The 144,179-nt window shown below is 44.5% G+C and overlaps 5 protein-coding genes across 5 annotated transcripts; 1 reads left to right on the top strand and 4 right to left on the bottom strand.

Moving 5' to 3' along the window:
* Positions 1-44,543: 44,543 nt before the first annotated feature.
* Positions 44,544-59,748, top strand: SLC7A14 (solute carrier family 7 member 14; the record flags this gene model as incomplete). The annotated part of the gene is made up of 7 exons (XM_082487054.1): positions 44,544-44,847; positions 51,106-51,342; positions 52,098-52,315; positions 54,268-54,414; positions 55,388-55,596; positions 56,150-57,027; positions 59,426-59,748. The coding sequence occupies 7 exons, from the start codon at positions 44,544-44,546 to the stop codon at positions 59,746-59,748; spliced, it is 2,316 nt and encodes a 771-aa protein (XP_082343180.1).
* A 7,872-nt stretch (positions 59,749-67,620) lies between these two features.
* Positions 67,621-77,879, bottom strand: CLDN11 (claudin 11; the record flags this gene model as incomplete). The annotated part of the gene is made up of 3 exons (XM_082486917.1): positions 77,466-77,879; positions 74,048-74,212; positions 67,621-67,853 (listed from the first exon to the last, which is right to left on the bottom strand). Exons 1-3 carry the CDS (start codon positions 77,689-77,691, stop codon positions 67,621-67,623), a joined length of 624 nt encoding a protein of 207 aa, XP_082343043.1. The 5' UTR covers positions 77,692-77,879.
* A 9,001-nt stretch (positions 77,880-86,880) lies between these two features.
* Positions 86,881-99,512, bottom strand: SKIL (SKI like proto-oncogene; the record flags this gene model as incomplete). The annotated part of the gene is made up of 6 exons (XM_082487169.1): positions 86,881-87,131; positions 90,085-90,309; positions 91,414-91,655; positions 91,860-92,098; positions 93,521-93,618; positions 98,406-99,512. 6 exons carry the CDS (start codon positions 99,510-99,512, stop codon positions 86,970-86,972), a joined length of 2,073 nt encoding a protein of 690 aa, XP_082343295.1. The 3' UTR covers positions 86,881-86,969.
* An 8,357-nt stretch (positions 99,513-107,869) lies between these two features.
* On the bottom strand, positions 107,870-121,063 carry LOC309674702 (protein kinase C iota type). Its single transcript, XM_082486810.1, has 13 exons — positions 120,966-121,063; positions 120,122-120,176; positions 119,312-119,370; positions 118,683-118,859; positions 117,613-117,710; positions 116,479-116,565; positions 115,734-115,869; positions 114,617-114,704; positions 113,306-113,431; positions 113,124-113,203; positions 112,014-112,103; positions 111,610-111,725; positions 107,870-110,477 (listed from the first exon to the last, which is right to left on the bottom strand). The coding sequence occupies exons 2-13, from the start codon at positions 120,165-120,167 to the stop codon at positions 110,390-110,392; spliced, it is 1,191 nt and encodes a 396-aa protein (XP_082342936.1). The 5' UTR covers positions 120,168-120,176; positions 120,966-121,063; the 3' UTR covers positions 107,870-110,389.
* A 17-nt stretch (positions 121,064-121,080) lies between these two features.
* On the bottom strand, positions 121,081-138,121 carry PRKCI (protein kinase C iota; the record flags this gene model as incomplete). The annotated part of the gene is made up of 5 exons (XM_082487209.1): positions 121,081-121,106; positions 123,715-123,765; positions 125,066-125,155; positions 130,466-130,587; positions 138,006-138,121. The coding sequence occupies 5 exons, from the start codon at positions 138,119-138,121 to the stop codon at positions 121,081-121,083; spliced, it is 405 nt and encodes a 134-aa protein (XP_082343335.1).
* Positions 138,122-144,179: the final 6,058 nt, after the last annotated feature.

Here is a 144,179-nt window from a genome sequence, read left to right as displayed (position 1 = left end):
GCCAACACATTTGTTCTCCTCCCTGGATGGAGTGGCAGGGTCATCTGCTGGAAACGTGGCTGCAGCTCACACAGACCCACGCTGGCCCACGGCTCACCCACGGGCAGGCAAGGGCGATGGTACGTCACTTGCTTTCCATCACGTAAGTTTGCGGTTTTCCCCCTTTTTCTATAGGGAGGCCGTGTTTTGAACCCAACCAATGCAGCCCTGTGCAAGTGAGCATGTGAACATCCACGCTTTCGGGGGGTGAGGAGTGCCGGAGGTTCCTGCTTCAACACTTTCCTGCTTCAGCTTCTTTCACAAATTCCGTTAATTAACCTTCCCAATATCTACAGGTACTGAAATAAATGTCTATTAACACAGAAACTTTTCAGGAACCTCCTCATAACTTGGTCCTCTGTCGTGCTTTTTTAAAATCTGTTTTATATAAACCACCTAAAAACACCTACAGCATGATATGCCAGGTCAGCTACAAACGTATTCTTACTATCTGCCATGTAGATCAATTCAACCGTTAAAGCAGACTGTTTGCTTCGCTAGAGACCATCCAACACCTGTACAAGTTTATATATTCCCAGTGAGACTTCCCCGGGAATTTGGGAAAGCAGCTGATGATGAATTCATCCACACACCACCACCTTTCCTGCTGCCAAAGATCACGTCAGAAATAACCTCAGAGGAGAACAGAGCGTGTCTCTAGAGAAAATAGAGGACATGGAAATAAACCAGGATAAAATTACAGCTTTACAAAATTCATTGCATTACCTTGCAATGGAAAGATAATTAGGAAATTGTTTTTGTGCTAATGATTCATATCTAGCTGAGCAGGAGTTATGTCAGGAACACGACTCTAATTTAACCTAATACTGCAGTACTGAAACGTGGTTTGCAATATTTTTATGCCCAGGAATCAGATATTCCCAGTGCGCTGCCTCTTCCCTCCCTGCCCCTTCTCCCCAAATCACCGCCTCAGACAAGGGCATTTGGACATTACCTGCACAACGTGAACGGCAGTTCATTGTCCTTAATGTTGTCCACAACGATGCAGGTTCAAACCGAAATCGTTGGACTAGTGGGATTGTTTTCCATGAGCCTGATTATGATTTTTGAGACTCAATTTATTACAGTATGATCTTCTAATTGGTGAGGCTGGATAAAATCCATCAGATCACTGAAACCTTATACTGAGACTGGTCCACGTGGTGCTCCTAACTGGAGCAGTCTCTGAAAAAAATCTCTCATGTTACTTCAGATGTTGGATTTTCCTCCTGAATGTCCCCGTCCTGGCAGTCACGCTTGTAGGAAAAGTTCAAGACTTTCTATTCGGTTATACCAAACCTTGCCCTATATTAAAGAATTAATGGCATTCAAATTATGTCAACACATTCTCAGTGTTTGCCGAAATAATAATTTGTAAAGCAAGTGTATTTATGCAGCATATATACCTTATGGTTGCCTCTACAAGGGTTTTCTTTGCAGATAAAATATTCGGTAGACAAAAATTTACAATTCCTCATGGAAACGTTGTCCATGGAAACCATACTATTGATATGCAAGGAGACAGAAACAGGTTACCCATCACAGCATAATAACCTGTGGATGAACAGTATATAGAGTAGATTGATGTGTAGTTCTTCAGTTTATGCAACAAGGTCTACTTGTTTTTCAGTGTTCACCATGCAGTTACATGGCAAACAATGAGCTCTCTTTCAATTTAATGAATTTTGAAGTATTTAATGAAGAGTAGATTTCATCTTTTCCCCTTTCTTTGCATCCCAGACTCGAGAGTGACTCTCTTTCAAACTCATAAGGCAGCATCCTTTTCAGTAATGGTCTGGATCAGCACACAGGCCATAAGGATTGCCTTGGAGGAAGGCAAGTTCCTCCTAAACCAGGTCTATCGTAAAATGCAATAGACATATACTGAATATTATGTGCTTAAGTAAACTAAAATGAGATATACCCTCGTAGTCAGTTCCTTTTAATCTAAGAAAAGGGGAAAAGATTTCATAGCATGGAAAATTTGCTAATATATTGAAACATATTATCATTATTGCTTTATTGCCAGTTATCTCAGGGCTCTTATCAGCACATCCACTTGGTAAATGAATAAACCCTTTCATGACGCAGCTCTGGCCCAAATGCTAACTGCAGGCTGGGATGATTGACCAGAGCTCCAGGCAAGGCAGAGGATGCCGGTCCTGCCCGTTGGGGACACACCAGCAGGCACGTGTCCCTCTGGGCAGCGCTGCCATCCTTGGAAGCTTTACACAAAGCAAAGAGATTTAGTGATTTAAAGACAAACAGGACCATGTCCAACTACTAAACCCTTGACCTGGCCGTTCCAGCCAAAACCATGGCAGGAGCTGATGTCACACCAGCCACTGCTGGTGGGGACCAAGAGGGGACCCGCACTGCTGGCTCTGCTCTCAGGGCACTGATGTGGCTCTTTACCTGCATCAGAGATGCACAAGTATGTTACTGGGTATGATTTGCCTTAAAGGGCTTAATTCAGGGAGTGTCTCAATCCCAGGTAGACTTTACACGTTACTGAGATAAAGGACTTCATAAATACTGATGAGAGAGTCACAGTATATGAATGCACTGCAGGTGGTGGTGGGCTGTATTTTGGTGACTATATGGGAGAAACTCTCCAAGATGCCCAAAGGGGATCCTCCCAGTTAAATCTGTGCCTCTTTCACTCGTACGCACACAAATAAAACCATAACACCAGTCTAAACTTTTGATGTGAAATCAGTTCTGTGCCAAGTGACTCAAAAATCCCTTCACTGCACCAATTTCCTAATTGTTTACATGCAGACTGGTACTACCTTTCCTGTTAGATAGGGTTCCCATAGCAACATTACTTTTATCACATAAGAGGATTCACCAGATTAAAACAGACGCCTTCAGGTAATTAAAATACATGAAATTTCTTTGTTATTTACATTTCTGCTAGCGAGGAACCACAATACTCAATTCAAACCAGGATGCTGAGGATCTTTGCGACCGAACAAACAAGAAATAAAGCTGTCAGTGTTTGTCTAGTACAAAATGAGGACTTGCCAGCTGCAGGAGGCATTGCACACAAAAAGCCTCCCAGTTCGGAGCATGCGATGCAGAGAAGGGCAGGCTGTGCAACCTGGTATTTGCATTCGGAGCTGGTGCCAGAGGGTTGGGATGAATGGCCTGGTTTATTTTCTAGAGAGGCAGTTTTCAAGAGAAGACATAATGCGCTGGAGGCGTAAGAGCTTCAACCCTGGCACCCTGGTCCGAATGATGGCGAGGGGTGGATATGAACGTGGTCACCCGGTTCCCGGGGGATTTCAAACCTCCAGTTTACGAGAGGCTGTGCAAAACTCATTCTTCCTGAAATTGCACAATTTGAGTTCTCATTAGAAGAGCTCAAAGATCCAAACCAGTGCGTCTATTCCTTTCCATCCTTGTCCAAAGGGTTTGCATTTTGGATTTTGCTCTGCCCCCTTAACACTTCCAGAGGGAGGGTGCAGGGCTCAGTCCCAGCTTTGCCCTTGCGACGCCCGGGGCTGCCCCAGCCTGTTGCAGGCGAAGGCAAACACAGGATTCAGTCTCTCCTGTAAGGCGACAGGGATCGGAGTAGCTCTGGGAGTGCTACCGCTGGAGCAAAAAAAAAAGGAAACTTAGCAGGGAAAGTAGGATCCTGAAAAGCAGCCTTCCTCCGGGCACTGAAGGGCATTTTGCACAGAGCGGGTTTCCTTCTGCTGGTTGATGTGGCCGTCAAGGTAAGAGCTAGGAGGCTGGAAGGAGATGTTTGTCCTTGTCCTGAGCGAACAGAGAACCCAGCCAGTAAAGGGACTTTGGCTAGAGGGATGAATTAGACTGCTCGCCCCCCTCCATGGTGGTAACAGGGAGGAGGGGGTCATTCAGAAACCTGGATTTCAAGCTGCTTCACTGTGAAGCGAGATTCAACACCACAGCATTTTTGCGTGGCTTCCAGCAAACTGAAATGCAGAAAGCCCTTCTTGAATTAAATCTGTCCTCAGTGTATTTTAAGATCTTTGTTTCTAATTAACATTCGATTTGAGTGGCTGCTATGGAAAGACTTCTTGTTTGGAAGAAATGGGAATATTAAATCCAGTCTTGTTCTTAACTGTGTGCCTAACTACACCACTTCTTATTTACTCCACAGCTAGAGACAGCAGGAGTGAGGACTTCGGTCACACTGTATAAGAGGCAACTTGGACTTTAACAGCAGAGACAGTTTGGGCTTCCACCCTTCTTCATCCCTACTTTGAGATGGAGTGTTTCAGCAGAGGTTTAGCATTTGTTTAACCCTTGGCAAGCCTCAACCCCTCCCAGCAGCTACCACTACACAGACCAGTAGTGGATGAAAGCAAAAAGACATTTAAATGCAGATAGGGGTGTCCTCATCCTCTTCTCTGAGCTTTGTAACAGTTCCTCATGGAAACTAAAAGAGCGGCTCACCCTCTCAGAAGTGAGATTCTGAGTCCCCGCGATCCATGAAGACCCACCATAGAGAGACACGTTTCAAGCTTCTGTGCCAGATGTTATAACTAGGAACTTTTTTCTAAAGTCACAAAAGAAGAGCTAACTTCCGTTGTTTGGTATTTAACACCGCGTCCGACTTCGCATGACATGGAATCGCAATTAAAACCTGACTACTCTGGTGACAGACAGGAGAGGGTGACATGCAGCTGAAAGTACACCAGCCCCTAGAAGTCCAGTTTAGCCCCTGGAAGGCTAATCTAGTGCTGTCACAGATATTTCTATTGTAAATGGCCCATGAAGTCCATATGTGACATCGCTGTGGCCTTGCGGTGTTCTTTTTATTGTCCTGGCATATCTTCAAAAAGATACGTTTGTTTTGGGGAAGATGAAATGGAAATAACCTTTAATGAAAAATGAGTACAGAAGTGATTACACAGAAGGAAATTAAACCAACAGTGTTATATCTGGCAAGAATCCTCCACCCTAAGAATAAGCTGGTTATCTCTTGATTAAAAAAAAGCCCACAAAGAACTGGAAGATAGGACAGCATCCACAAAACAAAGCTACAACCCCAGCCAACGTCCTTCTCTCATCCGGAAAAAATGTTGATTTTGGGTTATTTGGAGCATGTTTAGATGCTACCATGTAGCTTTAGTGATGCTGACACTGCAGACTAGCCCAGTGGGCTACTCAGCAGCTGCTTGCAAGGTTTGCCTTGGGTTTGCACTGACTGGTGATCTCTTTATGGTGGATCTAGATAGAACCTTATTGCAGCTTGGGCTGCCGACTAAATCTAACACCAAAGCAAATGACTCACATGAAAAGATGGCAGCCTACAGGCTCAGATGACCACCTGAATACGGTTTTCACAGAATCACAGAATTTTCAGAGTTGGAAGGGACCTCTAGAGATCATCTAGTCCCACTCCCCTGCCAAAGCAGGACTGCCCAGAGCACATTACTCAGGACTGCATCCAGGCGGGTCTTGAAAATCTCCAGAGGAGGGGACTCCACAACCTCCCTGGGCAGCCTGTTCCAGTGCTCTGTCACCCTCACCGTAAAGAAGTTTTTCCGTATATTTGAACGGAACTTCCTGTGTTCCAACTTGTGCCCATTGCCCCTCGTCCTGTCACTGGGAACCATTGAAAAGAGCCTGGCTCCATCCTCCTTCAACCCACCCTTTAGATACTTGTATGCATTAATAAGGTCTCCCCTCAGCCTTCTCTTCTCCAGGCTAAAGAGTCCCAGCTCTCTCAGCCTTTCCTCATAAGGCAGATGCTCTAAGCCCTTAATCATCTTAGTTCATAAAAAATTTCTAAATTAACAGGAAGGAGCATGATACTCTGGTTTGGAAGACGATGAGGATGCCAGGAACTGCATGTTCAGTTCTTCACGGCACTAAGACCTTCGGCTCCTCCGTAAATCCTCTGAGCAGGATCTGATGACTTTTCACCCTGTTACAGCAGCATTACACAAGCCTAATGCCCTGTAGCTCCAACCTGCAGTTATCACAAAAATAAGATGACACCTTCCTCCAGACTTTGAGTGCAGGATGCTCACAGACCCACAAGAAGTGTTTGATCTCTGCTCTGGAGGGTAAATTAACCAACTGACTTTGCACAGAAGCGGCCACATGCACCCACACAGCAGTGATGGCCTGACCACGGAGGCAGTAACCCCACCAAGGGGCATAAATCAGCCTCTGAGCTGTAACCTGTGAACCTCTTTCCAGTTGTTCTTAAAATGTCAATCTACCTAAGGACTCAAATTTACCAATCTTTACAAGCAAACCTTACCTGCTTGGAGATACTTGGATTAAAACCGCAAACCACTTATTTTCTAGACATTAAATTTCAGTATAAAATTGCAAACCCCATTGTGAAAACTACCCATTCCCTACAATAGCCGAGCAGCGCGCACTAATGCCGCTGGCACATGTTCCTGCCAGGCTACACCTAATCATTCCACACTGAGCTGCGGCACAACTACAAAAGCAGGAATTAACAGAGCTGTTGTAGATCATAAGTATCCTCAGCTGGGAATTTACTGAGAACAGCAGCCATAAACTGTACCATTGGAAGAGGAGGGGCCTATACTCTGGTGGTCCTCCAGCAGCACATTACTGCTGCCTAGGTGGTCTTTGGACTTCAGTACACTTTGCCCCAAGCATCGCTCCCAGCCCTGTCACTGCCTTCATCTCTCCTTGGGCAAAGGGCAGATGTAGAACTGCAGAGTCATTTAGGTTGGGCCTTTAAGACTTCAACCATAAACCTAACACTGCCAAGTCCACCAACTTCAGGGCGGCTTCACGTCATAACACAACAAGACATGGCTGTCTGAAAGGTTCCCCTCTAGTCTAAGACCTCAACCAGGTTCTCCACAGCCAACGAAGGATGGTAGCACTTCCTGAGGACAATGCGTCTCACCTGTCCCAGCCATCTGCCTTACGCTGGCATGAACTCCAGGGATTCCCACAGAAATATCTTGGATTAGACATGACTCATGGAGTGATTCAGACACCAAAACACAAGTGTCTAGTGACTGAGCTCTTAATTGATTATACCGGTCATAGCCTATCTGGTAAAAGCTAATGTGAAGGTCATTTTGAATTAAATGAAACAGGCGTCTTTCTAAGGATGGTTACTAGCTTTGACACTTCCCTATAGATTTTCTTGTTTCGGAAAATGCAGTGACAGCATACAGTGTCTTTGAAACAAAGCCTGACTCACTTATCCATACAAACATGACAATCAGAGGCAGGGGGTTAAAACAGAGTGGTTTCTTACTCTGCCTTAGCATTTCCATTGAGCTTAAGCATGGGCACTTTACTCCCGTTATCCTGCTTCTCATGCCCACGGTTTGTGTGCCTTCGTGCTCCCCTCTTGACTGCTTGCACAACAGCTGCCTTGCTTCAATCCATTTCCAAATCGTACCGTTTCTCATCTTCCCTAACAAGGGAGACTGTTCCCTACTTGGAAAGAGATGTCCGTTATAAGGCAAGTAACAGTGGAGAGGACACCCGGGTTAACTTGGTGTTATCTTGCAGCAAGCGACATCAGTGTCAGCAAGTGAAACATCACACAGTGGCCCTGAACATATTTTAATTTTTTTTTTTAAATTATGAAATCTGGACTCAAACCATCAATGCCTCAATTCTGAAAGAAGCCCGTATAAACAACTGTTCAACTGGGTCTTTGCTGAGAGACAACTAATTTCATGCTTCATCAGAAAGAACACATTTCACTCCCAAGAATAATTTTAATCTTGTTCCTAATTCACATACATTAACACTCAGAAGTGATTAGAGTGGCACAACATGAAGTAATCAAGTTTAAGCACTGTACATAACGCTCAGCAGTTTTTGCCCAAAGCAGAACATACCATCAACAAATTTGTTAGCAGGGTTGCCCTTTCAAGACTATCTGTGGATTTTCTGTTGACAAAAAAGTTTCCTTTATTCCAATGGTATTTGCCCAGTGTGTTCCCCGGAACACCAAAAGAAAGAGGAAAGTAAAGAGGCTGCCTTCGTAATCCTTCATACACAACTTATGGTTTGTATGAGGCCCTCTGAGCCTTTTTTGCTTGGCTTTTGGACTCATCTGAACTAATTTATTTTGGGTCAAATCCAGAAGTCTTTATTGAGGCAAAGATTCATTACCTCCAAATGACCAAATCTTGAAAGAATCTTCAGTCCCCAGTAAGCAAACCATCAATTCAATGAGGCTACCTCTCTGCTAATAGATTAATTATGCTTGGGACTGTTCTCTCAGATATTGGCCAGCTGGCAAAGAGTGACCCATGTGCATAATGCTTAACTCTCTGAACTGGCAAAACAAAAAGGTTGTGTGCAAATTGCCTGTGGGAAGGGTCTCTGACCCATACTGACTTCTGCCCCCTGCCCAGGGAGCACTGCCTGGCACGACCAAAAGAGTGACATGGACGGCTCTGACATCTGAATGGTATCAAGGACTGACCAGGGAAGGTGACTCCAAACTCCTTGAACACGAGCACAAATACAGCCGCAAAGTCCAACTTGGGTCAACACTTGTTGCTAAATTTTCATGGTCCTTAATTAGGGAGATTATCATTTAATCCAAATGCAAAAACTGAGCAAAAGCTTCCAAGTTTCGCAAAATATTACACTTTTTGGGCTAATCTTGGAAGCTTGAACTTGCTAAGTTTTCTTAGTTATAATACCTTCTTGATGCGGTTGATACAAAAATTAATCAGGTTTTCCTATGATCCACCATGTTATTCTATTTCTTCCCTTAATCCCTCACGGGTAAGAGTGAGAGAAAGCATGAGCAGAGTAGAATAAATTGACACTGCTGACTGTTCACAAAACAATGTTGTGAAATAATCCATCTGATTCAATATGTTCGGTATTGAACATATTGCTGCCCCTGAGACGCAGCAGCGAGGGAGAACTGGGTTTTGGCTGCCTTGGCGCAGCGCAGAAACTGTGGCGTGGTGCCTTGTTCCGCGTGCCTCCCCGTCCTTGGGCACGACTCTTGTGTAAGGAATGACTAATGCCACATTCAATTTTTTTAATGTGGCTTTGCATTCTTTATACTGTGCTTTTATATTTGAGTCTGAACAGGGAGAACCTGTACTGAAGAGGGGAGAAGGACAGCCAAAGCTAGAGTGACTCTTGGGCTTGCCACCAGCCATCAGCTTCTTGCTGGTGGCTCACAAGTCATCCTCCCTGAAGGGCACCACAATCCTGTTCAGGAAAGCACCTTTAATTTAAGTCATTTATTTTAAAGTATTCATCGCTTGCTCCAGCATCTGCTCCCTTCAGAGATCTCACAACAATGCCAAGGGGAGTGTTAAACACAGACCCAGACCTGCGCTTTAAAACATAACCTCTATTTAGCACCATTCCTCTCGTGCTTTTCTTACCCATCTACTCCATCACTTCTTCAGGCCAAGCACTACATTAAAGCATGTCCCAAAACCTCTGCAGATGGCTTTTCTGCTCTATTGCTTGAAGTACTTCAAAAAACATTAAATAACTTCTGTCGTCAGTGTGATACAGACAGTATTGTATCATCTGCATTTCACGTTCAGGGAAAGAGAGGCAGAGAGCACTGACATACCCGAAGAAAGGAGATCAAATTAAATGGAGCAATGGAAAAAACCCATCCTGTAACCCACAGTTTGGATTTTTACAGAGTTTAGGGAGATATGAAAGTGAAAACACTTGATCAAAGAAAAATTCCAGGCTATTGTACAGCCAATTGTGTTTCTCTTGCCTGCTGAGCTGTTTCCCAGTTCCTGAGGACACTTAACCTGCAAGCGGTGCTGCAGCAGGCTCAGAGGAGCTGGAAGCTGTGTGCAGGTGCATTAAGTGCCCAACTGAGGCTTCATGCGTGTTCGCTGCCCTCCCACGCAGCCTGTGGGCATGTGCCCTGTACACAGAATCATCGAGGTTGGAAGGGACCTTTAAGATCATTGAGTCCAACCATTAACCTAACACTGCCAAAACCACCACTAAACCATGTCCCTCAGCACCACATCTGCCCGTCTTTTAAATACCTCCAGGGATGGCAATTCCACCACTTCCCCGGGCAGCCTGTGCCAGTGCTTGACAACCCTTTCAGTGAAGAATTTTTTCCTAATATCCAACCTAAACCTCCCCGGCACAACTTGAGGCCATTTCCTCTTGTCCTATCACTTGGTACTTGGGAGAAGAGACTGACCCCCACCTCTCTACCCTCTCCTTTCAGGTAGTTGTAGAGAGCGATAAGGTCTCCCCTCAGCCTCCTTTTCTCCAGGCTCAACAACCCCAGTTCCCTCAGCCGCTCTTCATCAGAGGTGTGCTCCAGACCCCTCACCAGCTTCGTTGCCCTTCTCTGGACCTGCTCCAACACCTCAATGTCTTTCTTGTAGTGAGAGGCCCAAAGCTGAACGCAGTATTCAAAGTGCAGCCTCACCAGTGCCGAGTACTGGGGGACAATCACTGCTCCAGTCCTGCTCACCACACTATTCCCGATGCAGGCCAGGGTGCCATTGGCCTTCTTGCCCACCTGGACACCCTGCTGGTTCATGTTCAGCCAGCTGTTGACCAACACCCCCCGGTCCTTTTCCACCAGGCAGCTTTCCAGCCACTCCGCCCCAATCCTGTAGCGCTGCATGGAGTTGTTGTGACCCAAGTGCAGGACCCAGCACTTGGCCTTGTTGAACCTCATACCATTGGCCTCGGCCCATCGATCCAGCCTGTCCAGATGCCTCTGTAGGTCCTTCCTACCCTCAAGCAGATCAACACTCCCGCGTGGCACAGCTCTGCACATCCCAAGGGGAAGACCAACTGCACAGATCTCTTTTGGACAGAGATTAATTTTCCCCATGTCTGCTGCACACGATGTACATTCTGAAATGCAGCACAAGCAAAATGGGAAAACACAGGGAACACACACCCCTTCACCAGGCAGAGGTGTCCATTGGCACGAGCTTGCTGCAGGGATGAGACTGCAGCTCCACTATGATTTGGTCAAAATACAGAAAATAGAGGCAGGGAAATGGCCGTGGTAGTTTGGGATAACAAGGGTCACAACATCCCAGTTTACCACAGCTGATGTGATGTTTCACTCATGCTCTCAGCTCTGCAATAGAAGGCTGCTCGGTGGCTGGGGCGTGAAGAGCAGCAGTTCAGTCCCTCACCCACAGACACCATTATCACCACGGGATTACACAGTGTGTGCTGCAACTTCAGCATTAAAATGAGAAACTCATCTACACCCAGCTCTTTTCAAAATTAAGAGGGAAAAAAAAAAAAAAGGTCATTATGGAGCAGCAGGCTGTGCTGGGAGACCCACGAGTAATAATTTCTGACCCCATGCTGATCCTGTTAGTTACGAGAAAATGGTTTATTCTCTCCTCCTTTACCTATTTTAAGTTCTTTAGAGTTCTTCACTATCATAGAAACTCAGACTTACATTACCAAGCTCCAGAACAGCCTTCTGGCAGCACGGCATGGTGTTGCAAGCACTGTACAATACTTCTGTGTGTGTACAAAGCAAGCAAGAGGCTGGTGGAGGCTGGTCCTCCCAGGTAATGAGCAGAGCTTTGGCCAGGGCTGACCTTGTTTGCAAAGTCTGAGATGTTCTGCATTGACATCAATCAGATCTTTACAATGTAAAATTGAAAAATTAAAATAGAGAAAATAAATAATTGCACCAGCAGTCAGGAAATACACACCTACTGTAACTCCATGGGGAAAGAGTGAGACAGTGAAATATTCCATCCTGGCAGCTCAAAAGGAAAGTATTAACTACTTCTGAAAAGAAAACTACTATTATCACTAAATTTTGTATTATTATTTCAGGATGTTAACTCCATGCCCCAAAAGTGTCTCTGACAAGAGTCCAATGGACTGCAAAGGGAGCGATTAGGGCAGCAAAGTGTTTTGGACAACACCTTCTACCATCCTTCAGTCCCGCATAGCTTTCTTCTACTTAGATGTCACTAATATTTGTCCATCTGCAAGCACACTACCTTGCCTCCAACTGCTCCATAAACATTGTTTGGTTTCTACTGCCTTACAGTCCTTCTGCATTTATAGCTACTCCTCCTGATTCAGGTATGTGCAATTATCTCCAACAGATCACCAAGCTGTAGGGTGGCATCAACACTCCCCCAGCCACCCCCAAACAATTACCTAAATAACCTCTGGCCAACAAACCCACCCTGTTGCTCTCTTCTGATCACTTTACATTGGTTGTCCCCATAGCCCCGTGCCATAGCCTGCCCAACGCAGCCTTTGCCGAAGCCCACAGACTGGTCACAGCGATCAACTGAGAGGTGCAGCAGACAAACCCTGCTACCATCAGCAGGAATTGCAGTGCTTTATTTGTCAGGGGTTTTGTTCTTCTGCAGAGCTGACAGACACTGGTACCCACTCACAGGAAAGCCTTAGAAGACAGTCACCCACCAGGTGACAGTCTTTTCACTCAATGTCATCCTTGACAAACACCACTCAGCCCTCCTGTCCCAAACCTGTGGTTACGCACTAGACTTCAGCTCCAGTGCTACCCAGCAAGGTCCCTTTCCCCACACGAAGTGACTCAGCACAGCCCTGCCAGGCTGAGGGATTCATGGAGCACAGGACTGAACAGGGATGGGAAGTAAAGCAATCGTATTAGACAAGAAAGACAAAGATTTTTCTTATATTTTTTAGTACACTCAATAAAAAAAGGTAACTGCAAGGAGATGCTGTGGATGAGCGATGGGTTAGCAGCTTAGCAATATCTCCACAAGAAATTCTGTATCATTTTCTTTTGCACTCGAGAGAGCTGTGATAGACGAGCTCGCTGTTCACATCTTCCCTCGGTTAAACAGAGCAAGCTGGATTCAGCTTGCTCCTCATTTGCCTTGAGATGTCAGGAAAGAACAGGGTAAATCCCCACAAGGTTTCACAGCAGAGTGTGCAATCAGACTCAGAGTTGCCAGTCTCCCCCAAACGCCCCACGGCCAGGTCAGCACAACCCAAGGGAACGGTCCTCACTGCATGTTCACCTGAAGTCACTGTCTTCAGTGGTGGAGTCCCACCAGAAGCAAGCTCCAGGGCCACAGTCGGGGACTGCCGTTCTGCCCATGAGACAGGAGGCCAGTGGTCGCTTTCTAATACAGAAATGTTCCGCGGAAAAACACAGTGGGCAAAAATCACAGAGGAAGGTGAACATTAAAGATCCAGGCAAGAAAAAGCAACATGATGTGGGACAAAGCCCATCCCAATGCTCTGCTATCACACAGTGCAAATAGATTGTTTCTGCAGGAGGAACAGGGGTTTCTTTTCAGCCAAAAGAAAAGCAGAGCAGGGACTAACCAAATTCAGTGTTCTTCAGCAATATAAGGCTAATATCTCCCACTCCAATGTCATTTCAACCATTGGAAAACAAAAGTGAAACCTGGAACATGTAACTTGCTTTTCTTGTAAATGTTTTAAAGACCAGAGGGCCTTAGTACATCGGTATCACCCCACAAGCATGACTGAGTTCATCACCAAAAGCTTCTTGGATGTAATGAAGTAAAAGGTAAATCATGAAGGTGGGTAATTATAAAGGTGGTGGAACAGACCTACAGGTCAGGATGTGGTCTGGTCTGGACCTCAGAAGCATTGTGTGTCCCCAAAGCAAAGTGTTGGCCTATCACCGGTTTCTTGCTGGGACTGATGCAAGGATCATGTTGGTTGCTTTTGCTGCTGGAGAAAGCATGGGACCCACGGCCAGCCACCGGCTGCGGGCAGGGAACGGCCTACAGGAGAGCTGGGGAAGGACTTTTTACATGGGCATGTAGTGATGGGACGAGGGGGAATGGCTTCAAGCTGGAAGAATGGAGATTTAGATTAGATATCAGGAAGAAATTCTTGACTGTGAGGGCGGTGAGCCCCCGGCGCAGGTTGCCCCGAGAAGCTGTGGCTGCCCCATCCCTGGAGGTGTTCAAGGCCAGGTTGGACGGGGCTTGGAGCAACCTGGGCTGGGGGGAGGTGTCCCGGCCCAGGGCAGGGGGGTGGAATGAGATGATCTTCAAGGTCCCTTCCAACCTAAACCATTCTATGATTCTATGTTCCACTTAGGGAAAAGCAAGCAGAGATTTTAAAATGCTACTTAATCAAATTCCCTAAGCAATGTGGTGATTTAACTCTGCATTTGGGTTTATTTGTTTATCACTTCCAATATGGACTTATTGTTTCTCTTTCCTTAATTTCTGCCCACTCTTTGGCTGAAGTTTACTCTCTCTGGACCACGGATCGGCCTCCCAGGGATATGTGAGGCAGTGGAAAACATGCATCCAGATCTGGGTCAAGATTTTGCATACTCAAAAGCTTTGGGAGGTTTCATGCAGGCATAGCATTTTTAGGGTATACCTCGAGTGTACCCTCCCCTTAGCTCGTCCACCAGTGAGTGCTCAGGTGAGAGTTCAGGGACAGCACTCATTAAACATTAAAAAAAGAAAAGAAACTGTGCAAGATGCTGGAAATGGTGCACCTGGGAGGGGAGGAAAAAACTGAACCAACGCTTTTCTGCCCAGAAGTAATTTATCACTGACTAACACTTGTTTGTTTGTCTGTTTTAATTTTATAAATTTGCTCCTTGCCATTAGGTTTTACTTGCACTGCCTAAAATTGACATTTTTTGCCAGCTCCTTCTGTAATTTGTGACCTCCTTCCTCCCAGAGAAACAAAGCCATGATGGATAAAAGCACTGCAGATCTAGTAGATAATTGAAATCATCACAGAAAATAGCGTTATACATTCTAGACTTTGCCTTGAAAGCAAAGACATGCATATTCACAGCACTAAAAAAAAAAAAAAAAAAAGTGAGCCTTTAAAAAAATAAATTTACATCTTGGACTAGATATGGGTTTTAATTTTAAAACACGAGTCAACCCTTGCTCATGATGGTGCTGGGCTGGCATAATGACACAGTTTTTCTCCTATGGTTACAAATAGACAGCAGCTCCCTTCTGGGAAGATTCCCTCTTAAAAAAAAGAAATAAATAAAAAGGATAAGAAAAGTTGCTGAACCTCTGTCAGGTTACTGAGAGCCAACGAAAGTGCAAACTTGAGCCGTTTCTTCAGGCGGATTTGATGATGGCAATATCTACCCCCTCAGAAAGTAGCTGAGCTATATCCCTTCCCGTAGCACATTTCCCGCAGACCACAAAAGGGAACATTTGCTTACAAAGCAATTGTTTTAAAGCCAACTCCTGACTTTTTAATTTATGGAATATTTGTTCCCCTTGACTGAAACTTCAGCAGTCTTCCTCTGCCAGAGCTAATATTTTAAATCGTGTATTTTAACATCATTTGCATAACTTTTTCAAAACATGTTATCACTATCCACGGCCTCCTGTTTTACATCCTGCCTAATCCCAAGGTCAAGGAACTCAATAGGAGCCCCTTGATTTTCCTGGGCTTTGGACAAGAATTTACAGACCCAACAAGAGATTCCGCCAGCGATGTGCTGCATTGCCTCTCTCCTGCGTACACTGGACACTTGACAGCAGGGCTGCTCTTGGTTTGTTTTTATTCTCTCTGTGCCATGTATTGTAGACTTTCATCCTTGCTCAAAAAGCCAACAATTACGCTTGCAACATTCTTTTGTAAGATCGTCCACAGCTACAACAAAGTCTTCAGTCAAAACCTGAGTAAGAGCTAAAATTAGTCTTTTCTGAAACATTCTTTTCCACAGGAATAAAGATGTTATGGAGAAGATGTCTACAAGCACAACAGCCTTTCTGCTCAAAAAGCTGCAGGAAATTAAGCCTATGCAAGCAGGGGTAACTCACCTGTGAGCCACGCAAGGAGAGACACACCAAGAGGGATCCTGACCTGAAGCTTGGGAGAGTTAATGGAAACGCTCTGCCTGGCTCCTCTGAGCCAAAGAAGCCCATCCTGGCTCCGAGCAAGAGGGTCTCATCCTGATCCTGCTCTGTCAAAACTCAACGGGGTCTTCTGCAACCATCAACACACCCTGGGCTTCCTCGCCCTGCTTATCCCAGGACTTTTGGACAAGAGCACGTTTTGTCTTTGCTAAGGTAGGCCAAGGTGAAAGAGCAAGAACATGACCATTTTGCTCCAAAGCAACATCACTTCCATGTAGGCACTTATATTTCAGTATTGTCATTATGAAAAAGGTTGGCTTCGTTGCATGTCGGCTGTCCACACAGCCCAATAGCAATGTTTATCAAGATGCCAGATTGATTTATCTTAGTTTTATGAGGCGCCCTGTTGCAATCTGTTTTATAAATAACCCAGTTTTTAAAGATCTATAAGCAGATGGTTTACAAGAGTCGTTACCACTAGCGGTGGGTATATATGAAGCTATTTTGTATACCATGTTATACAATGACAATTGACCCGTTGGATGTATTATCAGTGGTTCTACTCTGTCCTTGTGCTCCCTCCACATAAGATTCTCTCAGTGTTCAGTTCAGGATGGGAACAAGGCTGAGACCCACCAGCAGCCAAACAGTCCCTGTTAGGCAACCAACCTGATACAAAGCTGATGGCAATTCTGCTTCTATATTAGTGTTACAAAAATTCTTTTTCATCAGTGTCAGTTTTTGGACAGCTCATCCAGGAGTTGCCTTCTGAGTCACATCCCACCTCCCGTACAGGAAGGTGCTGTGAGCCCAGCCCAAAGGAGAGCACACCACTCCCTAGGTACCTTTTGTTCAGTAGGGTCTCCAGACTGCTAGAAGCAATTTCTCCAAGATACGATTATTGACTCTGAGTTGCATCATCCACGGGATGCAGTAATCTGACATGATTTAGAGGATGTGAAGGGGAAAACAGCACCCAGCTGAAAGAGCAAGGAAAATTAGGGTGTGAGTGGATGAAATATGTTGAACAAACTGGAAAGCAACAGCAGCAGCAGGGACAAAAAGAAATAAAAAAATAAGAATCCTCTTTATGATCTCAATAAAACAGCTTCACGAAGCTTTGTTTTTTACTCGTATTTCCCTACATTTCTGACTGCCATCCTCATCTTTAACATTTATAAAGAAAATGAGTTTTACAGGTAGCACTTTTGTACCTCTAAAGCAAGACATTTAGAATTAAAAAACAGAAGAGACTTGCTGCAAGCCCTCACAGGCCCATACTAACCGTGCTGCTGGACAAGGGGCACTCTCCATATCCTGCTGGGACCGCACCAGTCCACAGTTGTGTACAGGGAGGTCTCGTCTGCTGCTTCCTCAGGACTGGTTGTCCCCTGCACGCCGCTCTTGAGGTGGCACCTACAGCTGAGTGAGGCTTTGCCTGATGACGGGGTAAGGTGCAACCAGGGCAGCCAGCCACAAAGGATAATCAGGCCATTGCTTTCATGTGTGTCTCCTATTTAAGTGCTGCTCAGGCCAAATCCTGTTTCACTGGCCTGATTCAGAAAATTGCAGGCCAGAGCTATTGGGCTGCAGGCTGCGTGCTTGCTTTATCCTGATGCTGCCTGGAAATATCCCCCCACCCTTGGTGCAGAAAGCTGATGAGGGTTTTTGTTAAGAGAGAACTGTTTTGCCCAGTCCTTTAAGCTGAGCAGGAAGACTTTTTAAATTTCTCTCCATCGCAACCAACCTGATGACGATTCGCACCTCTCAGATCAGCTGCCCCACGCTGACGGTGTTTACCCAGCACAAGCCGTGGGCTGGGTGGGATTGCTGTAGGAAGCAGTGGACCCTCCACCGGCGTGAATCAGCCCAGCTGAGCTGACTTGCGAGGCCCTCGGCTGATTCCTGCCAGCTGAGCCTCTGCCTTCGCCTCCTGTGACTCATCCTTCTCCGAATTAAACAAAGAGCCCCCAAAGTGCAGGCTGAGTCACATGGGCTTTGAAGGTGGGAGTGGGGTGGCTTTTGGCTTGGGAGGGAGTGCCGGGGAGGAGATTGCCTCTGCAGCAGTGAACCTCGAGTCAGAGCTCTAAAAATAATAGCAGGAGGAACAAGAAAGGTCTCTGAGAACAAGACCCCCCTTTCAGCCGCCTCCCGTAATAGCACTTCAATCCGCTTCTGCAGGGGCAAGGGGGGACGGTGGATGTGTGATGCAGGGGATGACCGAGTTCCCGAGGACTGTAATTACACAGGATTAAAATGCACAGCGCTGCAGTTACAATTTGACAGAAAATTACAACCTCAACATGGGGAAATGTCGGGAAACGGCACCAATCCAGCAGAACAAGCAGGGCAAACTCAGCTCTGATTCAAGCACATAGGGCTCTGCTGCTGGGTTCGGGCACGTGGCACCCTCCGGCAGCTGCGTATTACCCAGCGGTCCTTCCCACCAGAGACAAAATCACAAAATTTCCTTGGAGATGGCATGGCTCTGGTTCTAGATTTCTGCTTCGGTGTTGGGTATGAATTTCTTCCCTCCCCACAAATGTCCACTGCTTCTCCTGCGGAGAGGAGCCGGCGATGGGTTCCCCGGCCGGGCACAGCCTGCCAAGGGCCATCGCTCGCCGCCGGCTCTCCCCTGGCCAACAGCAGCCTGGGCTGCCCGTCCCCTGCTGCCTGCCTTCAAAATCATTAATTGTCATAAGGAAGAACATCTCCTTTAACTGCACAATGTCAAATGACTCTTCAATTTAAACGCTCGTTTATTTTCATCAGTCCAGAGCTGAACTGCTGCGCTGCTGTGCGCTGAGACCGACCGGTAGTATTCCACTTGTGAATATGCTCAGGCTTGGAAATACTCAGCCAATCCACTGCCAGCAGGAAACAATATCTTATAAGTCATGGAAAACCCAGAAAAAATGGAGGATAGACTTGGATAAGCACTACGAATAGGGACCGGGGAGGGTGGGTAGGGACTGTCGCTGGTTATCTTTGAGGAACCCATTAGGCTGAACCTGCCTAAATTTCCTAGTGCCTAATTTCCATTAGGCATTTCCAAGTAGGACTAAACCATCCATCAGGAGATTGGGTTTGCTCAGATGCTGCTTTAATGTTCGATTTATTCAGAGTAATTTAGCTTCATTTGGGGAGCTGCAAATGAACTGTTACTTGCTCTGTGTCAACAAAACACTGGGGTTTCTTGCTTTAAAAAAAAAAAAAAAAAAAAAAAAAAAGAGAAAGGAAAACACACATCTTGTCAAGCCAGTGTTCCTTGTTCACCATCCCCCTTCGCTGGTGCAGAGCGACCTGGGACAAGTCACCCAGCAGTGGCTGGCGATGCTCTGCAGCAACTGTGTCGAAGCATAACACACCTCCAGACTAGTGCCCAGCAGGAAAAGGGAAATTACTCCACTAAACAGCTATTTCCAGAGTAGAAAGTGGGAAGAGTGAAACGCCCAGTAAACTGCATCGTCCCGCATCCCCTCCTGTATGCTTCAACACCAGGAACTTCACAGAAACCCCCGGACCAACCGGCTTTGTGGTCTGGTGTGGACACAAGAGGATAGGGATTGCCTGCAGGCGTGTCCCTCTATAACGCGTTTAAGGAACCGGTGTTGTCGGGCATCGCATGCCCCGTGTGCAGCGCGGAGCATCGGGCAGCTCACACTCCCCGGTGAACGGGAAAGGAAAGTGGGAATTCAAGCTGGGTGAAGCCAGTTTATACTTACGTTAGTCAGCAGGGTGGAGGGGGGGGGGGGGGGTAAGTAACTGTTACACACTATAATATGTGCTATCCTACAGCAAAATTTCATTGTATGTGACTCTTCTTTACTCCTGTCTGTGCAATAAAAACACCCCAGGAAATTCTGTAATGGTAAGATTAGCAGCCAAGCCTCCATTCAGATCTCGAACTAGAAATAATCCCGTATCAGCACAACAAAGTTATCAATAGAAGACCAATTTTCATTTCTCCTGAAAGCATAGATCTGCTATGAAAAGCAGGTTGGTTTTAATCCCTTCGGCTGCCACCGGTACTGCTGCTCCTCCTGCCCGAGCTCAGCCCCGCTGTGGGGCTGCGCCTGTGCAGGCAGCGGGTGGCAGCGAGAGCCGGGCAGGTCCCTGCTGTCCCCTTGGGTGACCGGTGCCACCACCCAGGAGCAGCTTCTGGGTCAGCAGCAACTGGTTTCCATTTCCACAAAGCGCAGAGCAGCTTTGTCCCCGGCCCGTCAGCTTGGCGCTTCCCAGTGGGAAGCTCATCAGCTAGCTGTCCACCGGTGCAAAGGGAACGGCGGTAAGAAACTGGGATTACAACCATTTTTATTAGGCCAGTGGGAAAACACCGAAGCATTAACATATTTTTATCGCCTGTGATACTGCGCATGTAAAAGGTGATGATGAACGCTAAGAAAAAAGGCTTTTTCCTCCTTCCCTTTGTAGCGCTACGTGGTTCCTCTGCTGCTGAGGTTTGTTTGCTTGCTTTCTCATGCTCCTGTATGGTTAAAAACTACCTGCCGTTAGCTTTGCCCACCCTGCCAAGCCCCCAGCACGTGCCGTGTGTCCTGAGCCTGGCTGAGGCACCTGGGGTACCTGTTGTCCCCAGGAGAGGCCGTTGAGCTGCGCCGTATCCCCTTCCCCTGCAGCAAGGCAGCGAGCCCGCAGCCCTGGCTCATGGTTCCATGCAGGTCACCAAAACGCAGTCCAAATACTGTATTTTTCACAGGCCGAGTCAAATGCAATACCCAAACAAGAAGAGTGTGGATGAGGGTGACCACACTCGGTGGATCCAGGACATAAATGCCATCTCCGGCGCTGGGTGGTGAGGACCGCTGAAGTCTTACATTCCCCTCAAGGAGCTGGAGAGGGGATGGGAGAGGGGGATTTCCCTTGCCTACAGGGATAATTTCGTAACCAGCAGTTGTATAAGCCATGAGAAACGTGATTGAATCATATGCTTCAGAGTCCTTGCTAATCTCTGTTCTCATAAATCAAGAAGGTAAATAAAGATGTTATTGCCCGGGTTTATCAGGGTATATTTGAGCAGAAGCCGGGCTGTCGATGCCTTACGTGGACAGCAAGGATGCACCCCTAGCATTAATCTGGTTTGTCAAATTGATGTGTTGGTTTCTCTTTTGCTGACTGGATACATTAAGAAATTACTCATCCACTCCTCCTGGGTTTTAATTGAAATCTATTCTACTGTACCCAAAAGCAGGAAACAAAGCATTTTCCCATGTGCTCTGCACAGAGGAAATGGCACCAACTCCTTCCTCAGCGCTCGTTCCCAGCTCCGCTCAGCACTGGTTTCATGAGACTGAAAACATCATCTCAGATTAGGTAAACCTTTTCATAAAAGCCATTAACTCCTCTGTGGAAAAGCCCAGTGGATTTTTCCATGAGACGTAATTTCTAAAAGCCTGTCTTTATAAATGCGCGAAGTTAAGGGCCAGGAAAATAACAATTAAAAAAAAAAAAAACACAACAGAAAAATGGGCCACTGTAAACAGCATTTCATTTATGTACAATCCACCTGATTTCAAGAGCTACATCACGTTTATATCTGTCCCACTCCAAACCCCATTCCTCAAAAGGTGTATTTTTTAGCATTAGATCTAACTGAATTCGAAGCAATACTACTATTTGTTTTACATTCTGGATCAACCTTTTTTTCTGTCTACATACTCCTGGAAGAACTTATTTTTTTCCTCAACTTTCCAATCCTTTCCCCACGCTGTAAGAGGGGAATCTTTCTGCGTACTAGCTGGCACATCAGCGATGAAAAACACGCCGTCCTAATATCCTCCCCCAGCACTGCAGAAGCTTGCTTGAAACCTATTTACTGCTAGGATGTGCATATTAATGTCTTGTCTTATTTGCCTCAACAAACAGAAAGGAGGCTATTTTCAGTTACTAGAAGACTCACAAACTAACCAAAAATCCAATCTTCATTTTCTAGAGAAGCCATCTGGTTGACGTTCCTTCTTTTACTTTATTTTTAAAGCATCTTTGGGGTGCTCTTATGGACAGTGCACCCCCCCATGTATCAAAGGAGGGTCACTGAAGGACGGTTGCTCCATGCTGTGGGTACCTGCGCCAGGGACCCCGCATGCGACAGGCCACCGCGCCAAAGCCAGCAGAGCCGGCAGCCAGGCGGCTCGAGATCCCGTTAGCAGCTCATAAGCGAGCCTGGACCCTGACCACTGATAATGATATAATGAATACCAAATTAAAACCTAAAACTATGCTACCACCGGCTACGATCTTATCAACCTCCCCCGAAAGCTGAGCTGCATCAGGCCCCGCGGTTCTTGCATAGGAGATTTCAACTAATATGCTGCCGGTAATTCAATCCGAGTCACTCTGCTCTTTTAAGCAGCACTCAGCCAAGGCTGCATTACGATATTAAATCCATGGTGACTTCAGAGGTGTAGGCTTTGGCTCATTGTCCTTCAGCTGAGACACAAAATCAGGTTGAACAGACCTGGAATGACCTACCCGAAATATCTTGGCTGAGCTTCAACTGAGAAATCGCGTTTACTCCAAGGAAAACTGCACTGTGGTTTCATCTGGGTAACGTTTTCGCCTTCAGTGCTGACCCTTCCCAACACTGCCCTTTGGCTTTAGCAGTAAGAAATCATCGGGGAAGAGTAGATCAATAGAAACGTCAATGACAACAAACTATTAGATCGATATAGTCCTCGTTTTTTCTGCAGTGCCGCCGGTTTCAGGGCAGACGTGCAGTGCTCTCCGGCTGAATAGCTGATGCTACTCAGCTGCAGTCTGTGGGATGTTCACAAACCTTTTCTTTCCTGCAAGGCCTGCTCCTGGGATGACAGCGGTTATTCTGGACACGCAAAAAGCTACACTTTTGTGAAAAACAAAACAACAGACAATAAACCCTCTTATTTGCATGCAAAGCAAATGCACTCACACAAGCAGCAGCCTCTCTTCAAACCCCGTCCATTATTAGCAGAAAGATGGATAAATCAAGCAGCCCGTTAAAATGCCAAGGAAGCAGTCACATCGTTATTTCCCACCAGAAAAAAATGTTGTGGGGTTTTTTTTTAATTATTTTTATTTTTATTCAAGCAGAAATAGTTCAGTCTCTGGGTAAAATTTGGCAAGTAAATGCTAAAATACTCCGAAGACCACTAATTTTAACCTGGCGCTCTCAGCAGTGGCGTGTAAGCTATTTGTGTGCAAACCCAAAACAAATACTGTGGTTTAATGCTGTTTGTACTGAGGACAACAGAATCAGCTTCTCCTGTGCGTGGGCAGCCCAGCAGAGAGTAAGCTGGACCTGTGGCCATAGTGTGTCGTAGTGGGGACTGACGGCTCGTGGATGCTCCGCAGCCCTGTCTGCAACACGGGTGGTACCCCTGCCCACCCCGAGCCCGGCTCTGCCAGCCAGATACAACAAGATGCAGGTGATGGGGAGCTGAAATGAGCCCAGGATGGGGGCCATGAGAGGCAACAGAGGAAAGCCATGGAGGTGAGACACATCCTGGCGTGTGCATCTTCACAGCAGAGCAAGTCACCCCCCCGACAGCCTCCCAGAACAAGAAGTCCTTGCAGCAACCCATCTTTCCTGCCCCCTGCTCGTTGCAGGTGAACCGGGCTGTGAGATGTGTCCCCTTGCCAAAGTCTTGCCCCCAAAGCACTAACACACTTTTAACAAAACCATTTACAGCACCTGCTCCTATACCAAAGAAAAAAAATGTTCTCTCTGATCTCTTTACTGATACAGTGAGTTTCTGCCTAAAACTAGCCTAGTGTGGCTCCTGTGAGAACCACAGATTTACTGAGATGAGTAGATGGCTATGGCAAGCAATCCTCTTCAGCTTGAGAGGCATCTCTTTACAGGGCACATGAGGGGTGACAAACACTGGGACACACTGCTCCAGGGTAAGCACTGAACCGCCAGAACGGGGCAGTGCCGACAGATATAGACTACACGTTGCACATCGCATCAAACCCAAGGGGTCTGGCAGCTTTTGGAGGGCTTAAAGACATCAAGTAGGTGCGGCTCTTCTCTTGTTGAGAGCACCCTGACAGGAGTCAAACTCATTCCTAGCACAGTCAGAGATGTTACCCAGTGGTGGCTCTACATCCAGAATCACGTTCTGTGTGTGATAGGTCAACAAATCCATCCGACGTCCCCGTGCTTGTATCATTTTTGTGCTGTGGTACTTTATCTGTCACTCTTGGAACAGATAACTGGGACAAAATCCTGCCACCATCTGCACCCCTGTTACTTTAACTGAAACCCAGAAGAGCTAAACCCACCTGCAGGACAGCGGGAACTGATACTCAGCAATGTATCAAGCTTCACTTGATTAAGACATAATCATCACGGCCTACGTGGTGTGGCCTGGATGGACAGGTCGCACTTATCAGCTACACAGTGGCCCAAAGCATTAATGTTAAACCATGGGATGAAGAAAACGAGAAGGCAACAAACACGCTTCTGCCTGGTTTTGTTGTTAAAAGCAGTCTTCTCTGCATGAGAAAAAAATAGTGTGTGGTCCTTTAAATAACACAGCAGCCTCCAAACACTGAATCATTTAATCCCCTCTCGCTGCCGGCTGCTTTATCCCAGCCTCCCCCAAAGGCACGTCTGCAGCCCCGCTGCAGCCCCCGTCCCAAGCAGGAGAAGGGGACCCCCACCGGGGACTGCAGCTCCCTGTCCCCGAGGTGGGGTGTCCCCGCATGTACCCCCACCCCATGCAGCCCCTGACCCCATCACACAGGTCTTGATCTGCCCGCGGCTGAGGTTAACGCAGCCGTTTTGGTGCCTGTGGGAGCTCCCCGTTGGGGACAGTGACAGCACAACCAAAGGGCATCACTCCTTTTGCGGGCACCATCGACAGCCTCCAGCCGGGGGAGAGGCCACAGCTTGTGGTGGAACTAGACTTGGGCTGTACGTTCGCATATGGCTCTGAAAGGGATTTCTTTAATGCTCCATCACCCCATCTCTATCTAAACGGGGAACGTGTCTGATAGATGCATTACCCGTCTTCTCCGCTCAACCTGGCATAGAGGATGCTGAGAAAGACAGAGCGAGCCTGGGAGAAATCTTAGCTGGATAAAATCAAACAGCAAAGCACGCCCAGGCTTTGCTGTACTGGGTTTTTACCCTATTTCTGTTTATACCCCCACACCACTGAAGTTCCCCTGCCACACAGCGGGGAAGCGCCCTGATATGGGTTTATGAGAAACACCTACACCACTGTTTTCTTTTAACCTGTCTATGATGCAGCTTACCAGGGCAGATTAACCCTTTCCCGTCCCCTAAGCAGAAATTAAGCCCATGGCCAGTTCCGCTACGGACAATTGATTTAAATAATGAAGAGGGTACCCCGGGAGCGCTGGGCTCATTCCCTGCTGTGTCAGGGTTGCGGTCCCTGTGCATCAGGATAAGACTTCATGGGGTCAGGGAGGAGGGAGGTGCAGCTCACCGCTCAAGGGGCTTGCTTTCATCTGCCCAGCTCATTGCACCCACCCAGCCAAATTGCCCCAGTGAGGTCAGGGTCCCATGAAGCACGTAGAGACAGTTCCTCACCCAAAGAAACTACAGCCTGTGCAGTCAACACACCCACTGAGACCGGGCAATATTTTCACTATCATTAGGACGGAAAGAACAGTAAGTTCACCCAGGAAACCTCTCACGGAGCCAATAACTTGTGTGAGATTTTCTAAGTCTTGAATTGGGGCTTTATTTACAGGACTATCCTTCCTCACACTGGTATTCATCGTACCACCCATCATCAACAGGAGATGAGACAGAGAGATTAATCCCTCTTTTTATCCTCCTACATTAATGCCTCCATCACTTTGAACCCTATAGGGTACTCACTGAAGTTCCAGATAATGGAAAAGTAAGAAAAAAAAGGGGCCAAGCATTCTGGCCACATTTCTAAAAATACCAGCACTTCTGCAGGGCTCCATCTGCCCTCTGCTCAGAGACACTCAACTGAATTTTGTAGTGGATGTTCAGGAGCTACTGGTGTTCAGCAAGTTATCTTGTGATGCCCCGGACCAAATCAGAGCAAGATCGCTTGCCAAAGCCATGGACATAAGTTATGGGATGTGCAGAGCGAGCGGGTAGAGGTCTAACCAGTTCCCATCACGGTATCCCAGCAGCTGCTTAATAGGATGTCCCTGGAAGCAGCCTGGTGCCTGCAGACAAAAGTTGAGCTTTTCTATGAAATATCATCTTTCCTAAGAGCCAGCTGACGCTTTCCAACCACCTTCGCTAAATGACAAGCGTGTGTTGGAGACTGTGCTTTCAGCCCCGCTCACCTCACAGGAGCTGGTAGAGGGACCGCAGTCAGCACACACGGACACAGAAGTGGCGAGAGAAAGATGCCATGGCTTCTCCCTGTTAGTGCCCAGTGGAGTTCGAGAGTAAAGATTTGAAAATACATAATTTTCAATTTTCATGCCAATTTCAAATGCACTTTCTGATTGGAATTTGATTTGATTCCAAAATAGTTTTTCTTCTCCAACTTCATTTCTTTCAAATAGCTTTTTCTTTGGCAATATGACCCGAATCAGTGCACCTTTGCAAAACCAACAGAAATGCGATGGGATGACCAAGCACGCAGGTTGGGAGCCCAACATAAATCCCAGGGGAACCCAAGCGAGCTCTCCTCAGTGGCCCATTAGTCAATTTTGGTGATGGCAAAACGTTTTGAGAAACAACACCAAGGAAGACTCAGCAAAATGAAGGAATTAGAGAAGAGCCTCTCATTTTTGAGGAGGTTTCATGAAGGGAAAGAAGGCCCACGGCATGAGGATGCTGTAAGTCCTAGAGGGACTTGGAGGCCAGCAGATCAAGAGTATGTTGACTGTCCTGTAATAAAATGATCTGTAGACAAAGAAATAGCCCAGAAAACTGCAGGAATCATGGTATTTAAATGGCACAGTTAATTAGCCATGGATGAGACAAGTATGAGGGGTTTATAAGAGAGGTAAACAAACATTTTAATAAAAAGAAGAAAGAAAATCAATCAGGCGGCTTCTGTGCATGTGCATTCAGAGTCACAAAAAAGAAAGTTATGTCCCATGAAATTGGAAAAGCCATATTTGACGCTGATAAGCAGAATAGCCGAGATAATGAGATAGCAGCTGGTGGCGATCCCTGCTATAAGGTGTTACTGAGGCCAAAGCCTTGGTCAAATTCAAAATAGGATTAAGTATTTAAATGACTAGTCTGACGGCCACTTGCTGTTACAGAGAAATGGGCAGAAATTATTTTGATCTAGAAACTAGGTAGTGCCTGGGGACAGAGGAAATTCTGCCACAAAAGTATCATTGCGTGCTTGGTTGCTATGGGGAATTTCACCCTAATCTCAGGGTGATCTCACTGATAGGACTCGTCTAGAGGTACCTTGGCCTCACCCAGTTCTTTATCCAGATGACAGATTCACATTTAATCGAATTGAAGCGCTCTATTAGAAGGGCAGCTGTAGAAATTCATCTTCCTGCAAGACTGGAAGTTACAAAACTCATGAGAACAGGGTAAGGATTAATGAGAAAGAGCTTAAGTGAGCCTCTGACAAAACATTTCATAGATTCATAGAATTGCTGAGGTTGGAAGGGACCTTTAAGATCATCAAGTCCAACCATTAACCTACCTTGACAAAACCACTTCTAAATCATGTCCCCAAGTACCACATCTACCCTTTTTTTAAACACCTCCAGGGATGGTGAATCCACCCCCTCCCTGGGCAGCCTATTCCAATGTATAATAACCTTTTCAGTGAAAAAGTGTTTCCTAATATTCAGTCTAAACTTCCCCTGACATAACTTAAACCCATTTCCTCTCGTCCTATCACTTGTCACGAGAGGGAAGAGGTCAGCCCCCACCTCTCTACAACCTCCTTTCAGGTAGTTGTAGAGAGCGATAAGGTCTCCCCTCAGCCTCCTCTCCTCCAGGCTAAACAACCCCAGATCCTTCAATGAGCCTTCAAACTCATTACCCTAATCAGTGGTGGCCAGCTTCCTGCAGCAGCATCTTTTTGCATCTTCTATGACTCAAGGAGGCGGCAGGGTGTTTCAGGTGGCTAACTGTAGGTACCACTGGGTAAAACAGAGACAAACATATAAAAAGCAGGTCCAGGTTGGACTGCAACAGGGTCTGGAAAACTATTATACTGCAAAGTTTGACAGAGCAAGAGGTCTGAGCAGTAGAGGGAGGGTGGAAGGCAGGGGCGGTGTCGTGGTACCACACAATGGTTTGTACAAACTCGGGTGCTACAAGTATTTGCTAAGAGGACACAAAAGCTCCTCTCTGCTGATACCAACCAAACTGAAATGGGCCAGGTGTGCCCACAGCACCAGCCCACGAGTCAGCAGTCCCACGCTCTGGTACGCCAGCCCCAAGGAGTAAATATCACTCAAATGATTCTGGATACACACACAGATAAGTCCAATTAAAACTTGGCCACACTGACAATCATTTCAGAAACACACACACCCCCCCCGTGTCCTTTACTCACACGCTCCTTTCACTCGCTGCGAAACACGATGCAATAGCAAATGGAGAAGCTTTTCTCTTTTGCTCAGATTTAGTCAAAGGGAAGCTCCCGAAATCAGCCATCCACAGCTGCGTCTTGCATCCACGGACTGAGCAAAAGCAGCTGGGGGAAGCCAGTGAATGAGAAGGGAAACAACAACCAAATGGGAAGCACGGGGACTACAGACAGACAGGAGAGCAGCTGCAGCTCTGAGTGTCGCTTTCAGGCAATCAAAGAATAAGGGAAAGAATAAAAACAGAGGTTTTGGAACTGCTGGTTGTGAGGAGGGTAATCAGCTGGCCGCACTTTGGCTCCGGCGAGGCTTTTTCTGCTGTGTGCTGTATGGTGGGATGTGTGCTGACCAGAGTGGCAGGAAGGGAACGGAGCATCCTGTCATCCTGTGGTGACACGTTCTGCTGACCAGCAGTGACCTGGGAGAGGTCTTTTCTGTTCTTGTTTGGGAAGAGAGGGGTTGCAAAGAGACTACTGTGAGGGAGGGAAGAGAGGGAGGTAACGCTAAGCTGGAGGGCAGAAGGAGCAGGGTAAGAAACTGGGAAAATGATGGCACTTGTCTGGAAAGCCACAAAAAACACCCCAGAAATCAGGGCTGGAAAGCAAATCACAGATGACATGTGGTCCTCTATCCCACCCAAAGACAGGATCGAGGACATCCTGGCTAGGTTTATCTGCACAGTGTTGCTGGCTGCAGGTCCCCAGAAGGTCACTGCCAGTGATGCAGTTCCTGTCAGGGTCACTCACATTAGGCAAACATTGGCTTCCCAAACTGACCCCAGGCTGAAGGATTACACCTTTCATTTTCACCAGCAGACATTTATTTCAGTGTTTAGAGAACAAATAGCTTCTCTCCATTTGAGGCACACCCCGCATCTGGGAATGGGTCCTGTCGGAAGTTATAGCACACAGCTGTAACAGAGACTGAAATCTGACCCTCACCAGACAACCCTGGAGATGAAACCATTTTGGATTTGATGTCAAAATGGTACAAACACAGATAACAGAGAGGGAGCGCTTCCCGAGGGAACCAAATAGCAAGAATCAAGAAATAAAAATGCAAATATCTTGAGCATGAATTCCAGCTATCCCCAAAGGCAGCTATGGATATAAAATATAAAATATATCCTGCACCTGATATCTAACTCCTCCCGGCCAGGCCATGCAGAGTGCTGGACACCACGGCACGCTGCAATACATGAAGCATTATTTTACTACTAATTCTGCCTGTTCTGGGATTACAGTTTTAGCACCCAAATCTTACAGCGTGGCTCAAGGGGAAAACATAGGGGGAGTTCCCCACCCTCTGTCCCTGGGGTGAGGAAAACCCTGCTCTGGAGGAGACAGCCAGGAGAGTTATTTTTCAGCAATTTGGGGGAAGCCGCCCGCAGCCTTCAGGACACCTGGGCGGGCAGAGAGGACTCGATGGGTGGGGACGTGGCCGTGGGGGTGGCAGCCCCGTGTAGGGAGGTCCCCGGGGCCCGGCCCGCCTCGGCTCTGCTCGTCCCGTGGGTATTGCCGGGCGGTCACATGCGGCGGGCGGGGAGAGCGCAGAGAGGGGGAAGCGCTGAATAATTGAGGAGCTGCAGCGCCCTCCTCTCTCCCTCCATCCCTCCTCCCTCCCTCCTTCCCTCCCTCATCCCTCCATCCCTCCTCCCTCCGCCCTGCGTGTGCGGCCGGGAGCCGGGGCCGACGGTGCCCAGCGCAGCCCCCCCTCTGTCGTCCCCATCCCCGTCCCCCCCCCGCCGGCTGCAGCAGCGCAGCCGCCCCCGCCGGGGTGCGCGCCCGCGGCGGCTCCGCAGCATCGCCCGCCCGCTGCCCTCCGCGCCCGGCGGTGAGTGCCCCGCACCCCCGCGGAGGGGAAGGGAAAGGGGGATGGAGGGAAAATGGGGGGGGGGGGTAAGGGGGTAAGGCGCTTCCCCGCACTGCCACCCTCCTGCTCGGAGCCTCCCGGGATGCGGGGGGCCAGGGAGAGGTCTGGACGAAGGCGGCCGCGGCCCCCCCCTACCTCTTCCCACGCACACGGGGACGGTTTCTGCCCTGCTCGGAGCCGGCGCGGCAAGGGGAGCGCCCCGGGTCCTCCGGGCCACGGGGGAACCGGCCACGGGGAGAACCGCAGCCCGCTCGGGCATCCCTTGCCCCGGCCAGACTGCGGCCCCGTGTTTACAAAGTGTGGGGGCAGTCGGCGGAGGGGGGGAGGTGGGGGCCTCAGGGCTGACGGCACGGGTTTCATCGGAAACGGGGGGAGGGGGGAACAACACACAAAAACAGAGTGAGGAGAAATACCGGGTGGCCTGAGCGAGGCGACAGCTCTCGCTACAGGTTACCGCGCCAAACACGTGAGGGGAAGGTCGGGACGCGGCGGGCGGGGGGGGGGAGGAATGGACAGAAGAGAAATCCGAGCAGAAGAGAAACCGAGAGGAGGGGAAGGAGGCGAGGGCAGGTTAGAGCGGGGGGCGGCGGGGGCGGCGGGGGCGGCGGGCCGGAGCCGGGGCACGCGTGGGGCCGGGCGGGCGGGCGCTGTCCGCGGTGCTGAAGCCCCGACGGGGCGGGCCCGGGCGCAGGCGGCCCCCCGGCGTGGCCTCCCCCCACGGCAGGCGGCTGGCCCACGCACACGGACCCCATTAAGGGCTCCGTCCTCCCGCCGGCGCCGGCAAAACTCCCTCTGACTTCGAGGCTGGTAATGGAGTTGGCTTCCTCTTTACGTCACCCCCGACTCGGTGCTGTTTATTGATTCCACACGGGTATTTTCGAACTGCCTAATACCAACCGTCTGCCCGCCTCAGCCCCGGTTAGGTGTGCTTCAGTATCACTGTATTGAAAAGCCTAATCTCTTTTCTCAGAATCGCCTTCCAGCTCAGGTTTTGCGGCCTATTAAATGCTAGTTTATACAGATCGACTTAGTGCCTTCCTCTCAGAGTCTGTACTGAGAGAGCTCTCATATAGGGCTTCCTAAATCAACACAGACTCTGGGGGGGAGTAGGAAGCATAATCAAGCTGGTCAGCCCCAGAGAAGACTTTGGGCTCAAAAGGGCCATGTTTGATTTAATCTACCAATTAACTAATTAATTTTCCCAGTGTCCCTAAGTAGTAGGCAAGTACATTTTAGCATGCCAAGGCATTTGTTTAATTGCCCAAAAACTGTCATGAGACTGAAAGTCTGATTGCTAAAGATATTTACATGTGTTCGTTTTATTGGTACACATTGCTAAGGCATATGACTTACTGTAGTGGAACAACATATTGTAAACAAACAAAAAACCTTGAACAAGCCAAAACCAATACTAGAGTGAAAAGTTACCTAGATTAAACTCACTAATTATCTGTTCTTAAAACATACTGCTCCGTGGGGAATCCTTGTTGCATGAGAACAGAGAAGTAGGGATTCTCGCAGGCATCCAAGGCCCAAGTGCTATTTCCCATTTTCATCTGTTAATGGTGCTGAACTTTGCCAACAAAACAGAGACTGATGAGTAATACATGATGTCAACAAAGAATCCTCTCAAAGTAAAGTCAAACATACCATACATAACTGAGAAGACAGGATGGAGGCAGTATCTGCAATGGGAAAAGCTGTTGAACAAGACCAAGGGAAAGAAGCCTTCGGTCAATTGCTGCTCAGTAAGGGCAGATGTAGGAAAGAAATTTTACCTCAGCCCTTGGAAAATGAGACTGCTAGAATACAGTAGACATCTCAAAAATGACAATAAAATTGGAAGTAAAAAAAAAAACAAAACACCCAAACCAAAAACAAAAAACAAAAGCCAAAGCCTGTCAAGGAGTGGAGGTCCTTACAATGGAGGAGCTACAGCACCTGAGCAATGCATTTCATTAAAAAAAGGGTGGGAGGTGACTTTTTCTTGAATCTAAGAGCTTCTACAGAAAAAAATTACTAGGCACTGAGTTGTTCCTCCTTCTGCCAAAGAAAGGCACAACATGAACTAAGTGCCAAGATGCTAAAGCCAAAACATTCTGATTTAAGTGAGGGATCGCATTTTTGAACAGTGGAGGGCTGATGACCTGATGAAGGAGCTATTAGGAAATCTACTGGCTTCTCCATATGTTTATGTCAAGATTTGATGTTCTCCCAAAAGATGCAACTTAGCCAAAGCAAGTCATTGGGTTCCCTGCAGGAGTAATTGCCCAGAAACTAATGGCCTGCGATTCAGACAAAATGAACTTGGTGGGATTAATGGTACCTTTGATCCTTAATTCCCCAAGTTAGGCACAGAGATGTACAACTTTTCTCCCAGGAGCCCCAGGCTTCCCTCTAAACAATTACAACATTCCCAGCGGGTGGGATGTTTGACTGCATACCAAAAGCAGAACAAATGACTGTGCAACTTATATTTTGAATCCCCTGATTTTCCAACTTGTTTCATTAATTAACTCTCCCTAAGAAAAAATCTCTTTCTATGTGCATATTGCAGTAAAGTGAAGCAATTTAATACATAAATCATTCTCCTTAGGGAGTCAGTCATGACTCCCAAGTCAAGACATATCTTACAGTTCTCTAATTTTTTAGGCTCATGTGAAAATGGTGAAAATTCGTTCTTTATGGAACTTCAGAGTCTCAGATGGGATCATATCAGAAAGGATTCCAGTCCAAAATATTGTAAAGGATATATTTATAGGCTGACTTGACACTACTTCCTTCCTGAACACAAGACAGTCTGTTTTCTCAATTCTGAAATCACACACATATAATAAGATTTCATTCATATTCCCTTGAAGGCAACAGGAGTTTTTCTAGAAAATTCAGTGAGAACGGGAGAACCTCTCTTAATGGTTTTCCTGTGAAGCCCTGCAACATTCAAGCAAATAGGATGGCAAGAACTTACACAAACATAAATACAATCCTAGGCTCTTCATGAAAAAAAAAAAAAAGAGGATAACAGAGTAGTCTGTAACAGAATATATTTAAACCCTCGGTCTTCTTAGCCCCCAAATAATCAAAACTTTGCTTTCAGAGCACCTGAGCTATTAAGATCACGATAATGTATATGTTTAAGTAACATGTTGTTGTTTGGATTATTAAGACATTTTAAAAATAAGAACGTAAGAATGTAAAAAGGAATCAAATACTTCACCTGTGTCTGGTAGTGGGATCCCTAAGTCACACACAAAAAAAACCCCCAAACATTAAGAGGTGGGTTGCATTTGTGTCTTTCACATTGATTTAAAAAAAAAATTAAAAAAGAAAAATCACTCCCAGATAGGTGCTGTCTATAAAATATAAAGCTGTGGTTGGGCCTGAACTTGTTATTCTTGTGAGAAACAGCAGACCTAGGGATGCAAAGGGATCCAGAGTCACAAAACACAGTAGGCATTTTTAAGCTGCTTTCTATGGATATGAAAATCTGGCCAGAGTCTCACCTCGATCCAGGGTGAGTCTGCTGAACTCATTAAGCCACCCACAGTGTAAATGGCAGCAGATTCTAACATAGATCCACGAGCCATAGAGATTCCTAAAACATTTTTCATTTACGAGCAACGAGATGTAGCTAAGCTGCAGTTGTCAACTGGAAACCGCCTTCCAGTACCGAGCAATTTTTCTCTTGTGTATGTTTCCTTGGCTCATGGAATAGCAGCCCCCTCTAGACTATGCGGTCATCGGCACGGGTCTGGGTGCTCCAGCCAGCGTTGATGCTGCCACCACAGCCCATCCCTTGCAGTCACCAGGCTGGAACATCCCGAGGAGAAAACTATTTTTTCCCTGCAATAAAACTGTCAGAGCGAAGCCCAGGCACTTACGAAACAAAACCAGCAAGGTGGAGCCACAGAGCACGTGACTCTATTGTTTCTGTTCCTCTGCGCGGCGACTGTATCAATAATTTACTGAAATACATGATACCATAAATTAAATCTACCTGGCAGGCGAACAGAAGAAGAGCTTTTGCGGCGCAGGTTTTTCAAGTACCATGTCCTAGTTCTGAGAGGACAGAGTTACAGGATCAAGTGGTTTGCTGCCTATAGGGAAGTGGGTTACTGCTGCCATGCTACAAGTGTTGGGGGGTGGGTCTCTGCGTCGAAACTTTAGGTAATCATATAAAACCCCAAATGTGTGGGTTTGAGGGCAGCCCCTCTCAGCAGCTGCTGACTTGTGCTTGTTGGTGACCATGACCTAAGTTGGTGGTTTGGTCCAATCCTGCAGGTTCTCAGCTCCCTGTGTGCAGGCTGGGTCTCGCTCAACAAAGTTTTTTAAACCTGAAGATGGAGACAGCCCCCTGTGTTTAGAAGCCACTTGCACGTTTGGGCACAGCCCACCTACAGCAGCATAATTAAAACTTATCCTTAAGCATGTGCTTAAGAATATTATTGAACCGGGTCTTAAGGAGGAACCCCTTAAGTTGTACTAAATGAGCAACTATTCGCTGGTGCCTAGCAATGCCAGGGTGGCCTCCAGGTAGGATCTGGACATCCTAGTCTGGTAGTGAAGGAAATGTATGCTTCTTCTGCCTGTTCTTCATCCTCAGCTGGGAACAGGCAGAAAGCGTTGGTGTCAGGTCTCACGCTACTCCAGCCCTGCAGCGAGATGCTCAGGAAGCATCTGGGTACGCCAGTGCCTGGTCTAAGGCATCTGGGCAACAGCAGGTGTATTTGACTCATTAACCGGCTGTGGAAGCAACAGGGACCAGGAGATGTGCAATTAATAACGAGGGTCACCAGCTCCGCACAAAGTAAATTAAGACAGAAAGAAGGAATACGCCAAGTTCCTTTGGCTGAGACCTCTGGCACAAACGAGAACTGCAGCAATAATATTTCAGCAATTCTACTCTCTGCTCTTAATTGCGTGCGAGCACATCAGTTGAGTTGCGCTTGCCAGGCAGGGCAGCTCACCAAGGGGAGACCCTACTTACTGTAGCTGGGAGACAAAATCTGTTGCCTCAGTGAAAGAGGTTGGGTTTTGGGGTCTCACCGGTAAGGGAGGCTAAGAGCAAGCATGCAGTTAGCTACCAGGGCTTCAACGGCAAGCAAATTTTAAGGTAATCATGCTGGCTCGTGCTGATTCCCTTGCTACACAAGGACATCTCCAGGCAGCGTGTGTGCATTACTCAGTAATATTAACACCCTGATTTTTATGCTACCGGCATTTTTAAGAACGTACAATTCTTCAATTAATTCTGCTTCACTGGTACCATCCTAGATGCTGCTTTAGTGTTAGATGTGCGTTCATAACTAACTCCCTGGGAAATGTCAAAAAGCCCTCACGCCACAACGCCAGGCATTACTCACACTACACACCGCTTCGGTGTTGCAGTGCATCTGCCCGACTGATGATGATAAATGACTAAGCACAGAAACTCTATTCTAAATCATCTTCTTTGATCAACTTGTGCTCACATTACTCATATAATCGGTTGTGTTGAAATGCGGGAGGATTACTCATGTAAGGCAAGGATTTTTTTTGTCCTAAGGAATAATAAGAATAAGTAGCCAAACATGCAATAAAAGCAGCAGGAGCTGCTATTCACTTCCTTGGAAGTGCGTTGAATCTACCTCACACTTCTGTTGAGGAATTTAGTGACACAGGCTACAACCAGCCAAATTACCCTGCAGCTCTAGGCTGCCTTTATCATATGCAAAAAAAACCCCATTGATTTGCATATACTACTACAGCTTCTTCTGGAGCCTCCAGTAGGCTCCGGGATTGAAGAATGTGTCTTTCCAGCTTGTTCTGAGGAAAGTATTTCTATGAGAACCTCTCCTGCATTAATTAGCAGACAGCCAAAATCATGGAAATGGGGCAGCGAGGCATAATCAATTACATTTGTATAACCGCTGATGGAACACGATAACTAATTAATGAGACCATGGGCACATACAAAAGGGAAATGCATTTGAAACCCAGCAAGAGCTGAACCGTGTTTGTAAGGCTGATGTGTTTACAGTGTAAAAGACCAGTTCAGACTCCTACTAAATTATTACAGAAAGCCAGAAAGACTGCTGGTAAGTGAGAGTCAGTGTTGAGAGGAAAAAAACCAACAGATTCTTAATGTGCAATAAGGGAATCTCTATAAAAATAGCAAAGTAAAAGCAGAGGCTTAAAAATACTGAGTTTTCAGATCCTGTGTTTGTTACACAGGTAATATTTATTTTTTTTTCTGGTTTGGACAACAAAGCCGAAGTGCTAAATTGGTACTTTACTAAAAGGTTTAATTTGTGTTCAAAAAATTCAAAATGCTACCCAGAAATGAAATAAGTTGTCATAATGATGCATCAGCCTGAATCTCACAAGAGTAAAAATCCATTTTGTATAGAAAGGCTCACACATTAATAAATAACCCATTCTGCCCGGAGCAAACCGTAATGACTTTCATTCTGCGGTGTAAAAGTATGGATCCACAGAGGAAAGAAAGAAAAAAAAAAAAAAAAGCTCAACCCAGTAATTACAGAGATTTCCACCTGCGTGTTGTTAAAGCAAAGACAGTCTTTTAAATGAGTGTCATTCTAGAAGAGACCGGTAACCCGGCTCTAAACATTTCAGTGATACAAAGGCAGCCCTTGTCCACTCTGACTGTGAGATTCATTACAGAAAGTGTGTCTCTCATCAAAGCAGTAATTACTGAAAGTATAATCCACTGCCCAAAAATAGGAAAGAGCCCAGAGCTGCAAACACAAGGCTTCAACCACCCCGGTCGTGCTGCTAGAACAATACATACCTAGTGTTCCAAACAGGCAACTCACTACGCTCCGGAGAAGATACCACACTATCAGGAAGATGTTTTTTTCCTCCTGTGACAGCTCAGGGTCTGGAGCTGCTACTATCAAAACCAAAGGGAAGGTTGCAGAAGTGTGTGCCGGCATATGAGACGAATCTCAGGTGCCAGGCACCCGGCTCGCGGCGTTTTAAATGCCTGAATTTCACAGGTCACCACATTAGTCCTTGAAACAGTCTGAGCACCCGGACCTGCGACCCCAAACTGCTGTTAGGAGTTTCATGTGTTCGACCCTGCCGTGGCTCGTGACTGCAGAAGGATGGGGGAGGCCACATCCGATAGCCGTAAGCATTGGTATCGGTATCTGCTCTTCAAATGCAAAATCACGCAGCCGCCACAAATGAGCGCTTGAAGGCGCACAGAGCCACAAAGGTCCTTCTGCAGATGACCACGGGCGGGTGCAAAAGCAATATTGTTTTCAACAAGATACGGCTAGGGGAGTGTTAGTAGTTTTTAACATGGTTTCCTCTTCTGCTTCATTAGAAAACCCAACTGAATTAACACTCGTGCCCTTCTGTAAGGCAGCTATCTTGTCCACTTTACTGATGGAGGAAAAAATTTACTAATTCCATGTGATTTCACCACTCTCCTAGAGGGAGCCTGTCAGGGCAGTTCCAAGAAGTTCCTCATTCCCCATCTCCCGCTCAGCTCACCCATCTATTGATTTGTCATTTCCCTGCATTAGCAGTATCATTACGTTTTTTTAAGGCTTTTACTTTGCCATCTCAAGACAACAATGACAAACTAGACCTTTTTAGAAATGTGCAAATTGATTACACCTCTTTCTCCGTAATTCTTTTTTTTTTTTTTTTTCTGCTTTGGTGATTAAATAGCTTTTTTTGCAAACACAAATGGAGCACTTCATGCATATTGCATTATTTACAGCTCAGCACTCACAGACTGTTGTATCTGTCATAAGTACCCTGCACTCAGTCTTACACCACTCTGCACCGTGAGGAATCATTGGTACCTGGACAAAAAGGGCAGAAAACAAGTGGAAAAATGAAATGCCAGGCGTAGGACTGCTTTCTACAGGCACAAGGGAGGGCAGCAGAAAACCTGATGTCTTTGGGAGGTGGATTTGCTGTCTAAGGGGAGGGGACACACCTGCAGAGATGCCCATGAGCATCCTGGAAAGGGCGAATGGTGCATTTGGGTTCCCATCCCCTGCAGGCTATAAAAGCTATAGGTGCTACCTCCAGATGCATCCAGCCCCTAGGAAGGAGGAAAACACTGATCCCTCCAGCCCCAGAGCTGTTTCTCATTAGTCTGATGCCCCAGAGGACTCCAAGGGATCCTGGCAGCCTGGACCAACTGCTTATGAGGTTGGCATGTAATTAACCCTGGCAAAGTTTAGAATAACTCAGTACCAAGGGATCTGCTGGCCTTCACCACGACCGGCTCCAATTTCACCTGTGTGTGTCACTTCAGCTCCCATTTATTCCTCAGGCAGGCAAGCGCTCGGCCACCTAAACCTCCTTATTGCTCACCCCCATGAACGTGGTACCCAAAAAGTGGTGCTCAAATACTGACTTATCTATTTAGCTTTGGAAGTGGGACCCACCGAGTGGAGGTTTAACACCTCTCCCATCCTTCTCGCCAACTCTTCCCCAGTTATTCAGGCAGTCCAGTCTCTCCCCAGAGATGACAGCTGTTAAAGCAACACACTGTACCACCCCTCTGAAGGCTGGAGAGGGGCAAGAAGAGTCATCTCTCTGTACACGCTAATTATTTTACTGGATTACATGTCTATGCTCTTTTGGCTCTTGCACTAGAGACTAGAATACAAAGTTTAAGGATTCCTGAGTGATGACTCTTGATGAGTGTCACCCTTGCCTTATGTCTTTGGTCAAATTGAATATTTCCTCTTTTATTTTACTTATTTGTCGAAAGAAGATAATGATGTTTAGGCATCCTACAGCAGTGCTAACATTGGTAAAGCACTTAAAGTAACACTGACGGAAGTAACACAGAAAAGTGCTGTTCAACCCCTCCACTTCCATTTTGCCATGAAGACACAGAAAAAACAAATATCCCTGAACCCATTTTTTGAGTTGATGCAACACAGGAAGTTGGTCTTAAACATGAAATATATCACTAGTTTAATTTAGCAAGAATTTTAGTTTAAATTAACCACAGCGCCACTTGAATTGCTCAAGCAGAGGTAAAAATGGAAAGATTAAAAATAAAAAAGAGCCCAAAATTAACAGCAAAGGCCAGACTGCTGAGGCTGGACCCACGTGAGCAGCGCTGGGACTGGCAGGGACCAGCCCTCGCTCTCGGCTCTGTGCCTGCCTTCCAAATCCCCTTCGGGAGGGCTGATGATGGAGACGGAGCCAGCTTTTACAGTGGCAGCCCAGCTGGGGACCGACGCTGTAAAAACAAGCACACGAAACGCCAAATCGAATTACGTTCGCAATGAAAACATTTCAGGTGACGAGCAGCCCCGGCAGAAGGCATCCCTCTGGTCGGCGGCCGCCAGAGCTGCTGCCTGCCTCCCGCCGCGCCGCATCGCGCCGCTGACGTCATTTCTCTGCCTGCTGTAGGAGCGTAATGAAATTCAGTATCTTGAGTCTCTTCATACAAGTCTGCCTCACTGTTACCGAGCTAGTAATTAAAAGAAAAAGGGTAGAGGGAGCAATGAAGTCAGGCTGGCATGTTCCTTTCTTTTTCTTTTGTCCTTCATCTGGGATTGCAGCGGGTTTGCTGCCAGGAGCCGCCTCTCGCATCGCTTTGAGCCGCCTCTCGCATCCCCTTCAGCCTTCGGGGCTCCCTTTCCCGGGGGGATGCTGCAGCCCAGCTCGGCAGGCAGCCCCTCCGCAGAGCGCTCCGGGGTCTGAGGGCTGTTCCTCCGGCACTGTAAACATCTGCGTTACTATTTCCGAGGTCCACAGCAGGCACCGCCTCCGGGCTTGATCAGAACCCGCTTTAACCCTGCGTGTCTGGGGCACATCTGCTCTGGACAAGGAGGAAGGGGCTTTCCCCATAAAAAGCCCTGCAGCAAACTGGGCGCTGCTGTCCCCCGTGCCAGGGCCGGGCAATCCCGACCCAGGGCATCATAGAATCGTCGAGGTTGGAAGGAACCTTTAAAATCATCAAATCCAACCATTAACCTAATGCTGCCAAAACCACCACTAAACCACGTCCCTCAGCACCCCATCTACCTGTTTTTTAAATACCTCCAGGATGGTGATTCCACCACTTCCCTGGACAGCTTGTTCCAATGTTTGATAACTTTTTGGTGAAAAAATTTTTCCTAATATCCATCAGCAAGCTTTTCTCTAGAATAATTACTTCTGTGAGCCATGAAAACCAGAGGAAACCCAACCTTTTCCTCTTAATGAGTGCCCCTGCCTGGTTTCCATCAATACACCAACAGAAGCTCTCTTTTTTCATTTACCACCATCGATAGTCTATCTCTTGTTGCATTCCCAGCATTTTTTAATAGAGGTCTTTGCTTAATGATACCCCTGAGGACTCCTGGATGGAGGGGAGTCATTAGCAGAAAAATCAAATAAGCCATCCCAAAGCACAGGTGAGGTTTTGGGAAGTTCCCGTGGCTGGAGCTGCAGGGGGTGACAAAGACGGGCGATGCTGGGGGGCATCGCACCGGCACGGGGCAGGCAGCAGAAAGCAGCTTTGATCCAGAATAATTCGGCACCGACCCAGACAGTAAGGAAGATCTATGCCTATAAATACCTAGGCTTCTCCTTCCAACTTGATTGCTGTTTTAGTTAATTTATCCTAATGAAGAAGAGTGTTTCGGTACAAACAGCGGTTGCTAACAAGCACGCGGTGGCAGCAGCAAGCGCCAGCCGGTGAGGCGGCAGCCGGGGAAAACCGACCCAGACTGCCTGATGATGGAGAGCCGCGCAGCCCCGAAACCCGGCTGCAGCTCCCCGTGTCGGGCTTGCCCTCTCTGAGCCACAGCTCCCTTGGGCTTCCCGGGTTTATAATGAGGAGAGGAGATAAAAAACACAAGTGAAAACTCTCCTTCCCTCTCACTGTGTGCTTCTAGCTAGCCAAAGTTAGTGGAGCAGAGCAGAAACAAACCGTCTCTGCCCCGTGTAAATGGTTGCCATCCATGCGATATTTTTTGTTATGGCTTTAAGTGGAGTGAAAGGATGTTTTCCAAGCTACAGAGCAGCAATATGCTGATCTCGCTTCAACATCTGGAAGAGTTTCGAATGATTGCTTTAATTGAATATAGCAGCAATTATAGAGTTATTTCGTTTCAGATGGTTTGGAGATTTCTTTTCTCCCCCTCGGTGCCTCAGGAGAGGTTGTATGAATCCCAGGGCTACGCTGGGCTGCCCCACGGCAATGTGCAGCTACGCAGGAGGACCCAGCCCCAGCCCAGCCCCAGGCAGCTGGAACAGCTCAGCAACCTAAATCTGGGCACATCACAGATCCACCAGCCAGTTCCTCCTTTAAACCATTTACAAGATTTATTTTTTATTATTTTTGCAGTTTAAAATTACTCCCGGACAAGGCTGCCGTGTCTTCCCTTAAGGCTGTTTGCAATGCTGGTGAGAAAGCCATTTCTGTACCCTGATGCACCTTGAGAGAGAACTGAGCTGTCTGAATCAATCGTGCTCAACTCTCTTTAGTTTGGGGGATGCACTAATTTTTCCAGTGGATCCCTCCAATGAGACCGGAGCACACACCACCCTTCCCAAACCCTTCATCAGCCACCCATGGACAACGCAGACAAGATGATGAAAAATTGCTGATCTCAAACCACACCAGCCCCAACCCCCTTAAAGCACAGGGCAGGTCTTCCCATGCCAAAGCACAAAGCTGGTGATGGGACCAAGGACCAGCCTGCAGGCTCGGCACCTCCATCCCACACCATCCCACCTCTTCTGGAGGCTCCTCTGTGACAGGCACAGACTTCACAAAAGCATCTTGAAATGGTATAAAGACAGCAAGAACCACAAATTTGCTCTTTCCAGCGTTCATGTCTTCCCATAGTTAATCACCCAACTTTTATTTGTCCAGCCTCAGCTTCCAGCCATTGATTCTCATTGTGCTTTTCCTTACAAGAGTTAAGAGCCGACTCTTCAGTATCTATTATTTTCACCTTGTGACGGGTTTTTGGCATAAGTAAACCAAGGACGGGTTTATTTGGGAAAGATATATTCTTACAGTACAAAGGACATGAGAAAATTGTGCAGAGATAAGAACGTCTAAGTTGTAACAGTTCAAAAACCAGACAGCTTCTTGGCTAGTTTAAGTTGATTTGGCACAAACCTAAGCATAGCAACCTGAGCCTTTCAAACTCAACTAGAAGCATCCACAAAGTCCAAGGAAAATAATTAAATAAAGGATGGGAAGCGGTTGGGTAAAGTACAGCAAGACCTCTTTGCCAGCCCATGCTTCAGAGATGCTGTGCTTTGGATAAAAGGAGGATGAATTTTGGGTGGTGATCACTTTGCTTACAGGAGTTATTTTCCCCGTGGCCAAAACACAGCCCTGGCAAAGCAGAGCCACCCTGGAGGTGCCAGCACATGGGCACGCTGCCCCGAGGGCTGCTCTGCTTCATCTCAGCTGGCCCGGACCCACTGAGCTCCGGCTCAACTGCCCCCTTCCAACACAAACCTTCATTTAAACCAGAAAGTAAAACCTAACCTGAGATCCAGCCCATGCCGCAAACAGGCTGACTCCTTGAGCAACCCAAAAGCCAAACCCAAAGACGCATATTTGCTCAAGAGCGGTAACAATTTTTCCTTATTGTTATTCTTAGCTAGAACATCCAGCCTTGTGGTTGCTCGAGGTAAAAAATTAGCACAGTTTGAACTGTGATCAACCAAAACATGAAATGAATGCTGTGTTTTATTTAATAAACTCCAGCAACACAAGGCTGCCTGGTAGACACAATGTAATTTGTTTTGGATGGAAAGATGGAAAAATAATTGTTTTGTCTTCAAAGCAATTAAAAAAAAAAAAAAAGGTTTCTGCATTAACAGGAAAGAAGCTGCCAGGCTAAAATTCATATTTAATAAAGTGTTTTTCCTGTTCCCTTATATTAGCATGCAGAGACTGTCAATTCTTGTTATTTTGCTCAAAGTCAAGAAGTCATCATGTGTCACTAGGAAGTCATTGCTGCTGGTATTAGGAGCTTGCCTGAGAACTACGCAGTTTGCTGTAAAACAAGCAGAAAGGGAGGGGAAATGGCAGTTGCTGAATAGTTCCCAAGAATATGAACTAAGATGAAAAAGCACAGAGAAAGAGCAAAACAAGATCATTTCATGATTTTTAAGACTATCTCATGATTTGGAATCATAAGACAATTTTAAGTTGGTCTTAAAGCTTCTGCCAAGCTCCTCTCTCGGCTTGCCTTAACTATGCAGAAGCCAGACCCCAAAGCTTGTTGCAGTTACTCCAGAAAAACAACATCCCTTAATTAAAAAAGAAGTATTCCTAAGAGTATTTCAATAACTACAAAAATGAAGTGCTAAACTGAACAAAGAAACCACACCAAGGACTTTTTTTTTTTTTAACTGCGTGATTCACTGGGACCTGAACAGGCAGCATCCTCTGAAACTTCCCCCTTTAGGGTTCACCAGGATAACGGTAGCATGCAAAAATTTAAAAAACAAACAAACAAACAAAAAAAAAAAACCCAACAACAACAAAACAACAACCAGAGTAGTCAGAGAGCTGCAAGAGTCAATTTCTATGACGCCAAAAAAATCACATGTCCCTGTAATGGCCAATTCACAGTGTTCAAGCCCCGTAGCCCAGCACAGGCAGACAGCAGTCTCAACGCCCTGGATAGAGGAGCAAAGCCACGGTCGCAGACTCTCTTCTTCTGCAGCAGAGGCGGAGAACAGCGATGTCCTGCAGAAGTCCCATGTGGCTGGGCATGGCGATGGTGGGCTGCCACATGGTACCAGCAGGAGCATCCCCGCTGCCGGCACACACTGCGGTGCTGCCGAGCTTGGAGCTGGGCTTGGTTCCCACCAGGACCCAAGGCGCCATGGTGGCCACCATCACCTTGCAGTCATACATAGCCATCATCGCTTTGGGCAGCAATTAAACCACACAATGGGCACTCAGAGGGTATCAGGTTCCTGCTGCTTATGGGGCTATATTAATAACTGGGACTAAAATAATGCAGACAAACATAAAGGGGGGCAGAGCATCTCTGTTGTACAAAACAATTGGGATGGAGAAAGGAGATTTTTATGGAGCAGCAGCGCTGGTAAAAGCAAAGCTCCTCTCGGCCCCGAGGGCTCTCCCAGAGCTGGACCTCAGCCAGAAACTGGCTCAGGGGCCCCTTTCAATTCCTCCATGCAGAGCACATCCCTCTTTCTTTGCTATTTCAGTTAAAAAAACATGTTGCAAGTGCTTTTCCCCTCTCTTGCAGCCAGGCTGCCAGCGCAGGAGGGAGCCGGGGTGCAGAGATGCAGCCGCAGCCTTGAGCGGGCACTGCTGAAACCGTCCGTGACCCACCTCCGTGGAGCCCAGCACCAGCCATGAGCGGCTTCTTCTCACGCTTGGACCCGCGGCGGGTACCGTGGGGGGCGGCTGGCCATGCCCTGCGCACCCGCGTCCTGCGCACCAAGCCCGTGGAGTCCATGCTGGAGGGCACGGGGACCGCTACCGCCCAGGGCGCCAGGCTGGCCAAGGTCCTCACCACCCTCGACCTCATCTCCCTCGGCGTCGGGAGCTGCGTGGGCACCGGCATGTATGTGGTGTCCGGCCTGGTGGCCAAGGAGATGGCGGGACCCGGGGTCATTGTTTCCTTCATCATCGCTGCTGTCGCCTCTATCTTGTCAGGTGAGTCATGCGGGTGTTGGGGTTTTTTTGAGGAACACACCGTCTCATCCATCCTCTGGCTTCATCTATGGGTGGACACATGGCAGGACCCACGCTCAGCAGCACAAGCTACGAGGGGCCATAACTTCCCCATATCCTAAAATACCATTTCACACTGGACTTACCCAGCTCATGGGGTGCGCTGTCTCTCATTGCCCAAATATCAGACCAAACCCTGTGCCGGGAGCCAGCAGCCCAAGCATAACTACCCCTGATGAGCTGCTGATGGCTTCCTTAAGGGGTGGACCCTGCGGTCAATACATTTTAAAACACCAGTGAGAGTTTTGCAGCGCGTGTCCCAGGCAGAGAGCGCAGCCAAATCACAACATCAGAGCAAGAGCTCAACATGGCTTGTGGGACCCCCTGTTTCAACAGGAAGGATATCAGTGGCTTGGGTAGCACCAGGGCCATCTGCTTTTGCTGTGGACATTACTAACAGTTAAACAATTCCTCAATTAGTGTTGGAGTTGATTTTATTGGCAGGATCACTCTTTGAATTTCCAAATAAAAAAACCCTACAAACAAATGTGCGGAGAGAGAGGAATTATGTATTTTAGTGAAAAGCCAGTGAATTCCGTCTCCTCCGTAGGAACCCAGCTGAGCATATGGCTCGAGCTGCAGTTTCCACATGAAGCCAGTACTGCTGGCATTTGTCCTTTCCAGATCAGTGCTAACACGATGATGTGGTGTTCCTGCTCTCCCTGCTCAGAGGACTTTGCATGCTGTGTCAGTCTGGTCTCCAGCTTTTATCCGCAGGTTGGATAAGGAAACTTGAGTAAATGGCAAAGGGCTTTGATAGAAGACAGGAACAGCAAACACAGCAAAATGACCTGGCTCAGCTTTTCAAGTCCCTGGATTTTTGTAGGGGGAGGTAGAAGCACATCGTGCTCTTTCCCTGGAGGTTGCAGTGCTGCTCCATGGAGATGCCACCAAATTCCATGTGAGTTTGAACCCCCCTACATGTCTGCAGCCCAGAGGCACAACCCTGGCACAGGACGGGACGAGTATCATGCTCTCCCCAAAGCCATGCCAGGGAAAGACCCCTGTGGTGCTGCCTGGTGACCACCACACTGACAGTCCTGCCTCCCTGCTCCCCAGTTGAACCCCAGTGACAAGGCAGCTCGGACATATTTAGCACTGGTTCAGCCCAGAACAAGAGCTGATGCTTATTTGAGATACCAACATAACAAATGAACCAAAATGCACATTTTTTAACCGAGGCAGCAGATAGCATCAGTGTCTTTATCCTTTCCCATTGCCTGCTTTCTCTCCTGTGTGAGAGTTTTGCTGGCCGTGATGCAAACCGAGAGCAAACGGAGCTTGGGTGGGTCTCATCTAACAAAAACACGCTCTCCTCCAAAAGGCGCTTTTTCACCCCAGACGCAAGCCCTGCCCCGCAGCAGGGAGCTCCTCCCGCCTTCGCCCATGGGAGCCCGCACCGCTTCCCGCTCAGCTTTCATCTCCGCTTGCTTTTGTAGCCCTGGGAAAGTGTTTTGTGAAGGACGCGGTGTTTTGATAGTTTCCTTGGCCGCTTCCTCCCTTCATCGTTGACGCTGCTGTTGTTTATAACAGCAACACGGTTTTTGGCAAGTAGAACCAAGCAAGGGTTCAGGAGCCAGACGGGATATCGGGCTCATAGGAGAAGTGATTTCAGTTCTTGCATCACGGTCACTCCCAGTCTACTGGGCATTGAGATCGGGCAAGCGTGCACAGACAGATTTTAAGGAGTTTCTCACAGTTTTAAGGCCGGATGGGACCACAGGATCACCCACTTTCCCTTGATGGGATCACTGAGTCAGATCCCACTGCCTGTAAAGTGAGCCCAGGAGAGTTTTGGTTAAAAAAAAAAACCTCCAGAAAGCCACTCAGCTCTGCTGGGTGACAGCAGCGGAGAAGCCCCTCTGGGCAGGTCCCTGGGCAGGTGGGAAACCCCTAAATCCCTCAGTGCTCTTTAGCCCAGTTTCAGACAGGCATTTTTTCCAATTTCATCTGCCTCACAAATTCCAGTTATACCTTCCTCTAGGTTTAAGCAAAATGTGCCCCATCAGGGTGCTTACAGACACAGTGTCATTGATTAAACTGATAAATTAAATCAATCTCTCATTCTCTCACTGGAAGGACTTTTGTTCAGCTCTCAAACAGAAACATTTGCCCAACTTTCCTCCACAAAGCCTCCAGTGCAGGGGACACCTCAGGCTCCCTCCATCAGCTGTGACCGCCGGGATTCCCCACTCTCACCCCCATCTCTAACCAAAACCCCTTCTTGGCAAAAATCAGCAGTTGGTGTCTTACCCAACCCCATTACCCGCTCCACAGCCTTTTCCACCAGCTGTTGCTCATCTCTTTAGTGGTCTCCTTTCCTAAAGTGATGCCACCTTGTTGATCATGTTTTGCAAACTCCTTACTGCGAGCTCAGGCAAAGTTCAGGTCCTCCCCCATGATGGTTACTGGTGTGGGAGAGTTTTCTCCGCCAGACAACCCCACAGACTTCAGTGCCAGGCTGTGCAAGAAAAGAAGAGACTCTCTCTCCCACAGGAACCACTCTGCAACCCTTGATGGGGGTTTCAAGCACCAAGCCACGCCGTTTTGGAGCACATTGCCATGCTCTTACCTGATACCAATGTGGGAGCAGGCTCAGCGACAGCCAGGGAGCAGAATGGAGCGGGGGAGAGCTGAGCATGTGTCTCAGGTGCTGCCTGGCTGCAGGACAAGGGCCGGGATGAGGGGCTCCAGCTGCAGCTGATCATGACCTGCTTGGGCAGTGCTGGAGAAATGGGAGCCCTTTTTCTAAGGAAGCTTTCTTTATGGAGCTGCCTTCTACATATCTGCATACGGTGACCATTAAACACAATGGCCAGGCTCAGGGGCTTGATGTAAATAGGATTTTGCTGTATGCCTGCCTCGATGAATTGGCTGTTCTTGCTTAACGAAGGGTGGTCCTTCTGGATTTCTCGTGTGGCAGCATGAATTAACTGGTGTTACCTCCAGTGCTGCTGAAAGGTCCCTCCCCAAAGGCTTGTTTCACCTGCAACATCACTCCTATCATGCCAGTGCCCTGTAGGATGTCTCATTGATCCCTGAGTGTCCTCATGCCAGGTGGCAGTGGGAGGGTCAGCATCTACACCGTGGCCACCACCGCCCTGGCACACCGAAAGCAAGGCAGCAGCCAAGAGGGCTGTGCCACTGAGCTGTGGCGCTTGCACCGGCCCCTTGTACCACCGGCTGTGCTGCCCAGAGCTGTTGCAGTGCTGGGGTTTGGGGTTGAAGCCAGCGGGGACTTCGTGGTCCCTCCTCCTGCCCCACCGAGTCACTGCTCACCAGCGAAAGTCCCCACCAGGCAGTGAGGATGCCCAGCGTGACCCCAAGCCACCGCTAACACAAAAACATCTAACCCGTATACATGTGCTGTATGGAAAGCTGTGACTGCCTCACCCCTACCCCCAAAAAAGATAAACCAGAGAATGGAGAGGGCAACTAAATCTGGAAAATTAGGTTTTGTAGATGGGATCTTGGAAGGGACGATGTGATGGACCAAACAACTCAGCTGTATTTATGTCCTTCTGAATAATGTCAATACCTGTATAATTACACCAGCGTAACGACTGTCACACCAATTACACAGTGTAGCTGATATTCAAGGAAAAGAAATGGTCTTCTGTAAAAAGGCTGCTCCTCCAAACCACCACTGTGTTGGCTTGTTTTCTGCAGAAACTTGCACTCACTCTTGATTGAGGGGAAAAAACAAAATCTGGCACCAAATTCAGAGTCGTGGTGGGTAAAGTGTGCCCAGCCTCCTCCTGCATTCCTGGAGCTGGGCTGGTGCGGGGGCACCGGGAGAGCTGCGTCTCTCCGGGTACCAGGGAATAGCCGGGGCTGCCAGGGGGTAACTGAGTAACACGGTTTTATTATGCAGTTGTATTGCAGTAATAATAATAACAACAACAATAATAATAATAATAATAATGATGCAGCAGAGATTAGTAAGATAAGGTCTGCACTCTAATAAATTATGATATTATCTTCCATTTCAAGCAGAGAGGGAGGTGCTGTGAACCCCATTTCTGATGGAGCACCTGCAGCACCGCAAAGCAAAGTGGTTTGATAAATGTCATCCGATATGGTGTGTGGCAATCGGGGATGGACAGCAGATCTTGCATCTCATGTCCCTTGGACTGGATACTGCACGCTATGATAAAAAAGTTTATTTTCTTAACATATGCTGATACCTAATGCAGATATCCATCGCTGTATGCAATGCATAATGAAAGATAACTTTTCTAGTTTGGGATCCTCGTAGAGTAATTGAAAACTCAAACATTTTATACATACTAATATCTTTGCTTTGCTGTTACCATTCTGTATCAATAACAATCCTCTTTAAGCCTTATCTTGTCCTTGGCTAAAAGTAGAGATGCCTCCAAGAAAGGTTATATGATTTTTAAGGCCATCAAAGAGAGAAACTAGATACTTGTCCCCATCAGAGCACCTGTTTCATAAATCATTCAGGCCTGTTGTTATCTGTGAATGCCTTACCTTTGCCGAACGCATGCATTTTCCATCAGCTTTGAATAATGACTGTCTGTAGGGCTGGATGATGGGGATGTCTTGCTGCTCCTGCGGTTGGGCCTGCTTTACGGAAATCAAGTTTTGAAGGGTCCCATTGAAAAGCACTGCCAGCATCGTGCATGCGAGTTAAACAGTGAATGGAATATGAAAATCCTCCAATACCAATAAAAGAAGCACCACCAAATTCAGGGATTCAATAACTCTGTGTTTGTACTGCGTAAAAACTGCACTTACAGTAAGAGCAGCGGCCTCATAATGTTTTTATAAATTATTCATTCCTCTCTCTGTACTGAACTGATTGCAATTTTGAAGCAATCTTCTAAATCAAGAAAAGTAGTTGATAAAGAACTTAATAATTACTGAGTAATAAGAGCCCTAACCTGTTAACCTGTATGAGCTGAACTGGGGTGTTTGGGGCAGGGGCTTAATCAGTGTAAAAGATGCAGGATGCAGTGTGGCCTTCCGGCACTTGTTCTGACTAATATTTGGGGAATTTGTGACTAAGTCCATCCATTCCTTTTAAATAAAAGCTAACGGTTGTTTTAAGACAGCAATGTGTCAGGGTCAGGTTTTTATTGAAAAGTATCCTGACACAGTAAGTACACAAGGAGTTCGGAAAGTATTGAAGTCCACTGAAATCTCCTCCCAAACAGTTCCAGCTAAATACTTCTTTTTGCTTTTCGTTTCTCCTTCTACAAAGTTAGTTTTGCAATTATTCTTCGGAATGAGACTTACATGTAACATTTTTAAGTGCTAAAATAACTTACGTTCTCTATGTAAGATGACTTCAAACTCCTCTTGCATGGGTACGAAGGGATGATCAGGACAGTGCTCATGCCTGGATTGGGACAGCGATAACCCAAGATAAGCGTTTGGAGATTACATCGAGAGGTGTAGCCTTCATTGAGCCCTCCTGTGGCACCTTGCTCTAGGATGAGGCTGGGCAACACTGGTCCAGGGTCCCATGCAACGGCTAGAACCATCCCTGACCCCCCTGTAGCCCACGGTGCTTTGGAGAAACCCAAACACTGTCCTCTGGCAGGTTTCGATGTAACCACCTTTCTCTGGCAAACCCCAGGGCTATGATGGTTTCTGCAGCCAAAAGCGCTGGGAGATTGTCAGAATATTGGTACCGCAAGTAAAACATTTGATAAAATCCCAGGAAAAATGGCAAAAAATCATATTGTGGTGTCACTGTTGGATGGGGAAGAAGAGCTATCTGTCACCATCAAAGCTACTGCAGGGAAATGGGGCACTGAGGAGCGCACCACCAGCACTGCCTAGTTCTGCTCCCTGTGCGTGAATTCCCCCCAGCTTTGGGCCATGCCAGGGGGTCCCACATCAGGGGCGCACACCTGAGAGAAGGCTCTTCTACAACGGGCTGTAAAGGTTTGGCTAGTTTGAACTGTGCATCTCAAAATTAAAAATACTCCCTCACAGCTTGATTTTAATAGGAGAATGGGCTGCTTTTTAAGACAAGCGATTGGGGAAGGAGGGTCACCGTGAGCCCCTGCGATGTCTCTGGGCTCCTCCTGATGCTGATTACAGCCCTGGGCACCTCCTGGCACCTCCAGGCGGGTGGGACCAATGCAGTTTTACTTTTTCCTTTTCCGAGCACATTTTCTTTATGTTGCTCCGTATTTTTCCAAACAGGTGTTTGCTACGCTGAGTTTGGCGTGCGGGTCCCCAAGACCACGGGCTCTGCCTACACCTACAGCTACGTGACGGTGGGGGAGTTCGTGGCGTTCTTCATCGGCTGGAACCTCATCCTGGAGTACCTGATTGGCACGGCCGCGGGCGCCAGCGCCCTCAGCAGCATGTTTGATTCGCTGGCCAACCACACCATCAGCCGCTGGATGATCAACAGCGTCGGGACGTTGAACGGACTAGGTGCGTCACGCCGTGCATAGCTACCTGCCTTAATTAGGGCCCGAAAAGTAATTGGAAGCTCATCAGAAGTCAGACATGAATATTAGGCTTCGTTCGTTATTTACCATCCCTCTGCCTCTGGTACTTTGCCTTTGCAGTCTGGTTCACAGACGGGATTCGGGAGGATGGGATACACTATACTTTCAGCCCCTTCGGGATGAGATCAGATAAGCAGAATAAGCACCCAGAAAAATCAGACAAATGTCAGAGGCTGATGACGGCGCAGGAGCACCTCACTCTGCTCGGTCCCATTAAGGCACACGCAGAGCCTTGTTAGAGAGTGCAAGCTGGTGTCTGCAGTACTGCCATGTAGAAACTCAGGGCTGTCGTGGTCCTGTATGACCAGCAGTTCCAGCAACAGTTCCTAGTTCCTACCAGTATGCAAAACAGCTAGCTGTCTTGTACCTGTGTCATGAAAACTTAATGTTTGTTTGATTTTTAATTAGTATTTGGCAGACGTTGTGCAAACTGGGACCTGATCATTTGTTTGCTGCCCTCCCAAAACTCCTAATAGTGTCTTGAGACATCAAGATTTACCACCTTAATAAAACAACTTCAGCTGGGAGAGGCATCTGGCGACCACCTTTGCAATGAGATCAAGGAGTTCTGCAAAGCCTCAGGGTCCGAAAAGTGTTTAAAAAAGCCCCCACAGAGTTTCTGGAGGTGCTGCCCCCAGATACGGATGGAGAGTTACACACCTCTTTCCTCTTCTCTAGGGAAAGGAGAGGAATCATACCCTGACCTTCTTGCTCTGGTCATTGCTGTCATTGTCACTATCATCGTGGCCATGGGGGTGAAGAACTCGGTGGGGCTGAACAACGTGCTCAACGTCATTAACCTGGCAGTCTGGATCTTCATCATGATTGCTGGTCTCTTCTATGTCAAAGGTGACAACTGGTCTGAAGGGCAATTCCTGCCATTCGGATGGCCAGGGGTAAGTCCTGGGCGCACGGAGGGACACACAGCCCCTCAGCAGTGCCACCCACCTGCCACACACTCAGCTTCGCTCATGGTGCACACACCCTATGTCCACTGCACTCCCCAAATCTCGACCCTGTTAAACCCACCTGCACTTTGGCCAGGGACCTCCAACTTCCAGCTCTGCGGGCTTGGATCCAGACCTCCTCGCTCCACCAAACCCAAAGAGGACGGGCAATACTTTGCCTGTATCTCCTGCCACCTCTTAGAATAAACCCAGAACTTTTCCAAAATGTCCACCTGGAGAGCCAAACTCCAGGTGAAAGTATATCCCAGGAAATGCCACTGATTTCCAGGCGATGGAGCAAAATGCAGTGGCCATCCAAGACAGGGTGCTCAGGAGGAGCTGGCTCAGCCTCTGCGGAGGGGGAGATACTTGTGTTGGCTGGTTGTCAACAACAATGTTCTCAAGCATTTGTTTTGAGCACTTCATAATGCCACCTGCCAGTACTTATTTTATGGATGTTCCCTCAAAGCTTGCTGAGAATTTGGACATATTTGGCTTTTTTAGCTTGCTTGCACTGGTTTTTATCCAAGGATGAACAGAGACTGAAAATATCTCAGCTGGCCTAAACCCAAGATAATTTCTCAGATTTACACTGCTCAACTCTATTGGAGTTTTGTGCAGAAAAATAAGCAATAAAGTAAAGTAAACCAAGAATCTTGATTATTGAAAGCGTCCCAAACTGCCATACAGTCCCCGCACCTCCCTTCAGTAAATCAATACCTCTCTGTCAGAGAACAACAGTGAGGAGAAGAGCACTGAGGCCCATTTGAGAGCAGAGGTCATATTTACCTTTGGATTCTGCTTTTTACGGCTTTTTATGCCATACAATAGGAATGAGAAAGAAAAAATGGAAAAGAGCTGTTTTGCCCTAACTCAACTCCCCAGATACCTCCTGGCAAAAATACAGAATTTTAAAAGATACATATCTGAAGCACATCAAAATCAATAGGGTCCTCCCATCATTTTCAGCTGTTGGTTGTCTCCCAAATTGTTTGTAAAAGTAAATCCACAGCAGCACACGCATGAGATCCCCAGGAGCACAGGGGATGCTTAAAAAAGGTAACGATACATATTCCCCTGGAATAGGTGAATTTTACTGTCTGCTGCATCACTAGACAGCTGAGATGACAGAGAAGTGATGGACACGCGGTACCCAGCTAGCTAGCAAGATGTATGCGAGGGTTTTACAACTCCAAATTAGCTCACTCCCAGCCACACAATCTTTAGCCTGCTTCAGCGTTTCAATCCTATAAATGTCCTTGCTAATACTGGTGTTTTGTTAAAAAAAAATCACATTAAAAAAATAACTAAACAGTACAAATAATTCCTCATCCAAGTGCTCCAATGTGTGCTCCCAACCTGTCTGTGGCTTCCAAGGAAAACAGAGGTTGTTTGGGAAGCGACGCACATCTGACTGTTGCTGCTCTCTTCGGCTTCCTCTGCTAGCGGATCTTGCTGCCACAGGAGACATCTCGCTAAGACGGAACATGTAAACATGCTGCAAAGCCCCGCTAATATAAATGGATTTGGGGTGGAGTATGGTGAGAGCAAACCTGAAACTGGTTAATTGTCTCTTTTGTCACTGCCGGGATCTCCCAGCAGATTCGGGTACTGCGTGGGCACAGGTTTGTGGTGCACCATGAGTGAGCTGCAGATGCCTCCAGTGCCTTGGGCTGCACGTTGAAATCTTTTCCCTAGACCAGATCACTGGGTTATGGGTGTTCCCAGGGTCAGTCCCCAGATGGGAACACCCAACTCAACCTGTGCACCCCCTGATCTGCCCCGCTCACCCTTTAGCTCAGACAAGGCAGGACTGGGCTCCTTCATTTTTGCTTGGTTGCCTCTGCCTGGTTGGGTGCCGGTGTCCCTCCCGGCGCTGAGACACTCGGTCCTCCACGCAGGTGCTCAAAGGGGCTGCGACGTGTTTCTATGCCTTCATTGGCTTCGACATCATCGCTACCACGGGAGAAGAAGCGAAGAGCCCCAACACCTCCATCCCTTACGCCATCACGGCCTCGCTCGTCGCATGCTTGACAGCATATGTGTCTGTAAGTACTAGCTATACATATGTCAATGTACATAAACAGATATTTATGCATATATATACACACATATAAATATATATATATATGGGTACCTTCTGGGCATCTGCGTGGCTCCCCTCCCCATGAGCCAGGGTTCCAGTCTGACCTTCGGACAAGGGCCCTTTCTTTGGTGGGAACTGACACATCAGCTGTGTTTCTGTGTGACTGCAGTGTCCTGCCGAGGTTCCCTCAGCCCCAGCCCGGTTTGCCCCCAGACTCCTGTCACCCTGCTGAGATCCCTCTGATGGCTGCAGTGAGATAGTGGCAGCCGTTTTTTTTCCCCATACTTCATCCCTATCCGCACCTTTTTTTGCATCCAGAAGTGCAAGGCTGAAGGAGCAGCAGAGTTGCAGCAACCTTTCTCCATGTTTTGGGGAAAAGCAGCACTGCCTCTGCCAGAGATGCGGGAGATGCTCTGCACCCCAAGAAATGCATGTCTGTAGTCATGGATTTTCCCTGTAAAAGAGCAAAATGGAATCATGAAGGAGAAAATATATTGTTCTGATCATTTCCAAAGAAACTCACCCACGGCTTGCCCTGCAGCATGGTTGGCTTCCCTCAAAACCAATTTCTCTTTGGCTCAAATCAGATCAGAATGTTGCCCCAAGCAATGCCATCTTGGGTTTTGGGTCTGTCCCATGGTGGGTGCATGACTCGGGCAGCGCTGTCCCCACACAGGAACGTGGCCAACATGAGTGTTGATAACCCCACTGAGTCCCACCAGCCTCCTGCATCACCACTGCAGCAAGGTTCAAGGTGCTGCCTTGTTGCCTTCAGAGGCCTTACCTCTAGCATTTTACATCCCCTCCACAGGGGACGTAGGGACATAATCCAAATCAGACTTGAAATTTTTTGGCTTTCCACCTTTAAGAAGCAGCCCCTGTGCCCTTCAAGTCCCCAGCTGACACCTGTGTCCTGCTCCTCTCACCTTCCTCAGGTGAGCATCATCCTCACACTGATGGTGCCGTACGATGCCATCGACACGGAGTCCCCACTGATGGAAATGTTTGTGGCCCATGGCTTCTATGCGGCCAAGTTCATCGTTGCCATCGGGTCCGTGGCCGGCCTGACCGTCAGCTTGCTGGGCTCCCTCTTCCCGATGCCAAGAGTCATTTATGCCATGGCTGGTGACGGGCTGCTTTTCAGGTCAGTCATGCCCATGATGGCATTTATTTTTGCACCCTTGGGACCCGGAGGGGAAGTGTGCCGGGTGGGGCAGACAGGGACTGTCCTTCATCCAGACAGCCCAGTGCCATCATCGCAGGGATGGCACTCGGTGCTCGCAGAACGAGGCACACACCAAAGCAAAACCCTGGGGGAAAAATGAGGAGGGATCTACACAAAAGTTTCTCATTTGGTGCTGGTACCTAGAAATTCAGCTTATGGGAGGATGAGCATTTAATTCAAGAGTTACTTGCAAAGGAGAGCAGCTTAAATGTGTAAAATTCTGGTGCTTATTTGCAAGTGCCCCAGTCCTCATTTCAGATTGCACAGAGTTGGTTAGACCCAGGTCTAGCTCCAGATCCAGCCTCAGCAGTATTTCCAGTCTCTGCCTGTCTGGAGTCTAAGGTCCAAAAAACAATAAGACCTGAAGAGTTCAGAGGTTTGAGCCTGGTCCCTCCAGCCAGGTGAGGGTTATCGCAACGGGGAACCACTGTGATCTGCATTTTTAACTTTCTGCAACTGTTTCGCACTCCAGATTTTTGTCCCACATCAGTTCTTACACGGAAACTCCCGTAGTGGCTTGTATCGTCTCCGGATTCCTCGCAGCATTGCTCTCCTTGCTGGTCAGCCTGCGGGACCTGATAGAAATGATGTCCATCGGCACGTTGCTCGCCTACACACTCGTCTCCGTGTGCGTCCTGCTCCTCCGATACCAGCCCGAGAGCGACATCGATGGCTTCGTCAAATTCCTTTCTGAGGAGCACACCAAGAAGAAGGAGGGCATCCTGGCTGACTGCGAGAAGGAAACTTGCTCCCCGGGGAGCGAAGGGGAAGAGTTTGCTGGCCCACCAACCAACACGTGTGGGGCAAAAAATCTGCCATCGCTGGGGGATAACGAGATGCTAATTGGGAAATCCGATAAATCCACCTACAATGTGAATCACCCCAATTATGGCACGGTTGACATGACCTCAGGGATAGAGGCAGATGAGTCTGAGAACATCTACCTCATCAAGCTGAAGAAGTTGATCGGCCCTCGCTACTACACGATGCGGATCCACCTCGGACTGCCGGGGAAAATGGACCGCCCCACGGTGGCCACCGGCCACACGGTCACCACCTGCGTGCTCCTGCTCTTCGTCCTGATGTTCATCTTCTGCTCCTTCATCATTTTCGGGGCAGACTACATCTATGAGCAGAGCTGGTGGGCTGTCCTCCTCGTCGTGCTGATGATCCTGCTCATCGTCGTGCTGGTGTTTGTGATCTTGCAGCAGCCAGAAAACCCCAAAAAGCTGCCTTACATGGCACCTTGTCTACCCTTCGTCCCTGCCTTTGCTATGCTGGTAAATATCTATCTTATGCTGAAGCTCTCCACAGTCACATGGATCCGATTTGCCGTCTGGTGTTTCGTGGGTGAGTCCCAAATTCATTTATTTTAATTTTTTAACTGACACTTTTTTGAAAGGATGTTAATAATAACTTCCCTAATTAGAGTGCTTAGGCTGATGCTTCTTCAGCTGGGACACACCTAGTCCTTTGCGTTTGCCCCTTGTCATCTTGAAGTTCTTAGAAACCTCAGTTAATCAAGCCCCCGAACCACAGCTAAATGGAAAATTACACCTCCAGAAAATGTCAGTTTGATGAAAGTAAACTGCTCCATGCAAAGGTGACTATTTTGATGAGTCTTTTGATGCAAAGTAGGTGGGTTTTGGAAATTGTCTTGCAGGCAGGTTTCCTACAGAAATCTGCCTGCTTTCTTGCTATTTCACCCACTTGAGCTCTTCAGCAGCCCACACCAAAATCTCAGCACTGCGTTTCCAAAGCCCAGAGCCCCAGCAGCCCTGGGAGAGACAGAGCCAAGGGATCTGTGGACTGTATCTCCTTTTCTTGGTCTAAAAGTCCTTAACTTTGTGGCAGGGGGATCTCAGGACTCACAGGCTCTGTTGTGGACCTTTTTTTTTGCCATATTTAGGCTTCCTGGCACATAACTTAGTCCATAGTTTCCCTTGCCCACATGATATTGCAACCCATTTACTCCACAAACCCAAGAGAAAAAGAGCAACTCTCATAGCTCCACCTGAAGGCTCCTAAGTCTTGACTACAGAGAGCAAGACAAAATCAAAGCCAAGGACTCTTTACAGAGAAATATGCTTAAACTTATATATTGCAGCAGCTCATAGGAGCCCTAGTTGCAGACAACAGACCCTGAGCAGGGTGCCAGCACCCTGGCCAAGTGTCCCACCAGCAGCCCTCCCCTTTGGGAATAGGGCTCGGGGTCCTGGGTTGAGAGGGAGAAAATGGTGGGGAAAGAGTATGAGGATTGATGTAAAGGTCATAGTCAGCTGCCATACCTGAAGGAGGGGTGGGCAGGCACAGGCCACCACACTGGGCTCACCAGTCTTTGTGCTTTTCTCAGGTGCCTCCTGATGTTTGACCTCAGTTGGCAGAACCAGGAGACAATATGAACAGACCGTGGATCTCTCTGGCATCTCAGAGAGTTTAGAGTAGTCTCATGGTTTCCATCCTTCAGGGGAAGGTTGCTGCCACCTTTTTTCCTCCATTTTGCCATTCCCACTTTTGCTTCATGGTGAGGACAGCAGCTATCCTGAGTCAGTCCTGCGAGGCTGAGGTCCCATAGCAAAGGTCCATCTCTGAGAGTCCCCTAAACCCAAGCCAAGCCATTGGGCAGTAGCTGCCACATGCACCCTTGGGCATGGTCAGTGCTTTTTTGGCCCTCAAAGGTAATAGGTGAAGCTGCAGACCCAGGGAAAACCCTTCTACCTGGAAGAAAAGTGACTCCAAAGCATCAACTTAATCCACTGTGATTAAATACTTTCCCCTGTGGGCACATCTAGTACCTCTTCAGCTGCTAGCAATGGCAAGGAGTCAATTAAACCACTTCATTAATGTGTGATGGACTCCACCAGCCCCATCCATGGCTGCTCACCTGTTGCGAGGGTCACATCCCATTTGTTTTTCTGGCAGAGGTGCGCGGTCCTGCCACACAGACTATGGATTTAACCTCACAAGCAGTCCCTCGTGGCCAGACCATGGCATGTGGAGAAGTCTGGGTTCCTCTATGCACATGTCTGGGGTAGATTAATCCCAGGATCTACTGGAAATTAGATCTCCAGATACATTTGCTTCCAGAAAAGAATTGGTGCAGGAAGGTGACATCAGGTAGGGCTAGAGGGAGAAGATGAAATTAAACTCTTGAAGGGAGGAAGACAGGATTTCAGAGCTGTTTTGACACCAAATACGCTCATCCTGACAACCCTGGGGCACACGTGGCTGCAAGCACCATCAGGAGAGAGACCGAGTGCGTAAGAAAACTCCAGAGACAAAAGAATATCTGGGAGAGTAACAGGGTGGACATGCGGGTTGATGGCACTTGGGAGCCTCCACACGTCTGCTGGGAGCTGCTGTCCCACCAAAGCTGCAGATGGTACAGTCACGTGGCCAGCAGCGATCCCAGCTGATGTTTAAAACATACAGCCCTCGGATCACAGCTGGCAGCCCGAAAACACAAACTCAATGTATTTGAAGAGCAGTCATCAACTACAAAATGTACCGGCTTAAAAATTATAGGTATATTTAGATACACTTAACCCTCACCAGCTGGCGCCAGCCCAGCACTGGGTGGGGCAATGCTGGCGGTGAGCCGGGCTGGATCCCCCACCCACCCCTGATGTGGGTGTTGGGGGGCAGGTGCTGTTTTGTCACACAGCCTGTTTACAGTGATGTTTTATCCAGGGTTGTGGGGCTGGTGTGGGCAGCCAGCGTCCAACCCTCTCCCTCTCACCCACCACAGGTCTGCTCATCTACTTTGGCTACGGGATGTGGAACAGCACGCTGGAGATCAGTGCCCGGGAGGAAGCCCTTCACCAGAGCACCTACCAGCGCTATGATGTGGACGTCGACCCCTTCTCCGTGGATGATGGCTTCTCCTGTGCCACCGAAGGTGAGGGCTACCCGGGCTGGGGTCCCTCTGAGGACAAGAGCTTCTCGTACCAGCAAATGGCAGGAGCAAAAGAAAGCCATCGGACGAGTAGCAGGTCGAAAAGCAAAGGCAGGCACAAACCGCCATCGGAGGCTCTTATTGCCAACGATGAGTTGGACTACTCACCTGAGTAGAGGGGTGGGCAGCGGGATGCCGCACCACCCAGCCTGTGAGGAAGGGTGCCCGCGGCTCCCCTGTCCTGTCCCATCCTCCCTGGGTCCTCCACCACCACCCCGCTCACCTCTGGTCCTCGGGACACGCTCTGCGATTGACGTTGACCACGAAACAAACACACCCGTGGCCCGTCCAGGCTCCACCAGTTGGGTCCCGCTCTGGTGAATGCCAGCTGATCCCCTGGCACCGGTTGATCTCCCACCACCGGTTGATCTCCCACCACCGGCCGCTCCAGCGGAGGTGGTGGAGTGGGAGATGTGCCAAACTGGGAGGGCATTGAGAGGTGGAAGGAGCCGCGTGAGGGGACGAGACGAGTTGTGCCCAGGGAATGTCCACCTGACAGCCACAGCAGTGGGATGCCACTCTTACATTTTTGGCACTTTCTTAGCACGTGTGTTTTCTTCTTCGAATCACCTGGAAGTAATAGCTGAGCCAGAGGGACAGACGGGTGGGTAGGTATGAAATGGAGATGGAGAAACCCTTTCCAAGGGAGTAGCTCAGAGGTGGATCCAGGAACGTTGGTCCCATCACACAGCATCTCCATGACCCATTCTGGTGCAGAGGGACTCGGTGCACACAGCAGTGTGACCCCCATGTCTGTCCCCACACCCCAAATTGAAGCATTGCAAATACTGGGATTCAAAATTAGTCTGTGTCTCAATCAAACCTTGAAATCCCAGCACGGCCGAACATCCCAAATCTGCGGTTGGGAGCCTGGTCCCATTTCTGGTCACAGGGAGGGCCGTGAGCCGCTCTTGGCTCAACCCACCTTGTGCAAATGGTCAACAAGAACCACACACAGTTTCTCTGAGCATCGCTGGTCTTAGGCTGGGCGCTGTTTCCACCATGTTGTGTCTTTTACAAAAATTACTACATTGTAATTGCCTCACAGCACTCACTCTGGCCTCAGTGCTTCAGGGACATGTCCATGCCCCCGCAAAATAGCAACATCTGTGGATCATCTGCCACATCTTGGCAGAGCTGGGCCACGTGTGGCAAACGGAGAGGATTCAGCTGCTGAAATCTCCCTCCCTGCTGCCATCCCCACCGTGTACCATTTTCTTTCTTTATGACCCTGGCTTGGTGGGTGCTGTATGAAAAAATACTGAAATGCTGCTCGTTCTATAAGTGTCCATATTTCAATTTGAAACCAAACAGAGCCGGTGGCTCGCAGGGCAGAGGTGATCAGCAGGTGGACTTTTCTCACAGTTAAACCCTCTGGCATGGCCTGAGCATGGCCATGACCCCCAGCAGTGCCACCAGGTTCCCTGCCACCATTGTCCCCACAGCACCATCGGCGGTGATGAGGTTTGGTCACAGCCACCATCTCCCCCAGCACAGACAGCAGCTGCACTGCTGAGTCAGCGATTAGCAGCAAGTCCGGTTCTGGAGCCCATCACCAACATGCCTGGTTTAAAACACTGCAATGGAGGAACATCTTTTTGAATAAATAATAACCAAGGAAACACCCCGTGAGACAGCGACACCCATCCTCCTCCCAGCTGCTGAAGGCCGCGGCTGGATGCATCCCTGGGGCTCCCCCAGAGCAGCCCAGCCCAGTCCCCAGTACCAGGGGCTGTTGCTGGCATCCCAGGGGACAATTTAACATCGATGGGGGCATAAGGCAGGACTTCCAATGTGTGATGTTGGGAACCGTTAACACTTTGGTTTGCTGGATGAGGCTTGGCCCCCCAAAACACAGCGCAGAGCTGGCCTGGCACCCTTTGCGGGCAAGCAGGCTTCTGGGAGCAGAAGGTCCTGGACCTGTCCCCTTCACTCTCGGGGCCCAAGGGCTTGAGGGAGACACCATGTCCATGGCTGCAAAAGTTTCCCACCTGCAGCTCCTGTCCCAAACATTCACAAACTACAGTCCTTTTCCCAGTGGAGAAGAGCATCTGATGCTGCAGATCTTAACCCGGAGCACCCTGGGCAAGCCAAGGGAAGCTTGACCTCTGCGAGGGCTTCAGGATGGGAGCGAGGATTTGGCAAAAGGACCCATAAGCTTCACTCTGGCATCCCCTCCCACTGCCCACCCCTACCACACTTCTACAAACGGAAATCCCGAGTGTGTCCCACCAAAAAGCTGTTTGCAGTGTGTGCACCGCTCATGGGCCAGCTCGGGAAACCTTTCCGGCAGTGCCGAGCACTTCTCACAAAGGTCACCTCTCACTCCCGCTTGGCTGCTCTTGTCCTCGATGCCTTAGAAGTACCCAAGAGAGATGGCACCTCGCAGGTCCGGCTTTACATTTTCAGGGAGAAAGATTGATGCTATTTTCCTACCAGCTCTTGTACTATACCATATCCAAGGTAGTTGTCTTCGTCCTGCTTCTGCACGGTATTTAGGCATCTGCTGAACCACAAACTCATGCCCAAGTACCCAATCGAATCGAAGCCTGTTATTCCTTTTGCAGCCTTAATCTCTTGCTAAAGAGCAGCTACCAGTACCAGTGTCTGTCGTCATGTCCGCTCTAATTATGCCGCATAATTTGACAAGGGCTTGATCCCTTGCTCTTTGGCAACTGTAGGAACCGCTCCGTTGGATCCATGCATCAAAGTGAAGCCCTTCAGCTGCTCTTGTTCCCATTCACCCATCCTCCTTCCCCTTCCAGGGGAAGGGCCGGGGCAGAACGGCAGCGCCATGTCCCCAGGACCAACGGGAAAACAGTGTTTGATGCCACCATCTGGTGCGGAGAGGCTGCCATCAGCCCTCGCTGTGGTGGTGGGTGGGAGCCGTGCCGTTCTTCTGAACCCACCACATCCCACCTAAGGTTGGTGTGTAAGGAGAAGGCAGCTGGGTCCCCCTACCCTACTCTGAGAGGCAGCACCTGAAGGACACGTGGGTCCTGCCTCCGTTTGGGAGCTTGGGCGCTTTCCCTTGTAGTGGGCGTTGGGGTTGTCAATGGGCACAAGCAAAAGGTGCAAAGGCCAAAACGTTGAGGTGTGTCCATCACCTCTGGGCATCGCTGGTGGTTTGGGATGCTGGGAGGAGGTGCAGGTGCTTGTTTTGCTGTAGCCCCAAAATCCAGCCTTTCCCCCGGGGTGGTTCTCACACCCTGGCCCATCAGGAGGACACAGGTGGAGCGGGGCCCAACGCATGATACGGACGGAGCGTAAATACCTCAAACCTTCCAGACCGACTCTGTAAGATCTCAGTCCCTCCGCAAATTCACTCTGCACAGTTACGACCACTCTGTACGAGGCCCAGCACGCCGGCATCCTCCACGCGGCAGAGAAATCACGCCCTGAACGACATGGGATGTTGTAAATCCAGCTTGTAAATGATCTTCACTCCGTTTTGTTTGGTCTTTCTGATGTATATCTTGCTTTTTTTTTGCAGATGGTACTTTCTGGTGTAACAATTCTCTGCAGTTCTGGTATGAAATTGGTGTATTTGTTAAAAGAAGTTTGTTCTTTTTTTTTTTTTTTTGTGGTTTCCAAAAAACCCATTGGTGCATTGTACAATGGGATCTTGTAGTGTGTCATGAGAAAGACAAAAATTATGCAAATATGTTATGGAGTGGTTTTTTATCTTCAAATGATTGTGTTGTTGACAACTATACATATAATATATATATATTATGAAGATACTAAGAAAAAAAATCTAAATTTACCAAAATCTGTATATTTTAATAAATGCATAAAGCTTTATTGTGTGCCTTTACATTTAAAAATCAAACAGGAACTAATGGATTTTTAAAGAAAGACAGAGACAAATGTGTCTTAGTATCAGTTTCCATAGTAATGTAAATCTTTTAAATGAAAGACTAAACCAAAAAATAAAAATAAAAATTAAAAAATTCCCATATAAATTCTAAGTGAATCAGTAGCTGAAGGTCTGATATTTTTTCAATGCTAAATTGAAGCTAGAGATGAACAAACCTTGCCTTAAGTGCTTCAAAATTTCCTTTGTAGAGGACCTGTTTCAGTGGGCTGACTTTGGTATTTACTTGCACTGTTGTGAAAAAAATTATTATCAATTTACACAATAAAAAAAAAAGAAAAAAACCTAAAGCCAATGACCACAGGTTGACTATTGCAGCGTGAAGCCCCAGGGAGCACCGATGCCTTCCCATGTGCTTGTGGTGCTGCCAGCACCCCCCTTTCCCCAGGGTAACTGGGGTGTCACAGCACTGTCACCCCCTGCACAGGCACTGGGGCCGTAGGAAGGCAGGCATCGCTCAGAGAGCCACCACAGCTTCTCCCCTTTGGGGTGCTCAGGGCCACCAGTGTCCCCTCCCTCCTGTTATTCCTATTATTTGGGGAACGGGGAGGCTGCCAGGCATGCTCCCCGTGATGGGGAGCTATAGATGATCCTGGTGGGGCCATGGAGGGCTCCACTGGGGCACTGGGGACCACCACCTCCACGCCGGGGTGACCACCAGAGCTCATACCCACCACGCCAAAGCTGATACTGCACATGGTGTGGAGCAGTTTTTCCTTTAAGGAAATTATGGAGAATTATGTTTGACTATTTTGAGGCTTCGGGTCAGCAAACAAGCACCAAAAGCCTTCAAGAGCCAACAGTGCTGCAGCCAACCCAGCCCAGGGGATCCCCACGGGGGAGCGGGGTGTTTTTGGGGCACGCAAAGCAGGTATTTCAGCTTTGATCCTTTAAAAACCAGAAAAGTTTAATGTTCTTTGTGCTTCCTTCAAATACTTCCCCTCTGCGGTGCCAGCACTAATATCCCGTCCCATTCTTGGCCCCGTCTCCTCGCGCCCCACGGTTGCAAGTGTCCGTTTTCCCCGCGGCTGCTCCAGAGTTGTTTTGCTTTGTTTGGTTTTTTCTTCTTTTCCCAGAAATAAAGTGTCTTCCTTCCTCTGAGCAGCTTGCCCAGAGCCTTTTAAGGGTTGGATTTGGGATTGGCTGCCGGTAACCTGTGACCATGGGCAGGGTGAGCAGAGCCCCAGCACCAGCCCCCACCGAGGGTCCTCAGCCCCGCGTGCCTGGAGATGTCAAGTTGCAGCCCAAGGGTGTGGGAAGCAAAAAACCCATAAGCACTGCCTGGCAGTGCTCATTCCTTGTTGGATACTGCACCACTGCCTGCATCCCTCCAGCAACACCAACGCTTTGCCAAAAACCCCCTCAGGCAGAGAGAGTTGGGGTTGTTCAGCCTGGAGAAGAGAAGGCTCTGGGGAGACCTTATTGTGGCCTTCCAGTGACTAAAGGGGGCCTACAGGAGAGCTGGGGAGGGACTTTTTACAAGGGCGTGTAGTGACAGGATGAGGGGGAATGGCTTCAAACTGAAAGAAGAGAGATTTAGATTAGATATTAGGAAGAAATTCTTTATTCTAAGGGTGGTGCGACATTGGCCCAGGTTGCCCAGAGAAGCTGTGGCTGCCCCATCCCTGGAGGTGTTCAAGGTCAGGTTGGACGGGGCTTGGAGCAACCTGGGCTGGTGGGAGATGTCCCTGCCCAGGGCAGGGGGGTTGGAACGAGATGGTCTTGAAGGTCCCTTCCAACCCAAACCATTCTATGATTCTGTGACCTCAGGCAGGTTTTCCTATGCTTTTCCCTCCCAGTTTGTTCCCGGGTAGTTTGGAGGGCAAGGTTCCAGCAGCTTTCTGCTCTGAGGTCTCCCACACCGCCATCAGCCCCGGGGTTAACCGGCTAAAGCCACAGGCAGCGGGGCACAATCCACAATCCCCGGGCAGCCTGCACAAGCTGGCACGTCTGTGCGCCACCCCTTCGCCCGTGGCACCCGCGCATCAATGGCAGCACTTGTAGCGTCTCTCGGGCGCATACAACAACTGCCTGTGCCCTGCCCGTGATGTAATGGGCACAAGTGTCCTGCCGCCAGCCCCGCGCCGCTGCCCGCCTCGGGTGCATTGTATGGGATGGCAGCAATGCAGAGCCTGCACAACAGAGACGCGTTCAGGACTGCTCGGTCTTAAAGGCAGACACTGGGGTGGAGTGTCGGAGCTGGAGGGTGCTGCACGGGCAGCCCAGGACATGACCAGCCCCTCCTGGAGCCTCCTTATTCACTCCTTTTAAGTGTTCCCCCACCTTGGCTTCCCACATGGAGGAGGCAAGGTGTGGGAGCTGCAGCATCCTTGCCCACTGACACTGGCTGTGTCATCCAGTTTGGGCTCTCCAACTTGAAGTAGACCAAGATGATAGGACAGTCCCTAATCCACCGAGGCTTGACTAGCAGCCTTGTTTTTGAATTCTTCTCCATCACCCCAAAAATTTGATTGGTCCTCTCCTCTGCTTGCTCAATCCCCTCTCCTCTTACACCCAACACCTGGTCTCTCCCCCTTGTCCATGTCTGAACATCGGCTATTCTCCTTTTCCTGCCCCTGAAGCCTGGCTTACACAAATGGTTTGAACTGAGTTAACATCTCCGGGAACAGATGGAGTTTTGTATCAACGTAATTAAATTGCTACAGCCTCTGGTAAGGACAGAGTCAGATCTTGATCCTACACGGTTTTAATCAAAGAGAGCGATGACCCCAGATCAGACTCTTATCTTAGTTGAAAGCACTTCCAGCAACGCGACTTCTCAACCTCAGCACGCCCAAGCGGTGCTGGCGGTGTGTCTCCCCCACCTCAGTGGGCTTCTAAGTCTCCCTGATGCAAAGAGTACCACGAGTCAGTACCACTGGTGTGAGCTGCTGTCGGGAACACTGAAAGAACGAATGGATAAGACAGCAGTCAGTACCATGCAGGAAGATTACTCATATTTTAAATATTCAAAAAAAAAAAAAAAAAAAAAAAACGAAAGGCCCACTTAATTCAACAGCAGAGCAGAATATCTCACCCTGAACTGCTATTTAAAAAAAAAAAAAAGTTAAAAGTGTCTTCAAAATCATTGGGAAAACCCTGTCATGGAAAAGCTAGCTATGGAAACACACAGGAAGGAAGGAAAAAAAGAAGCCAGTGGTTGCAGGTACTCTGTTATTTATTGTACAGTATTTCACTGGAAGTACAAAGGCATCATCAGTATTCACCAGAATTGTATTGTAACAGGTACATTATACTGCGTGTTAAAATGTGCTACTTTAATGAGGCAAGACAGAACACAAATTCAGAGGAAGAAAGGAAGGAGTTTAAAAAAATGTAAAAATACGTTTTTAGTAACTGATCTGTACAAAGGCAAAAAAGAAACAAACAAGAGTGTGGGGATTAGAGCCCCCAAAGTCATTTAAAACTATATAAAAAGGCACTGTTATCGACCATGCAATTAGGACCTTTGGGTTCCGTTTCCTTCATACTGATGACTGGGGGGGGGGGAAATACTGTTACTAAAATGATCAAACTCATACAAAAGTATTTACAGAGAAAGGCAGAAAAAATTCCCCTACTCTTGTTCCAAAAGAGAAACATTTGCCCGGTTGGAGAGTACAGCCTTCCTCCCTACCCTCTCGCCCAAACTGTGCCAAAGTGGTGACCTTGAACAGGGGAAAGCAAATAGTGACGTGGTGGGAGAAGCTGCCAGAGTCCTTCTAACAACGGGAAAGTGTCTCTCTCATTTGTGTTTTATTGCTTTAAACTCTCCTATAAGCAGGGGAGCTAGAAAATGAAATAAAAACCCTAAAACCCACATGACAACCCCAAACCGCCTGAGTCATCCTGGCTGCAAGAAGATGGGGCAGGCGGTGAGGACAAATTGGGGACGACCAAGAGGTAGGGTTGGCTGGAGCTTTCTTTCTAGAAAAAGGGGGGGGGGGGGAGATGGAGACAGTAACGCTTCAAACTACCAGACATTTGTGCTGCTTTTCTAAATCTTCCCCCGGGAGCCTGACAGCGGTGTGTGTCAGCAGAAGCAAACCCAGGGCACACAAACCCACCAGCCAGAGCATCCGACGGCAGCCGTGGGACATCCCCATGACGCTTACACGTGAGCGCTCTTCGCGTGGGTAGGGGAGCTGGATCCCGAGGCGTAGTAGAAACGGTTTTCACCAAACGTCTGGGCATCCCCCGAGCAGCAGACGATGACACAGCCACCGAAGAGGCAGAGGGCAGAGCCGATCCAGCCCGTGTACAGGGAGTAGCCGAAGCTCATAATGGTGGTCTCACGGTGGGCGCATACGGGAAACCAGATCGTCGCAACGACACCACACATGGCTGGGGAGAGATGGAAAGGAAAGGTAACTCCAGCATGTAACCCCACCACGGGGACACACGGCTTGCCAAAGGGGAGGGAAGGCTCTGCAGGACAGGGGACAGGGAGAGAACCCAACCCTACTCCCTTGTGGTCCCACGGTGGGACCCAGGAGCATCAGCATCAGGGCTTGGTCCAAGAGATCTCCAAGCATGAGGCGGCCTGGGAGCCTTGTGGGGAGAGACATCAAGAGCGAACAGCCATGTCTCTGAGGCACCAACACACAAAAAGAAAAAACAACCGCCGCTTGACACAATCTGATATATTTATTACAAGGGAAACAGATTTGTTCCCTAGAAATATCTTAGGGGGGAAGAATGAAAGTCGTCCCTGAAATTGCTCTGGAGAGCTGCAGAATTAGGAATAAATTCGATATGAAGCAAGACCACAAAGGCCATATGCGTTGGTGAGGTGGTAAAATCAGTGGCCTAAAGTCAACTGGTTTAAATCACTATTTCTGCATGAACTCACGTCCTCATCCTGTGTCAACCAGCATCACTGCAGTTGCTCTGGTGAATGGTCACATAAACCATAACGAGATATCCCGGCACTTAGCAAGACAGAGCAGGGTTTATAAAATACAAGCAGAAAATGAGCAGGGACAAAATAAGCAGCAGTACAGCATTGCTGGGTGGGGGTTTTTGTGGAGAAGGAAACGTCTCACAACTCTGGAAAGCAGATTCCACTTCCCTGTGGAAAATTTCTCTACATCAAGTGATGGGGACAAACCCAGCAAGGCTCTCCAGAAACCTATTGAATTGAACAGAAATGGGACCTCATAAGAAGGGAAAACAGTATTTTACTTAGAGTCTCCCGTGGGTCAAAAAATGACCAAGGACCAACTTTTGCTTGAAATCCCATCGTTTTTCTCCACGAAAAGCAGGAAGGCTGCGGCGGTGGTGCTGTGAGGACTGCTAGGCAGGTGACACGTGAAGTAGACACCCTCAGGATGGTAAAGCGGGTTCAAATGCAGCATTTTTCAGGCAGCCAGGCTAGAGATCACGACGTTTTCGGTGTGCAGCCCACACGCGTGGTTTGCTCCGAGCAGGGATGAAACACGTGCCCCGCGTTATCCTTGCGCTACACAGCATCACACTCCCTACCCTCACTAAGGGTCCTACCTCCGTCCTGCAAAGTCCCCACGTGCACAGAGGGCAACGGGAGTTGATGGTGTTAATCACCTCACAGGAGCGGGTCCTAAAACAACACTCCTTTATGGCCTGTACATCTGAGAAGAATGAATCCGTCAATATTGACTTGCCCCCGGGACAAGCTGTGCAGGAGTCCATCCTTGTGGCTATCAGAGAATCAGAGCAAAACAATAACAGGACCGTGGCAGCGTTACAGATCTCCACCGACCGCGTTAAAAGGTATCCGGAGGCAGTGTCAAAAAGTTAAGGTTGCAAGAGGGGGAAAAAAAAAGGGGGTGAGATTAAAAATAAAATTGTTTGGTTAAAGAGGAGAACAAACCGTAGCTCCTGGCCGGTACAGCAGAAAACCCATCCCCAATAGCTGCAGTTATTGTGAGAGAAAATATTTTCTTATGGAAAAGAGAAGAACATTTGAAGGATGCTAATAAAGCCAGTAATAATTGTGGGCCTCCTCAAAGCGAGGACCCTGCGGCTTTGGAAGACATTTTTGGAGAAAGCAGGGAAGGGAGAACAGCGTTTCTCCTGCCTGTGGATCCGTCCTGCAAACAGCTCATGAGATTTAAAACAAAAATGTATCAGTTGGGAATACGCAAAGCATTCTAATGGGCTCCAGAAAAAAAAGCTCCTTTGTTGTCCGAAAAGACACAATCATCTTTTCTTTTTCTGTCAGCAGTAAATATATATATATATATATATTTATGTCCATAGACTATAAGAGCCTTATCTATCCAGACCCTCCCCCTCAACACAGGACCGACGAAAACACTTGCGCTGGGGTGAGAAGAGCTCTCAGGGCCACCCACACAATAGCATCCCTTGTGCGCGTGGCTGAACTACATGTAAAACCACCTTATTTTAGTGCTGACAATACTAGAAAGCTGTGGAACACAAGCCAAGGGCTTTGCACGGGTTCGTTTGACCTCTCTGTCTTCGGAGGCTACCAGCTGCCGTCAGTCACCAGTGACCCCGTCGCCCAGCGAGAGGAACGCCCCCGAAACAGGACTGGATTTCATCGCTCCGCGTAGATTAGATTGGGCTGTAAATCCTCTGGGAGGATGCGAAAAGGGCGTTCTGCAATCGCAGTATTTCTCGGTGAACTCAAATTTTGGTCTAGCCGTATCACGGGGAAAGGCTGAGGACGAGTTGATTTGCCAAGAAGCTCAAAGGGACTGGAAACGGCATTTTAGGGCAAGTTTCAAGGGCTGAAAGAGCTGCCTACAAGGACAAACTCTTTGAATCGAAATTATTACCCCTTTTCTATTGTGCTGATGCCGAGAGACTCTTTGCCTCTCCCTAAATATGAAAGTCTTCAGGCAGTAGAGCTGCTGTAGGCGTTATAGACTGGCAGAAAAGTAAAAGAAAGTCAGCAAACAGGAGGAATATTTTCTATTAGACCGATTACGCTAGCTGGAAAAACAGGCATGTTTGGGGGCACGCAGACACTGGAAAGCTTGCCTGCTTTTTGCAGGCAAGTCCTGTAAAAGCCACTGCCTCTACCTGCAAAAATCCTCTCGTTAACAGATGGTATGGCTGTCCTCGCTCCATCAGATCGCTGTGAGTCCACAGGGAGACATCCCGGGCTCCCAGCGCGCCTAACTCCTTTTTGACGACGGACTTGCCATGGCTCAATCCTTTGGGCGCATACTCTTAATATTCTACCTTACAGGCGTATGTCAGTCAGAGGGAAGTACCCACGGACAAGAAGCACAGAAGGTGCTCGGGGAGGTGGGGGAGACAGAGCCGGGTTACACCAACTCAAGGGACAGCGAGTCCCTGCCAAATTCCTGAACAGTAACTTAAAGGCTTTCCGCAGAAGAAAGAATCCTGCCCTTTCACAGCTAAATTTAATCATTCTGAGTTGCTGACTCAAAGTCACACAGATTTCTCTTTCAAAGCATTTGGTTGAAATAATAGATAGCCATGATTATTTTTTTTTTTTCTACGTTCAAGTCAATCTTTTTCTCTTGATATCTATGGTTTTACAAGCAAATCTCATGCAGTGTCCAGAAAAAAATATTAATATCCTTTATTTAGTATACAATAGCTAATACGACCACCTTGCAGTAGCAATTGCCAATAACTAATGTATTTTTCATCTGTGTTTTCCAGTGTTTCAAGTCCCTCACCTCCATTAGGAAAACGCCCGCTTGGTTACCAGCACGGGGTCCCCCGAATTAGTATCAACAGCACAGGGTGGGCCAGGGTTTTTCCATCAACGCTATCGTATGAAATGTTTTCATACTGGCTCAGAGCAAACCTCTGCTGACGGTTGTTTTCGGCAATAAATCAATTCTCTCGGGCAGATAGGATCGAGCAAAGACATAAATACATCAGCGGGCAGGATAGGAGGGTGTGCTTACAGGTTGCACTCTGCAGCCCGCTATTATCAGCGGACAGAAAAATCAATGGAATATCTGAGCCCATTGTTTTCCTGGCAAGTTTTCAACTTTTTCTTTTTTTGTTGTTTTATGGCTGTTGGTTTGTTGGTTTGTTTTTTTTTTTCCCCTCACACTGTTTCAGCCCCTGTTTTCCTTTTTTAATAAATCCCAGTGACAAACTGCCATCCCTTCCCCGAGCAACAAGTGATGTTTGGCCGTGAGGCCATCTCCCCCATCACATCTCAGCTCTCTGTTTCTGCTATGTTAGTGAGCATCTGGGGGGTTGTTTTCTTCTTACCGGGGCTCTGGGAGTTGGTTTCCACTTAGAGGAAAAAGCTGGAACCCATGCGGCTGGGGAAAACCACGAATGAGAGTTCAGTGGCCAGAGGGTAAATAAGAACAGTCCAGGGCATATTACTTCTAGAATATAATTAATTTTACATCAGTATTGTGATTTTCGAGGCCTGATTCATGCTTATTAAATGCTCTGGGATGGTAACACCTCATTTTGCAAATAACAGATCATTAATCAGCTTAAATAATGTCAAAGTCCCAAGCTCTGTACATTATTCTTCTTCCGAAGGGACTGTCTTGCTGAGCAGCCCAGAAAAATTTGGCATTTGAAAAATAAATGTGGATTGGTTTGTTGGTTTTTGTTGTTTGGGTTTTTTTTTTAAAAAAAGAACACACTTAAGAGCAAAATGAGCTTATTCTCCATTTGTGATCGGACAAAAAGAGCATTATTGTGATTGTGACTAAAACATTGTGACCGGGCTGCTGTTCCCAGCCCAGATCATCCAGGACATCAGCGACATCAGCAAACCACTTCACCTGCAGATGCTTCAAAAGTCACAGGGGCAAAAATGAGTAAGAAGTCCAAATCCAACTCAAAGAGCGTTCGCCTGCCAATGTCTGTGTAAATACACATTTCCTTTCCTCACAGGATCTACTCAGTGGGAAAACCATGCTCTGAGGCAGAGAGGAGCGCGGCTTATGGGGCACCACAGCCCCTCTCCTCCATCCTCTTACATCTGTTCTCCTCCCTGGTGTCACCGCGCAGCGAGACCAGGATGGGACAGTGGCACACGAGACCCCAAACCCCTGGTGCAACGCTGCAAGATACGGGATTTCACTTATTCTAATGCAGCATTACCCAATATTGTCACTGCAATTTGTTTGCCGCGTGGTCTGGTCCTGTAATATCTGCTGCCCTTCGGCAGCACAGGTTTTGGGGCGATACTCTCGCCTCCACGACCGCAGCCATGCAAACGGGGCTGATCTACAGCACCGTTCTCCTCAACTGGAACCAAAAACTCGTGTTTGTTTGTGACAAAGTGCAGCTCCGCTGGGCCTCCCCCATCCCCGGCAGGGGAAATCCGGCACAGCAGACTCCTCCGGCACTAAAATTTCATTCACAGGCAGAAAAAAAAACCCAGGTTTTCTTTCACTTTGCCAAGCCCGCACACGTGACTTAAGGTTTTGGGACAGGGATGAAGGCCACATTACAACAGCTAACGTGGCTGTTCATGATCAGGATGTCCTAAACAGGCCCTATAACTTTTATTTTAGGATTTCCAGCTGTGGCAATGCGCCCTTAAACCCCACAGATGCTAAAAGGGCCCCTTGGTCTCAGTCGCTCGGATTTGGGATGTACTGACTTTACTATCTGCTTCCTACCAAGGCAGCGGAGGAGGGACCGCTTGCAAGGAAGGAGCATCCAGAGGACAGCCCCTCCGAGCGTGCAGCTATACCCTGTGCCCACTTGAAAAAAAAATAAGGAGATGAAGAAGAAAGAAGACGGGCATGATGTCAGCGCGGGCTGCCAGCGACCAGCAGAGCCACACAAAGAGGCCACTTTCCCTCACCCCTCCTCCTCTGCCCCGCAGACGGGTAAAAACAAGGCACCGCAGCCTGTTGCTGAGATGACGAGGCTTCAAGAACATGCAGGTGTTGCATCGGGGACAATGAGCTCCACAGTCTGCGCTGCTCAAAACAATCTCCTCCGCAGGCACGGAGGATGGGAAGAAATTCCCAGGGGAACTTGGAGGCCAAGGGCAAGGCTGGGCAGAGGGGGTTGGGAGGCACAGGGGATGTGCCACCCGTCTTCCCAGGTCCGTGCCACCTCCTTGCTCACTCCCCTGCTGTCCCCACAGCACCAGAACCCCCTCAGCCACGGGGTTCCCCTCTCACACACCTCAGCGTACTTTGACCTGGCTGCATCTGCGATGCCCAGGGAAATGTGGAGGTTATCGCTGTAAGCAGCTTGGGAGTTTGACCCTTTTCCAAAAATAGAACCACTTCCACAGCAAACCAGCAAAACCAGCTGCCTGTGTGCGACCACTATCACCCTCCCGCAGAAATAGGCAGTGACCATCCCCAAGGACTCTACAAGACAACGCACAGTAGGGTTTCTCAGCCCTCCCCTCTTTGTCCTGCCTCCTGTCTTTGTCTTTCCTCTCCTGTATGTGCTTTTTGTTCACCCCATGGACTGCAGTGGCGCTGGAGAGCTTCAGGGTCAGTCCAGCCTGGGCAACCATCCTTTCAGGTGAATGTGCTCAACCAGCTTGCACCGGGCCACCCTGGAGCAGAGGAAGACCTCTGGCTCTCCACACGTGGTAGGCGCCTTACCCAGGAGGATGATGAGGATCCCTCCCAGCTGGGACCGCCGGTACTTGGCAGCTCCAGGCTCGTGGCCCATCCGGATGCAGGGTAAGACCGTTATCAGCAAGAAGATAGCGGGAAGACCCAGGACAGAGGCGGCGATCATCAGTGCTCGACATGCCTGGACGTACCCTGTTGGCAAGGCAAGGAAAGAGGATTTTGATTATTCGGCACAAGAGAATCATAGAATGTTTTGGCTTGGAAGGGACCTTGAAGATCATCTCGTTCCAGCACCCCTGCCATGGGCAGGGACACCTCCCCCCAGCCCAGGTTGCTCCAAGCCCCGTCCAACCTGGCCTTGAACACCTCCAGGGATGGGGCAGCCACAGCTTCTCGGGGCAACCTGCGCCAGGAGCTCACCACCCTCACAGGGAAAAATTTCTGCCCGATATCTTATCTAAATCTGCCCTCTTCCAGTTCAAAGCCATTCCCCCTCATCCTATCACTACATGCTCTTGTAAAAAGTCCCTCTCCAGCACTCCTGTAGGGCCCCTTCAGATACTGGAAAGTTGCAATAAGGTGTCCCTGGAGCCTTCTCTTCTCCAGGCCCAACTCTCTCAGCCTGTCCTCACAGCAGAGGTGTTCCAGCCCTCTTAGCATCTTCATGGCCTCCTCTGAACCTGCTCCAACACGTCCACGTTCTTCTTGTGCTGAGGAGTCCCTTTTGAGAACCTTTGGACAAAAGGCTCCTGTTTGATTAGCTCCCAACACTTCCATGGAGTATGGGAGACATGTTCAATCCTTTGTGTAAACAATTAAGACAGGGAGACTGCAGTACAGCGGGTAGTGTGTGAACACAGGTTGTGCATGCTCAAAAATTTCCAACCAACAATCAGCACTGCCTGGAAAACATGAGCTCTTCCCAGCAAGACACTGAGAAATCATGGAGCTGGGAAATATGGGAAGGGAAAGTAGGAGAAACAGCTAGGAAGGAGTTTCCTATATGTTCTCATAGAGGGAGCTTTGAATAAATAACAAGAATTTAAAGCCTTAAAGAGCAGCTTGCTGTGAGCAGAGGAGGTCCACAGTCATCCAGAGGGCTGAATAGTTGGAGACCCATTCCTGAAACATGCAGGTCCGTGAGATACCACCACCATCACCAGCTGCCCTGAGGATCTGAGGACTGTTGACCTGGGAGGAGGAGGGTTGCTCAGCAGTCCCAGCCACGTCCCGATGCTGCACCTCAGGAGTCCGGCCTGCTAGCGGGGTTTCAGAGGAGCCCCGTGGCTCGAGGTGACCGCTGGCACAGCTCTTCCTTGGGGAGAAGAAATGACTGCACCTTGCAGAGCTGCTTGAGTAGCTGTAACCATGGGCCACGTTATTCCGCTGGGTCCCTACGGACATCCCTGGCATTTCATCAGGTTCCACCCCTCTCCCGCCTGCCCCTGTGCGGCACCAGCAGCCTGACACAAGGCAGCGAGGAAGGACAGGGACGGGGACTGTGGGGGTGCTGGGCAGGGATGTGACATTTCTACCACTCAGTTAGGCTCTCCGTATAAAAATGTGCGAAAAATTACATATCTTAATACATGTTATGTATATGTAATTTAATTTTCTGTATTGTATATAATATTTAGATATGATATATAAAATCTATACATAAATAAATAAATCCAGGTCATTACTTGCATGCAAAGGAAAAAGAACAAGTGTCAGATTTGCTCCCTTGCCTAGTGAGCCTCCACCAGCTCTTGGGACAGTTTCAGCAGAGGGAATATGCTGCCTCTCTTTCCCCTCTTATTAACAAAAGGAAGCTGCCACATGCAGACACGGAGATTTGTGATGCCTCAAACAATATCAGCAAAAAAGGGCCTCAAGCAAGTCCCACTGACATACAGATAAGGCACCAGGAATGAGGACTTTACTGTTCCCGGAAACACAGACTCTGTGTATATTGAATATTTGCTCGATTTTTCAAGAGGAAACTTAAGAAAAACGTTACCTAAGGAGTTCAAGGCAAAAAATGAGACCCTAAACAGAGGAGATGGCAGTGCCCAGTGTGGTTTCTGTGCAATCAGTCCAGATTAAAGGAGAATACAAACACGTTTATTTTAAAGACTCGGCTCAGGCAATGAAAGACTCTAAATACATTTCGGTTATCTGGCACACCAGGATAAATTTCCCTCTTATGGACAGTTGTGGGTATCAAATAAGTTACGAGCAGAAGCATCGTCTTTTGTGATTTGTTTCTGCTGGAGAGAAGCATTGCTTTCTGCTGCTGAAAGACCGATTTACCTATTCATTAAACTTCATCCAATAATGTTCCTTCAGGGCAAGTCTTTTCTCTGTCTTCTGTGCCGGATCTTATTGAACAAAATAGCAATAAGGAAAGCAAATCTACTAAAATAGAAGTATACACACACAGAGAAAGGGGGAATAGGAGCTAGTCCGAGAGGTTCAATATTGCTGAGCACTGTGGGGTACAGACCAGGGCTCTGTAACAGAGAGAAACTCGGGAATAATCTTTCTGACCTCTTGTGAAATTATTTTCACAACAGTTTTTAAATAAAGAAATAAGGAAACACGAAAGAAAACTACAAGGAATGGTTATTTCTACCTTGTCAGCTTTGGCAGAGGCACCTCTGACATGGTAGAGGAGGTGCAGTCTGAACCACAGCAGAACAAAGAAGCGCTGCAGAGTTAACAGCGATTGAAACAGGTAAGATCGTTAACTAAACTTACAGGGACAAGACCACACAAGACCGTGGCAGGTTTAATTAGCTCAAAAGATGTATTAATACTGACAAAACACCTTGCTTAATTTTTGCTTTACAGTAAACCAGGTGAAAATTACTATATAATTAGAAAATATCAAGGCAAGTTAAATGTAGTTACATCTGTTTGCCGTGTAAAAGTTCTGTCTTGCCTTAGAGCATGTGGGAAGCACAAGACCATCAAGACTAATGATGATCTTCCAAAAGATTAAAAGCCATAGCAGCATTAATAATAGATGCTGAAAGATTCATTATACTCAAAATCATTGTAAGGAATAAAACCTTAATATTTGTAATAGTCCATCCTTGTCTCAAAGCAAAACTTGAAATACTCTATTATACCTCAATATACTACACGTGTTTTGCAATGTGATCTCAACACGAGATGTGAAAGGACAGCGAGCATTTGCTAAGAGCAATGATTAAACATTAACTGGACTTTAACAGCCACACATGATACCTGGGTACGATTAAAACCAGGTATGATTTAATGAGAATCACGTTAAAAGCTATCATTCACATTCTTTAGCGTTTTTCATGGACCATCTCCTGCGCTGATGAAGTTGAAGGAGCGCCGCCATCAATTCATGCCGCAGCAGGACCTGCCCCGCTCGGAGCAAGGCTTGGCTCCTCACCTCCATTGGGAAGGGGGCGGCCGGGGGCCCACGTACCTGGCAGAATGAGGATGTCCACGAGGGGCTTGCAGTGATAGAGACCTGTCGCCATGACACAGTCTGCCCACAGCCCCTTGGATCCCAGCTCATCCATTTTCCTGCAGGTGGTAATGGTGTAGCCACAAGTCACCACCCAGTCGTTGGTGGCCGTTGCCACAACCACCCCGATCCACCCTATAAAACTGCAGACAAATCCGGCCAGGTGCAGGCAGGTGGCCACCATGTCGATCCCTTGGTGGAGCAAGGTGGAGAGGAGAACGCGCCCGCGGGGGTTCAGCAAAGCCGGCCGGCGAGCTCCCTGCCGTGGATCCCGGCTGCTGGGACCTTCTGCGGGCTGCGAGCAGGAGGGACAGGGGTTTGGTAGGACGGACGAGGTCCCTGGTCAGGCGCTGCTGCAGGCGCTCGGCTGCCTCTGCCCAGCTCCCTCCCTGGGAGGGGTTAGAGCTGCCTCCAGCCCCATAACGCATGGGAGGAGCGAGCGGGGAGCCCCAACTTCTGCCAGTTCATCGAGAGAGTCGGAGGGGAAGGAGGGTGCGGAGAGGAGGAGAGGCAGAATTACACCCACCCGCGCTTGAAAAACAAACCAGAGTGCTTTATTCAAATGCAAACAGCCGGACTGTTCAAAATATAGCGTCAAGGGAGAAAAATTAAGGCAGTGTTTTCGAGCCGAAGACAAATGATCATACTGGTACCTCTTTAAGGAAAGACAGAGCAAGAAATGTGGTGGACAGAGTTACTCAAGAGGTGGAATTGAACATCTCATCAAAGCCACCAGCACAGCTGCAGTAAATGGGAAAAATCAGTCTCGTGTCTTTCCTGACGTTTTCAGTAACTGCAAAAACATCAGAGCCATCACGGCATTCTCTGCTTGCGGCTGGGTTTCCAAAAGCATTAACTGACGTTCACGGACTCGTAAATATGTGTTTAACAGCACCTGATTTCCACTTGTGAATGCTGAAATGAAAACGAGCAGCTTTTTACTCCGACTCATTACAGGTTTAAATTTTAGTCTACTTAATAGAACGAGGGACAGCCTACGGCAGGATGGCAAAACAAAAGAAAGAAATAAAAAGCACCCCTCGCAGCCTGTCCTGCATCAAAGGGAAATAGGCAGGCAGGATATTTTCCTCACTTTGCTTTGTCTTTTTCCCAAACACACAGAAGCCACCGGGCGCCAGCTCATCCCTACCGAAATCGCACCGCGGCGGCCGCTGCCGCGGGGGCGGTGCGGACCCGCGGGGATGAGACGTGCGTGGAGAGACCGCTAGCGGAGAGCGGCCGCGCTGCAGCCGCGCAGGGAAAACCCGGCAAGAAACGGCGGGACCACGGGTATTCCATTCCCAGAGCTGTTAGCCGGAAGAAAAATACTGGAAGCTAGGCGCCAGGGTTAAGGTGCCGGGAATTAAATCTACCCTGCTCTTCATCCAACAGTATTTTTTCCTATTCTTTAGCAAATAAAGTGAAAAACATGGACAAGACCATCCTAAACTTCATTTGTCACGTGGAATCATAGAATCCTAGCATGGTTAGCGTTGGAAGAGACCTTAAAAATCATCTAGTTTCACCCCCCCGCCCCGGGCAGGGACACCCCCCCCAGCCCAGGTTGCTCCAAGCCCCGTCCAACCTGGCCTTGAACACCTCCAGGGATGGGGCAGCCACAGCTTCTCGGGGCAACCTGGGCCAGGGGCTCACCACCCTCACAGGGAAAAATTTCTGCCCGATATCTAAATCTGCCCTCTTTCAGCTCAAAGCTATTCTCCCTCATCCGATAACTACATGCCTTTGTAAAAAGTCCCTCCCCAGCTCTCCTGTAGCTCCTTTAGGTACTGAAAGGCCACGATAAGGTCTCCCCAGAGCCTTCTCTTCTCCAGGCTGAACAACCCCAACTCTCTCAGCCTGTCCTCACAGCAGAGGTGCTCCAGCCCTTGGATCATCTTCGTGGCCTCCTCCGGACTTGCTTCAACAGATCCATGTCTTTCCTGTGCTGCGGACCCCAGAGCTGGAGGCAGCAACTTGGGGTTGGAACATGATGATCTTCAAGGTGTCTTCCAACCCAAACCATTCTATGACTCTATGATTTAATCTTTCCCCAAACAATATTCCTTCTTATTTATTATTCAGGAGATAAACTCGTCATCTCTTGAATGAAACTAGTGTTGTTCCACTTCTTGGACCACACAATTGCGTCGGACAGATCACGCGTCACCTCCTGAATTTGGAAGGAGACGAGCTGACAAATGAACACGTACCCGCCTCTCCCCTTCACTGACTCGGTTTGCATTTTTTCAGTCTAGCATTTCCTCCATCTAATTTTATAGCATTCCATAAATTAAACATCTGATGTTTGTATCAAGTATAAATGCAATTAGTTTAAATCTGCTTTTTGATGAGTACCAGGCGTAAGGATACTTAACCGCTTTGGGCTGACTGATCCCAACCTCTGTTGTCTCATGATGCTGTCACCACACAGTCCTTCAGAGTTTAAAAACATACATATTCTCTAAATTGGGCTAATACTTAAGATTTCTAATGTACTTCCAGTGTTTTATTTTTCTTAAAAGTACCAGAACACTTTGCAACATCCTGCTACCCCATTCCACCCCAAAGGTGAGATTAGTAACCTATGACACGGAGATGATGCAGGCGCATCCTCATGCAGAAACCCCAACTTTTTAAAATGCTCCAGGATACGAACTCAGCAGCTGTGGACACATCCGACCGTAATTGGGTCTCCTCCAGTTACAGTTTCTTCTTCTTGCGCTGCCATGTCTTCCTTCACAACCGCGTTTGTCAAAGCGCGCGCAGCAGCTCGATGGGCAAGAAGTGAATTTCACAGGTCAGTAAGTGGTACTGTTCAACAGCACTCGATCCACTCTTTGAAGTACTCGATCACAGTTTGAATTATTTCATTAATTTCGACAGGGGCAAGAAACATTTACTATTTTGTCATAGTTATAAATAACACCGCCAATGTTTAAGTGGATATAAGTTAGTATGCTACAAGTGAGCGATGATTCGCAAAATCATTAAAATAAGAAACAAAGAAGAAGGACTTCCCAACTATATGCTACATAAACTGATACATTTAGGGCAATATTCTTAAAATTCACTGGTTTTAAAGCAAGGGCTACACATATATTTATTTCAGCAACAGTGTGAACACCTTAAAAAAAAAAAAAATTTAATCTTTTTACCCTATCACTCAGGGCAGTTTTTCCTTGATCAGCATTGTTTTCTCTGAGAAATGACATGTTGCAATTAGTCACACTTACACAAGCTATCAAAACCCTATGACTTTTTCTTCTATAAGTGACTCACCTGGAGCTTTTTCTTTGCAAGGTTTTTCAGTCCGATAGCTTCTCCCTTGCTGGGAAATAACAGCAGTATAAAAATACACCATGGGATGCAGAAATAAACAGGGTTGACTCTTAAAAGTGGTAGAATCAGTTGTTCATTATCTTCTGTACTAAAGGCTGAGCTCATCAAAATATTACCAATTTCATCTTCGCCCTGGTTAAATACACTTCTCTTTTCAGCTGTAAAATACAGGCAAGTACATGGTAGCATGAAGCATTTGCAATAATCTGAAACATAATCAGGATTTCCTATATGCAAGACCCATACCTTAAAACAAGCACAAACCATTTTTGCTCTGATTTGAGGGGAAGGAAAAATACCTCTGTGAATGTGACTGCACCTGCTTCTCCATCCCCATCCCCCCCCCCCCAACTTTATTGTATTTAGTATGAACACAATCACCTAGAAAATCTCCAAATTATTATTTGTATTAAAAGTTGTATTTTTTTTTACTACAATCTAGAGTTTTTTAAGCGTCCAACAGAATATAGCCTATTGTTCTAAGTGGGGGAAGCTCAACCTAAATGGAAGACCCATTCCCATACCGCTTACAGGAACAGCTCCCTCTTCTCCTCTCGTCTCCTTCCTCTCCTATTCTGAATTTTCTGCTATTTAAGCTCCCTGACGGCAGACAAAAACGTTAAGCAATGTAATGACACGATGTACAGAAACTAACATCTCCTTAGGGTCACTGATGGGCGTATTTTCCATCAGCAAATCAAGTATAATTCTCACTTCTGATTTTAACTTTTTATAAATCTCAGCATTTTATATGGTGATACGTGATTTTTATCTCGTTCATTACTAACCTATTAAGGAGGGGCGTGAACAACTCAAACACTGCTTGAATACTCAACTAGGCACAAAAGCTGTGCACCAAAGAACACGCCAAATACACAAGGGATTGTATTTACACATATAAACACCAACATTACATCAAAACACACAGAAATCTTAGCGTCGGTATCTTCACGGAGCCATAAGAGCTCAGTCAGCTCTTGTGATCTCTCATGTAATCAGGTTTTAATTCAGTGTAATCTCTCCTCCTCAGAAAAGCACCGTTGTTAAACACCTTCCAAAAAGCCCAGTTTATATGTCAGTGTTCAAAAATGCTACGAAGGCAAGTGCTCTGACATTACGGTTCTTTATTCGGTTTTGAATCCACAATCTATACAGGTATTTACAAGGCATGAAAATGGAGAACAGCACAAAATACAATTGAGGTATAAGCTAAGAGCACAGTATGTCATGTTTCAATAAATATAATTCAAAATTTGTAAACTAAGTGACCAGATAGATGCATCTTGTTTACTAAAACCATATAAAATATCTGTTAAATCTCACGTGAGGTAGAGGACAGTTTTGTGTGTCATGTAATGCAACCACAGCAACTCCAACAATAAGACTGTACATCATTGGCAAAGTATTAAAACTTGTTGAATGCACTGACCATTTTTCACAGGCGTTTACTCCGGTTTCAGAATAGTCATTCAACCTGTTGCCTTGAGCTGACACAGACTCTGTTGTTTTGCAGCTACTTTCTGTAATTTATTAACATAATTATACTGGCATGTCAACATCAATAAATACTTTTGAGAGTGAGTATGAGGACACAAAAACAGATTTTGTCAATCACAGAAAGCAACGTAATGGCAACAAAATATTTCAGACCAACTTTTTATTATTTCCTAGAATTAGTTTAAATACAGTACAGCTGTGCTTTCCTTTAAGTGAGGTATCTATATTTGAAGAAAAAAAATTCAATTGATATTGTTACATTTAATCAAATTTCAAATACCAAAATTTTATACCATTTGTTTGCTGTGCTTGATGAAGTGCTTAAAACCCATTTTTCAAGCATTTTCCAACTGAACCACTAACCCTGAAAACGAACTTTTCTAATGGAGACACACTACAAAATTGTCGTGCAATTTGTAAGCAGGAACTGCTGACTTTCACAAAAGCTAAAAAAAAAAAAATGGATGCCCTTTTGAAATAGAAATATGCAACAAACAGAAAATTCTACAAGCTTTCTGTAATGAAAACTGATGAATACTCGCACTACAAAGGTAATGAGCGAAAAGAAAACTGAAATTTGCAGCTTTCTGCTGCTTACTATTGACAGCTTAAATAAAACTACTGAAATACTGCAAGCACAGATTAACAGGTAGGTGTAATTATGTCTTTTGTCAACTTCAATGTTCTAGAAAACTCTGTTGTGTGGATTAATTACACAAATTAAGTGCAGAAAAAATACAAAGTTGTTATCTTTACTGACAATCAAAATATATACTCTACAAACAAGTGAATTCTAGGAAGCTGACCGTGACAGCATTTCAAGGCCAACTTCACCACTAATGCTAGGAAAGTTTTCCAAAAATTTCATAACACATTCTAGCTATCCCCTCCCCCAATATAAAACAAGAATGTATGAATAAAACATTGTGACTTCTAAAATATGGGCCAAGCCTTATTTTTTTCAGGCCACCAGTAGCTTTATGCTCCCACTCAACTTTTCCTACTTCACTAATTGCATTATGCCTTTACTATATACAAATGATTTTCCACCTAAGCTATTAATATATTAAATATAGAATAAAATTAGTTTAAGAATGTGAAACATAACTACATTTATCTAAATACTCAAGCTAAACGATATGCTTTACAAAAACTAAAACACAGACTTAGTTAAGTTTGGAGATTTCCATAAAAATCTCTTTCGTCTAGGGATGCATGGCTATGCTGCAAACGACGGTGCTTTCAGACTGCCAGAATTACAAGAGTTTTACTCTCTAAGCTCTTACACCTTCTTGTTGATTAGAGTCCACGAAGCATGTGAAAGTTCTCTTTTTAAAAAGTATAGGAGCAAACTAGACGTTCACCTTGAATCCCACTCACTTTGTGCCAAAAGGCGCACTAGGCAACTTTGATCTTGGTCTAGGTGTCACCATGCAGCTGTCAACATCACGGACAATTTTAGGATTCTTTTCCTAAAGGCTTCATGTCACAACTATCTGGGAAAACGACTTCCTGCCTGAAAGATCAGCAAGCAATAACTGAAGGCAAACCAAATAATAATAATACATAAAATGAACATGCTGTGACTAAAAGCGAGGACCTAACGACAGAATTAGTTTCTACCATTAAGTGTGCACTTAAGTGTGGGCCCTTAAGTGCGCATTCCTAGTTCCTGTATTAGGCTGTAAAATAAACCATTCAATATAACCAGTATAAGGTAGTGAAAAAAGGTCAACGTATATTTGTTCTAGAACTTACGCAGTATTATTTACAATTTACTAAAAAACTATCTTTCAAAGACTGTGAACACACAAAATCTATGGCACATTTATGTATACATTATTACTTAAAATCAGTATAAAATTAAGTCTACACATATGAAAATTATTTATGTCATGTAAAGAGCCTGAAAGTACTATTTAAGAATTTTAAGAGGATTACAATAATTTAAAATGCATTCTAACTTTAGATTAACTAAATGGACTATTTACAAAGCTACTTTTAAAGTCACTTTAATGAATGTTCCATTAGCTTTCTCAGCCAGATGCTTTGTAACAGTTAGGAGGCCTTATCTGCAGCTGGAATCGCTAAAACTTCACATAGCTGCTTGAGTTCCTGCAACAGTGAAAATATGAGTACAAACTATGGCCACCGGCCTTTTAATAGTCTAGAGCAGAAGCCAGTGACCAGCTGGTTGAGAGGAGGTTGGAGTGCTGGCTGAGGCTACCCCAGCACTCCGCTGCGATTGCCGCTGCGGAAGATCAGCCGGAGGCAAAAGGGGGGATTTCAGCTGAAGTCACACAACATAGACAAGACCTGAATGGAAACGGAACATACGGTATTCTAATATAATAATCCCATGAGGATTCCATACATTCAACGGCTAAGCTATAAATACTGTGGTAAATTAGTTACTGCAGCTGTATTATACGAGTCTGTATGGCCTTATCTACACTGACAACCGAACAAGTCTGGTTCAAAACACAGATACTGGAAAGCAACTAGAAATGTTATCTTTTGATTCTTTAATAATATCCGGATTAAACTTCTCAGTTTCCCAGGATGGTGTTTTCTTACTCGCCCATCTAGCTAATCCAACGCAGGTTCTGGCAATCAAGTTGGACTACTTCAAGCTCCATTCCCTAATAATTACACTTTTATCAACACTCTCGCCCACTCTCCCTATAGTCATGTTTTTGGTGGTTGTTACAAGAAAATATTCATTGCATTTTCAGCAGCAAGTGGTGCATTTGCAATCAGAATCTATAGTCAGCACCTTTCCTTCCAAACCATGCTGCGAAGACAGGCTTTTTCCTTTTCATTTCTTTTAAAGCAAGAATTTGGAGATGGGAGTTGAAGATGGGAAAAATGTCATCTGGGTCTTCTTTTCTGATCAACACTGACACAGAAAATTATTTGCTATTTTTTCACCTAACCTGCTTTAATCGCCAGTGTAAATATGGCACAGAGTTCTTAAACAAAATTGTACACAGCTATAAAAGAATCATCCTACGACTCCATGACATTTAATTTACCACCTCATTTCTCATTCAATTTAAAGATATGTGCAATTTTATCTTTCTCTGTGATATTCGGTCATTTTATACCATTAAAAGAGAAACAAAAAAGAACTCAAAATTTTCAGTTTTACTAGTTCAGGGGGGAAAAAAAAAAAAAAAAATCAACATAGGCTTTTACTAGTGGTTTCATCCAAAATTAACTGGATTATTAAGAGAGTAAGAAACCTAAAGTACCTCAAAACCAGAAGCTAAAGCAAAGGTTAAAATTACGTAGTGAAATACTAGAACTACTAAAATATTCCTAGTCGCTCACAGCTAACATCTGTCAGCTGTATCGAACTTTTTGGAGAGAAGTGCAAAAAAGTATTTCTTCATCCACCTTTGTAGTCATGCGTTTAATCCACTAGGAACCAGACTTCTGAAGTACTCAAACATTATATATACATAAAACAGTAATTCTGTACAATTACACATTTTCAAATGTTATAGCTTAACAAACATGCTGTATTTCTTAATTCATGGTAACGTTACCATGCCATTCAAATACAGAGACTATCAAAATGATTTTCAAAGTGCCATATCTCAGAATTTTTTTCTTAAGCTATTATCACGTCAGTTAAGGCTTGTTCTGTGTAATGAAAGAAAAATCTGCAAGTTGGCAAGAAGGTCAAAGTGTGGAGGCTTAGGGTACTAAAGAAACTAACACATATTTTTTAATAAATATTCGTTTTCTTGAAAGCACGAGTACCTGAAAACCAGTTAAGTCAAGCTTTCTCGGTTTCGAGAAGGAAAAGCCCCACCTTTAAGCCTTTTATTAACATTTCTTTCCTACTTACTATATAGAAGAAAACAAAAGAAAATATGTTAATTTTTAATTTCCAAAGATTCCATTGTAATTGTAAATTTTTTAATTTACAAAAAAAAACCCTAAAGTTTTCTTCTTCCAGCATGGCAAGCAAATGCTGGCTCTAAAACTCTTTAGATTGATCAAGACTTGTTAAATAGAAACTACTGAGAAGATCGGCTTGACTTCACACAATGAAATTTATGGGAAAAAGGACGGTAAATCACTTTTTATGGTCAATCACCTATCATTGTGGCGATTTTGAGTATTACCTTACAGATGAAAAGTTGCCCTTACTTTCCTCAGTTCGAGAACACATAATTCTCACTGAAACCCAAACTATTTTTACCTTGAAGAATTCAGAACGGTTTTAATGTACTTTTATAACTGGATGTGCAATTGATAGCAAAATAAAGATCACCACACATATTTTAACAGACAATGTTAAAAGGTATAGAGTCCTCAAGACTGCATTAGAAATAGACAGAAACTGGTCACTCAAAATGAAGAGTTTCGTATTTTTCATTGTTTGAGAAAAACACCAGTACAAATAAATGCAGATTTTCATTGGTTAGGAAAATCTAAAAATGTATGCCTATCTATCTCTATTTATTTATATATATGTATATCTTCATCCAGACTTGGCTGGGAAATAGAAATCTGTAGACAATACTTTTTCTGATCACACAGAAACTGCTCACCATTCATTAAAAACCAAAACACCCTGTTTGAAGGACGCAGTCATGCTTGCTCTTCCAATTCCTATTTTCCTTTCCCATTTTTTGAAGATTTCAAGATCTGCAGCTTCAATTCCTTTATCATCATCTCTAACTTTTCCCTTGCCTCTCGTTCTTGTCTCAGTTCATCTTGAAGCTCTTGTCTGTCTGCTTCTGCATGATCCAATCTCTGTCTCAATTCTGCTAGCTGTAAAAGGGAAGAGAGAGACAGGCAAATTTTAGCAAACTTATTTGTAAACGTCAGCTATCGCCTTCAAGACGCCACTGATGATCACCCTATTCATCAGATAAAACTATTTCAGGTCGCCAGTATTTATCAGCTCCTCTTCTACTGTTACCAAGAATTATGCAATTACCTACTACACCATTAACAAAATACATCAATATGCAAAGTTGCATAAACATCATACTATAATAAAAAAATAGGAAAGTCTAATTTTTAAATACTTATAAACTGTAGTTATATGAACTGTTACACTAGACCGTGTCAATAATACATATGAACTCTTAGGAAGATTGTGATGATGTATGCATCAGATGTTTCGCAAATCCCAGAATAAATAACACTTTTTCATTTCCCAGGTTTATTTCTCCTACCTGACAAAATATTACCTCTTTATTTCAAACCCTGAACGCATTTCTAGAACACCAACACTGTTTTCTCACACCCTTTAGTATAAATGAAACAGAATTACCAGAAATAACATTCAGAAAATCTTGAACATAACCGCCTGTGCATTTATGTGTGAGCGTTCAAACACAAACATGAGTCCACCAAAATTTTTTTGAGGACGATTTTGCATTTAAATACAGAAATTAAGTATTTTTTTCATCTTTGGAGTACAGTAAAACTGAAACTTGCTAGAGTGTCATCAGAACTTACTTACAGCGAGATCCGGAAACATCTGGTGAATTTTTCAAGTGTGGGAAAGTTACTGTCAAGTGGCTTATAGGTATACTACCAGCAGTTAAGACAGGGTGGAGACTGGAAAACAGTTACCTTCTCTACCATTGACTTAAGGGGTTATTTCTTACAAAAAGACCTCACTGAACCTAAAAAAATCATCTGGCTTTGTAACGATAGGTATCTATCTGATCTAAATCATCACTAAGCATACGTCTCACTGAAAGTGAGGATGAGGGTTCACGAGAATGAAAGCAGCAGGCGCATACAGGATCACTGCTGTTCGCCAACTGCTATAAAATGTACTGGGCAAAGGAACGCCTGTGCTGATTTTACAGAAACATCACATCCAGTGGACCTTCATCTCCACTTGTATAATCGGAAATATTTAAACGGTTCTTCGTATAATCAGAAATATTTAGGCAGTTCTTAGACAGCAATAGGCTATTAATTTAAGTCTTTTGACTCCACTACTTTAAGTAAACTGTTGCAGTACCGTAATGCCCACTTGCCTGCATGTTGCAGTACGTACTACATAAGCACTTCTCTGGTGGAGTTTTGTTTTCCAGCTCTAAGGAAAGGTTCCAATACTGGTTATACTGCCTGACTGTGATTGACAGGGTAAAGCAACAATTAAACTAGACAATTTAACAAGTAAGTCAGAAAGGGGGAGAAGACAGTGCATATTCAGGCAGGCCTAGAAAGAAGAACAGATATTTAAGTAAATTGCGAATCCCAAATTATTAATTTTGTTTAATGGGCAGCCTGGGCAATTGCTTCAAGAAGACATCAGATTAAGACTTTCTTTAAACACTATATACACAGCTTGGGGAAGTCACCGGTTGTCAGGACCCACGTTTAACTCGGGTACTTCTGACAACTGCTTGGAACCTAGGGTCCAAAATCTATTGTAAGATGTGGTAAGTGGAGAAAAAGGTTCAAATTGTATGTTGCAAACAGCTCTACCACACAGGTAATAAGAGGGTAAACTTTCATGCAAGGAATGTATTTAGTTTTCAAAGTCTAACTTCAAAAGAAACAATAAACCAGTCTCCTTGGGGAACAATCTATGGGTTTTACCCTCTAAAGAAAGTAAGCTACACAAGCTATATAAAACATGCTATACATGATTATCTTCATAAATTAGAACATGTTGTTACTTGCAGTAATTGGGCTTGTACCAGATGTTTAGTAAATCAGGCCTTAGTCAGAGAGGATTATTTCTGGCAGTAAAGGCTAGGAATTTGTGGAGTGGGATGTCATGAAATTAAATTCATGAGAGGGATTTATGATGCTAGTCTCTGCCCTACTCCCCAAAAATACCAAAACCTGTCTCTCCAGTACTGCCTGTTTCTTAGTTTGAGACAGTAAGAACAGGAAATATACAGCTATGATCAAACGACCACAAAGCTTTACTGAGCTTAAGTTTCAGATTTTGTTTACTTTAAAAAAAAACTGTGAAGAATAGTCTTCTGTGACACAGTACAAAATACATCACTATACATTCAAAACTGGAACTGATTTTGAAAAGGGGCATTCCAAGGCTCCACTTGCCATTAACTGTATTTTTCCCATTGGAATGACATGAATAACCTCCAACATAAACAAGCTATAGTAAAGGTTGAAAGGAAAGTGAAAGAAAGAAAAAAATCTCCCTGTGTTTTGACATATGAACCCAAGAGGCAGGAATGAGAGACAAAAATATGACTTTCATTTCCAACAGACCTCTTGACCAAATGCTTTGACGGAGCACAGAAGGGGGCTCACCAGATAGTGCAAAAGATTCTACCACCAAGGAACAGAAAGAGAAGCGAGGTACGCTACTAGTCTGACAAAAAGGTGGTTGAGAGGTTTGGAATTTTTTTTTTAACATTATAGGAAGAAAAAGAGGAATAGTTTCTTTCTATAACTAAAATAAGAAGGTGTAACATGGGCAAGCCTATATACATAAACAATTCATGTTTTTATAAATGAGGATGTAACAGACCTTATGTTTAAGATTAATATTTCATCAGTAACATCATATGCTTCTGTAAGTTGCATTCTAACTCAGTTTCAATGAAGGAACAGGGAAATAAATATTAGCGTCACTGTGACCAAAATACAATATTTTGGTATATGGCTATGGTATCAGAACACATGGAGAATATGAAACCTTAAAGTGGCTGACCAACAGCTTGACAATTTCCTGATACACTAAATACCATTTGGTTTGAAGCAAACTTTCCCTTCTCACCTGTGCTGCATATTCCGCTTCTTTGTCTTTTTCTAAATTGGAGTCACAAGTACACTTTTGCTTCATCACTTGGTCCAGTTTCTTCTCCAAGTCTCTCTGCTCAAAATAAAATTCTTCCATTCTTTGAGCATGCTCTGTTTGCAAACATTCAAGTTCTTTTTGTAAATTCTGCTGCTCTTCAGTTAGTTCCTTCATAGCTTTAGAGTTGCTTAACATTTCCACTTCCTGTCAAGAAAAATCAGGATCACATACACCTTGGTTCTAAGACCAGAAAAGTAAAAAACTGTATTTGAATGCCTCTCTGGATATACTGAGGGCAAAAAGAACACATTTATCTACTGGTAACAATAGCCTGATAATGGCGTTTATCTACTTATCAATGACAGCCTGGACTTCTGTAGCCAGCATTTCATTCTTAAGAAGTTATTTATACTTCCAAGTGCACAGAGCTTCCAGAAACAGATTCACAACTTCCAGCAGCAAACCTCAGAAAGCAGCCGCACTGATTTACTAAAATATACTTTGAAGGTGTAAGAAGTGCATCATCAGAAAACAGAATAAATGTTTGATTTCTTTTTCCACTAGCATTTTGATTTTTTTTTGACGTCTTTTTTTTTTTAAAAACTTATCTACAAGCTTTACCTCCAACAGCAGAGCAACTTAAAAGTAGCAGCTCTAGGGCCCTATCTGAGCTCATAGATTCTGAGCTTAACATTAAATAAACTAAACTAGAACTAAAATATTAGGTCTGGTCTATGAATGTAAGAAGCAAAGACAGCATTTACCATAATTCAGAAAACAAAAATGAGGCAAAATCCCAAGTAAACACCAGCTTCTAATGTCATCCATTACTAAAAAAGACTAATAAAATCCCCCTAAAAACAAGGGCTTATCAAATAGAAATGGGAAGGTGGTATTCTTTTTTATACAAGGCAGTCATAAGACCGTTCCTCGAATATTGATGTCTGCATCTTTAAAATCCTGCAAACTGAGAAATTTTAGAGGATTTAAACTATGGCTGCCAAAATACTTAAACGTCTGGAAAACATTTTAAAGTGAAAGAAGTAGTTTTCATTTGGGTAAAATACCAGAAGGAGCTGCTTGAACACAGTAGTTGCAAACTGAAAAGACACCAATCTTTAGTGGACTCGAACCTAATCAGCATAAGGGATACTAAAGATTTGGTGTCTGTATTGAACCTGGGGGAAAATTAGCTGTGTGTTTTGGTGTTTCTCAATGAATGTAACCTGTGATGTCGATTCTAGAACCAACAAGCTCACATCAGTTTTCTGATGTTAAAAGTGAAATGCACTCAGATTAGCACCGTACCATTTGAAGCTGCTGTTTCCTCCGCAAAATAGTATTTAGTTTTTCTTGCTGTTTGATGTAGGTTTTCATTACTTCTTCCATGATCCTTCCCTTGTCATCTTCACAACTGATGTCTTTCATGAGAGTGGGGGACAAGGTTCGCATATCATTACCTACTTCAATGCGGCTAGAGTCTCTAGTGATTTTGGAAGAAACACGTTCAGATTTTCCACCTCTTGTGGAACAACTTGACACAGGTGGATCTATAAAGAAAAGAAGAACACAGCATAAGAATCACAGAAAATTAAACTTCCAGTGTGAAAAAAATGCAAAGAAAACTGAAGATTATAAAAAGGTGAAAAGAATTTTTGGAAAACTGAAGTGACATCACAAAATACTAGCTTGGTGTTGAGCTTTCCAAAATTATATGGTAAAAAAATTTACTTCAACTCATTTTCAGTACTCACCTAGACGTTTATGCTGCTCCATACCAGTTTTCAAGTCAATTTTTTCCTGTTCTTCAAGAGAAACCTCTGGATAGGAGGCAGCTTTTTTGTGCTTTCCACTACTGAGCTTCCTCTCTGACTGCCCGGGTGAGGATTTAATTACTTCTGAAGCTTTGACTGTTGTTTTTGCAACATCCTTGTATTGTGATGCAAGAGATACATTTGGGGCAACCACTTTATCGCACATGTAAAGGTAGTAACTGAAACAGTAGAACAGTAAAATTAAGAATGAAAGGTAAGGCATAATAAGCGATGACTGGTAGAGAGCAGTAAGTTTAACTTAATGTGATTTCACACTGTAAAAGTTTCAATGAAAAATAAGCGCGTCCTTTTTAAATTTTTCCTCTGCAAAAGGAAATCCTAATGACCCACTTAATCTTTACTGAGTAGATTATCTAGATAAGGTTTTGAGGCTATCAAACACGAGGATTTTTCAAACGTGGCTGATTAAAAAAATCATATAGAAAATCATATGAAGTCTTCATTTAAATGCAAAGAGTGAAATTAGAATACCACTGAATCCAGACTCTCTGGCATTTTCATAATCCTTATATTAGCAATGGAGAACGGGGGAAGCAATCAGTGTAATGGGAATGAGCATATGACTCTACATAGCAAAGCTGTGTACTGACAGGGCTGAGGCACATCTGAGACCAATGCTGGACCTTCCTTCCCACACACGTTGAGCAATCTACCTGGACTTTCACAGCTCCTGGACTCCTGGGAGCATCCTTCTGTACCACCCTAACCTAGCCACTCAGCTTTTGTCTGGTACAGAGGGAAAAGAGCGCCAGATGCGTTCAGGTCAGTGCCAAGATAATCAGTGTCGCAATGCTGGAGCCAAGGTTGCCATCTTCAACACGTTCCTTTTTCTCAGGTCTGAAGGAGGGCATTGACAGACACAGCAAACTGAGGGACCATCACAGAAGTTCCACCATTCACATGTTCGCGTGGGAACTAGTCTGCTGTGCGTGTTGCTTTGATGCATGCTGCTAGCCAAAAGAGTCTGATCTCACCCATATACGGTAAATGCACAACCACACAGGGAAGAGGTACGTCAAGAAAAACTGTTTCCTTCGTTGACGCAGATGATAAACTGTGTACTATGTTAAGGAAATGCACTTGGTTTCTCTAAAACCAGGAAACTAATCAACAGTAAATTCAGATGTAGCCATTGTTCCAGTGTGGAAGAAAGCCTTCAAACACCTTTTACAAGTCTCTTTTGAAAGGAAATTAAGTTGCACTCATGGTAAACGGGCCCTATGCAGCTTTCCACATGCACGCATTGTGTTATAGTACGAAAGAGTAAAAATTACCTTCTGTCATTTCTACTCTGAAAAGGGAAATTGTAATTGCATTTCAACTATATTGCCTACTGAAGAACACTCATAGATCACAGCTTGAGTCCTGTACCAAAAACCATTCATAAGCAGTTCACTAACATTTACACTAAGAAATGCATAAAAAGTTATGGTTGAATTATTCCTGTGCGATCTGTTAAGAGTTTTCACAGTTCAGGTTGCAAATACATTTTTTTCAGTTTGAATTACCTTTAAATACCCAAAAGTGTTTAAATGCTTGTACATACAGTGTCTACAGTTCTACACGGTAAATTCAGTTACCTGGGATGGAAAAAGGAGGGTGGTTGAGGATCAGTTTCTGCTTCTTGCTTTATAACTGGATACCACTGCGGTAATTCCAGGCTCTGCTGGGAATCTGCCTAAAGAAAAGAAAATAAATTGCTAATTGCAAGATGGCTATATGTTATTTACATTTTCATAAACGCTCCTCAGTGGAATGGCCTTTACATCATTAATACATACACACTAGATAAACTGGGGTACTGAAAAATGGAGTGTCTTTGGCAGAGATGCAGGGTGATGCAAGCCACAGAAGTTTCGTCGATCTCCAGTTTCCCATTATGGGCAAAGTAGCAACAAAATTAAAAGAAAACCTCTTTACAAACCTATATAAAAGCTCTGCTGAGTTTCCAGAACTCTGCCAGAGGCATGCTAAAAATGTTTGGGAGAAACAGAAAGCAGAAACTAGGATTCCCAAAAGGCTGTAGGAACCTTTTACAATAAAGTATTCACATCATAGTAAACTCTTGCCAGATATTTTTTTACAAAATAAAATCTGTGAATAAAGTGGAACAATTACTGGTGTTCCAGAGACAGAACTTTCTCTAGTTGTCACGAATTTTTATTGCAAAAGCGGGCAAAGCTGCTGCAGTAACATGCCAACTCCATTTCCTTTGCAGTAACACACAAAATTAATTACAGAGCATCAGAATAGATCACCTTTACAAACTTCTGTGCATTTTTTATTTGGTTAGCAATTCTTGTTCTGTTTGTCTCAAGAAACATTTATGGAATTACTCTTTAGTCAAAGTTACTGGTGATACTTGGTCCTCCACTGGAAAGGTACTATTAATTTCAAGTGAAAGGTGTTTCTTCATATATTTAAACAAGACTCAGAGTTAAGAAATTGGGGTTTAATTTCTTTGTATTAAAACAGCAAGTTTTGGGTGAAGATGTGGTTGGCTGACCCCAGCCAGCAGCCAAGCACCCACGCAGCCACTCTCTCACCACCACCCCCAGCGGGATAGGGACCAAAGCAAGAAAGCTCATGGGTCAGATAAAGATGGTTTAATAGGTGAGATGGAGAGAGAATAAAAGAGAAAAAAACAAGTGAAGCTCACCACCTCCCACAGGTAGGCTGATGCCCAGCCAGCCTCTGAGCAGTGTCCACCTTGGATGCCAAAACCCCCTTTCTTCTCCTTCTATCTTTGTTTTTATTGCTGAGCGTGACATTATAAAGTACGGAGTATCTCTTTGGCCCCTGGCAGTCTCTTGCCCACCCCCAGCCTACTTGCTGCAGGGGCCGAGCACGAAAAAGCCTTGACCCTGCCAAAGTACCGTTCAGCAGCAGCGAAAACACTGCTGTGTTACCAACACTGGTTTAGCCACAAATCCAAAGCACAGCACCATACAGACTGCTATGAAGAAAGTTAACACCATTCCAGCCAGACCCAGTACCCTTGGAAAGTCGCTCAATCAAAAAAAAAAAAAAAAAGAAAAAAAAGCCAAACCAAAAAACAAAACTATAAAAAAAACCCTACTGTACCAAAAGCTTCACTTAATGTTCTAACATCTTCACAATTTCTTGTGTACACGATATATTATCAGAAAAGTTTATATTTAAACACCCTGAAATCAACTGCCACAAAACTTCATCTCTGGCAGTCAAGAGAGTACCCAATCACCCAGGTGTGGCTTGTACCAAAGTCTGCAGAATCAAATGTCCCTTAGTCATGAAAGAGACCAAATCCCGTCTACAACATTCTGGTCAAAACTTCCTGGCTGCTGAATTCAGCTCTAGCAATGAAACTGAAATTTAACTCCACCCCTGCAGTTCCTCAAATCAGTTCCAACACAGATAGAAAGGAGGGGAAGGCACAAGGAAGCCGAGCTCCAGAATAGTAAAGTCAGAATCAAGCCTTTAAATACTAAAGATTTGAAATACAGCAAATAATCTCTAGGAAAACAGCCTCATCACTTTGTCAAGGTTTTTCTACTTATTCAGATCACTCTAATAATTTAAATAATGTACACATATTTTTCTACTTACATTACAGCTAGTACACAGTAATCCAATTTTAACTTCCGATTCACATCTTGTCCATGTTTTAGGACTCACATTTTAACATGTTTATTTATTTACCTATGAAATTATCAGGTAATGTGTATTTTCAAGTCATTAGGTCAGATTTTTACATTCCCACCTATTTCAAATAAAAACCAATTGTACTGTCTACCCATTATTGCACATTACCTAACTTGCAATCAAGTTTTTACTTAGGAAAGATAATAAAAGGTAATCGTAAATAAACATAAAGTCTTTTTCTAACATGATTCCTTCCTCATCGTCTAGGTTAATAAAATAAAGCATCTACTTCAATATATACATGTGTACCTCATTACCTAACAATCCGTTTACTTTAGATGCTCTTAAATAATTTTATAAATGCAATATATCCAAGTAAACTTACAATTGAATTACTTCTACCCAAAATGTTTGAAAGCGCTACAAGAAAAATATGTCGTATTTTTCTTCTAAAGCTAGTTGAACAAAGCTGTTCTTTAAGAGTATATATATACGGGTAAATCGTGGTTTCAGCCTAATCATTAAGCCAGTAGCTTTAGCGGAGGCAGGATTTACAAAAAGACTCGGAAGAAATGTTAACTCTCCCCACGCATGGTGACCAACTCAAGGAACTAGTCTGAGAAGCAAGACAAAGTTTTAGTGCAGAGCGATTATCAGAAACTGTCGCAAAGTCAAAGGGAATGAGGATGTGACAGCGCAGAGATCAGCAGAGGCTTAGTGACAGCTGTTCCCATGAAGCGCAGGCGGATGTTACACACTGCAGCCTAGAACTCAACAGAAAATGAGAAGCTCCGTGACAATCAAATATACAGCATACAGCTTTCTTATTAGCACAAAGAACAGAAAGGAATTAACCTTGTGAGTACACTGTCTGCTCTTGAAATACTGAAAGCAGAAGTGTATTTGCACTGTGAGGTGAATAAACTCAAGAGTGAAATGCTGAGGAGAAAGGCAATGCACAGGACGTCGGATGCTAGAAAGACTATGGTATTTAATTAATAATTTATTATTACTGGATGGACAAAAACCTAGCCAAGGGCAACTGTTCCTCCTGGGCCCTCCAAGATAACCTCAAAGATGCGTCGGCACTTCTGAGGACTGACTCAGCAAAGGTGGTAAGGAGGTGACAGAATAGGTGCAAACAATTTTCCCCGGGAGTGTAAGAAACGGGAATGTCTACATGTTGTACCTAATACCTCTCTCACACCACAGAAACGAGGGAAATAAAAGGCTACTGAAGCAGCACAGGCTTCCCCAGGACAAGGAAACAGAGGCTGTGCTCCAACACTCCCCTATTAAACTCTTCTCATCTTCTGTACTTTCCAGATGAATATCCATAAGACAAAAAAAAAAAAAAAATAGAACCCCTCCCCTGCAATTTTGTCTTTGTTCAAGTTTTCACAGTTTCTCTCTCATTCTCATTTTAGATGCTGCTCTGTAAGAAAAAACTATGCAGGCCTGCAACGGAAGACTCTGGAAAGTTTTTTTCAGCTGTTTTTTCCATCTGTACACACGAAACTGAAAGACCTCGCAGTCTGAAATCTGCTACTGTGAAAAGGGAAGCAGTATTATAAGTATGAATATGGAAGACTATTTCTACTGATGCATCCAGCATACCGTAGTTTATTACCTACGCTGGCATTGCAAGGACAAAGACTGCCATGTCTTTATCAGATGAAAAGCGAAGTCTCCTTGCTGTGAACCTACCTGCATCTTCAACCAATTCATCACGTGTAAGCACGCCGTACTGCGGATTTGCATGGAAATTTGTGCTAAAATCCCTTGCTGTAGCCTGGCACGACTGTAAAAACACCTGTTACTGCAGTAAGCCTTTCTGCAACACCAACTTTTCAGAAGTTTATGCTGAAAGGTGTCAACTTACAACACACCTTTTGGGGCTCAACTATCTGGGCTGCTCTTGCTGCTATTTTGAAATCCACCACAAAACATCCAACGGGCAAAATGAATACACAATCAAACCAGTAGCGATCAAACAGATGCAGGAACCATTTAAAAAACTCCTAAGTTTACATTATAACAAAAAAATTCTATCTTCCATAAAAGGAAACATCTATGATGTTCAATATTCATATGGTGCTTGTCTTTATTTTAAGTAGAAGCTCTCTAAGGGAAAAATAAGCTCTGTATTTTTGAACCACAGCGGAGACTTGCAGCGGTATTTTAGGAAAAAATACGACATCTATTATTAACCATTGTCAAGATACCGGCCTACAGCTCATTACTTGGGCTGCTTAAAACCCCCTCTTTTTGGCATACTGCTCTATACAACTGGTTTAAACAGAAAGCCATTGCTGAACAAGCAGAGTTTGGGCTTCTAAATAGCAACTTATCAATGCGCCATTACCCTGCGCGCAAAGTCATGAGATGGGTGGTCAGCAAGCCAGGTCGCCATCCACCACACGTGTGCGTGCTGGAGTAAAAATAACAAATGAAGAATTAATTGGTAATACTTGACTTTCAAGGTCTGCTTTGCTCAGCTGCTGCAACGCACACCGCATAAAACATACTCAAAGGTCAAACGGGAGAATGACAATTTCCACAGTATCTCTGAATTTTCCAGACTGTGTACCTTAGAACAGAACAAGAACCAACAAAGCCAAACCAGTTCAAATGGAGTTACTTACAGCCCGAAGAGGAAAGAAATTACCACCCCTTTTAATGAGAAATGTATTTCCATGGTGCAGCTCTCTCACCAATTTAACTTAGGCTTGATTTGACAAGCATTCCCATTTACAAAAAGCAAGCAAAGCGCTTCCAAAACAAGTATTTACGTGTGAGCAGAAAGAGACTTGGGAGTTTTACAAGAGTAGGTGCACTTACTTTGGACCGAGTTCTTTTCTGGTTTTTCTCGCTAAATTTCTCCTTCATTTCCTCCAAGAGATGCTTCAGTTCCCGCTCCTGCGATGTTCCTAAGTATTTTTGGTTAATATGCAGGTAGCAGTGCCACTTGGCCGATTCAAACCCCCAGTGGCAGGTCCTCTTGTCCGGGGATCTGTGTGAATGCATCACAAACGTCTGGGGCGAGAACATCCCGTAGCATTCCAAACACTGGATACATGGGTCATCCGGCGCAAGGTAGAACTGAGGTGCAAACAACCCCTGGCACTTGCCCAGGCATTCATGCTCTACTTCAAAGGCACTGCCAGTCTCCTTCAACTGGGCCAAGGTGTTCTTACCAGGGAGAAAACTGCCATTTTGCGGAAAAGTGCGAGGACGTAGTAAAGCATTGCATAGTCTCTGAGCATCAGTCAGTGTAATTAGCCCACAGGACGGAGCATTAAATGGAAGAATTCCCAAAACCTTCAGAATATGAAGCTGGTCGGAAGTGCATCTTGAGCAGTAGATATAGAGTTCGTCACACACCGTATTGATCTGTTGCAATGAAAAGTCTCGGAGAACTGAATTCAACACTTGAGGCAGGCAAAGTCTTTTTTCTCCTCCGACTTTAAAACAAGAGATAGATTCCCCCTCCAGTATAGTGTGAGTGAGTTCTGTGGAGCTGTCTGGAGGAATGAGCAGCGGACCAGAAAGTATTTGTGGCGAGGGAAGAGGCAAGAAGACTGTGGGTGACATACTTTCCTGGGAATAACGAGCTGAAAAAGCTGCCGGTCCACCCAGTGAACTCTGGCTGCTCAAGTGGAACTGTGCCAACGTGTGTTTCAAACCTGGATTTAAATTCAAAGGCTCAGATAACGAAGCAATGTTTGGCTTGGCGGTTTCCCCATCAGCCTCCACAGGAGTTTCGTCATATTCGTCCAAGTTTTCCTTCTTTATTGTTGGCAATTTATTTATTACGACTCGTACTTTGCTATTTACATGCATTTCTGTCATTGCTTTTTTTAACGGAGGACTCCCATCCTCTTGGATCCCACTCCTTTTTTGGTCTGAAACTAGACCTAGAGGGAAGTTTATTTGTGGGCTTTCCATTGCTAAACACCAGAGTTTTAATTAAGTCAGTCTTGAATGCACATTTTCCTGCTTGTTCATACAAAAAAACAACTTCAAGTGATCTTGATCGTCTCAGGCACACCAAGTTTTGCACTTCTTTCACTAAACTGTTACTTCTTCAGCCTCCAACAGTAAAAACTGTAACCCATTTTGCATATAATACCATAAAATTAATAACAGAGAGGTTACATGAATTTTTCCTTTTGTTTTATAGTTATTTGTTCAATTTGCTTGTATAAAAACCCGCTGCAGTATGTATACAAAAGGCTTTTCTTCATACCCTGCCCGCTATTTTACACAGTAGCTGTGTACAGCAATTTAGTAAAAATGATGACTTGGCGCAGGACCGTCCATCCTTGATCATTTTTTTCTTTAAAAAATATACATATTTCCAAATAAGTCTCTATTTAAATATTAAAATAGAAAAACAGCCCTAGTTTGAAGAATACTGATCTTAATGTAACCGATCCAAAAACGTAGTTTAAGTTGTATGAAAATTTTATTCAGCACTTTCAGTTCTTGGAGATCAAACACAATCTTTACGGGCTCGCTTTATTGTGCTGCCAACTTTATGATTTCACCACCACCACGAGAGTTACTATGGCAGCTCGCAAATAAACCCCCAAATTAAAGGCTGATCCGGATCGCCGGCAAAAACTAAACGTCCCTGGAGAGTCACCTTTCGCACAGATGTCACTGGTGTGTGTCACAATTTTCCCACCCCGAGTTATTAGCGACAGAGGTAAGATCCAGGCCACCGGCTAAATTCATGCTAACACAGCCCTGTCCGGATAACCTGCGAAAAGAGAAAGAGGACAGGCATAAGCCACCCCAAATCGTGAGCTGGCTGTGTGAAAGGAGCGATGCGCTTCCCAATTCATTAGGAAACACCAGCGGGCAGAGGGCTGTCCCTCACCACCGCACCCCCCCCCCCCATCCCCATCCCCATCCCCGGCAGACGGGGGGGATCTGGCGGCAGCAGACACCTCCCGAAGCGCTGCCGCCTCTCGGCGGGCAGGCGGGGCGGCACCGCGGCGGCTCGCCCCCCCCCCCCCTTCGCCGTGCCCACCGGGAAGGACGGGCTCTCCTGGGGACAGGAGGGCCGCTCTCCATCCCCCCCCGCCCGGGCACCGGTCCCGCAACCCCTTCCCGGAAGGGCCCGGGACGCCGCATCCCGCCGTTCGCACCCTCCTCCCTCCCTCCCTCCCTCCCTCCCTCGCCGTGACTCACCTCAGCCCCGCCGGCACCGCTCCGGGCCGCCCTCACCCCCGCGCCGCTCTCCCCCCTCCGCCCTGCCCGTCCCCCCTCTCCCCGCCGCCCCCGCCATACGCCCGGCCCCCCCCTCCTCAGCCCGCCGCCGCCGCCGCTCCCTCCCCCCGGGGACGGCGCGCCCCTCCCCCCGCCTCAGCCCCATCCCCCCCTTAGGCGCTCCCGCCCTTCCCCCACCGCAAGGCCGCCCGCGTCCCCCCTCTCCCCCACTCCCCCCCCCCCCCCCCCCCCGGTAACTCGCCGGTAACTCCCCCGGCTCCTCACCCAGCGCCGCGGGGGCTCCCGGCAACCCGGGGAGCGGAACAGGCGCCGCGGACGCACCGCCCACCCCGTGACCTCACTGCGGAGACGGCGGCGGCGGCGGAGACAGCCACCGAGACGGCGGCGGCGGCGGCGCGCGGGCACGAACCCGCCGGCGGCGCGCGCCGCCGCCGCCGCCGCCGCAGCCCCGCCCACTGTCTGGGGCAGCGGCGGGAGCGGCCGCCCCTCCCCCGCCCGCCGCCACCACCGCCGCCGCCTCAGCGCCGGGAAACTCTCCCCTCCCCCAGCCCGGCCGGCAGGAAAAGGGCAATAAAAACCCACAGTAAAATTATAATTAAAAAAATAATTTAAAAAAATGGTTATTTCTGCTCGTCCTCTCGCCGCTTCCCCTCAGCTCACCTCGGTCACAGCCAGCCCCGGGCCGCCCTGCCGCCCTCTTCTCCGCCGTTGGAGCCCGACAGGGAGGGCTGCGGGCAGCGCTCGGGCGGCGCCGCTGCCGGAGCCGGCGAGACGCGGGGGGCCGGGGCGCGGGGCGGGGAGGCGGCGGAGGGGCAGAGCGGCTGTGGCAGAAAGGGAGAGGGCCGGCGGCAGCCAGGGCGGGAGGGGGCGGGAGGGAGGAGGCCCGCAGGGTGACAGGGCGCTGTCGGGCGTACCGCTCCCCTGAGGCGCGGCGGCCTGAGCGAGCGGCCCTCAGAGGGGGGCCCTCAGTGAGGGTCCACTCAGTGAGTGTACCTTAGTGCCAGTCCCTCAGCGAGGGTCCCCTCAGCGAGGGTCCCTCAGTGACTGACTGTCCTGGTTTGAGGTAAAACAGGACCAATTTTGTGCAGTAACTACACTTCTTAGCTGGGCCTCTTCTAATGTTCTCAAGCCAGGACACTGTCCCTCAGTGAAGGTCCTTTAGTGACAGTCCCTCAGTGATTGTCCCCTCAGTGAGGGTCCCTTAGTACCAGTCCCTCCGTGACTGTCCCCTCAGCCGAGGTCCCTCAGCAACTGTCCCCTCAGTGAGGGTCCCTTAGTACCAGTCCCTCGGTGACTGTCCCTCAGTGACTGTCTCCCAGCCAGGGTCCCCACATGAGATGGGTTCTGCTCTAAGACCCCACTATGGGGGGACACGGAGACTTGGGAAGGCAGGACAGCATGATGGTGTCTGTCCCCAAGGTGGTTTCACAGACCTCTCCTTCCAGTCGCAGGCTCCGTGTGGCACTGGGAGTGAGGAGATGCTGAAGCACAGGAGAAGGTGTCAAAGTTGGCCATGGAGCCCGGCCAGGCAGCAGTATGATCAACTCTGCTGAGAGGGGTTTACTTGAGGGGCTTCTCCCACTTCAGGCCTGTTGCTGGAAGGCGAAGGTGCTCTTCAGGGACCGCTTAGTCCTTGGCACAACTACTTTATGAATTACAAGTTCCTTCTGTCTACAAAGCTTTTCGGTTTACATCTTTGTAAAGACAGCTGAGATTAAGGCACAATCCAATTTGCCACTGCCTTTCATCCCATACAGTTACGTACGGTGATGCAGTGTGAGTATAAAAGTGCAGCACATGAAGATGGGCAGTGGTAAAACCACCAGGCACCGCTTAATGCCGGCCGGTGCTACCCATGGCGAGCGGGCTCCCTCCCATGCCACCTCCTCGCACCGCACCAGAGGGATCAGCACGGAGCAAACGAAACCCACCAAGCTGTGGAGCAACGGAGGGGTTTGATACACCTTAAACCTCAACTTCACGCCTTTGGTACACTCATATCTCCTGCGGGCTGGCAGGGCTCGTGGATGGAGGGGGCCCTTGAGAATCACCACGAAGCTGCTTCACCAGTCACCTGGTTAATCGCTTTTAAAACACCACATCGGTTGCAATATCTGTGATATTTCCTTCTGATGACACCCAGGCAAAGAGTGATCTGGGATTATTGATGTAGTCGTGTGTGCAGGTTTTGCCCTCGGTGTTAACCTTAGGTGGTCACATCTGTAGGTAGGAGCTACCCTACTCCATGTTTGCTCAGCAGCAAGTGCAGTCTTTGGGACCTGTGGTGCTTTATATTGCAAAAATAATAAATTGCTGACAGTTTAAGTACTAGAATAAGGTTTGGAATAACTGTATACATAGCAGTGCCTGAGCTTTTAATGGTAACTCTGTAATAACAAAGACAATAATGGTCATATTTATTTTTTAAAACCTAGAGAAAACCACTTGACCTTTCTATTATCAGAGAATTCAGGTACAGATGAAGGAATCATAAAACTGAAATAGAGCACGACCTCAATTTTCGTATTCAGTGGAAGGTGTCGTAACAAAAAGGATCATTGTTTTACTGTTGCCATATTGCAGCACTCTCAGGCAGAAGGCTTTACAAGATGTGAAGTGGTACCAAAAAGAAGCCTTAATTTCATCAAGGGATGTAAACCTCCAAATTACTTGAAATTAAGTGTGCTTTTTCTTGCAGCTGCTTGAAATATACGCTTCATAGAATGCCTATAGAAAACTGTAACTTCTTTTTTCATGGACTAGAGAAGGAAGGGAAGGCATAAATTCTTTCAATTCCATGTAGGCCAAAGCAGAGATAAAAGCTTCCCAAAAACTGGAACCAAGATTTAATCTTGGGGAAGAACACAAGTATTGGAAAAATTCAATCCCCTCCCCCCCTTTAAAACTCTACTATTTGTCCTTTCCCAGCCTCATTGTTTTTTCTCTATTTTTATTGTAAATCACTAGAGAGTGACTCAGCCTTTCCTCAGGGAGCATTTACTGTAATAACTAGTACCATTATGGAGAGGGCATTTTCCCTTACTTGCATTTCCTTACTTTTCTAACTCCTTTTGCCTGACTTCATCTGGGCGACTCCTCCAAAACAGCGGAATCACAGCTGAAATGTACAGGTACAAAACCATCAGGTACTATACATTATCTGAGTTTCATGAACCGAAGGACAATCAGGACTGGCACCTCCGTACTTGAGATTCACCACAGATCGGATTTGTGCATTTAAGGAAATTTCACAGATGTTGGACCATAAACCTACTCTTGGCTTATCTCTGCATCCGACAGCATTTGATCTAATTTAGCAACACAGGGTGATTAATAAATACCCGTCATCCCACCTCGATATGCAGTTTTATACCCAAGCTGTTTGTCTGTACTTTTCAAAGCTGGGAAGTTTTATAAATGTGTTTAAATGAATTCCAGCATTGTGCTGTGATGCAGAGTATGCCGGTGCTGCTCATAAATGCTATTCTTTAGCCTGCAGCAACACAATTACATGGGACTGTGCGAGCATCATCTCACTGTGGCTGCTACATCAAATGCTTCTGCAGCATTTCCAGCCTTAAACAGAAAAGAGGGTTGCTTCATGTAACAATTCTGCAGATGGATCTTATAAATATGGGTATTTTTTCTCCATTTACAGTTAAGCAAACAACATGAGGCCAAGCAGTTGCCTTACAGGAAAACATGAACTGCTTTTGTGCAGGGCAGAGAGCCTGAGGGAAGTGACGGAGAACATGCAAAAGTGCATTCATGTTTGATCTCAATTGCCTGTTTAAATTCTGTTTCTTTATTCTTTGGCAATAAAATGTTTGAAGGGAGGAGAACAAATAGGTTTATGAAAAAGTAAACACATTTGTGAAGAGCACTAACACTCTACTTATTTATTAAGCAAATACGAGGTTTCCTTAAAAGCCACAACAATATAGCAGAATAAACCAAGATTTCTGAATCTACCAGCTTTTGGAGCTGATCCTGAAAGACATGGACCTGTGATACAATTTTCCAGACGTTCTGGACATTCCTGTCTTCTCCACTCTCTAGGAGTTTAGGATATGATAAAAAAAAAAAATTCTCTTCACATACCAATCAGTTAAATAAACTATGTCATATTTCCATTTAAAATTTACTGAGGAAAACGCAAGATAACACATGAGCTGGACTGATCTATGGGTGTAAGGAAAGCAATGTATGTAGGCAGATATTGCATCTTTTATTAGACCTACTGATGTCATGGAAGCTTAGGAATTCGGTGTCCTTGCTTAATTTGGGTTTTTCAAGTTCTGCTGCACATTTTCCATTTCAGGTTGCAAATTCTGGTAACTATTGTGCTGTAATGATGGTGTTGCTATAGCGCTACAATGATCAGGCAACGTAAGACAAAGTTTGTAGGTAGAAGATTGTCTAAAAAAAGATGTTAACTCTGCCTACAACTTCTACTGCAGACTGGGAAAAGCAGTTCCAAAGACCCTGTGCAACTAAAACCCGAGCTACAGACCTTCACAAAATGTAATAAATTGCAATAACAGAGCATAGGAGGAATCTTTATTATTAACTCATCTGAATTATCAAGAAGTGCTGAAGCTCTTTGGAAGCTTACAAAATTAACATTTAAGGTTGTCTTAAAATGTAATTCACAAATAGCACCTTCACTGCTTGGTTTCAACACCTTGGGTTTAAAACCAAGGCAGCCTGTACAGGATTTTTGTCTTTACTCTTCTAAGTCAGCTCTAAGGAAGAAGAGTTATTATTTAAGAAATACATTTTTACTTTACAATTAAACAGTGAGTATGAAAGTTTCATTTTCAGCTAAAATAAAAATTGGGGGATATATAATACACAGGAAACCAAGCAGCTCCCTAGAAAGTACATCATTTTTGTATTATGTATTTCTAAAAATAATACCAAGCAGGACACAGACCTACAAAAATATCATAAAGCATAAGAAGGGTGTTTAAGAACAGAGCAAGTCCCCTCCTCCCCACACACTTGCCCCTCCGAGTTCCTCACAGGCCACCTTTGACAGTCCCCGGGGGCGATTCCTCTTCCACTCGCACACTGGGAAGAGGGGCAAGTGAGACAAACTAATCTGCATTTCTAAGTGCAAATAAAAATATATCCTTTAAAATACTGCATATAAAGTGAAGTGCCAAACACCATATTAAAAAAAAATAAAATCTTTCAGTTGAGCTGGTTAACAAAGCTGTTTGTCAAACTGCTAAGAGTGTAAAGAACTTGGTCGCAGTATTGTGAATAAGATTGAAGTTGCACGTTTATGAACAAAGGTGGTTTTCTACTGAAAATATTTTTTTTTTTAAAAAGTGTTTCTGTATATTTTTTTTAAAAAAGTGTTTCTGTATACACAGTCTCTAAAGATGTTGAAGAGCACAATTTAACACTGAACAGAGAACAAAAATTGTGTATTTTCTTCTCTGAAGGTATTAGCTTGCGCTTTTCAAAGAAGAGAAATCATTTCAGTGATTTTTAATGGTAAATTGTAATACTTAAGACCACTCTCATGAAACCTCCTATGACAGATTAAGTCACATAGACAAGATAGCGTATTAGACACCCTATTGCGGATCTTATAAGCACAAACAGTTGACAGATTTTTATCATGCACCACATCTTATGGCATCAGTTACTTTGGAAACTTCTGTACAAAACACTACGGCTAATGAAGGACTTCAACTGTGACTTAGTGTCTACACATGAAATCATGGTCAACATCCAGCTCTACAGCTTGACCCTTCACCACCCAGCACAAGAGGGACATTAAGCCCAGACACTTCGTTCATGCTTAGCAGTCAAATGCGGATGCAACAGATCTCTGGTTCTATTTATGCCTTAAAAAGCCCAGCACCCACAAAAGCCAAACAGATCCAGGAGGTAGATGCTTCTCTGCCTGTAATCGTTGATTAAATACAGAATGGTAAGATTACACACGTATGCAGTTCAGATCCCTTTATCATAAGCGGGTGGGGAAGAAAACAAAAGTCTTAACCCCCCCCAACACCCTAACTGAGCTCTTCTCCAGAAAATGAAAGATGTGGCAAAATCCCCTTTTTCTGAAAAGGGGCTCCAATCCCTCACTCCCTCTTCCCAGAAAAATGTCGTTAATTTATAGGCAATTTCTGATACCTTTCTTGCTTAAGCTGCTTATGCTGTCCATCATGAAGCAAGGATGCATGGTTAGCAGTTAAGGTATCAAGTATATATAGATTATATAAGCTATTAATTTCTTTTACAGAGTGTCTTAACATAAACAATTGCTCAGATCGAGCCGAGAGCAGTTGGCCACCAAACTGAAGAGAAACAAGAAGTGTGCGTGGGGGGAGGTTAAGCATTTAAGATATGCAACCATCTGTAGCATTTGCCTAGGACTGCCGACACATACTTTTAATAACAAGCCAGATTGCAAAAGGAAATCTCTTTTAAAATATAGATACACAGATACTGAAATACATATTCACATAGTGCATCTGTAGCAGGGTACAAGGTAAGTGCCCTTGCCCTCCGTGTCAGAAATTTAAGAGAATGCGAGGGAGGAGTTGAAGAAACAAAGAAAGAAATCATGCAGAAGTAAGTGCGGCAGATGAGCATTGCTCTGGACTCCAAATCCCCAGCTCTGGCAGCAGAGGTGACATCTCAGGAGCGCCAGCTGAGAGTTCCTTGGTCAAGCAAGCTAGAATTGCATTTGATGTTTTACTTGAAGCTTTCTGTATCTGCAAAGCTGACTGACCCCTCACTATTTACTTCTGATTCATCACCGGTGTTGGAAGGAAAGACACAACCTCCAAGGATGCTTTTTGTCCATAGGGCACGATGAATGTAAGGCCTGTGATGCACGCTGGAGAGGGACCTCCACTCTAAGACATGCCTGGGGAACACCAACTGAGGGAGGCTGCTGTGGTCTATCCCAGTGCTATCTCCTAGAAGAAGTTATAAGATTAGAACAATGCTTCCGTGGGATCTGGATATTTAAGGGCCAGATGACAATCCCAAGCAGAGACAAGCATTTCGCAGTATTTGTTTTAGAGGTTAACACACAGAGGTCCAATATAAATGTTTTATTTTGAAGTAAAAAGTGTGCACAAATAAAGGGAATGATTATACAACAACGTTCAAGACCATATTCCATACGAAACAGAAAAATAGTAGTGACAATATTAACTAGCAGAGCACCCATGAGAATCCAACTCGTATACAAAGAGGAGGTTACTCCACATAAATACATTAGGCTTCTGATGCAGACACTTTCTCTGAAAGACAATGCTTACTGCACTGGACTGTTTATACCCAATGTCCCTTCTGAATATTTGTGACAGTTGCTATATGCTTAACAATGAAAAAGTAACTGTTAATATCATGGCACTTTGGAGAAAATTAAAGTTTAAAAATGGATTTACAGTCATTTAAGATGTTTGTCACTTAGCAACATTCTTAATGGTTAGATATGTAAATAGAAAAAGTATATTTTCTGTGACACCTACAAAAACAAAATTTAACCTTTGCTTTAAGCACAAAAGACACTGTTTTACTCCATTACTCTTCTGTGATGAACAGCAGAAATCCCCTTCCTTACCTAGAGCCATTTTACTTAATACCCCATGTGATATTAAGCCACTGTAGAGACAAGGCTTTTCTTGTTTGCTTTAAAAACTTGCAAGTGTAATATCAATTAAGTCCTGATGTCTAAACTAGTCATGCAGGTGTAGAAGTCAGAGGCTAAACAATTAATCACAAGTTTAAAACTAGATGTAAGCAGTTCACTTGACATGAACTAAATGTGCTGAAGTTATTAGCTGCTCTTTAAAAGGAGGTTTACTCCGATATTTTACATCTGCAAGTATACAACTTGAGTTTAAGGGAACCTGATTTTTAACAGTACGGAGGTTCAAAGCTTCCCTGAAACTGAGGCCCCTCCAATCACATCCCAGTTTCGAACACTCAGCCCAATATTGAAGGGTTTCCTATTCATGTTACAAAGAAAAAATATGAACTAAATACCATACCATGACACTACTGTGTATTTGTGCAATCCCTCTCCTTGAAGCTAACATGTAAGCGAAAAAACATTCACCAGAAGGTTTGTGCTATGAATTTACAGTGTCGCCATACAAGGATTTTCAAGGAGAAGTGTTATTAAAAGTTTCAGATGAGGTTTGCTAACTTGTGCTTACAATACTTAGATCTGCTTTCAGTAACACTTAGCTTGCCTTACAGCTCTTACATATATAACAGATTCTTTTCTTCAATCTTTCTTAATCCCTTTTCCCCAAAATAATAAAAAAAAAAAGTGGTACATTTGGCATTTCTTCAGCCTAAGACATTCAAAACTATTCCTTAAACGTTAACAATAAGAATTATCTGTGCTGTATAGTACATTGTTTACTAACATGAAATGTAAGAATCACAACCCCCAAAAGTCCTAGTTTGAACCATTCTTTCAATTTATTCCAATTGCTATACTATTAACTTTGAATCTATTACCAACATTTAAGGTTTGATTGTGATTACAAATCACCATCTGTAAGCGGAGAAGTTAAGGGAGTCAATGTGGACAGCACCTATTTTTTCCTAGATGTGCTTTTTCCACTGGCAAAGTCGAATGTATTTCCAACAGTATGGCAATAAGATTAAAAAAAGGAAACAATGCCCTTATTTTGGCTACAGCTGTAGTGTATGCAATTCTGATACAGTTAAGACAGCAAGTGTAAAAGTAATAAATAATAGTATGAGGTTCTACATCTGTCAATATTAGCTGCCCATTACTGCTAAATTACACTCTACAGATGTTAACTTTTTGAAATATTAATTGAATTCCATTTATTTAAACTGACACTTTATGCCACGTACAACCCCCACTGAAAGGGACAGGCTCAGAAAGGCACTCTACGTATCAGTGTACAATTCCTAGTGTATCATTTCAGAGCAAAGTACATTGATTCTAATATCGAATTAATCATCTCCTTTTGGATAGGATCAATATACCCTATGAAAGCAGCTATTCTTGACCTATTCAGTTTAAAAATCTGCTCTCCTTGCTGTCATTTCAATCTGAAGGGCAATAATGTAGCTCTAACTTCTAAGTCTAAGGAGAACAGGGAAATCATGTTTAGAGAGAAGGGATTTAAAACTACAGCAGTCATAAGGTCTTACTTGCCTTGCTGCAAAAACGGAAGTCCTTTAACAGTATTCTATTACATCTCCTAGTGCAATTTGTATTCCTAAAGCAATAAGAAAACTTTCCTTTATCAGAATGCTGTATCGGGAGATTATACCACCAGAGCCCATTGTTCAGTCAGGAGCCCCAGAGACCAACTTCTATATTAAAATTCGTTTGGCAAGACTGTTGGGAAGTTTGACATTTTAAATCTGGCAGCCAAAGGTTCAAGCATAACAACTGTCCTGGACAACAATTAATACAAAAAGAAAATTAGTAATTCACACTAGGTGGCAAGGGTAAGATGATCAGTTACTCGTTTTATGCAAGTGCATCCAAATGAAGAGAATTTTATCCATGCAGAAACAGACAGAGTAACAATTGGCACAGTCCAGAAATGGAGAATTCAGACACATTCCTCAGCTGACATCAAAAGAGGATTTATATATTCAAAGCCTTCAAATTCAGACTGGTCAATCTTCTTCACAATATCACTATTAAGATTAAAAAACAATCATTAGTTCAGCAAAATCAAAAAGGTAACAAGGTAGCTTAAAAGGTAACTGATAGTTTGTCTTAAAATTTATACCCGTTCTCAAATGCAATCTGCTGTACACCTCCCTTCTCCCTTTTGTCCCTCTCTATCCTTACAGGTACCACTGTTTTTTTTTCTAGCTCCTAGAACGGTAACAGAACACAAAACCATCCAGGAGTAGTGACCGGGCTGCTCCCACGCACATATTCTGTCCCACAAAGCAATCCACAAGGTTTGCAGTTTTAAAACTTTCCCAAAAGAGTCAGTTTTGTAAAAAACAAAACATAAGGATGTGACAGATGCTGCACCGGCATCAGCAACTTTTCTAAACTTTATTTGTACGTTCTGCATTTACAAAGGGACGAAGAAGGAAGTTGGATCTCAGACCTAATTAAGGTGCACAGGTAACATTTAATAGTCACTGTTTGTGTTTGCGTAGTACATAAGCATTATACAAAAGCCTATACAAAATTCCTAAAACGCAAAACAGCAGTGGCTCGGTCAAGCTAGAAAGGCCCTTCCCTCCTCATCCCAGATCAGGGCCCCTCAGGAGTAAGGAACCACAAATCCACTACCAAAACCAAACACATTTTATTAAGGTTTTTTAGCCAGGATAATCTCACTTGATTCCTAACAATTTAAAATACCTGAACAAGCCAAACAAAGCATCTTCTCTTGTTCAGAACACCCGAGATAAATTCAATCTAAAGCCAACATTCTAGAAGCATCATGGCTTCAAGTAATGCAAAAATAAATCACTTGACAAAACAGGTCTTTTCCTTCACACATTCATTTCTTGCAGATGATACCACTAAAACCTGTAAAATAGCACTTATTTGTCCTTCCCTGAACTAAGATTCTTTATAGCAACTTTTCCATTTTAATTTTTACATCATGCCAGACTGCAATACTTAATCCAGCCATACTAAGTCTACCGTGAGGACATAAAACAAAATTTTCTCCAAACTAACACAAGAAAATGTTATTTACTGCTTTATGTATACTCTATGTACTGCAAGTACAGCTATTAAATGAAATTTTGTAACTCCTTCACTGACTCATCAGAACTTCTTAAATTCTACATTACTTACTCGTCATCTGGAGTGAGCTGCACAGGTTCATTGGTGAATTGGGAATCAAAGTTATCCAAACCAAATTCTCCAGATATATTTGGCTTAAATGGAGGCACCACTTGCTTTTGCTCCATCTAGGAATAAACGCACTTAGTTACACCAAGAATGAGTTACAACCTATTGAGTTATTTTTAAACAAGGTCGGAAGTTACTATTCCATTTCTTTTGTATACTTTCTACAATCATTCTATTAATCTACTGTACTTACTGTGTATAAAAGGGTTCAAAGAATCTGTATTGTCATTACAGCACATCATAAGAGCTTAAGGTTTTTGAATTTTTTACATCTCATGCTCAGAGCAAGTTGTCAAGCAATCACTGTATACAAGGAAAATAAGCCAAGCCAATGGGTATTCACATACCAGATCCCAATCAACATTGCGAAAGAAGGGATGTCCCTGGATATCTGCAAATCCTGTTTGAGGATGGCAGCCTAAACGTTCCTTTGGATCCTGTGCAAGGAAGAAAATAGTTCTAAATGAGTGCCACGGGCTACAAATGAATAAAATACAAATATTACAAATCCCATCAGAAATGAAATACCAGAGTTTGGAGGGACACTGAAGAACTAAGATAGCATGTTCCAATTTACTGTCTGAAATAAGCGTGAATATGTGGAAGTCTTTAATGGAATTTTATATAAACAACTATGCCATCTTTCTTAATTTTTATTTGGACCTGTTTGAACATACCATACGTTTCAGAGCAAACTTGGTTAGATTACAAATGAATTTGATTCTTCTCCCCATCCGCCCCTCCTTGAGCGGACGGACCATGCCAGGCAATCACACTGGGGTAGTAACTGCAGGTTACTGAGAAATGCAGTAGAAAGGTTATTTTAACAAGACAATTCCATCTCCATGTACACGTGTGCTCACTTGCACACACTAGCAAGGAGTTGTAACAGAATCAGCATTCTTGAACAGTGTTATTTTATCAGAATAAATTAACCAAATCTGTTTTCTCCTATACCTCTTTCTCCCCACTCATCTAACACTCACTAAATAAAGGCCAGCACGTGCTTGGGCTAGTCCACTACCACGTAGGCACCTTTTGACTCTCAGGCTAGTTAGCTAACAGCAAACAGCATATGCTGCCTTTGCTTTTCCCTTCATGGAAGTCACCAGAAGCTGCCAAAGTGATTTGCTAACCATCTTGTCTTTAAGAACCAAAATAAATCTGATACTTGTCCTATTTTTCAGATTAAAGAAATCACCTGGAGCATTTCTACGCCTTTCAATTTGAAATTTACTCATGATCCCAGCCTGAGAGCCTGGAGCTTCAGGCTTTAAGACAAGTATCTAGAATAGGTCCCCCAGCCCCACTGAAATTCTGCTTTAGGCTCACACCTTTTCTACCCTGTTTCTGTAGATGGGAGATAAAGTATGTCTGCTGCACCTCAATTAGTCAACAGGTTTTTGAGAAAAACAGCTGCTCTTGAGAAGTCTTAAATAGTCCCCTTCAGCTCTTACCTTATTGAGGAAACTCTTTAGAACACCTGCTGCTTTAACAGAAAGGGATCGGGGAATTCGGATCTGTTTTTCCAAAATTACTGCAAGGAAACAAGGTTCATATCAGCCTTTGCATCTTTAAAATTAGATTAAAGGTAAGTAGAAACAAAGCACTGAACTATAGGAATACCCATGGTACTTACCTTGGAAAAGATAATCTTCTGTGTTCTGATCAGGATTGTCAGAACTCCCAACAATATCAAACGGTGACCGGCCCGCCATCATTTCAAACATAAGTACACCGAGTGCCCACCAGTCTACACTGAAGCCTAGAATTCAAATGAGAAAATACCACTGAAGATATTTAGGAGCAAAAATACCAACACTTTTGGGGCTAAAGACAGACATGTTTTGAGAAGAAAAGAATCAATTCAAAAATTTAAGTATTACCAGTCTTTCTGATTATCTGAACAAAGGAGAGGTAACAATTGTAGTAGACATTACTTGATTCATAGTGTGCACAGTAGGATGGAATGTTGTACAAAGAAAAGGAAACTCAAGAAGTTTAAAGGTTGGTGTTAGGACCTTAACGAAGGTTTAGATAATATTTAAGCCTAGTCACTACCAACCAACAGGGAGGTGGTTATCCAGGGCGGGGGATAAGGACAAGGAGGAAGTATGTGATTATTAGTAGTAGCAAGACAGTCTTTTATGGAGCTAAGCATATCTATGCTACTATTCACTGCTAAAGGAAAAAAAAAAAAATCCCAGCAGTTAGGCTGGGACTGATACAGTCTGACTAGCCTAGGAAGTCTGTGATGAGGAAGGAAGATGTGAAGCAAGTCTGAAAGAGACCTTCAATTAAAATAAGATGGTAGATTTAAAAAAATACATAATTTTTTAAAATAGGAACTAATGGTAGAACTTGTTAAAATCTTAAGGGAATAAAACAGATCAAAGATCTGTTTGTCACAGTACCAGAAGCTTAGGAAGAAAGGATAAGTAATAAATAGGAAACATACACAGCAAGCCTTCTATACTCTTTTATGTCTCTTGCTTTAGGAATCTTGTGGACTTCCTGAACAATTACATAGACAATTTCATTTTTAACACTGATATTTGTGAGAGGGATGTCTAATATATAGGCCTTTTGCAATGCCTTTGTGTCTAATACTATTGTTGCTGCCAAATATAAAGCTCCTAAACTGAACACAATTCATGACTACAAGAATATAATTAGTAGTATCTAAAATAGTTATAAATAATAACAAATTTGGGAGATTCAAGCTATTCTTCAAGACTGATAAAAAGAATCTAAAGTGTGGAAAGCAAGGTATCTCATTTGCTTGGTGTGATGTTTTCCGCCCTTCCTTTGAAGGGTTTATTTACTTTTTCAGACAGGATGCTGATCACATGTCTACAGGAGTTTTATATTTTCTAATGCTAAACAACTCGAGTAAGAAGTATGACACAAGGTGAAAGTTATATGGTGGCAGTGAAAAAATTCAACTTACCATAATCCTCTCCCCGGAGAATTTCAGGTGCAATATAGTTTGGAGTCCCACAGAACGTGCTGGTTGTGTCACCAGGCCTCAAACCCTCCTTTAGGAAAAGATGTGAAGAAGATACTTTACAGTTAGCCAAGATCCCACACTCCCCCTCTGCTACAAACTTAATTTTGAGTTAATTTAAGTGTCCTGAATAAAATGCTTTCGTTTTAGTAAAACTATACTTAAATCTGTACGTAAATGAATACGAAACACTACTTGCTTCAGAAAACACAGAAGCAGGTCACATCTAGAGTCTCAGGAGGATGGCACATACCTATTGACAACAACATCTTTTTAGGTTTTGATTAGGAAGTTCCACTACATCTCCAGAGATGGGCAAATGGGACTAACTGAGGCATGGTGGAACAGCTTGCATGACCGGGGTGTTGCAATGGACAAATATAAGCTTTTCAGAGAAAAGCATGGAATGCAGAATATGGGGGAGTTACCCAAAGAACTTGTACAGTCTTCATTCTTGGAAGTTTTCAAGACCAAACTGAATAAAGCCCTTGGTAACCTGGCCTGATCTTGGAGCTGCTTTGAGCAGGAGGGTTCATTACACTTCCTGACATCCCTCCCAACATGTATGATTTTATGCTTTTCTGTTGCTTAGACAAAGTTGTAACACTTAAAATAGTTCTAATAGATCAGCATAATGGCAATTCCACAGCAAAGTCAAACCTGTGCTCCAGTGCCTTTATAGTGACAAAGTTTTTTCTAGAGAAAATAGAGAGTGTCATAGAATCCAAATGGGAGCAAGTGTGACTGACATTTCAACCTTTTGCTCTTTTTGAAATCAAGCTATCTTGACTATTTCAGCCTTAGACCTCCCAGTCAAGTTGATACAGCAGCTTTATAAGAACATACACAGTTATACATATATATATATATATGTGTGTAGTCTGTGCACTCTGGCATTTCTTTTTCTTTTCACCATTTGTAGAAGCGAAATGAGTACATGGCCTATCCGCACTGTGTATACATGAATACCTTGAAATTTCACATTTTTAAGTCTCTGCATCTTTTAATTTATGACAATTTCTTATTTGATTTTACTCATTAGCAAGGAACTAGATCTTACCTTGCACATGCCATAATCTGTGAGTTTAATATGCCCTTCAGAATCTAGTAGCACATTATCCAGTTTTAAATCTCTGTAGATTATCCCTCGTTCATGTAAATAGTTCAATGCTAGGCTGATTTCAGCAGAATAAAACCTAGTGTAGAAAGAGATATTGATTACTCAAGTAATCAAAAACCCAAACCACAACAGCATAGTATTGTTAGTATGATACTTTTCAAAATATAATCCCTTGTATTCTATTATTTTTCATCAGAGAAGTGGATAAGTTGTTTATAATCATATAAACATTTCTACCCACAGTCACCTCAAAAATTATTTTTAATTAATATTAATGTCTACTGAAATCATCCCTTTCATCTCACTATCTGAGATGAAGCATATGCACCAAGAGCTCAGCATTTGCCTGGACAGCTGGTAGCGGTTGTTGTAAGAGAAACACATCGATACCATTAGACAGTTAAAAAGATACCACAAAAGTGGTTTTGCATATAAAAATTCAGAATCAAACTGAAGTCATCTAGGGTAATGCTAATACAAACAATACTTAAGTGCTTCCTATTACAGTTCCTCCTTGAAACAAAAATATGGTAGCTTGCAGCATTAAAATGAGAATGCAGTTTCACATTCCTTAAATCCTTAACGTCTGGAGAGGATTTGCTAGCTCATCATCATAATCTCTGCACTACTGCACTGTGTCAGAAAACCAACTGCTTTGATGCAAGAAATCTGGAATTAGACATACCTGGCATGCTCCTCTGGCAGCTTTCTCTGTCTCTGCATATGAAACATTAGATCTCCTCCATTTACATATTCTATAACAAAGAATAACCTGAAACACGCAGCAGTTTGTTATAAGTGATTGTATACAAGGCTGAAAGTGGTTTGAGATATTACAGGTCTGTTATCAAACAACGTCAATTCAACTCCTCCCATCCCTGGTAATATGGCTGGTTTCACCATTTTCCTTCCCTTTGAATAAATTCCCAAAGTTAAAAATAAAGTATACATAATTTCTCTGGATAATTCCTTTATTGATAAAGGAAAGTAAGTAATCCTTCCCACATTCCTAATCCATTACAGCTACTGCTTGTCATTGTTATGTATATGACTATATAAATAGATTCACATCAGTATCTATGCACAAACCAGGAAAAAAAAATTTTTTTCTTCTCATTTTCCTTCCTGATCCCTTTAGTCTCCTTTGTTTGTGGTTAATACTACCAGTATATTACAAATACTCTTTTTTGGCACTTCCCTCCACTAGCTTGTCACCTTTCCAAACCACAAGGACGCTGTTTAAATATACAGCAACTATATTTTATATATATACTGAAAATTATTACTGCATAGAATAGTAATTTATTCTTCTACTGCAATCTCTTCTGTATTACAAACACACAGGAAAATAATAATTTTCATCTCTATTACCCCGTTTTCCTTTTTAAAATTCAGATGCTATTTTCCAAGTCTCGCTCAGAGACTCATCTTCAGAGAGTCCATGCAAATTTGAGATAAAGTTCCTCGTTTTTTGTGCTTCTGATTTCTCTTTCCTTAAACCCTTTTTCCCTCCCATTCTAGGTTCTGTCTTCTACTTCATATTCTTAAACCTTTTTTCTGCTAGCTGTGCCTCTCCTCCCATCCAGAATCCTTCCCATCATACCTACCAGTATTTTACATTCTTTTGCATCTTCCCACACCGAAAAGCTTAGATGATGAACATGGCCTTTTTGCCCATAAAATGCTACAGCGATTTACAGTACACTGACTTTCGCTACCCACCGAACACTTAATGCTTTAAATAGGCCTCTGAGGTGCCTAATAGTATGAAATATTTTTTTTTAATAAGACTGTCTTCTTATTATCTTATGACCTTTACCTGCTTTCTGTCTGGAAGCAAGAGTGTAGTCCGACAAGAAAGGGATGATTTGAAGCCTGTTCAAAGACGTGTTTCTCTGTCTGAACCCAATCAATATCCTATTTATTTAAGAAAAGCGACATTCAGAAAGGGATTGTTGCACTTCTTAGCTCAAGTATTAACGACAATTAGCAGAAAGATATTAATGCGTTTTGCTGTTCTCATTGTACTCGCAAGAAATTTAATATTATATAGTTCTCCACTGTGAAGTAAGACAATTTAGCATAGCCTTTTTTTTTTCCTGTCTTGACTGTCCTGTACTTTTAGCCTCATTGTGTAACTACACTTGGGAATGAAAAAACACTCATGTATACAATATAAACTGGTGCAGACAAATGAAAAGTAGCATCAAAAAGCGCAGCAAAAAAAAAAAATCAATGGTACACCAAGAAATAAATGCAAAAGCTCTTGGATAGCAAACTGCAGTCACTCGAGTCTTTTCAGAGCAGCCTAAAGAAACACAAAGGCAACCAAGGAACAAGAGGTGTTCAGCAGCTTAATACTGCAATTCTGATTAGTTTTCACTCATCACTGTACACATCACAAATTGTTAAGACAGAGGTCCGATGTAAAGAGCAATTAAAATAACATTTTGAGTTCTCCTTTGTGACAAAAAAACCAAACGTGAAGATATGAAAACCAGACTCAACCCATTTATTTTTCAGCCCAGCAAGCCAACATAATAGGAGAAATATGGAACACTTTCAAAAGTAACTGAGCAAGCTGGGCTTATTAACTTGAATTCTGCAGGGACAGTGCTGATCACAAAAGGAGACACTGACAACAGAGGCAACGAGGCTCATGACAGAAACCACTAGCACAGGAGGGCAGCTCTGAGCTACCAGTCTGTCAATGAAGAACTCGAAATTGGTTATGCGTCCTGTGAACCTTCTATAGTATAGTATGTATAAGAAACCACATGTATAATTTTTAATTAGTGTTGCAGACCCAGAAGCCTAGCTCCCACCTTGGGGCAGACACTGAAGCTCTTTGGAAAAGTGGCCCGATTTATTGATAAAAAGCTTGCTTACCTCATCATCATTGACAAGCTCTTTCTTCACCACTTTCATTGCATAAATGCGTTCAGTCTTCTTCAATCGAACAAGCAATACTTTAGCATAACTGCCTCTTCCTATAACTCGGAGCAAATCAAAATCCTGAAGACCCAGACTGGAGGAAGCTTTGCCACTTTCTCTAATGCTCATTGCCTATTGATAAAGATAATCTGAAATCAGTAAGCAGGCTTGTCAATTTTAACAACTTCAAAGTTAGCATTTCAAATAGAACAGCAAAATTAATATAAACAAGTAATTCAATTAACACTTGTTATTCTTAAATCTGCACTGTCCTGGAAAGGAATGTGAAGAGAAAGAAAGGAGGCAGAGGAGACTTGGCAGATAAGAAACAAACAAAACTAGAGGAGATCAGAATACTTTAAGTCAAAGCACATCTATACTTTTTAAATCAAAGTGTCTCTCAATTCAAGGTTCAAAATAAAACAGCTTGCAAGCCATACGTGCATACACCTGAGCGAGCAAGCTGGGCGTGCTTTACGTACTCGTTTTCAGTTTGTGACAAATTAAATTACTAAAATCTTGAAATTGAGAGACAAAGGCTTTACGATCTCTGAATACAGTTAGCATGGTTAAAGACACTTTACCTCTTTTTCTTCACCAACATGGTCCAAGCTCTCATGACTTGAGGGATTGTACGGAATCACTAGAAGTGCAAGAAAAAAAATGACTAGACCAATCCGACACGTTGTCTTTTGCCTTAAAATTTTCCCCACACAAGAGCTCAGAGAGATACAAATAGATGCATTTAAATTGTCTAAGTGTTCAAAACTGGTCGGTTTGGTTTGGTTCTTTTTGTGTGTTTTGTTTTGGTTTTTTTTTTTTTTTTACCATCAGAATCATTCTTTTGCAACAGTACATTACTAATCAGTTATGGCTAATATAAAACCCTGTAATTATATTTGGAGATCTCTTCAGATTAATCTTGACTCCACACAGAGAATCTTGTGCAGAACTATGGTTTGTTTGGTTTTTAAACTGATTGTTGTCTATATCAAAATTTAAATGTTAGGACCATCACTCTGATTGCTACAAGAATGAGCTTGTTTGGCTATGGACCCAGTAAAAACTCTGCTAATCCTGTTAAGGGGTTTTTTTGTCTGATTGATCAGGGCATTTAAAGTACACAGCTTATGACAGAAAAAATGTAACTGACAGCCTAAACTCTTCCTTTTCAGCAAAGTTTCTGAAACTGATAAGACAAGGAAAACTGAGGAATTTTTATGTTTATACCCCCGTTAGCATTAAGAAGCCATCTTATTTTTCTTGTTCTATGAACAAAAGTAAAGAAGGGTTTTTTTAATAATTTACTTAAAGGTATTCTGTTTCATTTTATAACCCAATGTTCATGGTTCAGCAACTTACAGTAATTTAAAGAAAAAAATTATTGATCTTACCTGATTCTACATTATCTGGATGCACTGATGATGGATCCATAGGCATTATTGGTTCCTGCAAATAGGCAGAGGATTTTTGTAACAGACTGTCCAAATGTGAAAGACCTTATTTTAGAGACAATAAATTAAATAAATGATCCCTGAGGAATATAACCTAGCTATTTTTTAACTTGATTAGTCAACACAGTTACCGCTCAAATCCATACACAATAAAAGAAGCCACTGCAGTCCTAATTTTATCTATTTTCCAGAAGTTATGACATGTTTCCAAAAGCTGTTGACGTGACAGTACAACAGAGAAAAGCTCAAGCACTTCAGCAATACATGTATTAGTCAAATTAGTTCATAAAATGTAGATTTAGAGCTGTCTGCTTTTAATATTAAACCAGGAGCAGTAATCATCTAAATTTTGCGGGGGACTTAAGAAATAAAAATAATTTAATTTCTTGGGAGAAAACTCAAAACTTCTGCACTTCACCTTCCCTTTCTGTAAAATGGCAGTAGTCTAATAATTAATAGCTGTTTAGAGAATTTATTTTACCTGTAACTCACTTCAAAGATGCAAAATAAGGGACGAGATAAATATCACTTATATGCTTATATTTGACACAGGAAAAAAGTCTCAGATGTGGAAGTTAGAATCCCATCTCTCCAATAAATTGCCACGCTACTAAGTGATTCCCAAACTTTGTTGCAAAGTGTCACAGTAACTACAAAGAACGATGTTTCATCTACTGTGACTATTAGCAGACTATAGTTTGAAAATCATTAGGACTAAATGGACTTTTTTGTTTGATTTTTCAGTTGTTTTTTAAAGACAACTTCTCAGACAAGTTTTACTTACCGGTTGTAGTGTATGACGGCCACATTCAATACTGACAAGTTTGTGACACTTCTTGTGAACAAGGAGTTTGCAATTGATGCATTTATATCCCTGGCGACCCAGGCCCCATATTCGGTCAGTGCAGATGGCACAATGAGCTCTCTAGAATGACAAATCAATAAAACTGATTAAAGAGCAAAACTAAATAATAAAAACTATTCCACCACATTTTCATTAACAAAGAACATAGGACAGGAGATCAGAGAAATCCCTACTGAATTGCCACTATACCAAGAGTCCCTATCTGGAAAGTTTAAGAACGAACAGGTGGATACAATACAGAGGAGCTCAAAAATTACAACGGAGCAATAAGCAGCAACTGCTGTACAGAAAGTCTGCATCGACATGGAAAGGTGCAGGCACAGCCAGTGGAGCTAGAGCAACACGAGCCAACTCCAGGTCAAAGGCATGGATCTGAATCAGCAGGCTGCTGACACCAAGCTAATTTGCTAAGTGTCTCGCTACCTCTCTGTGTAGAGCAGTCCTTACATTTGTATGGAGAAAGGCAGGGGAGCAAAAGCTTCAATACATTAAACCACCAGATAACAGGCAACGGGAAGACCACCAGTCACTGAAGGACATTCACAAAACAACTATGAAAACAGGGTGCCTATAAAAGCGAGAGTGGAAAGTGATTAAACTATGGTGCCTTGACAGCCTTTGACCAGGAAGAGGTCAAAAAAAAAAAAAAGCCAAAAAAAAAAGAAGCAGAAGTTAGATATGAAGGGTGCTCAAGATGAAGTTTAGTGGAGACAATCTCAAGCATTAAGCACAGAATACACTAAGCTTATAAAAGAAGGAAAGATGATTGAAGCTGTCAAGGAACCTGGCTTATTCAAATATTTTGGGTTTGGTTTTTGCTGTTGCTTTTTCTAAATACAGAAGATAGCCTTCTTGGTCCTTAGCTAATTATATTTTCAAGAAGCAATGGTCAAATATTACAAATGGTTTGTTATTTTCAGTCGATTACATGCCATAATAAGTAGGCTGTTTGGTCAAAGATCTCAGTTTTTCATTTAAAAGTCATGAAAGAAAAGGCTATGCATCATAAGTGAGTTCAGACCTTTTTACTTCCAGAACTTAAAGAACTGAAAATGTGCTTTCAGCTCAGTCACCCAATGCCAGTGTTCAAGTTTGCCCTCTGGGAAGATTTTAAGGGAACACAGGAGCATTTATATAATCCATATCATGCTTTCAGAGTACATGTAAAGTGAATTGCAACCAATTTTTCTTTTTCTATTTTACTTTCCTGATAATTTAGTAATGATTAAGTTTCCTGAAACTACAGGGTTACCAAAAGTCTACATGCTAGAGACAAACAACAAAAATGAGACTAAAACTACCTTATAATTTTTCAAGGCAGTAACATTGTAATTACAAGAGTAAGAAATCCCTGTATCACGGTTTTAATTACCCAACAAGAGTCTCACCCTGTTAAATCGTTTGGCTTGGAAAGTGTGACCATTTGCACAATAGAGCTTTCGCCACCGGCGGGCGCCTCGGCGATAAATGGATTCTAAGAGGAAAAACATACAATTATATCCATAAAAAATATAAACACAGAACTACAACATCTTCTCGTGGACGTTTCTGTGTAGAGTTATTTGAGAGTTTCACTCCTGCACCTTACAGAAACAGAGTAATGTTCCAAGTATCTTTTTTACTTTTTAAATTTTGGACAAAATTTGAAGTTGAATATTCTGATCAACTCAAAGTTAATTCTGCTTTTCAAAAGTTAAAAGGAACAGTGAGTCAAGAGAAGGAAAACTGCCCAACAATACAAACAATTGTGTGCGAAGTATGCATTTACCTTACCTAAACTTGGGGAGGAACTGTGGTGAAAGGGAAGGAGGAGAGAAGGTGAACTTCAGGACCATGCCCTAAGTTGTAAGACTGCAGAAATCCTCCAGTGTTTTAGGTCCACAGCTGCCACTGCCTGTTTGTTTGTTTTTTGTTTTTGTTTGTTTTTTTTTTTTTTTTAGCTTTTACTACTATAGGCATGTAAGGAACCAAATTGAAAACTGGAATATACAAAACTACACTGAGTTGCAAATCTATTTCTGATTCAGTCTGCAACCTCATTTTTTCAGAAAAGCATTATCCCAACTGCCAGAGTTAACTTTCAAGCATGCACATTTACACTTGTTAGAGACTTGGATATCCAGCTGACAGATATGTGTATGCATAATACACACATGTTCTTTTATAAAACTTTAAAGAGGTAATTTTCCTTCTGTTTTAATGTCTAGTACATTAGCTAACGTAACTTAAGAGATTTTTGGAGAATACTCCTGATAGTACCTAAGTATCAATTTAAAATGAATTAACCACAGATCTCTAAATGGTGATACAACAAATCATTACCATTGGTTACAAGCCTTTGTTCACATTAGTCAGCCAGCAATCAGCCAGCAACTACCAAAAAGACAGGAATAGGATAAAACACTGTCACGATAGAATAGGCAAAAGCAAGGAAAGCAGAGTGACATGGATAATTAACAGGAATATGAAATGCTTATTAACAATGATTCAGAAGTGACAAACAACATTTAAGTTTAGCAAGACTTCCTTTAAAATATTTTATTTATAGAGATCTGCATTATTAATATTTATAAGTGCAGGATGCCAAACTATAGAATATAAAAATCTTCTAAAAAAGGAAATCTGAATTCCTGATTTTCTGTACTTCCTAAGTAAAATGCCTACTTACTATCTTCTCCTGGACAAGGCATGCCAGGCCGTTCTGGTACACAAGGAAATACTGCAAGAAAAAACATTAACTTCTGATTAATTTTTATTTTGGACGGAAAATAAATCTTTGGGTTAAATACAACTCTTCTGAAAGGCACTCAGCCGTTTAGGAAGACAGCACAGACAGCATTTGAACAAAACCTTGTGCAACAGCAGGCGAGCTGAAAAGCTGCTACAAAACCCTTTTGCTGAACATAACAGTGATATGCATGAAAAATACGAGCAAAAAGCAGAATAAACAAAGTTATTTCGTCAATAAATTAACTAGAAAAAGGTAATGATTCCGGTTTCTCATATGACCAATCACCACAGTCAGTATTTGGAAATTTTGACTATAAACATATTATATTAATGTCCTAACAGCTACATACGATCTTGCCCACGTTAGCCATTTTTTGTTTATTTAGGTTCAGTAACTGTCAGAGAGAAGTATAACTTAGGAGGGATAGGCCTGGTGCTGGTTTAATCAGAAGCTTATCAAATGCAAAAATAAATGGAGAAAGGACAGACCAAAAAGCATACTGAAGTAATATATATATAAACAGTAAAATATGTACAGAAAGAGATTACATTCTTCTTTCACTTTTTAAAAAGTCTTTGTGGGAAGCTGAAAAGCTGTCCCTTCTAAATGAGCTGATGCTGAACTAGATTTTTTGCATCCTTTTAGAGAAGGACCACGTTAAGACACTGTAGTACAACACACCCACTAACATTCTTTACAATGATCCCCTGCTTTTCTGCTATAATCTCTGTTAAACTGCAATCTACCTTTAACTTTTTACAAGTTACAAACAGTAATAAGAACATACTGCTGAAGCTACCAAAGTAGGCATGTAACCCTGAAAAATAAAAATTGAACAATTACACATCAAGCAGGGGCATGATATTATTAGGTTCAAAACTGTTCTCAAACAATTTTAGAAAAGTGAAACTTTTGAGCTCTGTTTGTGATGCCAGATTTGTCATCAACTTTTTTTTCCCCAGTATAGATGCTGCTCTAAAGCATTTAATAACACTGTACTATATATCTTCTACCATTCGTTGCCAACAACAGTACAAAAGCATTTGTGATGAATGAATGAAAGAGGCTGTCTTTCATTAATAAACTAACAGCAAAGTATTTTTTCCTCTGTTAATTTAATAAAGAACATTGACAAAGTGCTGACAGCTCAAAAGGGCAGTACATGGTCTTCAGCATCCTCTTGACAGAACACCACAACAGGCTTTGATTGAGGAGATTGGAATAGTGCAAAAGACACAGATAACACAAGGTAAAAATTCTGCTTCTTCACAGGTAGATTTCACCATACCGTGAATTAGAAGCTCTGAATCCTTGTTTAGTTCATACAACCGAAAGGCCTCTTCTAACTCCAGCTGAGAAGAAACAGTACATGGATCTCCTGTAGAAAGAAAGAACAATTCAAAACAATCCAATTAGTTCTGTGCCATTCAACAGATCCCTCACAGTCACTTCTAAGATAATTATTGTAGCAAAACAGAACAATATTCTCAAGTGTGGTAGTATTTATTTTTAACACCGTTCAGAGAGTACATCTGAATTACAGTCATATTGAATGCCTTCAGGGAAAATAAAAATACGAGGTATTCCCAAGAAGCAAGCAGATCGTAATCACAAAACATCATTGGTTTGAACTGCTACAAGCATGGTTACACTTCATTTCAGTACCGGAAGTGCAGGTTATCTTCCTGCACCTAAAATTCTTCTGAGATTCCATTTAATGGGTTTTTAATTGGAATTGAGTCGATTCTATTTTCACAGCTGCTTCGACATTGCCAGACTTTAACCAGGAGGTGTAAAAGCAGTTAGACCTTGTCTTTCCTCAGACCTCAAGCAAGACATTGGAAAAATCACAGAATCATAGAATGGTTTAGGTTGGAAAGGACCATGAAGATCATCAAGTTCCAACCCCCCTGCCATAGGCAGGGACACCTCCCACCAGCCCAGGTTACCCAAGGTCACGTCCAGCCTGGCCTTGAACACCTCCAGGGATGGGGCCTCAACAACCTCTCTGGGCAACCTGTGCCAGTGCCTCACCACCCTCACGCTGAAAAAATTCTTCCTAACATTTAATCTGAACCTGCCCTCTTCCAGTTTAAAGCCATTCCCCCTCGTCCTATCGCTACATGCCCCAGTAAAAAGCCCTTCCCCAGCTCTCCTGTAGGCCCCTTTAGGGACTGGAAGGCCGCAATAAGATCTCCCCGGAGCCTTCTCTTCTCCAGGCTGAACAGCCCCAACTCTTCCAGCCTCTCCTCATAGGAGAGGTGCTCCAGCCTTCAGATCATCCTCGTGGCTCTCCTCTGGACACGCTCCAGCAGGTCCATGTCCTTTTTATGTTGGGGACTCCAGAGCTGGATGCAGTACTCCAGGTGGGGTCTCACGAGAGTAGAGTAGAGGGGCAGAATCACCTCCTTTGACCTGCTGGCCACACTTCTGATGCAGCCCAGGATATGGTTGGCCTTCATGTAACCTAAGTGAAAACACCCCATTTTTCTGATTTTTAACTACTACTTTCATACTCACAGGACTGTTTGAATTAAAATCCCTTAAAGAAAGGGCACCGAGGCAGGAAAAAAGTGTGGGTTGGTTGTTTCATTTTTTTTGTTTGGTTGGTTTTGGTGTGGTTTTTGTTTGTTTGTTTGGTTGGTTGGTTTTTTATATAAAACAACTGCAGCTCTTGTTGACCATTTGAGATGCAGCAGATTATCATACCAGCATTCAGTATATGTTTTAAAGTTTCTCTGACAGAACTGCGTTGGATTGCTTTAATAAATCTGTGTTTCAGAAGTAACAGTTTAGGACTGTCTACGGTCTCTTTATATTTCTAAAATAACAACATGTATCCACAAAGGTATTTCAGAATCATTAAGCAACACTTAATTACATCAGAGCAACTTTGGCATATAGGTAGGTTTAAACCAAGGGACAGGGGTGGGTGAGGAACAAAGGACGTCATGCTAAAGATCTGCTGGACTCAGGACGAGGAGCAAGGAGGACCTTAAATTCCAGCCTTGGTTCATACTTTGGACACACAGCCTGTAAACACCTGTTTCTCATGATTCACCTTAAGACTTCATACGTTATTTTAACTGACCTCCTGTGTCCATCAGTGTTTGGAAACTGCTATAAAGACTGAAAAGAACAGCCATGCAACAAGATGTTTTCTTCAGTCACGTGCAAATTAGTAACGTTATAAAAAAATTATCCCCCTAAAAGAAGAAACTTTGTTCAAAATAATACTACAACTGGAACATTTATAAAGAAATGTTGAAGCTGAATCATCACTGCCCCAAAGAAAGAAAATACTTCTGGTTATTCAGCTTTTCTTTTTTCCCCTCCACCTATACAAGATGTTCTGTGTGAGAACACAGGATTTATCTCTGCCTGATCGTACTACAACATGTGAGCAGAACAAGCATCTTTCTAGCCAAAATCCCATACAGCAAGTCTACTGCCATATAACATTTCGAATTTTTAACAGAAATACTACTTTCCATTCCCTTAAGTAGTAAACTGGGTGTGGGTAACTGAACTGGAGGAAGGCAGAATAATTTCCATCTCAGCTGAACTGGATTAAATCTGAAAGTCTTACTGCTTTGAGTCTTCGTTCAATACCATGGTTTGAAAGCTAACTAGCAACAGTCTATTAACTAGTTGCTTTTTGTTTTGTACTACAAGACATCAAAATTAATACAGGCGTTGCTGAGGCTTTCCAGTAGAACCCCGTACCTAGTAGGCACGGGGATATTTAAAACTCACCCTACAAAAGTTTTTCCAGTTAATTTGTTTTATTTCCAATGTATCCATTCTTTTCTATTGCTAAAATATTAGTAATAAATGTAAACCATCCATTTCAGCATTATGTCTTTATTCTTTTTGGCATGTCATAATCCTCAAAAGTATTCTTTGAAGCCAGCTGTAGTCATTTTTCACTGTACTGCCTCCCCCCTACAATTAGCCTATCTGGACATCAAGCTGCCTACCCACTGCACAAACTCACACAGTGCAGACACAGGGGGAGGAGAAGGAACAACTGTATTTAGTCGGACTCAATATGAGAATCAACAAACCAGTTTTTCTTCATTTGTTTCTGACACCTGTGCAAACAGTTTTGTATTTCTTTTTGGCATAAGAAAAGGAGGCTCTCAAGAACATACACCCTGCTTCAAACAGGAACGGGAGGAAGCTTCAGAATTAAATCTGACTCACACATTAAGTTTTTATTGGTGATCACCAACTTAGCTGACATCGGCAATAGCGTGGAACTGACCCTCTCTAACACTGCTCTCAGACTCACAATTTCACTTTAAAATCTAAAAAGGGATAACAGAAGTCTTAACCCACAAAGTGTTTTTAGTGGTGACTAGGTATATAGAACAGGTGAGCTACAAATACTCTTTCAACAAGATCAGACTAGTACAAATTTTGCAGCCATCTAAAGAAAGTTGAGATGAAGTGCCAGGAAAATGTTTACTTTTGAATTTTATAGCAAGAAACAACAGACTGAACACAAACACAAGGATAGTTTCATCCTATAGTACATTTCATAAGACAGAGATAAGATGAACCGGCTGCATACAAATAAAATAGAAATTTGTCTAAAATCAAATCAAGTCAAGTCTATTTTCCAGTTGAATCCAACCATTTTTTAAGTGATTCCACTCAACTAAATTAGGTCTGCCTTTGTGTGCCATTACCTCTATGAAAGGGAAGCAATTACACAATATGCTCTGCATCTTGCAAAGGCTAAAAAGACATTTAGTAAATGACAAGTAAAAATCTCAGTAAAGAGTAAAAATCTCAGTAAAGAGTAAAAATCTCAGTAAAGAGTAAAAATCTCAGTAAAGAGTAAAAATCTCAGTAAAGAGTAAATCCAGTTTAGTCGCATACTGACTAAACTGCTTGATCAGGTAAGTAGTGAAAAGATGCTCTGGATACCGTATCTTGTCTGATACTGTAAGAAGCATAGAGAGTAGTATAACAAGCATCAGTGCACTGTACACGTTTCTTCACACTACTATTAAAGAGCGAACTACAATTTTAGCGAAGAGGATACGATACGAGAATTTTCCAAGAAAACAAATGATGAATTTCTAGAAAGAACACCAACTGAAAACACTAAAGATTGGTGGAGAGGGGAAGAGAGGAGGCAGAGCTCTTGGCAAGAAGCCACACATTGTAGATGCAAGAATTACTCACAATAAAGACAAGGGGATTTTTTTTTTTTAAATGCACTCTTCATCACCAGATTAACTTTTTCCTCTACTAACATTAAACTGGAAGTCAATGATTAAAGCAAACATGGATTGCTTGTGAAAACTGAATCCTATGTGAATACATGAAAAAAATTTAGTCTAAACAGCAGCATTCCTTTTTTTTGAAACTTGTCTTTACAGAGCAGAAATTGAGACAGAACTGTTCCTTCAAGTAAATCATCGAATGTGCACAAAATTTTCTACAAGTGTTTCATTAAAAAGCTACATACTTCTTACTATGACTGACTGTCCCTCTTCAGTGAGAAGTCCATTATCCTTGAGATAAAAAAAAATAAAAGAAAGAAAGAAAGAAAACCTGCTCAGATTCCCAAAACCACAATCTTCAACACACCTGCCCACAGAGCACTTCCAAAAATCAACTTTGGTCCATGTTTAGCTTTAAGCTCTGAATAAACTGTCACTCTCCCAATTTTGAATGGAAAGCTGTGAGAAGGGGCGGAAACAGTTCTATAAGCACCATTATGCTAATCACTGCATAGAAATACTAATTACTGACAACAAATCACTGCACATTATGGCCTTTTATGTATTGTATCAAGTACTTAGCATGCTAAAATAACAGCTACTTCATAATAGAGACATCTCTGGTGTAGCTCGAAACCTATGGGTAGAATACACCAATTCCACAAAGAAAATAAGAACTACAAATAACCTTTTCAAAAATTACATACAACTCAGAACTGGACAACATCTGTTAAGTAAAAGGGACAACAGACACTGAACTTTTTTCATCCAAGGTAAATTTTAACGTGGATAGTGTAAGCACTAGAAAGGACAGGAGTTTTCAGCCAAGGTTGTTACTAGTACACTTTGATGAAAAGCTATTGAAAGAGTAATTACTTGTCCAAGTAGTTAGAAAAAGTTTTAATAATAGTTATGTGTTAATAGTTTGCTAAAGTAACAGCTGACACAACCATTCAAAATATAATGGCTTTGGTTACACATACAACTCAATTATATATTAAACTGTATCGATACTGTAGTTAAATACTGTAATTTCTATCATTTAAGGCCAGTTTAACTTTAAAAGCTTTAAGACTTAGGGGGAACTATGAGCCTCTCCAGCAGTATAAAGGAATACTTTCCATTCCCTTCCTAATAAATGCTAACATTGAATTCATATTTTGATAATCACAGTTTTAATTTATTTATTTGATTAAAAAAAAAGAGCTCTCCACAGTAAATCGTTTGAAACAATTACCTTTCCATTAAGATATACTTAGAAAGGCATTGGATAAGCATTATTTTTAGAGTCAGACTTACTATTTCTAAAAACATATTTACAAAGCATATTTTATAAGCTTATCTTATGAAGGCAGAGGAAAAGGAAAAGATGAAAGGGAGAGGAAAGCTAGACAGCTGAGGAATATATTGATTAAATACTTGTTCTAAGATCAAGGACCAAATTGCCTTACCTTCTTCATCAATCCATTTCATGGTGAAAAGCTGTTCATTGTCAAAGGAACACATGTCTCGAACTTCATTGCACAGTCCCTCAAATGAGATGGAAGGTTCAAAATAAGTTATCATGATATCCCTGAGAAAGAGAAAAATAAATTTGAGAAATTATACTGCAATATGTAGCACTTGATCATCACCTCTAATGCCTTCCATATACCAATAATATAAACCTCATCCCTGCTGCAGCCCCCTAAAAGATATTAATGTTAGTAAACCATTAGCATGTAAGTTCCTTTCCTGTAGCAAAGTCAGCCTCCAAGTGATTTTCATTACCAACTATTTGACACTTAACCCTCCAGATATCTGCTTAGGAAAAATTCATGGTTATTAGGGCATTTAAATATTAAGTGAGCTGCAACAGATATTAACCACACAGAGAAATTAGTTATAACAGTGGAAACCAAAGAATTAAATGCTGGAAAAATTTTGAAGAACATTATTAATGTATTGCTGGTTTTACCTCCTCTTTAACAGTTATTTTGTTATTAGATACTTCTCCAGCTAAATTTTGATTGTGTAGATGCTATGAAAAATTAATTAAAAATATTAATCAGGTTTTCTAGCAGATCAGGGGGGATGTTCCAACTATTTAAAGTGCCTTTAAAAAACAGACCCATGATGCTTCACTGACACCATGAAGGCTGACAGAGAAACATATACTTAGAATGAAAATTTACTACTTTTAATTATAGCAGAAATACCCATTCTGCATAACAATAGATTAAAAGTTAAGTAACTTGGTGTTTTAAATATGTTAACATAAAATGCTGACCCATTGTCTTGGTATTCACTGGGCCTTAAAGGGGAGCAGGTGACTCAGGGTTGAAGTCCTTTAAACAAAGAATTTCAGAGATACAGCTAAGAGGAAGGTGGATGGGGAAAAAAAAAAAAAAAAGGACTGTTTACAAGACTACTCTACAAACACCTCCTATAAGCCCAATGTTTGAGCTATGAGACTAATCTTCCCAAAAAAACCTCAGCCTGTTGGGATTTGTTTCAATTGATGCCACCAGCACTATTCAGTGGGGGTGAAAAAAATAATTGAAGCAACAGACAAAGTTTATATTTGGTCAAAATTCATCAACTTACTGACCAGACTGAAGTGCACATATGCAGCAATTTAATGATGTTTAAATCATCTAGTGCACGGGCAGAGCAGTATCAAGGCGGCGAAGTAACAGAAGATACTGTGGTCACTGATCCTGAACTACTTTCAGGAGTGGCAGAGAACACATGTGATAACCATGCTTGCCTGAGGCTCCTTTAAGTTCAGCAGCATGAATAAAATAAACTAGCAATTTCCAAGCACTCTAGAAGAACAGCTAGCGTACTTCTGGATTTGTGAGCGTGATCGGAGTTAGTTTAGTTCCGGGAAAGACTCCAGTAAATGTTTAGGATAGCGAAACGACATCTCTTCAATAACCTGAATACAGCAGTCAAAAAGCTGCTACATTATTTGGTCGCAGAATTGCTCCTCCTCTTTGCACACGAGACAAAATACAAAACAAAACCAGTATTTGGACCCCAGTATTTAGACACAGTACTGTTCTTTGGGGTAAATGGAGCTTCATTTCAAACAACCGATTGCGCCCGTATCACAAGGCAAACTGTGTTCTCTCTGACACAAAGTTCTCCCTTTGCATCCTCTCTCAAAACAAACAAGCTGCGAACCCAACGCCAGTGTTTGGCTCTCTGAACTGAGGCAGATTCAACAGTGCATTACTGTTACAGACACACAGGCATCAAGCAGAGGGAAACCCACGAGGCTGCATTAGGAGGCAAAGTCTTAACCTGTATTTCCTGTTTGTCAGGGAAGGAAATAAGGCACTGCTCACTTAACAACTTCACTGGTTTTGTGCTAAAGTGTGCCATCACTTCACTCATTCACATTTTAGGGCAGAAACACTCTCTTTGGAATATTTTCTTAAACAAAAAGTTAAGTTCTGAAGGGCACTGAGAAGTCAGATTTAAGTATTTCAACTATAGCAGTTTATTTCATGATAGAACTAGTCAGTAATGGGAGAGGGTATGTTAAAAGAAGTGGCGACTACAAGACTATTATTGTCAGACCAGCAAAAAGAGGTAGGTGATAGACCACAGTCTCAAGAGACTGATGGTCTAGTAAAAACTTAATAGTCAAAAAAATAATAATAATGTATTAGTCAAAACTGTTCAGCAGGTTTTCAAATTTCGTAATTCAAGTCCACTTAAATAGATTTTTCTGTACTACAGTGAACAGAAGTCACAATGTTAAGATATACTGAAAAGCCCAGGAATCCCTCTGTATCTATGAAGTAAAAGCTGGAACCAACTGAAAAAAAAAAAAAACACTCTTCCCACTTGTTGCTATGTTTAAGTAGCAAAATAGTTGCCCTTCAAATACAAGAAGAGTTAAAATTATTTCAGAATTTAAGCAAGTTCTCTAAAGTACCACTCTTATACCTCCAACAGGACATACATCAGACAGTAAAGTACACTTGGAAGATCTCATGGTCTCTGTTATAACAAACACTAATCAGTCTTTCAGAGAACCCTAGCTAACAGCAATATAAAAAAAAAATCAAAAGCAAGTAAAGTATGAATAAGGTTCTACAAGTAACACTGAGCACACTTTTCCTAGAGATGTGAAGCTTTACATAACACAGAAACTGAAAGATTACAGGTCCTTCTACAAGCTTTATTTTGCCATTTGAACTATACAGACAACACTGACATTTTCTTCTGAGACAGGTCTCACTTCCACAGCAGTTCTGTTATCACACCTTTGCATTATATGGTGCTTTCCACACTTCTTGCAGCTAACACCGCATTGATTATGTCCTCATCAGGAAAAAGCTGTGTTGCTCAGTAGAGAGACAAAGTTGAACTCTACCAAGAGGAAATTTGACATTTTAAACAAAAAATAGTAGGATAAGTTAAAGAAAAAAGAAAGTTAATGCAGACCATAGCCTGCTGCCATGCATGAAAAAATACAAAATGCTCTCTTTCACTAAGACATGGGGAAAAAATTCTTGACAATAGGCCTTTCCTGAAGAAGAAGATAAGCTTATGCACTGCTTTTAATCAGCATGTTTGTTATAAAGCTAAATAAGGATATTATGCCTTAGAATGTCTCCTCATGGCACACACAGGGAATTAGAAGAAAAACTGATTCAAGCACACCTTTTGCACTACCACATTTGGATGCGTTAATTAACTCTATTAAGGATAAGAGCACCAGTTTTTTTAGAATTTGTTTTAGTACTATTATAATAGGTCTTTATCAGGGACCTGCAAGTAGGAAACATGCAAATAAACAAGAGAGTACTTGTCCTGAATTACTTTCAGTAAAAATGTTGTCATTTATATCTTCCACAAGTATTAATAAAGGATCATTCTATTCATACTAAAAAAAGGCCTGCGTGAATCAGTACCCCACAAATGTAAGAATCGGTAAAAGATAAGCCATAGGAGAAGAGAGAAAATGCAAACGATAAACATAAACACAAATGCTAGCAAAGAGATTTCAAGTATCTCTAGAAGACCATGAACCTCATAACTATCTTCCCCACCTTTCCTCTGAGACCAAACAATTTTTCTCATGCATTTTCTTTTACAGATCATCCAAGAGTCATAACATCCTTTAACAAAAAAACAAACAAACAAACAACCAAACACCACCTACAACCAACCAAATAAACAAAACACAAAACCCCAAAGCCAACACTTAAATGCAATTCAATATTTGTATCTCATTTTTCACTTCTGAGTTTAAACTTCCACAAGAGAACAATCCACTGTAAGAACAGGAACTACACCACTTCAGATTTTTCCACCTGCAGCCTAATACAGCTATCACTTATTATGTATGTGAAAATACACAGATACATAATCACATATCACCTACTTATCCACATATTTATCACACACCTGGGTCAGTCGTTAAAGCTTTTGATAATGTCTCATTACAGCTCTCTGAAATTAACCCATACAAGACTCCTGGAGAATTCTCCTGTTTCAGTATCACTTCAGTACTGTAAGGTACAGGCACTGCCATTCAGAACAATCTGAAGCATCTCTTTCCCCAGTGGGAGTCTGAGGTCTCAAATTGCCTGCTCCTGCAATCTGTTTTTCTGGAAAAAATGTACCGCCAGAAAATGAACTAATCTTGAAACTGCAAGAAGTGATGAAAATGTGTTCACATGCTTAAACCAAAGCTTTCTTAAGCTGAACACTCTCCTATGCGAAACTTGATCCTTAAACAGATGATGAAAGACACTGAGCTGAAGAACTGACTGGAAAGTGCTCCAAGACAAAGAGCAGTATAAGGAAAGGATGCGAGAACTCAAAAACTCTTAAGAAATTAATTTCCTGGAAATATTTATGAAGGTACATTTTAGTTTTTACAATTAAAATTGAACTTTTTTCCCCCCAATTTTCCCACTCGCATAAATGTGTTAAAATTAAGCAAGTTAAACATGTATCGTGGGAGGACTGTCAGGAGTATTCTTCATTTGAACCAAACTGAAGGTGGACAAAGCATCGGTAATCGATGCCCTTAACTGTATTAGAAGTCTAACTTGCATTACAGCCTACACAGTTGAAAACACAGCTAAATCTGTCAGGCACTGAAAGAACACAAGCTGGCGGTCCTAATCATGACAGAAAAATGGTTCTTCAGGTTTGTTGTTTGGTTGGGTTTGTTTCTTTTTATAATTCAACAACATTAATTCTACAGGATTCCTAGTGCACAAGCAGTGTATTATTCCTACCTGCTCTTTACTGCTACAATAAAATCCTCCCCATATGTATTAATGATATAATAACTTCTTGTGTTGAACTGACAGAAAGCAACAAATGAGATAAGACAAAAGGTAAACTTTGAATAATATTAGAAAGCCAAAATGGTTGTAATTACAGCTGCTGTTCAGTGGCACTCATTTGAAGCTGCTACGCTTTGTTACTGTATCAACAAGTAAGTATGTAAACATTTTGGTATAATAAATTAAATTCCTAAGAACTCACTCAGGAACCTCTATTACATACACTGCACAGATTACGGTAACTCTTTAAAATAAATAAGACTATTTCCAGCATTTTAAACAACCAGCCCTATGAGAAAGATACGCATGGCTTACCTGAGAGAAGGAAATACCTGGATAAACTCAACCTAATGCTCTAATTCCCAAGTCTCCGGGACTTCCCATCCTCTTATTCTCATGATCTCTGTTCATTTTAGGAAAATTTTCCTTCCTGGTTTTACATATTTCATGACTTTAAGATAAAGAATTACCACTGCACGGTTGAATGAAATAAAGACCCTTCAAAGAGTTCTTCATGAAAGCCTTTGTCTTGGCTGAGAAAAGCAATTAGGCTCTGGGCCAGACTCAGCAATGTTTTGGAGATTCAAGCCCCAGGCCAGTATCCCAACTTTCAGATTCCCAGCTGTTTCAGGAACAAATCTGTGCTTCTGAGTCACAGTTGGTTTTGGGGTTTTGTTTTGTGGTTTTTTTTTGTTTGTTTTGTTTTTTTTTTTTTTTTTTTTTTTTTTTTCTTTCTTTCTTCTCTTTAACCAGAAACTCCTTCTGGAAGTTGAAAAGACCTTCCTAGCAGGACTTTCACAGCAACTTCTACAACCCACTTATATACTTCTATTAAAACAAAATTAAGAGAGATTAACGTTTCCTGATTAACACTATTTCCCTTTAAATCCTCTATCCAGATCTAATCTCGAGACAGTTTATTTGACAAAAGGCGAAAACGCTGCCTTTGATATCAGCATTTAGGTCCCCAGTCTCCAAGTCATTTCAGTCTAAGTGCAGGTAAAGCGTTTTGCTTTGCTACCCACTTCTTGATAGCGGGCATGAGACCTTCTGTTGTAAGAAAGCGGAGGGAATAATTTGTTTAGATCTCTAAACAAATCTAAAGCATTCAGCTTATTAGCTTATTGGTACTCGTAATGGTTAACCAACACCCTATATGACTGTATCATTATTAAAAGTAAACGATAATTGCAGTAAGAGATAAAAAGTCAACAGATGAGACTCAAAAGAAACATTCCAGTGTCTGTGAAATTGTTACCTAATATTTAAAGTGTCATGAGCCAGCATTCCTGCCCAACGTAACAGTTTTCTTCCTCACTCCCACAACCCTGAGCTGTTCTTTCACTGTTCTTGCACCATAGCCTCCCCGTGCTAAAGCAAGAATTCATGTGATTGCGTGTGGAAATGATCAAGATTAAAACTGACCCAGCAGAAGAAAAATAAATGCTTTTAACTCGGAACAGTTCACACTTTAAGTTCACTGCCTGACCAAATTAACACTTCTGCCAGCTGATAGCCAGGGGCATCTCTATCTTCTGAAGAAATGGTGGATTAAAGGGACTGTAAAACAAAGAGTTTAGAATTCCACAGACCATTACTTTGAGAGTATTTCACACGTCCTTTACAGCCACAGATTGTGCCTGTCTCTACAGTACTTCTATAGACTTCTGCCGAGAAAAGCCCCAAAGCAGACACAAGCCAGAAATCAAACACGGCTGCAAAGACCAAATACTCAGCATGGTTTCTGTACCTCTCCTTAAAAATATAAAACTAGAGATACCAGATAGTAAATAGCGTAAATGTAATAAATCTTTTCTTGTACTTAACACAGCCAACTGGGAGGAAGCTGTTGAGAGTAGCATGTGTTCAATCTTAACCCAAAAATGCAATCTACATTTTTTTGTGCTTAGGTCACCTCCTCTTAAACTTAATGGCCCAGTGAACCACTGTCTACCCTTGCACTCAAACTTTTAAAGTCGGGTCCCGTAACTGTTACTATTTAATAGGAGGTTGTGAACCCAAAGCAGAACACTTCTTCTGATTTATGTTATTGTTGGAGAGCCGTTCAATTAGACAAGCAACATTCAGATTTTCACTGCGCAGACCTCTAGCGTATATTTCTTTTTTGTAGCAGAAGCATAATTGACAGTAGATATGTCCTACTTATCATTCACGGGCTCCCTCGGAAGTCACTCAGTCCCTGGGAAACCACCTAAAAACTGGTGAAATAGGTTTTGCACCCAAACACCCTATTCCTGTAGGCCTGAATATCACTTAACATGCAGAGACCAGAACCAGCTCTGGACCCTGAACATTGTTTTGGGTTTCTTTAAGTATGAGTTTTGGCACGTAACCCCCAATAAAGCGTTATGAAGGAATATGCACTTATTACCGACAGCGGGTAAACAACGAGGGCCCCGGTGGGCGGGGACAGGGGGGTGCGAGAGGAGGCCCCTCAAGCGCATCCTTGTTTACCTGTAAGGCCACGGCAGGAGGAGGGAGATCGGCGGTGCTCAGTCCGTCAGCTCCCCGCTCTCACGGCCCAGCTCGCTCCCCTCCCGGCTCCCCGCTGAAACCCACCGCCCCACCTCCCTCCCCGGGCCCGGCCGCGCCGCTCCGCCCTGCCGCCAGCCTCTCCTCAGGCCGCCCGCCGCCTCTCCGCCTGCCCCCGGGTCTCCGCGCCCTCACTCACCCCTTGTAGTAGGCTTTCACCCGGACCTGGTGGGCGCTGTCCCCGCCCAGGCCGCCCCCTCCGCCGCCCGGAGCCGACATGGTGCTGTTGCCGCTGCTGTCCCGCTGCGTCGGCATCCCCCCCTCTCCCGCAGCGGGCGGCACCACCCGGGGCGGCGGGCGAGGGGAGCGGGAGGAGGCGGCGGGGGTCGCGCAGCCGCCACCGCCGCGGCCTCAAGCGCGCCGCGCTACCGTCTCTCGAGCGCGCCGCGGCCACGCCCCCTCCTCACGGCGCCAGCCCGGAGCGGGCGGGACCACCGGGGGGGGGGGGGGAGCACCGGGAAGGGACAAGGGGAGAGCGCGGAGCCGTGCGGAACGGGAGCACGGGCGCTTCCTCGCAGGGAGACGGAGCCGCTCCGGGAGCGGCCGGTCAGCTGTTCTGCCGCCTGGGAAGGACGGGCGCCACGCCTCGCGTGTATGTGTGTGTCCCCCGCGCGGTACGTGGGCTCTTCCCCGCGAGACTCCGGCGCACACCTGCGGAGCGGAACGTTCCACGCCGAGGCGGAAGGGGGGAGGCGGCCGCGATGCCGGCAGCAAAGCAACCAACCCTATGGCCCTTCTCCTCCCTTCCCCGCAGTCTGCCCGCCACTTGGTACGGCCCGCCGCCAGGCATGCCGGCACTGCCGGGCGGCCGCGCGGCCCCGGCGCCGGCGCGGCGGGGGAGAGGGGCCGGGGCCGCCCGGCCTCTGTCGGCAGCGACTCGTTCTGCACGGCTTCACCCCAGCTAGAGCCGCGCTCAGGAGAGGGGCGAAGGAGGAATCCCGTCATTTCACTTCAGTACAAACAGGACTGTCCTTTTAAGGCCTATAGGGCCCCAAGCGCCTGCGGCGGTGCTCTGCGGAGGGCGGTGGCAAGCGCATCCCGGTCTCAGGGAGGCTGTTGGGTAGAACCAAACCCATCGCTGCCATCGGAGGATCAGCAAAAATAGCCTTGGGCAACTCTCACTGCGCTCCTTGGCAATCAGTTCCATATCACGACTCCATCGGTGTTATGACTACCAACCCCGTTTGAGAGGTGCCACAGAAAATTAAGGGTTTTAACGCAAAGCTATCGCCCAAGCAGCGTGCTGCCTGGGCAGCTGGAGCTGCTCAGAAACGTTGCCAATGTGTTCCTTACAGCTGTTGGCTAATATATTTTCTTTAAGAATTCTAGAGAATACACGCAATATGTGCTGCCCACAAGGCAGTACATGCAGTTCAGCTGAAGGTTTAATGACCATATATCAAATGGCTAAAGTATATTTTAAGAAACAGGAAGGATGCTTTTTAACTAAGGGACAGAAATAGGGGGGTGGTTAACAAAAGGTGTTTTGTTAAAACTGTTAATCATAAACCACCTTATCACTGCAAGTAGTATTTCCTTCTTTCTTTGTCTCCCAATAGGTTCTTTGATAACGCATATTTATATTGCCCAAACACTTCCTGGTAATCCTAAGAAACAGGGAACCTTTGTTTTCTTCTGTTACAGTAAAAACAATTCCTTTTTTCCACTGACATGCTCCAATCGGGACCACACCTGGATGTTTGCATTACAGCAGCACAGAGTTCTGCTTTTACTGTTCAGTTACAGGCTGCTGCTACATGAGTGGCACTTTCCAATCCACACACCTTGCTCTTTCTCGTACTGGTGATAAAATAACATAAAGCCCTCTTTGCTGTTTACCTTAGGGGTGGTTACAATGCACAGAACTTTTCTTTAATGCTACCTGACCTTCCTGCAGTGGTGGGTTGGGTTGTTTTTTTTCTCAGAAGAAAGTTATTTGCTCTACCCATCCTCCACACAGTCCTTTATGTACATCAGGAAGCACCTTGCTGTATCTGAACTCACACATATCTCATACCAGGACTTCCAATGTGTTTTCTATTTCCTACTGGATCTCCAAGAGTATTTCAGCATGAGCCTTCATTTTCCCTACACCTCCTTTTTTTATAACCTATGATAATTCCTATTTTCTCCTACTGAATCATCGTATGATCTTTCATAGAAACAAGGCATCCTCATTAGACCTGGTGAATTATCACTACTTGTCACAGGCAGTCCACCTGCGGTCAGTGCAACTGCTTCATCCTTCAACAGTTTAAGCTCATCTATAATGCTTTGGAAAGTATTTGAGTTTTATAAGACACTTGCTGAGATTCTTTTATTGGCAAAGTACTTATCTATCCCAACTAGCTGCTAGACATCTGGCAATTTTTTCCCCCTTCATGTCCCATTATCAGTTGGTCAAACTGTATTATGTGAGAAAACAGCAACCTAATTGCAGAAGGAAGTATTGTTGAGCTACATTTCACTATTTCTTCCTACTGTTCTGTTATCACATTATTAATCAATTTAATTTTCACTCACACTGTCTCTCTGTCAAATATTTAAAGTGTCAAGAGCCAGCATTTCTGTCTGATGTAGCTGCTTTCTTTCTGTATCAAGAATACAAGAAAATTTGAAAATACTAGGATACCTGGAGGCTTTGTAATGTTATGTAATTCGAAGTTACAGAAGGTATTTCCTCATCACAGGAAGGCATTTTGTGAAAAAGAGTGGGTGAGATGCCAAGTCTGTCAAGATGTCCTATGTAAGATTTGAATTAGGTTTACGTGGTATAGCAGCTACTTGTCTTTATGGAGGTTGGGCTTTGCTCATCTATGCCAGCTAATATACAGCAGCTGCTACCACCTACAGACAAGAATTAATTCCACTCTGATCAATTATGGTCAATTTAGACAGAGAGGTGGTCTTCCCCATAGCAGGGAAAGGCTCGAGAGCCAACATTTCATAGGAAGGAACTGAAAGCTAAGTGAACGGGACTGAAAGATTCTGATGTTTCATACTCCCCAGAGAAGTTAGAAGCTCACTACCAGTGTCCCGGCTGGAGCTGCTGAGGTCCTTGAGCAGCCAATGTGGAAAAACACTGTGAGCAAATATTTCGCTGACTAACCTCCCAGCAGCACTCTCAAAACAGCATCCTTCATTTTCCTACTGTACCTAAAGCCTAAGTAAAGCTTATTTGGCACAGGCCATAGCAACATATCATTCAACTCTATCAATCCCACAGGAAAATTAAAGTAACCATCCCCGCTGCCGCACTCAGCTGAACACACAGCACCACACACTGCTGTGGGCCCTGAGGGAGGCTAGGCCCCTCATCCCAGCCAGGCTGCCGCTCTCCCGCCACAACCTTCCTACCCTAACGTGAAGCCAGTTGCCACCTCACCGCGACCCGGGAGGCCCCGTGGGCCCGGCGGCCAACAGCACACGCCTCACAGACGACGCCCCGCTCCAACGACAACATGGCGGCGGGCGCCGTCACGTGCCCAGCGCCGGCGGCGCCTAACGCGCCTGCGCGGCACCTCCCCCTGAGGGAGGCGAGAAGATGGCGGAAGCGGAGTGAGCGGCTTGTCCGAGGCGAGTCTCCCGGCGGGACGCGCGGAGGAGGGGGAGCGGCAGCGGCAGGCCCCGGCCAGGCCGCGGCGGGGCGGGGCGCGTAGGCGGGGACCCGCGCCCCGACAGCGCCCCGGCGGCGGGCCGGCCCCCGCGGGGAGCGGGTACCTCCTCTCCCGCCCACCTTTCCTCCCTCCCCGGTGAGCGCCGGCGGGGGGCGGCGGCGGCGGTGCTGGGCTGGAGCCCGGTTGCCGGTTGTGGCGGCGGGGGCTGGGCGGAGGCCGCGGCCCGGTGCGGGGGGCTGAGGGGGCGGGTCGGCCCGGCGGGCCCGGCCTGCGGCGGGGAGCGGCCGCCGAGGGGCCCGGCCTCTGCCTGCGGGGCCGCCCCGGGGGCTCCCTCAGCGCCCCGGGCACTGGCTGCCCTCGGGCCGGGCCGCGCCGTGACGGTTCGCCGGCAAGTTGCACCGCGCAGCGTGGGTTGTATTTCCACAGAGCATAGTTCTAAATTTTCTTCTTTTTTTTTTTTTTTTTTTTTTTTAATAAAAACGCAGAACCCCGAGGTTTGGGCAAGATTGGCCTATACTGTAGCTCGAGCGAAGGGAAAGAGAGAGGGTTTATTTTGGAGTCTGCAGTTACATACCGAAATGCCCGTAGGGGTTAGACTCTTCATGTATTTTCTGTGGTTTGTACCCTTGGAGTTGTAAGGAGAGGTCATGAATGGAAAGAATAAAAATAAACTGTATGTGTTTAAAAAAAAAACAAAAAAACCCAACAAAAAACAACAAACAAGCAAGCACCAAACCTATTTTCAAATACTCGTTATGGTTGCAGATTATCAGCAGTGATCCTTATGACCGTGACATTTACCAAAAGTCAAACTTTCTAAAACATTGGTATCCACTGTGAAGGTAGTTTAACATTATTGGTATAGAACAGCAGGTATTTCTTTTATTTTAGGTATTTGCTTTGACCGAAAAATGTAAAGAGAACAAAACTTCTGAATAGTTACATTATGTACAGTGTAATTTGAGATTATGTGGTGTCTCATACTGCTACTGCTTGAATAAATACTTATTTTCAATGTAGTTTTCTGTTGTGCTTTGTATTTTGGGCTTGCTTAAATGCGCAGTGGTTGTTTAAAGACAGAATTTAGTGCATTTTCTAAAACTTTGCATTACAGAGGTTCTTCTGAGTTGAAGTTGCTCACGGGCAACATTGTGAGGTCTTCATCATTAACAAAATTAATTTTACTGTAAGTTAGGAGTTTTGCCTTTTTGGTATGTTGAGTGCTCAATGAACAATTTCAGATTATTATTTTCAATTGTATCTGAGGGGGTTTTTATAACTAGAAGTGATCTCTACATATACAACGTTGTAAAGTAAATGAAAGCAACGCTGTGAATGCAGTCTGATTTGAAGCCTGTAATGGTTTTTATGCTTTCTGTCATAAAATATCCATCTGCTAAGTTGTAACGGATTCTTGGTTTCCTCACTAAAAACAACCACTTTTTGTGTATTTCCCCTTCTCCCTCAAACATTCCACTCCTCACTTAAAGAGAGGAGAGGTTTCTAACAAGTGTCATTTGTTGAAGCACCTTACTGCTCCTTCAGCCGAGAGAGGGCATGCTATTTCTGCCTGTTAGTGCTGTGCTGTGTGGCGTTTGTGTTGCGGTAGGATTGAGGGGTGGGTGGCCAGAAAGCATCTCATACCGGCTCAAAGTGTGGTGTTGGAGGAGGACCGGAGGTGCGCTTCAGCGCCAGGCCACGCTGAACAAAAGTTTAGGACTTCTTTCCTATTTTTGTTGTACATACATTGCAGGAACAACTTGGGCAAAATTATTCTTGGAAACGAGACACTTTCAGCTAAAGGATTAACAGTTCTCATGGGGTGAACTTCTGATGGAATAGCTAATAGAGTGGGATACATTGCACATCTCACTGATAATACATCTAAAACATGGCTGAGAACGAAGGAAATTAAACATCCAATGTTGCTTTCTTAGGTTAATTTAACTGGTTGCATAACTCTCTGCTAAAACTAGCTAGACAAGTTGTAGGTGTAAATATTTTTATGTGCTTTTAATGTCCTCTGGAGGAGACAGGACTTTTTTTCAAGGTACTTTTCATTAGCATGATGTGAAATTAATGTAAAGTGGTTTTAGAAGTGATGCTGTTTTTATTCCAATTGAAGTGGTTAACCATGTACATTAACATGTGCTGTAATGTAGGTAGACAAATGGCATCAATAACATCAATAATGCACAATGGACCTGAATTTTTAACAGCAACGCCACATTTTTTTCTTCACTTCTAATAGTAGGGATCTCTGCTTTTAAAGCATGCTTTATTGCCATGAATTTTCTTTGATGGCAAAACATATGCAAGTATACAATACGATGATAGGTGTGAAGTCCTTAGGTGACTGTGTATCTATTCAAGTTCAGCTATTCCAAGTACTCAGGAGCTATGGCATTGTGTACAGTTTTCTACTTGCAGAGTAGTCGTGTTTTGAGAGGTGAAGGTAGTGCCTGGCAGCATTGCATTCTGCTTTCAGCTGTGTGAGTTGAAACTCCTAATTTTGTTCCTGTTTGATGCAGCATCCAATGGGTGGTTTGTTAAGCACTTGGCAATGCTGCTTTTTTCCTAGCACGTTGCAGCTCTCTCAGTGATTATTTTTCTGAGCCCTTCTTTATTGTAAGAAGGAAACACATCTTCTCCCCGCCCATTTTTTAACATCCTTTTAAAAGTAATAAACAGCAACT

Source organism: Vanellus vanellus (genome assembly GCF_965231255.1).
Source record: "Vanellus vanellus genome assembly, chromosome: 8".
NCBI classification, from domain to species: Eukaryota; Metazoa; Chordata; class Aves; order Charadriiformes; family Charadriidae; genus Vanellus; species Vanellus vanellus.
Note: the sequence above shows the minus strand (reverse complement) of the source record. Positions and strands in the feature narration are given on the sequence as shown.

Bases quoted from the DNA above. Each gene is read 5' to 3' on its own strand.
- LOC309674702 (XM_082486810.1), bottom strand. From the start codon at position 120,167: ATGCCTATGGATCCATCATCAGTGCATCCAGATAATGTAGAATCAG. The intron at 119,371-120,121 runs GTAAGATCAATA...TTGCACTTCTAG, and splicing joins TCCAGATAATGTAGAATCAG to TGATTCCGTACAATCCCTCA. The intron at 110,478-111,609 runs GTAAGTAATGTA...TAATCTTAATAG, and splicing joins CAGCTCACTCCAGATGACGA to TGATATTGTGAAGAAGATTG.